Source organism: Saccopteryx leptura, chromosome 11, assembly GCF_036850995.1.
Source record: "Saccopteryx leptura isolate mSacLep1 chromosome 11, mSacLep1_pri_phased_curated, whole genome shotgun sequence".
Taxonomy (NCBI): Eukaryota; Metazoa; Chordata; class Mammalia; order Chiroptera; family Emballonuridae; genus Saccopteryx; species Saccopteryx leptura.
In genome coordinates this window covers 35,005,057-35,149,235 of record NC_089513.1, presented here as the reverse complement: position 1 = coordinate 35,149,235, position 144,179 = coordinate 35,005,057, and the positions used below count along the sequence as shown (strand labels likewise).

The 144,179-nt window shown below is 39.4% G+C and overlaps 1 protein-coding gene across 2 annotated transcripts; it reads right to left on the bottom strand.

The window, feature by feature from the left end:
- Positions 1-35,373: 35,373 nt before the first annotated feature.
- On the bottom strand, positions 35,374-137,334 carry KLHL14 (kelch like family member 14). Of its 2 annotated transcripts, none has more exons than XM_066353198.1 (9): positions 137,247-137,334; positions 134,853-135,851; positions 105,544-105,665; positions 56,311-56,400; positions 49,393-49,471; positions 41,145-41,335; positions 40,905-41,063; positions 39,182-39,339; positions 35,374-37,160 (listed from the first exon to the last, which is right to left on the bottom strand). In XM_066353198.1, exons 2-9 carry the CDS (start codon positions 135,806-135,808, stop codon positions 37,020-37,022), a joined length of 1,896 nt encoding a protein of 631 aa, XP_066209295.1. In that variant the 5' UTR covers positions 135,809-135,851; positions 137,247-137,334; the 3' UTR covers positions 35,374-37,019. The 2 variants fall into 2 exon arrangements, with proteins under 2 accessions (XP_066209295.1, XP_066209294.1); XM_066353197.1 differs by lacking the exon at positions 137,247-137,334 and adding an exon at positions 136,428-136,806.
- Between the last annotated feature and the right edge of the window lie 6,845 nt (positions 137,335-144,179).

The window sequence follows — 144,179 nt, the reverse complement described above, 5'->3', positions numbered from 1 at the left end:
TCCTTCTTTCTCTCCACTGCCCTGGAGCAAATGCTGAATTTTAATTTTGTAATTTTATATCTAAATTTTAGTGGTAGCCTTTACACAGTTATGGATTTATAGACCACCCCTCACCCCCAAGAAAAGAGAAACATTAAAACACAAAACAAGCTTTATGTAAATTTGCCTTCTCAACTTTCTGCACCTGAGTTAAATGAGGCTCATAAGAACGGTTGCAATTCAGTTAATGTTTTCCTCCTGACACAGAATTTTAATTTGGAATTGTATTTCTGAAAAGATGGTACAATTTAGGAGGCTGACAATTTAGGAGCCATTTAAAATGGTGCCTTCTCTATTAAAGGTAGTGGGAGGGCTTCTCTGGAGGTATTAAGTAGGCCAAAAGTTCACGAAGGTCAGGGAGCAACAAATGTCCTTGACATTTGAAAAAGGTCTGTTTAGAAATCTGAGAAGTACGTAGAGCCCCGTTGTTGTTTTTAATGCTGTTAATAGGCGACAGAATGCTAATTAGTCAGATTAACTAAGTGGCTGAGTCATGCAGTAACCTTTCTCACAAAGGAAGTGTCCACTTTGAGATGCTAAATGAGGCCATAAAGGCAGCCAACCATTCCGTTCTTGAAAGACAGGGGAGCACCTATGAAGTTGTTAACGTTGCAAGTGAATTAAGTGTTTTGTGTGTTGTGTGTGTATCTATGTCTATCTACATATATATTGATATACATATGTACATTGAAGGTCTAGTTGTCATATTTAGGGCCTCTGCTAATAAGCATGTAAATAATTCTTGTAATAAACAGGTTTTAGAGATACTTAATCAAGTCAGTTTATTCTTGTTTTTAAAAAGATTTTTTTTAAATTCACTTTAGAGATGAGAGAGAGAGAGAGAGAGAGAGAAGGAGGGACATGCAGGAAGCATCAACTCCCATATGTGCTTTGACCAGGCAAGCCCCGTGTTTCAAACTGGTGACTTCAGCATTCCAGGTTGACAGTCAATGCTTTATCCACTGTGCCACCACAGGTCAGGCTAGATCGGTGTTTCCCAACGTGGGGCCCACGCCCCACAGGGGGGCAATTTGATAGTTAAGGGGGGCAATTTGAAAATGAACTCGACACGACTTTAACTCTTTTGCCCCGGGCCATTTAAATGCAATGCTAAATATTGGTGCCAAATTTAACAAAAAATGCAATTCTTAAATAATTGCGGTAAATAATTATTAAGTATAATTTTGTTTGACGAGACCAAAATATCAACTGGGTGATTGGCGTCGTCAAGTAAACTTCATCCTGGGTTCACCGCGGAGCGTGCCGTCTGCCGCAGGGAACCCCGGATGTTTTAAAAACTCGCTAAACAACGCAGTTATTCTCACCTAATTGGCCCATCGCAACTTCTGTAGTGTTTCACATCATTCAGTTGGTGTTAATTTGAAATAAGTGTCAGTCAAAACTGTTGTAAAAGCTCATTGATTTAATAAATATACATATATATATTGCATAGATATAATTGGTAAGTTTTGATTTTATTTTTATTGATATTAAACTCTTTATTAAGTACTTCTTGCATCGGGGCTAGAAAGCACTAATATTTTATAAATATTATTGGGGCTATAATAGTGCATGCACGACAATTTTAATTTTAGAAGCATAACTTTCCAGAAAATTTTGTCAAGTGGAAAAAATATAGATACCTTTTGATTTGCGGTGGTAGTGTAGTAAATGTGTTATATACATTTAAATAAATATGAATTTTTAGTATACGTTTACTCTATGTCACATTGAATATATTTTAACACATATTTTAATATTAGTTTTTAATTGATCTTATTTTTATTATAGCCCATAGTAAAATGAGTGGTGCAAGCAAGAAAAAAACTTGTCAATATTCAGAGAAATATTTAAAATTTGAGTTCATACCTGCTGTTCACGATGAGCGGATTCCTTTTTGTCTTTTATGCCAGCAATGCTTGACCAACGAATCAATGAAACGAGGTCATCTTGAGGCACATTTGAAGGCGAAACATAGTGCTCATATTAATTCAGATTTGAGTTACTTTAAAACTTTAAAGAAAAAATTTGAAAAAAGAACATTAAAGTCTCTATTTACTGCTCATACTTCAACTAATAATTGTGTTCTTGAGGCTAGTTATCAAATTTCTTTATTCATTGCTAAAACTGGAGAAAATCACACTATAGGAGAGAATTTAATAAAACCATCAATATCAGCATTTCTTAAAACGGTTCTTTAAAAAGATGACAAAGATGTAAAAGCTATGCCACTCAGTAACAATGCTGTTAGCAGAAGAATAGGCGAAATGAGTGAGGATATTGAAAAACAACTTATTGAAAAGCTGAAAACAAGAAAATTCTCCTTGCAAATGAATGAATCAACTTTGAGAGACAGTGAGGCAGTATTGATAACTTACGTAAGATATATTGATAAAGGACATTTTGCTGAAGAAATGTTGTTCTGTAAAAGATTAGAAAGCACCACTACCTCCAAAGATATATATAATAAGCTAAAAATCTACTTAGATGTCAATGATATACCAATGAAAAATATAACATCTTGTGCTGCAGATGGCGCTCCCAATATGATGGGCAAGAAAAATGGCTGCTTAAAATTGATGAAAGATGCGAATCCAGAAATGATTCTTGTGCATTGTGTTATTCATAGGGAAAACTTGGTAGCTAAAAACATCTCACCTGTTCTGAATGAAGTATTACATACAGTAATAAAGTGTGTTAATGCTATTAAAGCTAGTGCCAAATGTGAGCGTCTTTTCAAGCTATTTTGTGAAGAACAAAATGAAGACCATGTGAGACTTTTACTTCATACTGAAGTAAGATGGCTATCTAAAGGAAACTGTTTGAAAAGATTTATGGAACTGTTTGATACTCTTAGTAATTTTTTAAGTGACAAACCTGAAATGAAGAATCTGTTAACAATAGATGGTAAAGCATTTGTGAGTTATTTAGCTGATATCTTTGAAAAAGTAAATATATTAAATAAGCAACTTCAAGGAACAAATAAAACTCTTGTCGATGCAAAAGCAAAGATATTTGGTTTCATTACCAATATTGAGTTATGTCAGAAACATATTAACAACAAAAATTTTAAACAGTTTCATTCGCTCCAAAAATGTGAAGTAACTGGTACCGCTTTACTTGTTATTGTCAATTATTTGAATATTCTATCGGCTGATTTAAAAGAAAGATTTTCTGATTTAAAACAAATTGATTTCCCAACATGGATGATGCAGCCAATGTTAGTGGATTTGTCTGATATATCAAATATGCAGTATCAAGAAGAACTTGCAGAATTGCAAAATGACGAGTCAGTTAAAGCTTTATTTAATATCAAAGGAGCGATGGCATGGCTTTGTGAGGAAACAGAAATCAAATACCCAAATTCAACCAAATGTGCAAGAAAACTATTGCTACCATTTCCATTTTCATTTTTAGCTGAATGTAGATTTAGTGCTGTAAATGATTTACTGGTAAAAAAAAAGAAATCGGCTGGATATAACACAACGTGGAGACTTGAGACTAAAGCTAACCAAATTGGAACCTAATATAAAATCTCTGTGCAGCAAGCATCAAGTGCGAGGATCACACTAAATTAAATTAATAAATTAATATAGAAAAAATCTGTATTAAAATTATTTGGAATTTAAATTTCTGTTTTTCATTATATGTTTTGAAATTTTACTTACTGTGTTTTATTAACAATTTCATAGTGATTTCTTCCTAGAACCTATCATTTATGTTTATTAAGTGAACAAATCAATTTTTTAATGTTAAAAATTATGTATGTTACATAGGGGGGACATAAAAATTTTAGAAAGGTTAAGGTGGGGCATGGCACAAAAAAGGTTGGGAAACACTGGGCTAGATCAATTTATTCTTTAAGGAAAACCCATTAACAATTTTTATTTGAAATAAAAATTCAAAAACTTAAGAAGAAAACAATTTTTTCTAAAAATTGTGGTTTTGAGTTATATCAGCAGAAGGGCCTGAATGGTGGAGGCAGGGTCTGAGGCAGGACTGGGTCTCAGTTATAGAAATTTCAGGGGTCTGCCCCACCTCCTTGAGAAGGATGTCTGAGCAAGGATGTCAGTCAGGAGAACCAAGTTTCCAAACTGCTTATTTTACAGCCTTCCTCCTGCTGTCCCTTCCTCATGGTTTTAGCGGTTACCCAAACAAAACATCGTAACCCAAATAAAACGTCTTTACCCAGAATTCCCTCGAGGAGTGGGGGGTGGACAGCCCTGAAGGGATCTTTGTTTTTCACAGTGGAGACCGTGTTTCTGTTTCTTCCAATCCCAGCACAGTGGGATGGTTAACAGGTTAACCAAAGCAGGGTTACTGATGCCTACTGACTAGAAAAAAAATACAGGAGAACTTGCAGAAGTGCAGCTCTGGTATGAAATTCCAGTCATCAAGAGTTGTCTGCTCTCTCAGCACACTGACAAGCAATACTGAAAAACAAACGAATGGCTTTTGCTTAAGGTGATCTAGGCTAGCCTGATGGTGGTGGTGCAGTGGATAAAGTGTTGGACTGGGACGCAGAGGACTCAGGTTCGAAACCCTGAGGTCTCAGGCTTGAGAGTGGGCTCACCAGCTTGAGCGCGGGTCACTGGCTTGAGGGTGGGATCATAGACATGACTCCATGGTTGCTGGCTTGAAACCCAAGGTCTCTGGCTTGAGCAAGGGGTCACTCGCTCTGCTGTAGCCTCTGGGTCAAGACATATTATGAGAAAGCAATCAATGAACAACTAAGGAGCTGTAATAAAGAATTGAAGCTTCTCATCTCTCTCCCTTCCTGTCTGTCTGTCCCTCTCTCTGTCTCTGTTACAAAAAAAGATGATCTACACTAAGGGGAGGATTAAAAAATACTTTTTTTCTTTTTTCTTCCTTATCTTTAACATTGTTTTAGGAAAGGGACTATTTACATTTTATCAAAAGCAAATAAAAAACAACAACAACCATGGAGCTGGGATGTACTAATTTGCGTAAGATGGTGGTTGGTCAGTGTCACCACATTGACCTCTCAGTATGCCTTTGAGTGGCCTCAGTGTCTTCAGGTTTCCTCCAACAGGAAGAAGAATACCAGGAGAGCAGTTGTGTGCACCCTGCACTGGTGCGATTGAGAATGAAAACAAAACACATTTGGCCTACTGTATTACATACTTTCTTGTGCCACATTAAGCCATTTGGATGCTATTTAGAGTTGTGGTCTTCACAGTCAACCATGTTTTGAGTAAAGGAATGATAGTAGATATCCTCAAGTTTTAGAAGGATAATTTCGGCAGCCAGCAGAGCAAAGAGGCTGAAGCAGGGAGCACAGAGGGAGAGAGACCAACCGGGATGGGATTGAAGTCTGGGACTCTGACCAGGGTGCCTGCTGCTACTCAGAGGGTGATGGTGACGGCCTTCTGCTTCAGCACAGACGTCACTTGGGAGTTTGTCAGAAAGGCACATCCATTGGCCCTGCCCTGACGGGGGTGTTTAATCTCTGGGGATGGGTCTAGAAAACTCGTTTCCTGTTCTCCAGCAGATTCTTAGGACCATTCAAGTTTGAGGACGCTGCTGTGGAAGGTACCTTGGGGACTGCTGCATTCTTCTTTGCCACTTGCACGCCTACCTGGATCCCTCCCTCTGCTCCCGCACCAGAGGCTGTACTCTGCAGGGTTAACTTTCCACCCTAGTGCAACCAGGGAATGCTTTTCAGCGATCACAGTTCCACTTGGAAAATCACAACTTCTTGGGAATAAATCAGGACACCTGGGAATAGTTTAGTCTCTTTACTTGAGAGGAGTGCTTCATCAGCTTCGACTCATCAGAGGATCTGGTCTGCATCGTAATAATAATCATCTTGATGACAACCAGCATTTGTTTAAGAGGGAATGGATGATGGCAGGGTAGGGAGGTCTTAAGTGTCGAGCAGCAATAAATCCTCTCTCTTTGTCTTTGTGGGCTAGGATAATACCAATCATTCTCCTCCTTCCTTCCTCTCTGGGCTCTGCTAGGCAGAAAAAGAGCAGCCAGCAGTCTAGTGGGGGTGATTCAGGGATACCACAAAGACCTCCGGGAAGGCCCGGATTCCTTCCTGTCTGTCAGTGTTCCCTTGTACTGGTCACTGAAATTCTATTATATTCTTCTATTATTCATACCTTAGTTACTTAAGATATTAATTTCCTCTGAGTGAGTTGTAATTTAAGAGGAAACTGTAGTGCATTTGAAGACCCCAAATATGTATATTTTTATCTTAAAATATACATGCACTATAATATCAACACTATATACATATTACCAATGCAAAAATAACAATAAAAATATAAATGTATATATATTACACATTTCTGCCAATTCCCAATGGATTGGGTGGCAAAATATGCTTTATAGATTCCTGCTCTAGAACTGTAGTTCTAAATCTGAGAAAATCCATTGATGGGCTCCAAATGGTCAGTCAACTCCCTGCAATGTATGCAAAATTAATAAACCTTTTTCTGGAGAGAAGGTGTGCCTTCTCCTTAGAGGAGTTTTTAAACTCATACGGTATTATATAATCATAGGTAAGAGAAATAAGGATCTCCAAATAAGACTGTGCATGGGATAAGGGAAAAAGACATGAATAAAAGAAATGAAGTTATTTAATGAGCAGCTAATATGAATTAGATATTGTCTCTGTGACTCTGACTTAATAACTCACTTGATTTTCATGAGTCTTATTGTAGTAGACATTGTTATATCCATTTTATAAATAGGGCAATTAGGTGACTTTCTGAAAGTTTACTCACATGAATGGATGGATTTGGAATTCAAGGAGGGAGAGCAATGGGCACTTGAATTTAAAAGGCTTCAAACAGGGAGACTGGGAGCATCGAATAGACACTTTCTAGTTTTTGAGAAAGGTGGAGCACTCCTCTTACCCATGGCTAAGCCCTCCAGTTATGCCTTGATTCTTCCTCCTCTGCCTCTGCTGGGACCATCTCTAGCAAGTCTTCCATCTCTCTTTTATATCAGGACCCTCCTGCTGCACCTGTGATCAGCAACCAAAAGGGTCGGCAGAGAGCACGTGATGTGTAAATAAAACCAAACCAAATGCTCTCCAGGTAATTCCAGTCTCTCTTTCATTCTCCCCTCCCCAGTTGGAAACTAGTCTCTATCCTCTGTATTTCTTCTTGAACCTTTTGCCTATGGATATATTCAGCATTTCTTATTATAAGAAAGCATTACTTTGAAACTCACATGCTTTTTCTTCTCTTTAGGGAGAAAATATTGGTAACCTCCAACAACTGAAGGTTGGTTGGTAAGGGTGATAGATCTTTTACATTGGGATAACCTTGATACTAGATTTTTTTTACTTTTTTTTCTTTTTCTTTTTTGTATTTTTCTGAAGCTGGAAACGGAGAGACAGTCAGACAGACTCCCGCATGCGCCCGACCGGGATCCACCCGGCACGCCCACCAGGGGCGACGCTCTGCCCACCAGGGGGCGATGCTCTGCCCCTCCGGGGCGTCACTCTGCCGCGACCAGAGCCACTCTAGCGCCTGAGGCAGAGGCCAAGGAGCCATCCCCAGCGCCCGGGCCATCTTTGCTCCAATGGAGCCTTGGCTGCGGGAGGGGAAGAGAGAGACAGAGAGGAAGGGGGGGGGTAGAGAAGCAAATGGGCACTTCTCCTATGTGCCCTGGCCGGGAATCGAACCCGAGTCCCCCGCACGCCAGGCCGACGCTCTACCGCTGAGCCAACCGGCCAGGGCCTGATACTAGATTTTAATGACAGCAAGGCTCAGATCAAATTCTGCCACACATACAGATATATATATATTTAAGACAGAAAACACAAAAGGAGTCATATAACCTGTTCTATAAGCTTGACAAAGTCCTGGCTCTAGGTCCCTTGTAGTGCTGCTACAGCGCCTTGCACGGACGGTTCACTACAGGCCAAGAGGCAGTAATTTAGCAGCAGGATTCAGCTACCATTCCAGCCAGATTCAGACAAGGAGAATCCTCTGAGTCAGCAGCTGGACCCAGGACAATTTCCGAATCAAGCCTCAGGCTCCACTCCTAATTGCATTGGCTCTGGGGCTCGCTGGATTCTTACACCCCATTCACGCATGAGTGGGAATGCCTGCACACTATTTCAGTCAATACACACATCTTGATCACCGCTCATTTCACCAATGAAAAATCATTTCTGACATCCCTTACTCGAACAAAGAAAGTCTCTGGAGTTGATCGGCTATAAAGGTAGCTGAAGTGTTTCGAGAGCCTCATGTGGCGGGAAGTTTCCATTAGAGTCTTTCATTTTTCAACCTCCCTGGAATGAGTGTTCTCAGTTAGGACACTGATCTCCCTCCCTCTATCTAGATGAAAATTACCTAACAAACACTGCCTATGGGGGGGGAATATTTTCAAGGAAATCATAGTTTGCATGCCTGGGAAATACAAAGAAATGGGATACTATAATTTTTATAATATATGAAAATGCTATATTTTTAGGCCAGAAATGTCTGGTTAAGGTTGGTAAGTTCATATGCTTCGACCTAAAAACATAGTCCTCGAGTGTCTCAGGATATATCACACTCTGTTGTTCTTTTTTGTCCCATCCTTGCTGGTCCCCTCAAATGGCTCTCTGGCATCTCCCATACACATTGACCTCTCATCTCTTCCTGATGTGGCTCTGTACTAACCTTTTCCTGTGAACTGCTTCTCATCCTGTTGATCCTATCTGAGCTATCACCTTATACGGGGAACTCTACGCTCCCCAGAAACACGAGTGCCCTCCCAGGACATCTGAAACATCCTGTGCTGACTGCCTTCTGAGCACTGTATTGTAAACCCATTGTTAACTCCCTCGTTCTGGCCCCTCCATGGCCGCAAGCTCCCTGAGAATTGGGGCTGGACCTTCCTAAGTGCCAGGACACAACAGAAGGAAGCAAACAGTGAGTGCATTGTGCTGTACAACATGTATCCTTGAGAAGTATGCTCAGGAGGGCAAATAAGCTTACCCTATGAGAGAATAATGTCCCCAGTGGACAAGACAAGGCACGTTACAATTAGGTGCTAAATGTTGAGATGTGGTCTGTTAGTGCCATAAGCCACAGGGGTAGAACAATGAAGGTGAGGCTCTTTGAAAGCCAATTAAGAATATTTTGGAGAAGAGGATATGTGCCCTTGTCCCAAGTCTCTGAGTCAAAAGAGAATGTGGAGGAGAACCCAGGCCACTGGGATTCACCCTGATGACTACAACGAACCAGTGTCTGACAGACAGTGGGACTCCGATTAGTCTCATAGAGAGCTCTGGGCACCACTAGATTCATGAAAAGGTGACACACATAGGTATGGGGAAAGAATAACAATAGCAGTTACACCAATTAAAATAAAAATGATATCATCTGGGATCACTCAACCAATTAGCACACAATTTAGTGTAATAAGAAATCAGAGAGAAGGAGAAAGAGAGAATGAGAACAAGAACATCGCCTACTAAGAACACGAGCGGAAGCAGGGGACCGAAACTGCTGGATTTCAACATTGAGCCGATCTCTCTCATTTGCCTGCAAGAATTGCATCCAACTAGGAGGATAACTCTGTCCCTGCTAGTTTGGAGTCCAGCATATTATCTACTGAGGATTTTGATGTCTTACTTAAGCCTGTGCCAGTCTGATTTTAGGAAGAGTGTACATTATTTACATGAAAACAAATATGAGCATTAGGAGGCATTTTTCCCCTGCGTGCAATTCCTACTAAAGAATTTACATTCTTCTAATTTGCTGCTTTACTGCACCACTTAGTATCCGCCTGAGATGAGCACAATGTCCTCAGTTAGGAAGGTGCTGAGGAAATTTACCCTTTTAGCACTAAATCACTGGCTCTCCTCCTTGAAGCCACCAAGCTCTTACTCCCTTGAAATTCCCCTTCCTAAGCATCTGTTTGGTTTTGCAGGTATCAGCTGATCCCCAAATCACAATGCAAGCTTGGGAAGACGTTTGATTTTACCACTTAATCTGACTGTACTGCTGTAGTTTTTCTACTCCGATTCAAAATAGCCTTTTCCTTAACAAATGCAGAGGCATGTGTTTTATTTACGTTGCAATTGATGAATTCTTCTTAAAAATGGGAATTCTGAATGTTTTTTAGCAACACGCAAACATGAATACCATATGGTGAGCTGCTTCCTGTGGAGTTAGGATAAACATCATGAATAGCATTAATGTAAACCACATGTATTAGTGGTACCCACCCAACCAGCTCAATAGACTTGCAGCCTGAAACCGAACCAGAAAAACGGCTTATGAAACCAAACATTGAACTTCTGTGGTGTCAAGAGGCTTTGCTGTGTTTTCCTCTAGGAGAAGGAAGACAAATCTAGAATATTGCTTTAAACACATAGGAATACGAATGCCTACACTTTTGCTAGTTGCATTTGGAGTTTTAGGATGAAGAATGCTCCAAGAGGCCAACTTTGAAGGCAGCTTTTGATGTGATTGTGGACTTCTGTCGCTTGCAAATTCTATTAAAATGGAAAGAGATACAGGAAACCATTGAAGGCTTTGAGGCATTGCAGGCCTTGCATTTGCAGCTGTGCCCTGGCTCAGGAAGAGTTTTTGTGGTCCTTGAGAACAAATCTCGGAGGTGAGGCTGGCATCATATGCATCAGGACAAGGCAGGCAAAGGGTGATAGAGAGCCAGCTGTAGTCACATGAGTGGAGACCCATCTTTGTAGCTGTGTTTCATTTTCAGATATCAGCAGGGAGCTAACTTCTCTGCTATGTCGTTTTTGCTCAGCATTTTATTAATATGATGTGGCTTGGCTGGATTATTATAATTATAATCTATGAAAACTCGATCCATTACTGCAACCTAGATTTTTAAAAAAAATTTGAAGTCTTTTCCAAAGGGTTTATTCTTTCATTGTGTCTGTCTCCTGCTGCCCTAAATCATCCACAGATGTGGGGACATGAGGATAGGGTATTCTTTGCTCTCTCCACTGTCTATGCCTCTCTGCCTTCCTATTTATTCTCTACTACGTGCCAGATATTGTGCTAGCAGCTTTCTTTTTATTTTTTATTATTTATTTATTCATATTTCTTTCTTTCTTTCTTTATTTGTATTTTTCTGAAGTTGGAAACGGGGAGGCAGTCAGACAGACTGCCGCATTTGCCGGACCGGGATCCACCCGGCATGCCCACCAGGGGGCGATGCTCTGTCCAGCTGGGGCGTTGCTCTTTTGCGACCAGAGCTGTTCTAGTGCCTAAGGCAGAGGCCATGGAGCCATCCTCAGCGCCCGGGCCAACTTTGCTCCAATGGAGCCTTGGCTGTGGGAGGGGAAGAGAGAGATAGAGAGGAAAGAGAGGGGGAGGGGTGGAGAAGCAGATGGGCGCTTCTCCTGTGTACCCTGGTTGGGAATCAAACCCGGGACTCCTGCATGCCAGGCCGATGCTCTACCACTGAGCCAACTGGCCAGGACCTATTTATCCATTTTTAGAAAGAGAGAGAGGGAGAGAGAGAGGATGGGGAAGGAGCAGGAAGCATCAATTCCCATATGTGCCTTGACCAAGCAAGCCTGGGGATTCAAACAGGTGAGTTCAGCGTTCCAGGTTGACTCTTTATGCACTGAGCCACCAAAGGTCAGGCCACCAGCAGCTTGCCATTGCCTGCAGACACGAGCATTAGCGCGGCTCCTCTTTTGGATTTTACCTCCTCTATTTAGTCGTAAGTGTTGACCATGAGGAGGAGGATGTCTCACCCTTTTTCTGTTTTTACCACCTAATCTCACTTTTCTTTCTCTATTCCAAGACCTTCTGATGTCTTGGTGACATTAAAATTCACATCAGTAAGATTGACCATGATTGGCTATTTGTCGATGCATGGTTAAGAGTGTACTGGGATTCATTGTACTATTTTTCTATAAGCTTGAAAATATTTAAACAAAAAATTAAAACAATCTATGTTGATGACTGCTTACCATGTCCTGTTCTTACAGTCCTTGAATATGGTCTTCAGCTTCATCTCAGCTACCATGGGCAAGGCCACATGTTGGACTTCAACATCACAGACTATTTCTCCCCCAAGATCTCTGACCATGAAATTCCTTATCTAGACTCACTTTCCACCTTACCCACCACTCCTTCTCCCCACTGTATTCATTACTGACCAACATCCAGATCTCAAATCATTCTACCACTCAGTTTTCAAAGTCCATTTGTTTTTATTTTGGCTTTAATTAAGTTCTGGCTTGGTCTAGGTCCCTTAGATTGGGCAATGACATAATTCTTATATCTGCACCCTTAATTTCCTATTTATTTGTCATTATGTGGTACCTATTTTTCCAATATTTATCCATGGAAGCCTATTACACATTTTTGCTCCTGCTTACTTGCATAGCAAATATACCCTGAGGCCACATCACCTGTGTATAGTCCACGTATCCGGAAGTAGCAACTATTATTCCTTCAGGAAATACCTTCTGAGCTTTTACCATTCCTTAATTTTAATTCACATCTTAGCCTTCTAGAGCAACACTGTCCATTGGAACTTTCTATGATGATTGAAATGTTCTATGAATCTCTTCTTTTCAAAATAGTAGCCACAAGCCACAGATGCTATTGAGCAATAAAAATATGACAGTAAGATTGGGAAACTGAAATTTAATTTCATTAAATTCTATTGATTTATATTTAAACAGACACACATAGCTGGTGGCTACCATGCCGGACAGCATAGCTGTGGCGCTCTGGGGCATTGTCTTAATTTCAACATCATTGCTGCTTCCTGGAGAGTCTTTCTGCTAAGGTAGTGTTCCCTGCTCACTGCAAGGACAACCCTTCTGCATTGTGGGTATTTTCTCTCTGTGTGAGGCCTTTGCTGTTGTCTCTGGAATAGATTGACTTGATGCTGGGGACAAAGATTGAAAACTCTGGGTTGTTTGCCCATGCCTAACCCTCTCCTGGTAGGCCAACTTTCATGCTTTATTTCAGCATTAACCATCTGGGATTCATCATCTCTTTCCAGAACCCCTGCAATAACCTTTGGCTAGGTTCCTTCTTGCTGTTTTTGCTCCCCTTAAATCCATTGTTCACCCAGTACATAGAATGAGTGCATTAAAATGAAATTCAGAGTTACACTTCTCCTCTTTTGTCATTTTATGGATGTTAGATTGTTTTAGCCTAGAATGTTCCTCTTCTGCTTTCTGCATAGTTTGCTTCTCCTCCTTCAAATGTCATGTTAAATATCACCTTCTCAGGGAGGTCTTCTCTGATTAATCTAAAGAACATCTTTATTTTATTGTCTGTCTCAGGCCCCACTTTTGTCCTTTGTAACCTACATGGCAGTTTGTTTCTCTCTAATTTATTTGTGTAATTGTCCCCTTCTGTAGAATATACAATCCTTGAAAGCAGGGATCCCAGCAGTGTTGGCTCTGGCTCTCTAGACTTAGAATGTCATAGAGACTCAGTAAAGAATTGTCAGATGAATCGTAGAATCATTTCCATTTTCTCCCTAAGAGAGCATGATAGACTAGCTTCTTCCATCTCAGAGTCTGGTCTGTGGACCAGCAGCATTGCCCCACCTGGAGTCCTATTAGAAATGCAGAATTTCAGGCCACACCCCTGGCCCCTTGCATATGAGCTGGAGCAGCGCTGCTCTGGCAGATGAGAAGGACAGGGCGCCTTCTGTCACTGCCTTCCATGCTCCACTGCAGGCCTCGGACCCACCTTGGCCCCAGTGGCGGCTCTCTCTCTCTACCCAGGGGGATAAAACATACAAAGTCTACTGACCATTTATGAAAATGGAGCTTGCATTCAGCATGTCCTAGTGAGCTTGCCAGCTACCTGGGCTCATCTGAGACTGACTGCAGAGAGATATTGTTGAGAGAATTGCAGGTTGAAGTCCTGAATTGTTGCTCACTGGCTGTATGAGATCGGGTATATTACATAACCATTCTAGTATCTGCTTAACACCTGTATTAAAACAGAGCCAGATGTCACATCAGACAATGAAATATTATACAGCACTAAAAGAAATGAGCTGTCAATCCTTTAAAAGACAAGGATGAATCTTAAATGCACATTACTAAGTGACAGAAGCCAATTGTAAAAGGTTACATAATGTGGAATTTCAGCTATGACATTTTGGAAAAGGCAAAACTGTGGAGAAAGTAAAAACATCCTTGGTTGCCACTTTGTGGGGAGGGAGGGATGAATAGGTAGAGCAGAGAGAAAATTGGGGACACTTAAAATACTTTGGATGATAGTATGCTGGAGGCATGTCATTTGTCTAAATCCATAGACTATTTACACTATATACCAAGGGGGAACCTTAATGCAAACTATGGACTTTGGATGATTATAATGTGACAGTACAGGTTCATCCATTGTAACAGACACACCACTCTGGGGGGCATGTTAGTAATAGGGAGTCTGTATAGAGTAGGAGGCAGAAGATATATGGAAATTTTTCTGTATTTTCCCCTGAATTTTGCTGTAAACCTAAAACTGCTCTTAAAAAAGCTTTAATAATAATAATAATAATAATAAAGCATAGTCAACATTTGTAGAGTTCTTACGATGAGCCTGGCACTGCCCTAAATGCCTTACTTAAATTCATACTTTACACTCACAATCCCCTATTCGATCTTTTTTCATGATCATTATACTGTAGATAGAGATTTAGGGCTTAGAGACATGGGGTCTGGCTCAAAGTCTCACAATTGACAAATGGCTAAGCTGGGGTTCAAACCTAGGGCTGTCTGTCTCCAGACTCTGATCCCCTAGTGCTGTGCAGTTCTTTGATGATAGCACTTGGCGTTCTTGTGACAGCCAGATGAAATAATACAATGTTGATAAATGGTTAAGTCCTTTATAAATGCTAGTTAACATTATTTGGAGCAGAGACAAATGGCTGGGTCCCTTGATATATGATCTTTTTGTACATGTGGTCTCAGACAGGCAGTAGCGCAGCTGGCTGCACAATATCTGCTCGTGTCCATAGGCCTCAGCTTCCCCTCGGGGAGATGCAGAATGGCGACTGCAGGGGTGCTTGCCCTCTCTCTGGGCTGGAAAGATAATCTAGAGGAGAAGCAAAGGGAGCATTGCTCTCCTCCACGTGCTGAACACAAGCCCAAGACTTGGACCTATGCAAGATTCTGGCTGCTCTGTGGATCAGCATCAGCAAAGTGCTCAGGACCCTGCAACCAAGATCTCAAAGTGCACACTATGTATCTTATTCTACACACTCCCATCATCACTGTGAGCAGCACAGAACAGAAAATTCACCCCCTTTCACATCTGGGGAAACAGAAGTATGAAGAGGTGAAATCATTTGCCTAAGGTCATAGACTTCATCACTGTTAAGAGCAAAGACTAGAAACTTAAATATTTCTTTGCTCTGAAAGAATTTTATCTAGGAGATGCTTCTGCCTAAATAGCTGGTGTTTCAGTTCTTTTATGCTAAACTCCATTTCAGCATTTCTTCTGATATATGGCCCCAATTCTGCTTCACTGCGTCTTGTTCAAAATTCATTCCTTTGGTGAACTATCCTCTAATCTCCTATGACCACAGGCTCTCCTTAGACCAGAGCTCCCGGACATGGTTTTTGAAAAATAACATCATAATCCTAAAGAGAAATGAAAAAAATTGAAAGCAATCTTTGTGATGCACTCTTTTTATTTGGTTGTTTGTGCTGTTTAGATGAAGAGGGTACTGGATAGGGTATCTCTCCCATGTTTTATACCATGCTTAATAAGTTCTCAGAATCTAGTAACTGTTTCAGGGCCAAAGAAAAATTTCAAAGCACATAACCTCCTGGGGAGGCTGTGAAATTATTTATGGCTGACACTGATGAGAGGACCAGAGTTTCCACCCTACAAGGAGAAGACATTGTGATACCCAGAGAGGCCAGGACTTATTCTTGGGAAACCAGATGTATAAAGTATATCAATAAAACCTATTTCTGGAATGAATGTTAATAAGTCATATACAAATGTATACATAATAACAATGTGCTATTTATGCCACTCTGTGATAAAACTAATCGTTGGTGTCGGTTATTTATCATACAATGCACTAATTTTAATATAGCTCTTAAAAGAGAAACCTTAAAATTATTAATATATTGCTAGTTGAATGAGATAATGCATGTATAGAAGAGCATATACATATTAATATTATATATTAAATTCTTATTATTTAATGATGGAATAATTTCAGATGTTTGTACAAGTAAATGGGATTTTGGAGGAATTTTTAGAGAGTAAATAATAGTGTAAAGGTGTTGGACAAATAAAATTTGAAATTGAACCATCCATACCATGTGACAATTATGTGGGATGTTGGAGAAAAGCTGATCAGGAATAAGAGAGAGGAGATAGTACTTTAGTAATGAATATGGAAGTGGACAGCAACCGGTTTTTAATATTTTTAATTTATTTGTTATTATGTCCTAGTATCAGGTTTCATTGCAAATGAAATGATTTACTATTGTGTCTATGAATAACTAAAGGCTTAGAACTTATGTATACTGTAACAGTCCCAGAAGAACTATAGAAGAAGGTGAATAAAAGAAACTTTGGGTAGAAGTTAGTGAAGGAGAGGGGACCTAGAACCACTTGAAAGCAGAGGCTGTGAAAGGCTCACGTCCAGGTCATTGGTCCAGGCTGTTATGAAATGAGTGGGAGCGAGTGACCTGAAGGAGGTTGTGTTCTCAATGAAGAGATAGGAGTATGGGATCTCAGTCTTGTGAGAGAGACTGTTAAATTAATAAACGCAAAGTGCTAAGGTGCTATGATGTCAATGATGAGGACGACAATGACATTTATTGATCCTTTACCAGGTGTGAAGTACATAGTATTTTTCCATGCATTTACATGTATCGAAACGTTTTATGTTTTTGTGAACACTCTGACAGAGAGGAGCAACTACAGGATGCTATGAAGTCACTTAAGCAGGCCGTCTACCCTGTCTAGGAGGATTGTTTTTTGGTTTCCAGGAGAAAGTGAATGTTTTAAGTGAGAGTGGAGGTGAAGTGGAAGTATAAAAGGGTTCAGGATGGAGAGAGGAGAGCATTCAGGTTGCATATCAGAATGGTAAGAAGATGCAGCTGGTTCCCTCTCCTCTATATGTTAGTCCTACTCTTCAGGGTTATGCTTGAAGCAGTGCCGACATGAGAGTCATCCTATATATACTCAGAAAAATTGAGTTCTTCCACAACCTGTTTTTACTATTTGTGGTCTACACTGTTCTTGTTCACCAATATATTTGATCCCCTCTCCATTTACATAGAAGTTGAAATTCTCTTATCCCCAGAGACATAGCCATGGGATTTGCTTTGGCCAATGACATGTGAGCAGAAGTGTGTTATGCAGAGCACGTAAGTGCTGATGTGCTGTTCTCCATATTCCTCTTTATTCTACCTAACCAGATGGTACAGCTGAAAAGGGTGGAGCCTCGGTCAGGCTGAATCAGTAAATTGCTTCAGAGAGGCCTCCCTCAGTGTCTGAGAGAAACTCCTGTGGGTGGCCTTGACCTATAGCAGATTTTGAGTGAGAAATAAATTTCTGTTCTGCTAAATCAGTGGTCCCCAACCCCCGGGCTGCGGACCAGTATCGGTCTGTGGGTGATTTGGTACCGGTCTGCAGAGAAAGAATAAATAACTTACATTATTTCCATTTTATTTATATTTAAGTCTGAATGATGTTTTATTTTTTAAAAATGACCAGATTCCCTCTGTTACATCTGTCTAAGACTCACTCTTGACGCTTGTCTCAGTCACGTGATACATTTATCCGTCCCACCCTAAAGGCCGGTCTGTGAAAATATTTTCTGATATTAAACCAGTCCGTAGCCCAAAAAAGATTGGGGACCACTGTGCTAAGTCACTAAAATTTGGGGAGTGGTATTTATAGCTGCAATATAACATTGTTCGTTTTCCTTTATTTAGTTGAAAGCCCTTTTTGTTTTTAGATTTCTTATTTTTGTATCTTTTGAGTCACTTTTACTATGAAGTCTTGTCTATGGGCTCTTAATGACATCTATCTTTCTGCTGGAATGAAATGCTTTTTGAAAATAACATCCTGTTGTACAACTCTTGTGGTGAATTTCAGGTGAGAGTTTGAGTTAAAAATAATAAGAAATCCTTCTACTGAAATCCTATATGAATAATATTTGGCAAGACGTCCTTAATATTATATTATCTTCAATGTTTGTTTTTTTCTTTTTACTGGCATAATATACTCTTCAGTTTCCTTTTAGTTACTAATTAAAGTAACTTAATTTTCAGGTAAGGTGACATTCTTGTATTTATTAGAAATAAATTCCTTGAATATTATAGGTATGGGTTAAATCCCTGGATCCTTCTGCAATTATTTTTCTCTTTAAAGGGAATGTTTCCACTACATTGCTAGACCTCACAGTTTGTATTAATTAAAATATGCATTAATACACTTCACTGAAGCTTGAATTTCAATGTTAGACACTCTTGGATGGTGGGAGAAGGTTGTACCCAAACTTGCAAATTTGGGCCAGTTTATTGCTTAGAATCTGCTGTAATTTTTGTTTCTCCAAATGATTCAGAGGCAAAGTAAAAACAGGTTAATAAAGATTCCGGTTCAAGTGCATCATCAGTAGACAGGATGTCTAAACTGAGAGGCTGACCTGGAACAAGGACAAATATTTCCACTGAAATATTGTCTCTTATAAAATTTACAAATGATAAAAGGAACAGATCTTTTTATTTTTCCTATAGAAGAGCCCTCCTGCCACCAAACAGAAAATATTGAGCAAGAATTTTTCTTTCTTTTCTTCCTTCCCTCCCTCCCTTCCTTCCTGCTTTCCTTTACACCTTCTTCTCTTCTTCCTTTGTTTTTGAGCACCTGTCACATGGTTATGCATGATATTTAAACAGTAGAAGTAAAGAGTGAGATCACCAAAACAATAAAGAAATTAGTTATATCTCATCGTCATGATGACTAAAGAATAGGCTGTCCTGATTCTGTCTACATGTTCTTCTTCCAAGGTTCTGTCAGTTTTCTACACTTATTACTTCTCATTTCTCTTCCATCCTTTCCCTGTTCCTTTCCCCCTTCCTTCTCCCTTCTGATGCAGCTCTGCCTGATGTCTACTATCCTGCTTTTTCTACCTCCTAGCTTTTTTTTGTGGGCAAATAGGATATTTTAAACTTCCCTTGGTAGAAAGAAGCATACGTTCTGATGCGTATTTCCCAACCTTTAGACTTAGAAGCTTCTTGGGGGCTTGTTTTGCATTTGAAGCAACCATTATCATGCAGGCAGTGTCATCCCACTGCTTCACCAAGTGGGGCTCTGAGCAGAGATATAGAAAAATGGGTACGGTAAGACCTACCCTGGCAACAACAATTTAGCACCAGGCTGTTTATGTATTGTATATCTTATTGCTATGTACAAAGGTCTAAATTATGTGGTAAGATAATTACAGATGAAAAATTGTGCCTTGGGGATAATACGTACAAAATAAAGTGGAATAAAGAGTGATTCACTTGAGAGCAGAGTTACGCCATTACCAGAAATATTAAATTCTGAGTCTTTAGATTCAGCTTTCCTTTGTGGGGTTCATCCTGAGTGCACTCTTCTCTTTCAATGGGTTTCTCTTTCCTGTTCAGTGTCCTCTGAGAAATTGTCTTCAGGCAGTTTGCTAGCAGAGCCACTGGGCTCTAAGCAGGGAGTCAAAGTCAAGTGCAGAAATTGGATTGTCAGTAATGGAGCTTGTGTATGGTCTCCCAAATTCCCCTCCACTATTCTTTCCAGTACATCATGTGGTCTCTAACATCTACTGAACATCTACTTGGTTTGGAGTACAATCAAAAGCTCTAGGCTCATCCACAAGCATGAGAAGGCATACACATGGGACAGCAATCTTTTATATACAAATGCACATATTTTTAATTTCAGGGTGTACACATTATTATCTTTTTGAGTCTTTTACACACACACACACACACACACACACACACACACACACACACACGCGCAATTCTGTTACCAGACTTCTCTGTATGACTGAATTAGGCAGGGCAGGACAGAAAGTCCCAGGCAATCATAAACATTACTCTCAAAACATGGACAACCCATTTACTATTAAACAAGATTGACAGCAAGTACTCAACTGTTGGGCCAACACCCCAAACGAGAGGACCTTAGATGTATTCACCTTGGCAGATTGTTTTATTAGTGAACTGTCTCCACCGGCTAAATGTGTACCAGGACAATAGAGTCAAGCATTTTCTCAAACAACTTATATTTGGATTTAGAATGTGCTATAAAAGTGTACTTATTTTGTAAAACTCATACCGCATATTTCCCTATTCCAGTTATCCTTTATTTTTACTGATGATGAAAATTTGTATTTCCTTACACAAATACTACCTGAAATTGGAAGACGGTGGTCTGAGATTGGATTAAGTGCAGTGGGGAAACGAGGTGGATAAAAAATTTGTCTTGACTAGGAATTTCTGATTTTTTTTTGTGGAGGTAGAAAGGAGACTAAGAAAGACTAAAACTTTGATAACTTATTTTTTAAATCATAAAACATGAACTTGTTTACCTGATGGTTTTAAATTATAGGAACATTAACAATTTATTTTTCAACAATTTATTTTTATTATAAAAGTAACACATACTTTAGAGGAAAAAAATACATATAAGCTCATCTAAATATTCACCTCAGTTTAAAATACATTGGGATTAGATCTGCACTAAAGGATCTGTAACACCTATTAAGAGTAATACCCCTGGGGAGGGATTGCTGGTACAGTAGTTTCATTTTTATGGTTCCTTAGGAAAGAACCTGAGAGTTAGTTAAAAAAAAATACTGAATTTGACCTGTGTGGGAGATAACTATAAAGTACTTAAAAAAGAAGAAAAACCAAAAACTGAAAATACCGCTAAAAACTTAGAGCACTCTGTTCATGCCTCAAGTTCTTTAAGTGTTTTTCCCTTTAAAGAACCAGACCAGAAATAGTAAACAGGAAAGTCTGGGTGTGTGCAACCAACATGGTTCTATCTGCATTTGAAACTCGAAGAATAGCCTGTGTGGCTCTATAGGAGAGGGTGATCAAAGAAATGTACACGTGGATATTTTAAGTTACAACAAAATCTTTAAGGTACTTTTGTATTCTCTCTCTTGCTCCTTTAATTGACTGGTTTAGACAACTCATTCTAATCTTTCTACTTTTCATTCAATGTAACGGTACAAAACATGTTGTAGTCAAACCGAGGCAAAGCTCATCACTTTTGGTTTTCTTAAACGTTGTTTTTTTTTAATTAAATATTTTATGATAAAGTAATTGTAGATTTACATGCAGTTGTAAGAAATAATACAAAGAGATTCTGTGTATCTTTTACCCCGTTTCCCGCAGTGGTAACATCCTACAAGTAAAATATAACAACCAGGAGACTGACAATGATACATCAAGACAGCTCATTTCATCACCACGAGGATCCCTCATGTTGCCCTACTCTCTCTCACTTCCACTTGCCCCTTGACCCCTGACAACCACTAATCTGTTCTCCATTCCTTAATTTTGTCACTTAAGGATGTTATATTAATACATTCATACAATATGCTAGCTTTGGGATTAGCTTTTTCTTCCACTTAGCCGAATCTTCTCAAGATTCATCCAGGTTGTCACATGTATCAGTAGTTTCTTCCTTTCTATGGTTTAGTAGTCCACGGTATGGATTTACCACTGAGGTAACATTTGTTTGACATTTACCTACTGAGGGACATTTTAGTTGTGTCCCTTATTGGGTTATTATGAATGAAGTTGTTGTAAACATTATGTACAAGTGTTTGTATGAGCATAGATTTTCATTTCTCTGAGATAAATGTCAAAAAAAATGTACTTGTTGGATTGGATTGTAGTTGCCTATTTAATTTTTTAGAAACTGCTAAACTGTTTTCAAGAGTGGCTGCACCATTTTCTATTCCCATGGGCGATGTCTGATTAATCCACACCCTTACTGGCATTTGGTGATGCCACTGTTTCATTTAGTTTTATTTTTGCAATTCTGATTGGTGTGTAGTACTATCACTGTGGTTTTAATTTGCATTTCTTTGATGGGTAATGATGTTGAGGATCTTTTTATGAGCTTATTTGCCATCTCTATATTTATTTGTGGTTTTTTGCCCATTTTTTAACTGGATTGCTTGTGTTTTTACTGTTGAGTTTTGAGAGTTCTTTACCTATTCTAGATATTCATCCATTGTCAGATTTGTTATTGGTAAATATTTTCTTCCAAACTATAGCTTGTCTTATCATTCCCTTACTAGGGTCTTTGCCAAAGCAGACTCAGTGACTCCCTTGTGCAGCTCAGAGATTAGCAAAGAAAATGGAAGAATGGGACTAATAGAATTTATTTCCAAGTTTGTTTTTGATGCAATGCACCCTTGCATCACACAAAACCTTTACACAGAGACCTCATGCTCCTGGGGGGAGGGAGTGTTGCAGCTGATATATCCCTTACATGTGGGTGCTGGGGAGAGCCCTTTTTGTGTCTCCGCCCTTCTTAACAGTCTCTGTGTGGCTTCTGTAAATCCTTGGTTATGACACTTCAGTTCAGCTAACTTTCAGTAGGTTTTTCTGGTTGATTGCCTCCACCTACCCAGCAGCCATCTTGGAGTCCTCTGTATGCTGCTTCTGAATCAGGCTTCAGGGGAGGCAGGACATCTCCTGCAGGACTGTATGAGCTTGTGACCACCTGGCTTTCAGGGGAGGAGTGCATGGGAAACATCTGGCTGTTCTCACTCAGGCTGTCTTGTGAGTGCTTGGGATGGAGGCCCAGAGCCCAGAAATGCACTTGTAGAAAGTGAGGACTCTGTTGGTCTTTAGGGGCCTGGATGTTGCAGCCTTGAATTCCTGCTCAGGTGGTGAACACGAGAGAGAGAAATCTGTCCCCTGGAAGGATATTGATGGTTCTCAAGTGTCCAAACGTCATAGAAGTATGAGAGAAAATATTGGCTTCTTTGGAAGGTCCTTCCAGTTCATCGAGGGAGGCTCCTTTGAGGGATCACATGACCTCCTTGCTCAATGTCAAAGCCAGATGGTAAAGGCACACGATGGCTGTGAAACAGCCTGTGACCAGGGTGGAGAGCAGGCAGGGGAACAGCAGAGTGGACCCAGCCAGGACCCAGGTGGGGAATCATCATAGAGAATGAGGAAAATCTCCGGGATCCATCACTGGGCAAGTGATGGCAGTGGGATGAGACACAAAACTTACAAATCAAATGCCTATCTAGAGCCAGTTATGAGCCAAATGGACCTGAGAATAGGTTAGAAACTTGGAGAGCTTCTCCTTAGTTTCCCACTCTTCTAAATGTCTAGGACGCACTGAGATAACTTCAGTCAGGAGCTTGTGAAGTCTTCTTGTACACATCCAGAAAAAGGTGTGGGGTAGGGGGTGGCACTTGGGCACAGGGTGTGTGTATTTTTTGTGTGGGGTTGCAAGTCTAAGACGATGTTAAAGGAAAGAGGGCAAGGCCTCAACAAACAGCTGGTCAACCCCTTCTTGACTTACTAGCACCGGTGACCTCCTTTGGGGACACTGAAAATGTTTGGCACCAGATGGGCCACTATGTGGGGTTGTTCAGGACTGGAGGCCCCAGCTGCTAGAGCTCACCCCACCTAGATACAAGCCCTGCAGGCTGGCACCCTCCTGGGGACAGGAAGCCAAAGCCTGCTCACAGCAGAGTGCTCGAGCCACCCTGATTCTGCCTGGGTGTGGCCTATCTTCTCCAGTGACCTCCCCAATCCCCTGTGAGGCCTGGAGTTAGTTGTACTTTCTCCATGGCCGCCCTGATCTCCAGCATCACCAGCCACGTGCAGAAGTTTCTGTGAAAAGTAGTGGAGTCCTGTCCTGCTTGGGAGCCGCACCTGCGACAGCCCTTCCTAGCAGGCAGGTTCTTTACTGACTTCTTTTTAGAAACTCGGTAAAACAACGTTTAGACCTTACCGTCCTCAGGTTAAGCAGTGGGCAGCGGCTTGGGCAGGGCTTGGGCAGGGCTCACACCCAGCCTCTGTGATCACAGAACTCCTGCTCTAGACAGCGGTGTTTCCTTAATGAAATCCATCTGGTAACTGTGTGAGGATTTTCTGTTAGTGGAGGGAGCTATAGTACCTTATTGAACAATTTTAGTTTATTTTTCATTGGTTGCTTTACTGAGCCTAATCAAATGTATTTGCTTTGCAAAGCTGCAGTGGATTAATCCTGAATAAGTAATTTGGAAATGTTTTTATTCATTTCTATGGAAACCATCTGTTTGGATTTTCATATATCAAGATCATAGAGATTTGTCCCAGTCCAATTACAATCTTAGTTACAGCAGTGTCGGCTTACATATTAAGGGCATAGTTTTGCTCTGATGGCCCTTCAGAAATCTGTAATTGGTGTGGAACACTGACACTAGCAGAATGTGTCTTAGAGGTCCTGTGACTTAGGCTTCCGCAGATTAGTGGAATCTCTTTTTGATGGAACAAGCCCTTTGGAATTAACACTATCTGCTTCTCCCATTAACTACTCACTTCTCACATGATCTATTTGGTTTGCCTTTGCTGACATTTTAGAGTCAGACCTGAATCTGAGAGTCTAATTGGTATTGGAGGTAATATATACTAGATACATTCCTTAACTTTTTACCCCCAAACTGAGCTTTTTCTGTGTATATCCATTTTGGGATGAATAAGAATTTATAGAATTTATATGTATTTCCTTCCTACTGAACACACCTCTATCTTTTTATTCTCAGAATATGTCATCCTGCCTACATTACACTACACCTGCTTTTTACCCCAAGGTTAGGGCTTTTTGGGGCCATGATGTCTTTTCCCCTAAACATTATTGGGAGGGTTTGTATGTTTGTGTGGGGGTGTATGTTAGGGGACACGCAGTGCAGACTTTCTAGAGACTATAAAATATGTTTAAAGAAACAATACTGTAGGGATGGCTGAAAGATCTCAGAATCATGTTAAAAATTTAAGCAACAGATATAAATTCTAAAAGAATTTATAATAAATATCCAAGATTATCTCATTTATTTATCTATCATTTTTTCTTTCCTTTTTTCTTTCATGTTAAATAACTTTTTGTAAACAGTCATTTCTTAAAACATTGTTTAGTTACAACTGAATTATAATATGCAAAATAGCATTTAATATGCCAACTTATTACCAACCTCGAGTTACTAGGCTTTTAATATAGAAAGAAGTCGTGCCCATTTTGAACAACTTTGTTTATTCTGTCTTTATACTATATCTATTGGTATTATAGTTACATTAGTTTTTTTTCTGGTATATTCTTATATTTAAGCTTTTGTCTCCTATTAACATTATATCAGTTTTCTCAAACCAGTCTGACAATTTATTCTTTAATGGGTCATATTTATAGTATTTAACTTTAATAAAATTACTGACATTTGGTTTCATATCTCCCATCTTACTATTTGTTATTTATTTGGTCTGTTTTGTATTCTTTTCTCTCCCTTCTTGCTTTTTCTTGAAATAATTAAATGTTTTTATTATTCTATTTTCTCTTATTCATTTGTTAATTTTATATTTTTTATTATTCATTTGATGATTTACCCAGAACTCACAATATGCCTCATGGCTTATTATAAATTATTATTTTTATTTCTTTTTAACTGATAGAAACTTAGAACACTTGTACTTTATTTGCCACTCCCTCCTGTCTTTTGACTATTCTTGCTATACAATTCAGTTATAATTTTACAAGGATTCACAATTACTTTTTGTATGGTCAATGTTCATTTATTGTTACCCAAATATTTCTCTTTTCTTGTGTTCTTAATTCCCCTCTGTTTTTTCCATATTTCCATCTGTGATTATTTTCTTCTGCCTGAAAATCTCTTTTTGGTATTTGTTTTAGCATAGACCTACTGTTAATGAGCTTCTTTGGTGTTTGTTTGCCTAAAATGGTCTTTTGTTCATTTTCAGATTTTATAGAATATTTTCACCAGATATAAAATCCTGAGTTGGCTTTTATTTTTTTCAGCACTTTAATAATGTTATAATAATGTCTTTTGGCTTTCATCATTTCTGTTGAAAACTAAGTCCAAAGTTTCATTCTTGTTCCTTTAAAAATATGCGACCTTTTATTCTTTGCTTTTGGTGTGCATGAATTTTACTCTAATGTGTAATTTTATCTTTATCCAGCTTATGATTGTTAAGTTTCTTGAATTTGTGGGTTGATATCATATAACAGTTTGGGAAAATTACTGGTCAACCTTATTTAGAATATGGCTTTACCATCATGTCTCTTTCTTTCTGGAATTATAGTAGATATTTGGAGCATGTCCCAGATGTTTCTTTCTTTTCTTTCTTTCTTTCTTTCTTTCTTTCTTTCTTTCTTTCTTTCTTTCTTTCTTTCTTTCTTTCTTTCTTTTGTGACAGAGAGACAGAGAGAGGGATAGATAGGGACAGACAGACAGGAAAGGGGAGTGATGAGAAACATCAATTCTTCATTGCAGCTCCTTAGTTGTTCATTAATTGCTCTCTCATATGTGCCTGGACCAGGGGCAGGGTGGGGAACTGCAGCAGAGTGAGTGACCCCTTGCTCAAGCCAGTGACCTTGGGCTTCAAGCCAGCGACCATGGGTCATGTCTATGATCCCACACTCAAGCCAGCGACCCTGCACTCAAGCTGGTGAGCCCACACTCAAGCCAGCGACCCTGCACTCAAGCTGGTGAGCCCACACTCAACCAGAGGAGCTTTTACTCAAGCCGGTGACCTCAAGGTTTCGAACCGAGGTCCTCTGTGTCCCAGTCCAATGCTCTATCCACTGCACTACCACCTGGTCAGGCTCAGATGCTTCTTTCACTGTTGCATGTATTTTTCTATTTTTATTTCTCTCTGTGCTTCATTTTAGGTATTTTCTATTAACTTCTTTTTGTTTACCAATCTTATGTTTGGCTGTGTCTAATTTACTGTTAATTCTATTCACTGAGTTCTTAATTTATCATATTATTTTCTTTTCAATTTAAAATAACCATTTGATCATTTTTAAAAATATAATTATAAGGTACTTTTTTTTTTAGATTTTTTTATTTATTGATTTTTAGAAAAGGGGTGTGGAGACAGAGAGAGAAAGGAAGGAGAAGCAGGAAGCATCAACTTGTAGTAGCTGCTTCCTATGTGTGCCTTGACCAAGTAAGCCCAGAGTTTTGAACCGATGACCTCAGCATTTCGGATTGATGCTTTTTATCCACTGTGCCACCACAAGTCAGGCAACCATTTCATCTTTAAAAAATCTAATTTTTTGGGGCCCTGGCCGGTTGGCTCAGTGGTAGAGCGTCGGCCTGGCGTGCAGAAGTCCTGGGTTTGATTCCCGGCCAGGGCACACAGGAGAAGCGCCCATCTGCTTCTCCACCCCTCCCCCTCTCCTTCCTCTCTGTCTCTCTCTTCCCCTCCCGCAGCCAAGGCTCCATTGGAGCAAAGATGGCCCAGGCGCTGGGGATGGCCCCTTGGCCTCTGCCCCAGGCGCTAGAGTGGCTCTGGTCGCAAAAGAGCGACGCCCGGAGGGGCAGAGCATCGCTCCCTGGTGGGCAGAGCGTCGCCCCCTGGTGGGCGTGCCGGGTGGATCCCAGCCGGGCGCATGCGGGAGCCTGTCTGACTGTCTCTCCCCGTTTCCAGCTTCAGAAAAGTACAAAAAAAAAAATCTAATTCTTTGGTGAAATTCTCCATCTTTTCATTTATTTGTCTACCTTTCTTTCAGTTTAACATACCAATCATGGTTATTTGTGTGCTCCCTCATAACTCAGGATCAGCAGTGGGTCTATTTCTATTCTTTCTCAGGTCTAGAAATATTTGACTGAATGTATTAATATGCATAAAAGAATTGTAGTGGCTCCATATAATTTTATCTTCTTTTTAAAAAATTTTATCTTCTATCAGAGAAGGTTTCTGCCTTTGTTACACAGATAGAGCATAGATATGATTATCTCAATTCTATCAGGGATTGAGTTTGGCTGGGGCTAATTTCAGTATTTCTCAGTCTCCCTTTGGTCTGTCCTTATTCTAGGGCAGTCTCTCTTAGGCTTTTGCCTAAGAGTCTGGTCTTTGTCTCCTCAACCTTGTAGTCTGGAGAAGATTCAGCTCTTCTTCTAATGGTTTTCAGCTTAACTATTTATCCTCCTAATTCATACAAGTTTAAAATCTGCAAATGTCTTACAGGTATGAGCAGTCATGTATTTGAAGTAGATCTTTTCACTTGGCAAGCCTTTAATTCCTAAGCACTGTGAAATTGCAGAAACTTTTTCTTGCATTCTAGAAATTTTTTGGCCTATTTCTTCATCTTCCTGTATAACACCAGAACTCCAAAGATCTCCCTCCAGGAAAACTGGCTGTGTGTTTAGGGCTTCTCAGGTTTTAATTTTGTCACTTCAGTTCTGTGTGACAGCTGAGAGCGGGCTGGTTTCTCCTTCTCACAACATAGGCCCTCTGTGTGGGCCAAGGTTGAACAACTTGTGGCCAGGACTTAAAAATGTCACCAGGGAAGAAAATAACTTGTCATCATCAGCTCACCTCAGAACACTGTTCCTGTCTCTGGAACTTTAGTTCATCTCATCCTGATTACTTTAATTGCTCTATAAAATCTATAAAACTATTTTTTAAAAATTTGTCTTTTGTTAGTCATCATAGGAAAAATCTTGTCTTTAAGTAGATTTACTTCATTTTGGTTAAACATAAATAGTCCTTGCCCTTACACATTTTCATATCATTCATCTAGTATATCACCATTTAATACACTAATCAGAAGTTGATTATAATATCTTATCTAGCAATTTACCATATGAAACTAGCTCATTGTTATTTACTCTATTTTTAAGGATTACCTTACAAACATTAACCTAAGTAAAATTTCTTTAATTTTTTACCTATTCTTTAGGGTTGGCTTTATATATTCTTTCTGCCTTTACTTTCCTTGGTTTCCTAAGGTGAACATAAATTCTTATTTTCTGGAACTTTCACATCACCTTATCTATATGTCCTTATTGCACATGTACTTTGCACTACAGTTACTTACATATATTTATATTCTTGACAAGGCATATCACATAGCTTTGCCCAGAGTGGAAGGAATAATGGAACAAAAGACTGACAGTATAATACTGAAAATATTCTCTGGAGATACCAAGGAATATATTACATCCTCATCATTTGTAAAGAGATCACTCTTCCCAATATTTGTAAATGCTTTCTGAGCTGGAGGCCAGGATTGCACCATTACCATCCCATTTATGTACTGGGGCAAAGATTTTCATAATAGCAGGGTTTTTATACAACTGAACAAGGGTTTTTGCATTAAAATTCTCATTTTCACAGTCATTAAATAAGAAAAACATGGTTAATTTAACAAAAACAACTAACTTGCACACACAAACAGGGCTTGTGGTATCGGCAGCAGTCAGACTTGTCTTTGAGAAAAATCGATGTACAACTTACATTTTCAAGATTATGAGCATAAAATTTCTGAGTCAGAAATGACAGTGCTACTCTAGGGATTCCAATACCTCTAAAATCCGATATCCATTTATTGAATATCACAATATGGGCAAAGCAATGTGGGAAAACACATTTTCAGGCACTGCCCAGTCTGTAGCAAGGGGAATTAGTTAAAACAAGGCATAAATTTACTGTAAAACCCTGTAAATATATAATAATAAAACATGATAGGTTTTGTATGAACAGCATAGATAGTAAATATTTTAAGAATTTAGAGGAGATAATGACCACCCTAAGGATGGGCTAGCCAGAGATTCAGATTATATTTTTCTATCAGACATGTAGTCTCCAGGGCCTTTTTGCTTTAAAGTTCTTTCTTTTCTTTCTTTCCTGCAAGTTGGATTAACATTAGTCAATCATGCTGGCAAAGAAATGAATAAATTTAATATGGCATTTCAGCCCAGCTGGTTTTAATTGTCTGCATTACTTTTAAGACAAACTTGTAAGACAAGTAAAGAACTTCCTGCCAAACTGTATGAATGCCATGTGGCCTGAAGTGGAGTCTTGGTGGTCTGAGTCCGTTCACAAGGCAAGTACAATTTACTGCAACTCTCCTGCGAGAGCCTGAAGGTTGGAAGAGTTGCAGCATTTCTCATCAGAAATGTTAAATGAGGAAAATGACCGGTGATACAACCAATAAGCAATATTTCAGGAGAGTCAGAAATTTTATGTATTTCAAAGTATTTGTTATGACAAAACAATACTAGTAATTGGGCAGAACATGAACTGTGGAGTGAATTTGGGGTGGGGGAGGGATCAGAAAGAACACAGATGAATGTCATTTGAAGACTGTATGTGATACTAGTATATATGCCAAAATTTGCGTGTTTCATATTCATTAAGCACTCTCTGAAAATATTAAAGGTTAGTATAAAAACCACCTAGTCACATAGAAACGTGCTTGTGAAATGCTAAAAAGTTAAGATGTCAAGATATAAACTTAGTTGTACAGAATGCAAAAAGTGCAAATGAAAGGACTAGTTAGGGTCCGCACCCCCAAGGTGAAAGTTACTGTGTTGTATGGTAGAGTCAAGGTCATTTTCTTTTTTCCCCTTTCTTCCCCAAATGTTTTTAATTTGATTGCATTATACGTTAAATATAGTATTTCTATTCAACAAATATTTTCATGGTTTTATGGTTTATTTTAGACATAGTGCATATTATCTCCACTCTCCAAGAACCCTGAATCTAGTGAGAGGGTAAGACATAAACTCTTATAAATATCATTGAATAAAGTCAGCGAGCCCTAAGAAGTCAGTTGAAAAATATCACATAAGACTGTTGTGATCTATGTATGGATTCATATAGTTCTTCGTTTTTTCTGATTTACTTATTTCACTCAGTATAATGTTATCAAGATCCATCCATGTTATTGTAAATGATCCGATATCATAATTTCTTATGGCTGAGTAGTATTCCATAGTATATATGTACCAAAGCTTTTTAATCCACTTGTCCACTGATGTAAAAATGAGACTCAGAGACATGGACAAAAATGTGATGGTAACCGGGGAGGGGAGGAGGGGGGAAGAAGGAGAGGGAGGAGGTGGTGGGAGGGGAGGTGCACAAAGAAAACCAGATAAAAGGTAACGGAAGACAATTTGACTTTGGGCGAGGGGTATGCAACATAATCAAATGTTAAAATAATCTGGAGATGTTGTCTCTGAACATATGTACCCTGATTTATTAATGTCACCCCATAAAAATAAAAAAAAAGACTGCTGTGATCATGAGCCTTAATGAAGGCAGGGGGTTTGAACAGGGACCCTGAAGGACAGGATTTTAATGGACAGGGTTGAGCATGAAGTGGAGAAAATGTACAAGAAAAGGGCAAAGATGGGAACGTGTTGCTGTGTTAGTGGAAAAGCAATGATTCACGCTGCTCAACAGAATAAAGAAAACTCTGACTTAAAAGTGAGACTGAGGCCGGCCCTGGCCGGTTGGCTCAGTGGTAGAGCGTCGGCCTGGCATGCGGGGGACCCGGGTTCGATATCCGGCCAGGGCACATAGGAAAAGCGCTCATTTACTTCTCCACCCCGCCCCCCTCCTTCCCCTCTGTCTCTCTCTTCCCCTCCCGCAGCTAAGGCTCCATTGGAGCAAAGATGGCCCGGGCACTGGGGATGGCTCCTTGGCCTCTGCCCCAGGCAGCTAGAGTGGCTCTGGTAGTGATGGAGCGACGCCCCAGAGGAGCAGAGCATCGCCCCCTGGTGGGCAGAGCGTGGCCCCTGGTGGGCGTGCCGGGTGGATCCCGGTCGGGCGCATGCGGGAGTCTGTCTGACTGTCTCTCCCCGTTCCCAGCTTCAGAAAAATACAAAAAAAAAAAAAGTGAGACTGAGGCCAGATGTTAAGGTATCTCTCACTTCAGGCTAAAATTTGAACTTAGTCATTGCATCCTAATAGTGGATACGTGGATTTTACTTCGATGTCTATGAAGTACAGAGTGTTTTTGCATTCTTTACCTATGGTTTTTACAATAGTTTTTTGAAAAAAAGATTATCACTCCATATACAGATAACAAAAGTATAGTTGGAGAAACTAAATGAGCTCCCAAGGTCACAGAGCAAGCCCTTGCTAGTTCTGCCCACTCCTGTGCTTCCCAGTTCTTCATCCTCACCGACAATGGAGCACTAACCACAATGCGTCATCATTCAGTGTTCACTTTTTCCTCCAGCACATTTGTTTCATATGTGGAAAAAGCAACTAATCCACCAGAAATTCCTATACGACTTCAAGTAATTGATTTAAAAAATTTCTTTGTGGGCCCTGGCTGGTTGGCTCAGTGGTAGAGCATTGGCCTGGCGTGTGGATGTCTCAAGTTTGATTCCTGGTCAGAGCATACAGGAGAAGCGACCATCTGCTTTTTCATCCCTCCCTCTTCCCCTTCTTTTTCTCTCTCTCTTCCCATTCTGCAGCCATGGCTCGACTGATTTGAGCATGTTGGCCAAGGCACTGAGTATATAGCTTGGTGGAGTCTCCACCTCAGGTGTTAAAAATAGCTTGGTTGTAAGAATAGCTCCAGAGGGGCAAAGCATTGGCCCCAGATGGGGTTTGCCAGGTAGATCCGGTTAAGGCACATGCAGGAGTCTGTCTCTCTATCTCCCCTCCTGTCACTTGGAAAGGAAAAAAAAATTTTCTTTATGGGAAGGAGAATATGGTAATTTGAGGGTAACCTTAGATAAAGGCTTTGGTGTGAATCCTCGCTCTGCTACTTATCAGCTGCTTAACTTTATCAAATAGTTTACCTTTTCTGAGCTTGCATCCTTACCTTTAATACATGAATTATATTTACCTTATAGAGCTGTTCAAAAGAGTAAATGAGAAAACATATAAAATATCCAACCTAGTGTCTGACTCATAGTAAGCCTTCAGTTAGTGGCGATGTTATATACTATTGTTGATATATATAACTTTGAATTAATAACTAAACAGTTCTTTTTATTCCTATTTCTTAATTTAGTTCAATCAGTTCCCAAATGTCCTAGATTTGAGCAACTTAATTAATCGGAAGCCAGAAGCCTGCCATCTCTCTAAATGTAGGATGATCGTGTCCTGAAGCAAAATGTTTACCTGTCCGCCTGCCTACCCCAAAATGCCATTCTGTTTTAGATAGAGGATTTGGAAGGTCACAGAAGAGGAGTCAACTTCAGATGTAAAAACTGAAAGGGGAGGTTATGAACAAAGGTCACTTTATCCGAAGTGATCTAATTCTTCAGAGCCTGAAAAGTACACAGTCCTACATGTCAGCTCACTCCAAAACTGTCTTGTTTTTAGTGTCATCAGTGAGTTAAAAACACTAAAGTACTATTACTCTTGCTAACTTGAATAATTGAGATTTTCCAAATTCTTAATATATGCTAGGTAATAGCCTAGAATAGAATAAAATAGAATAAGACACATAATTTTCATTTGTAGATTTTTTTCTTATTCCTAAACTACTGTGCTGCAATCTTGAAGCACAGTTTTCATACACATCTCTAAAACTGAACCTTTTGTTACTGCATCAAGCGTGTAGAGTCAGCAAAGGTTAAAAGGTTAAATATGCCCATTAAGAAAGCCCATCCAATATTGGTCTATAATTATTGCACTATTCAGAGCACCACTATTAGCTATCGCTACACAAAGCAAACATACTATTTGATATTTTCTTAGAGTGGTCTTTTTGCTTTTCATCAAAGTTCAACATCCTTGGTGCTTCCAGGGAGTCAGGCTTGGTCAGTTATGATTTTCCTGCTACCCTATCTGCGGAAACTCAGTCTATCAGGATACCCACCAACATGTATTAATTGGCTTTGTTATGCTTTACTGGTCTTATTTTGGCCCACTTACTCATTTATTTTAAAAACATTTTGACCTAGAGAACCTCGTTTAATGAGGACTTTGGCATTTATGGGCCACCTTTTGGGATATGTTCAATAAATACTTGACACTTACAATGTTGATAATTATGACAATTTGTTAAGTGATGTGTCAAGTGGTTGAGAAAATATACATTTGGCTCTCATAGGAGAGAACTAATGCAGGTAAATAATTTTAAGTCTGCAGGCACAATTAATCAATTAAACACCCAGGTCACTATGCTCAATCTCCCAGTTTTAGCCAGTCTAATTATGGACTTAAAGTAGTTGGTTGCTTGGGACTAAGAAAAAGACAATTATATTCACTTAATTGCTCTTGTTAAGTTGTTAGCACTAGAGCTTTGGGGGATTCGGGGCATTTGGAAGAAGCCCTGCAATAAGTAACCATTGGATACGGACCAGATGGTAACAGAGGCCGCTGTAGAGAGAGGCCTTTTTCTGGTATGCTACACTAGTGCGGCGAGGTGGGGGTCTAGGGAAAGAGGACAGAAACCCGCTTTCACGGAATACCAGGGAGGGTCACATAATCCTTTCATTGTGAGCTTAATTCCCAGTAATGGCATATTGTCTGGGAAGCATTAAAGTAAAGTCTTCCAGCTTACAAGCTTCAGGAAATAGCTTCCAACCCTCCATAACTCTTTACCCGGAATGCTGCCACATGTGCGAGCTTCAGCTACATGCCTCAGTTTCCCCTACTCTCTCCCACAGCCTCTTTCCTTGTCCTGAGTTACCTCTTTTATTGACTTAAAAAGGTTAAATACTATAGATTTATATAATTTAATTAAATGTGTGGTTCACTTATTCTTTAGGAAGTGTACAAATATTATTTAATACAGATCGTGCTTCTAATCATTTTTATAAATATTTAGCTATTTGATATTGATAAAGTATACCTTATTATAACACTCTTACAGTAGAAAAACCAGGTTCAACTCACAACATTTTTCCTGAAGCAGTTCATAATTTTTAGCATTGTCCATACTGTATGCATTTCTATATTGTCAGGAAGCTAAATAAACTTGTAATGTATACTGCAGAATAAAACATTTAAGCATTTATATATTACAAACATTTAAGCAATTCAATGTAGAGATTTATACAGAGGCTTTATAAGTAGGAACATGAGAGACAGTTGAATTAGTACATAAAGTTTTTATTTAAACTTTTCCCTCCCAAGCAGGCTTCATTTACACATTCTAAGACTGTACAAAATTTACATCCTCTGTGACTTATTCACTTTCCACTCTTTAATAGTTTGTGTCTTTCTGAAATACAGAAAGCTTTACTTATAGTTCTCATAAATGCTTTTATTTATTTTGGCTAGAAATAAAAAATAAATGAAGAACAAGTCTAAGGAAAGCAAATATCCTTGTATAAACTGTGACATTCAGACTGAATGGTGACAGCTGACGGTAAAAGGTTCTGAAGCAGACCTTGTGCTCTTCATGAAGTCAGCTGGGATTTTCCTGCAAAGTACTGTGACTTTTCTTTCTTTCTTTCTACTTAATCATATGCTTTCAAGGAAAAAGAAATGGAAGTTAATTGCACTGGATATATACTTATATATATATATTTTACAACGGATCCTTTGGATCTGAACATACAAATAAATACAAAAAGAACGAAAATTGCACTTTACTGTAGAAACGGGATTGGATTCCAGTACACCTGTCCATCTTGACATGTTCTGCAGTGAAAGCTTATCACCAGGCAGTTTTAATCTGTTGCTTTTCAGTGGTATTGTTTTGAATGACACATCTGTTGAGGAATTCAACAATATCTCCGGGTGATTAAAAAAGTATTTTAAGCTTTTATTTACTCCTAATGGATATTGTTCCAGATCCAAAGAGCTTGCTTGAAAATCAAATTTATATTCCTGCCGGTTTTGTTCTCTTGACTGGCCACACTAAGACAGTCTCATGCTCTCCTGATCTTCTGTTCCTAAATTGCTCAGGCTTCTAAGGACAACTAGCAATTGCTCACTTAACTGAGCTCAGGCGTCTCTGGTGATAACAAACATATATGATGGGTTGGGGAATAATCAGGATAAGTCATGTGGTTTTCTAGACCCAAATCTAAAGCCATTTTTAGAGCCCTGGTGAGGAAGAGAGGAGAGTATTTGTTCGGAGCTGTAATTTGCTCCTGTGGCTCTTTTAAGTTGTGTGTTTTAGGAATGGAAGAAAAACTGGAACTGTACTTAAAAAAAATATATTCTTTCTTTTTGTTCCCGAATTCCTGAAAGCAATCTTCCAGTTTTCATTGTGGGTTAAGTTTGGGTCAGATATGTTATCCAACAGAAAACACAATATGGCATGACTGCCTGCCAGTCCTACCATTTGAAACAAATAACAGGCGTGTTCACTGCTTATTTCTATACTGCAAAAATGAGAAATCCTCCATGAACTGCCTACTGACATAGCGTATTTTGTTTTACTCTTTCAGATAAAATCGAGGACATGGAAACGATGACTGTGGCTAACGTGGAGTCTATAGGGCAGAACACAATTGCTACAAGAGCCAGTATCTTTCTCCTCTCTGATCCCATGAGTCTGTTAGGGGAAGAAGGGTTATGAAATAAAGTTATATAGAAATAAAAGTGGTTCTCTTTAATCTTATATAACTTTCTATAACTGTGCTGCCTATGGAGTTTGTGAAGTAGCCACAGGTTAGGAATACAGAATCAAGTGGCAATTTCTGTAATGCAAGTATTTTAGTAGGTCCAATTTGGAATCATTCATGAACACAATATCCCCAAAACTTCAACATAGATCACATGCAGGTAGACTACAATGCACAATACTGATCTTAGGTCTCTCTGGGGGCACTCTTTTCTATTTTATCTTTCTCCTTTTGAAAGTTAAGATCCACAGGAGGAGTTTTTGTAAAGCTGGGACAAGTTAAAACCAGTCTGAAATGGAAGTCTGTTGTGATCCGAGTTACAGACACAGTATCTGTTCAAGAACAAGTCTTTTTCTTTGTAGTTACTTGTAAATCACCAGCAACCAACAATGGATTTTGGCAGCTGTACCATTCGAATGTATTGTTCCTCATGATAACAATGATGTCACCTGTCATTGTCTCCTATAATGGGATACTGTTCATTCTAGGGTTTCCTGGTGTTATTTATTATAAGGTACACAGGCGGGCAAGATCACCGTGGCACAGGCCGGGCCTGCCAGTGGTTCTGCTACGTCTCCTTCCAGTTCTGTCCAGGTGCCTTTCTCTGGGCAATAGCATATTGTGGATGACTTGTAGGCCCCCTGCAATGGCAGAACAGAGAGCATTTAGGGAAGTGCAATGGCCACCTGGTTTATCACATTTGCCTGGCAAAGAAAATATCGATTCTCTGCTCTTGTTTAAAAATTCAAAATGAAAGCCATAGATTTTAAACTGTTTTAATCCAAGGGAAAATTAGAGCTCGACAAGATTTGAAAATTTGTTTTTATGTGTGTGTGACTAAGAAGAAAAGTTAAGTACCTAGAACATCCTAGATGATCAACAAATCCCTTCAAATCATTGACCAAAAAGTAGAAATTATCCTGCTGCTTTAAGTTTTTAAAAAATTCACCTTAAATAGTCAAATAATTGAAGTAGATTGGATTTTAGATCGTTGCCTCATGTTTCCATTTTTATTTTACAACTGTAGAGAGAATTAGACCTGGGATTCAGAACCAGTTTAAAGTAAACTAGAAATGAAAGCTTGCTGATTTCTTTGCACACTGATTTACTTTCAAGAGGCCACATGAGAAACAAACAAACAACTAATCCTGTTTCCTTTGTCAACCTTTGGGGCTAGTGTTTGTATAACATTTCTCCTCCCAAATCAAAGTAGCTTTCTTTTTATCACAGCCGACAAACACAATTCCTCACCAACCTAACAGTCACTTTTCTGAAAGAGTACTCCTGGAGTCTGGTGCCAAACATGTATACTCTTGTGGCTAGCAATTCGTACCAGCAAACAGCCACGTGTATGAATATCTAGTTATATATGTCAATACCTATTTGCCTTCATATCACTAATAACCTTTAAAGCTCCCCCCAAAACTTTATATAAAAACCTTGTTTGAAGCAGAAGAAATACAAATCGTATTATTAAAACCCCAAATTAATCTTATAAAACCAACACATATAAATAGGAAAAAGATAAAAGTCATCATTGAAAAAGTGAGTATGTAGACCACCAGACCATTTGTGTCACCCGATGTGATGTAATTCGAACTACAGAGCTACCTCCTCAGTTGTTTTTGCCAAAAATAAGTAACAAAGTTTTTATAAAAGAGAAAAGCTGAACTTAATTAAGCCCTTGTCTCTCTTCCAGTCTATAGGAAATATGAAGACACGACAATGAAAAGGATACCACAAGGAGTCATTAGCTAATTGCAGAGTGCTGGATATACGATAACTGACCCTGCTTTTTCAACAAGTCAATGGCATGGAACAAGAAGTAGGACGGGGTAACATTCCAGTTTGCCAGAGATGTGTAAGAGATAATAACTAATACAAGTGAGACTTGTTTTAACGTATCAGTTTGAAAAATACATTTTTTTTCAAGTAACTAGGAGAAATTTAAATATGGGTTGGATATAAAGAAATAATTGTTCATTTTGTTGGGTTTGATAATGACACTGTGTTTAGATAAATGAACAATTTTTCAAAGAGATAAATACTAACACATTTAAGGTAAAATAATATGATGTTTAGAATTTGCTTCAAATTGTTTCAGTAAAAATTTTTTTGGAGAAAGAATGAATGAAGTACGGATGGCAAATACTTGATGGTTATTGAAGTTGGATGAGGTGTAAATGAGGGGCCCCTGTACTCTCAGTTCTGGTGTATGTTTGGGAATTTTAATAATAAAGAGGGAAGGGAAGTGAAAAGTAATGGCTAATTACGTAGCCTCAGTTGAATCTGCGGCTACTGAATAATCGATTTCCATTTTCATGCCTTACTTACTGGTCAGAAACTTTTTAGACTCTCTGATTCAAATGATTTCAACAAAGTATGTGCAAAACCACTTTAGTCTGACTTTCAGTTGGAAAGCCAGAATTGTAAGAGAATGGGGAAGGGAGAGACCCAGAGACCTGACCCATTTTATGACAGCTGATCAGAGAGCAAGCCAGCTCTACAGCAGCCACACTGATTTATTACTTAAAGTACTTTACTTTATGTAAAGTTTGCATATGAGCATGAAGGGACATGCATGGGTGATAACACACTTTGAAGGAAACAAAAAGTAAGTGCAACTGTAAAGAAGGAGGAGAAGTTCAATGTGGGTACATACCATACTCCAGCTGTAACCCCCCACGAGGTAAATGCTATCATCAAGCACGGCACAGCCAGGACCACTCCGACCCTCCAGAATGGGAGTTTGGAGAATATTCCACTGATCGCCTTTTGGGTCGTAGCATTCCACGAGCATTACATCAAGGTGGGAGAAACCTAAGTGACACAGCAAAAGATAAACTCATACGGTCCCCATTTACTACTAGGGCTTTTTTAAAAAAAAGGTCTTAGAGGCAAGAATCAGGTAATTTGTGTCTTGAAGGCACAAGTGTATGAATTTACTGGTGAAATGAAGAGATATATCAGAGAGACCTAAAACAAACAAACAAAAAAACTTAACTCTGGATATTTTAGGTTAACTAAAAAAACTGACTAGATGTTATTGGTTGATTATACGAGGGAAGAGCTTATTAAAAGTGGTGTATTAAAACTCTTCTTAGAGGTTGAAAATAATTACAGTTAAAGCATTTTATAGAATGCTTTTAATAAGCTAGTTAAATAACTAGCCACTTTCACATGGCCCATTTCTCACTCAGTTCAATTTCAAGGATTGTGGAAGGTCAGAGCTGCAGGAGACTTTAGAGACCAATCAGACCAGGTTCTTCATTTTTTTAAAAAAAAAATTCATTCTAGAGAGAGGAGACGAGAGAGAGAGAGAGAGAGAGAGAGAGAGAGAGAAAGAGAGAAATGGGGAGGAGCAGGAAGCATCAACGCCCATATGTGCTTTGACCAGGCAAGCCGGGGTTTTGAACCCGTGACCTCAGCATTCCAGGTCTATGCTTTACCCATTGTGCAACCACAGTTTAGGCATCAGGTTCTTCATTTTTAGATGAGGAAATTGAGGCCCAAAGCAGTTAATAACATTCTCAATATTATATAGCTCTCTGCTTTCCTATCAAATTCAGTGTTATATAAATGCACATAAAGTTACATAATGCACATCTATTACAAAAGTTGTAGTCAGATACAAATATGGAGAAAGAAAGGATCCAAGACATGACTCCTAAAAATAATATACTTTAAATAAGTTTATTATTTTCATTTAAAAAGCAAATAAAATAAATTGACAATTATAAATGATTCTTAAAAGAGATAATTCTTTTTAAAGTTTTTTTTCATTTATTAATTTTAGTGAAGAGAGAGGAAGAGAGAGACAAGAACATCTATCTGTTCCTGTATGTGCCCTGACTGTGGATGGAAATGGCAACCTCTGTGCTTCGAGACGATGCGCTAACCAACCGCGCTATCTGGCCAGGGCAAAAAGAGATAATACTAAATTTAGACGTGAAATTCTAAGTGTTTTCTTTTTTTTAAAAAAATCACATATTAGCTTCTTTGTGCAGCTATGACTAAAGTTTTTATGTTTACTACCAAAAACAATTTTCTGGACAGAATATATTATTATAACTTTGTTGATAAGCAATAATTTATTTTACTGATAAGGAATAATTTATTTTACTACATTCATTGTTACAACAAATTGTGCTTTTTTAGTTATTAATGCTTTCATTTTAAAAGTTTTCTGTAGATATCATTATTCATTTCCTTCATGTGTGTGGTATTTAAAATTAATCCTATCAGCAGACGAACTCATTTACACAGAGTAAATTTTATCTGGTCAACATGATTTTTTACTTGGTTAAATACAATTATCTAATGATAAACCCCTCTTGGTCAGAAACATGAGATGCAAAGTTATTGTGACTTAAAAAAAAAAAGACCTTTTAGATGATTTCCTCCAATTGCATACAAGCGATCATTCATTACAGCCAAAGTGTGGATGGCACGTTTCGTGTTCATATCTTGTTTCCGAGCCCAGACATCCATTACGGGGTCATAGCAATATAACCATGGGACATATTCTCCATTGTGTACACCCCCTGTGAATTAAACATATACATACTAATCAAGAAAGTGCCTTTGAACTGAACTTTGTAACAGAAAGTGGAGGAATGACTTACCTGAAATATATATTTTCCCATTGTGCACGGCTCCCGCATGAGCTGCCAGAGGCTGCGGCAGAGAGGACACGTAACGCCATTCGTTTGTTTCTAGGTTATAGCACTCCACGCTGGACAAATAGCCGGTTTCATTCCTTCCACCAATAACGTATAAGTGTTTGTCTAACCGACATGCGTAGAAACTGGCTCTTCTACAGCAAAAACAACAACCCACCGTAAGTCAAAAAGAAGCTCAGTCAGTTAAGGAGAGGAGATGTATTCAGCTTCAGAAAGAGTTGCAAACCATTGAAAATCACACATCTAGCTACCTTCTAAATCTGAGACCTTGTAAAGTAATCATGAGCACTGCCTAATTTGGTGAGCATTTCTGATATTAAAGTAACAGTAGAGAGAAATTCACCAACTCTTTGTTTTAGCTCTTTTTATCTTGCTTCTGATACACTAGTAAAGTGTTCACTAATGTTTGGGATATTTGGTACCCTGTGAGGATATCACAGCTCAGTAAGACAAAGTGAAAAACGAGGTAGATAATGTAACAATAATAAATTATCTTGACATTCACTTTCTTTATGGTCCTTCAAGGGTCATTGTTCCCAATTTATAAGAGAACTACATCATCAAAATTTTTCTTCAATTATCATTTTTCTCCCCCCACCCCTAATACTACAGCAAATAGAGAAACTTTGGTGAACTGAATATAGTGTTAAAATTTTGCTGTTATATATAACCCATTATAGGAATTTTATCTATGTAATATTTTGTGTTGATTCTTAAAAAGCAATGGGATATTATAAAGTCTCTATTCAAGAGAGAATGTTTATTAAATTATTTAACTATGCCACCAAAAGCACAATATGTAAGCTGTGTTGAAAGGGTTGGAAACAAGAAGACTGATTCTGAGGTGGACCCTAATCCAGGAGTGAAATATTGCTAAGGACCTAAATTAGAGTTTTAGTGGAAGATATGGGAAAGGGTGATAAAAAAAAAAGATATTTTAAAGGAAGACATAAGACTTGGTGACTAATAAGATGTGAGAGCTGAGGGAGAATAAAGGTTTGAAGAGGACTCAAACATTTGGAGTTAGAAAGACTAGGTTAAAATCTTAAGCAAATACTAAACCCTTTGCATCTTTTTTCTCTGTGAAGCAACTAGAATTATATATTCATAAGGATAACATGTGGTCCAAATAGCCATGTGTACTGACAAAGTACAATTGTTAAGTTGCTAAGCCTCTTAGTAAATATAATTTATGTTTGGTAAGTTATGGTCTTCATAAAAATTGATGTTAAGATTCTTGGGCAATGTCAATAGCAAGATGAGAAGTCCCAGAAGTTTTTATCAGTTAAAACTATATGGTTGGGAGATTTTCTAAGTTGTGTTTACAAAGTACCCAAGCCTCTGGGAAGCAGTATGTAGCACCTTGATTAACAGTTTGTTCTCTGGAATAAGATTGCTTGGCTCTACCATTTATGGGGTGTGTGGGCTTTGACACATTACTTAACACCTCTCAGCCTTAGATTGTTCATCTATAACAGGAGGTTGATGATAGTAACTTCCTTTCAGAGTTATTTGCAAATACACATGTAAAATGCTTGTTATAGTGTCCAGCATTTTGTTCATGCTCAGGACCCATCGGTTAATATTATCTGAACAAGTTTTTAAAAATCGGACATCAAGATGTTTGCACGTAAGTCATAGTGAAAACAGTGTGGAGGTTCCTCAAAAAAATTCAAAATGAAACTGCCTTATGACCCAGTGGTTCCAATTCTGGGTATATATCTGAAGAAACCCAAAACACTAATCCAAGAGAATGTATGCACTCCTAGATTTATTGCAGCATTATTTATAATAGCCAAGATATGGAAGTAACTCAAGTGCCTATCTGTAAATGAGTGGATAAAAAAGCTGTGGTATATGTATATATTTATAATAAAAAACAACATGATGGACCTCGAAGGTATTATGTTAAGTGAAATAAGACAGCTAAGGACAAATACCATATGAATTCACTTATACGTGGAATCTGAAGTACAAAATAAATGAACACATAAAATAGAAACAGACTTATACAGAGGACAGAAGATGGATGCCAAAGGGGAGGGAGACTAAGGAGGTGGGTGAAATGATGAAAGGCTTAAGAAGTGCTAATTGGTAGTTACAGAATAGTCACGGATATGAAAAGTAAGGTATAAGAAAATATAGTCAACAATATTCTAATAATTGTATGGTACCAGGCAGTTACTTGAAATATTAGGGAGAACACTTTTGTAAAGGATGTGATTGTCTAAACACTATGCTGTACACCTTAAACTAATACAAAATAATGTTGAATGTAATTGAAAAATAAAATTAAAAATATTTGTGTATAAATATTTCTTAATAATACAGGGTGGGGCAAAAGTAGATTAATAGTATTGTTTGAGTATCCACTTTTTTCAGCCATTGGTTAAATTATCAGTCATCATTACCTAAAAGATGAACCATAAGTAAGGATAAGAAATAATAACAATAATATAAGACAAATATTACTAACAAATGATACAAAAATTAATAAATAAATAATAATACAAGAATAAACTGTTTTGCATTCTCACAGCTGTAAACCTACTTTTGCCCAAACCTGTAGTTTAAGTGACAACTAAATTTTTTAATATTTGTGTAGATGACTTTCTACCATACAGGTATGGTATATGTTATATATGGTTATATATCCAGTTTTCTTTTATCTCCAACTTTATTGAAGTATAATTGACAAAATTGTAATATATTTAAAGTGTAAAATGTGATGATTTAATATATGCATATATTGTAAAAGCATTCCCACACATCCATCACCTGACATAGTTACTCCCCCATTTTTTTATGAGAACACTTAAAATCAACTCTCTTAGCAAATTTCAAGCATACAGTACAATATTAACTATAGTCACCATACATTAGATCCTCAGAACTTATTTATCTTACAACTAAAATTTTGTGCCCTTTGACCAACTACTCCCCCTTTCTCCCACTCCTAGCCCCTGGCAACCATCATTCTATTTTCTATTTCCTTAAGTTCAACATTTTTTTTAGATTCCACGTGTAAATGACATTGTGTTTGTCTTTCTCCATCTGGCTTATTTCATTCAGCATAATGACTTTCAGTTTCAAATGGCAGGATTTCCTTCAACTGTGTGGCTGAATAATATTCTATTGTTTATAGACACCATGCTTTCTTTACCCATTTACCTGTTGACAGACAAGGTTGTTTTCACATCTTGGCTATAGTGAATAATGCTACAACAAACAAGGAAGTAGAGATATCTCTTCAAGATACTGATTTTGCTTCCTTTGGACATATATGCAGAAGTGGGATTGTGGGATCATATGGTTCAGTTAATTTTTATAGTCCTGAAATTGTTAGTATTATCAATAATTTTGGAGTATTATTTTGGCTATGTCTGTTTTTTTTATTTTTGTGATGCTTTTAAAAAATATATGTGCTGTGGAAAATTTAGGATGATAAACAACAGAGATGGAAGAGGAAGAAGGAGAATAAAATACTCAGAAGAGACAGATTTCATAAAGTACGATTTGTTAACTTGGACTCATGTCTTCTGAGGAGTTCATAAAGCCCTTTTAAAATTGTAATAAAATGTTGTGTGTATGTGTGTGTGTGTTTCATATGTGCATACTTTGGAAGAATATGGAGAAAGATTTTGGAGGAAGATTTAATAAAATTTTCAAAGGAATACAAATCTAAAATAAATAGGATTTCCTGGTATAGAAGAGTAAACACTCATTGAAATATAAAATTAGAATGAAAAACAATTGCAAAATTAAGTGCATAGAGATGGACCCCTGGCCCCTTTTATTTCTCTAACATGATTTCAATTGTTCTTTTATGAAATATGGCAAGTCAAGATGATTTTCCTAGTGATTTTACCTTCTCAGGTAAAATGTTTCATTGAAAAAACTGACACATGTCTACAAAAATCTGTACATTGATATTTCTTTGCACCATTGACACAGAATAGATGAGTATCCCTCTCCCATTTAATTCTATGACTGGTCTGGAAGATTCTGAAATAATTAGTTTACTAATTTCACTGACGTGCCATTTTAAAATAATTTGGATTGTGTGGGTTGTAAGGTGGTGAGTTCTTTTCTACGCACTATATATTGGTCTAAGAGAAAATGCCCATCAGTCATGACAAGTATGAAAATCCTCATTTAAATTGTGACAGTGGAGAATAAGAAAATGAGCTCTCTTTGGAAGTGTGCACTCCTTTTGTCTAGTCTGGGTTTCAGTTTTCTCACTTTTCATTCCTCCTCACTGTGACACTCAGAGAGCTCGCTTTCTTTTTAGCTGAGGCATTCTCAATTTGATGCTCCCTGTGTACTCCTAGCTTTATCCACACAGTGTCACTGTTAGGATCTGAATGAAACACACACACACACACACACACACACACACAGAGTAGGTTTTACTTCCTGAAGAAAAGTGCATTTTTATGTAGAAATTCCAATAGCGAAGATTCCAAGTTTCTGACTTAATCCCTTGCATGCCCCAAGTGAGGATTCATGAAATGCATTCTAGAAACACTGGTTAATGGTTTATCAATAACTAAGAACATTTGCTCCAGGCTCAGATTTTACCATGCCAGGTCTCCTGCTCTGCCTCTCCACGTGAAGAATATACCTGGTTTGGGCTATTTAGGCTATTTTTGGAAAAGTAAGTAGAGGTGATCAAACATACTTTAAATTGTTCATCTCTTCCTCCTAAAACATCCCCCTCCCCCTCCCCCCCTTCCCCACAGACACTTTTAGTCTATTGAGATAACTTTAAAAGGACTAGATAACTTCTGCAAACATACACTGTGTACAGGTCTTTAAAAGTCCTTCCTTCCCCATGGTGTGTTCAGTTTATAACCTACATTGTGAGATTGAGTTATTACAATCTTATCTCAGCTTGAATTTTTGAATTTCATCATCAGCTTAAAAACAATAGATTTTTCAAACAGAATATTAACTCTCATTGTTTCTTGTAAGGCCTCTAGATTTTCCTTATTCTGTGAAATGTGCTTTGTGGCTGTTCTTCAAACTGTTTTTTTCTTTTTCCTTTCTTTTTTTCCCTTAGACTAGCTAGGGATTAAGATCTCCTGATAATGATAGCTAAAATGTCTATTTTTGTTAAAAATTTTAAAGTCATGAAAGCATAACCATTGATTCAAGTTTTTATTTTTGCCCTCTTCTTCTTTTTGAAGAATAAAATCCTAAGACCTGGGACCAAAACAACTCAGCTGCATGGCATTTAAATTTATTGTTTTGCTTAATCATTTTCATCAGTAAATTCAAAGGTATCAGGCATGCAATTCATGAGTGGACTTAAGGTGGAGAAAGTCTAGAGGCCATGTGTCCATTTTCTGGCTGAACTGGAACAGTGTTCTGCATTTTATTATACTCTTGGATGCTCTAATTAGGTAAGATATCCTAGGTATCTGTCCAGCCAACTCTTTAAGAATGGGTTAGCCGAGAGTGTTTTACAACTTGTTTCTCTTGTTCTCAATCAGTTTGGTAACGTGTCAGCAGTTTGGTAGCAGCTAACCAAAAGTTTGCTTCATGATCTATACAATGCAAAAATAACTCAATTAAATGTTTAAGAAATATTTTTTCTGATCTGAAGCCTGTCCCATATAATTTAGTATTCTTTTCTTCTTTGTTTAATCACCAATTAGACCACGCTGATAACTGATCATACTTGCTATTTTGAATGGAAGCTTAACAATGACAGAAAAATTTCATTTTAAGTTATGGATTGCTGCCTGGGTCAACCAACCCATAGGAGATATGGAGCTAGAAGATTGACTGGGCATCTGCGAAATCTGCCTTTTCCCATTCTGCTGTTAGGAGCTCTTTATTTGGTCTATCGAGTTGATTGTTCTAAATCTAAAAAAAAAAAACCTTCTCTTGCTCAGGACCTGACATGATATACCATAATGACTTAGAAAGAAGTGTTCAACAGTCCATCCTGTCAACGGTGGCTGCCGGGCGCCGACCGACCATGGCAGGTCTTTTTATCAGGTCAATGAGCTGCTAAAAATTGTCTAAGAAGGACCCTGCCATGATAGGCCAGAGTGCCTCAGAGGAAGTCATTACAGAATATCAAATAAACAAGACACACTTTTAAAAAATTACTAATTAGGTTTTGCAGCAATACTTCTCATCCTCAGGGGCTCTACAGTGAGATAATTGACCGCGACGTGAGTTATGCCTCCCAAACCCAAGGCGTGAAGGTTAATTATCGTGGTGTACAGCCCCCAGCAAAGGGACCATGGTGATGAGATGCTGACATTTCAAATATGTTATTGATGTTTATTTTTAAAATATTGTTTAAGGAAAACTTTTTTTGAATTGTTTTGATTACAGGGTAAAGTGATGCAGCTACAATAACAACAAGCAGGAAATAACTCCCAAAAGAGGGAAACAACAAGAAAGGCATCAGGAAGCTTTTATGTATTCATGTGGACAAACAGGAAGATGGAGATGATGGTCAGGATACTAACTGACTAAGAATAATTTCCTGATGTACCTTTGAACTAGACATTTTTAATGATGTCTATTGTCTTTTAAATATGTTGTCCCCATTGTTTTTAGTACATAGCTTTTAGTCTCCTTAAATAAAGTCTTAATATATTTATATGGAATAGAAAGTAAGTTTCTTTATAGCATAGATCTATAGTCTTCCCATTTTTTTTAAAATGCTAATCTATGAAACTTTTTTTTTAAACTTTTTTTAAGTACTTTATTAATTTTTCAGAGAGAGAGAGAGGGAAAGAGGAAGAGAGAGCGAGAGAGAGAAGAGGGAGGAGCAGGAAGCATTAACTCCCATATGTGCCTTGACTAGGCAAGCCCAGGGTTTCAAACCGGCGACCTCAGTGTTCCAGGTCGATGCTTTGTCCACTGCGCCACCACAGGTCAGGCCCCCATTTTTGAATGAATGGGATAGTCTAAAAAATTTTTTTTTTTTTTTGTATTTTTCTGAAGCTGGAAAGGGGAGAGACAGTCAGACAGACTCCCACATGCGCCCGACTGGGATCCACCCAGTCGATGCTCTGCCCCTCTGGGGCGTCAATCTGTTGTGACCAGAGCCACTCTAGCACCTGGGGCAAAGGCCAAGGAGCCATCCCCAGCGCCCGGGCCATCTTTGCTCCAATGGAGCCTCAGCTGTGGGAGGGGAAGAGAGAGACAGAGAGGAAGGAGAGGGGGAGGGGTGGAGAAGCAGATGGGAGCTTCTCCTGTGTGCCCTGGCTGGGAATCGAACCTGGGACTTCTGCATGCCAGGCCGATGCTCTACCATTGAGCCAACTGGCCAGGGCCTGAAAATTTATTTTTAACTTGGAATTTATATAAAGGATCTCATTTAATCACAGAGCAATCAGATTGAATGCTTTTAAAGAAAGGAAATATTAAGGTGAAAGGTCATGAAAGACATAATTCAATCAAGAAAATAGGTTGTAAATTATTGTTATTATATTGAAGAATTTGCTCAAGAAGACGTTGAGATATTATTTAAAAAAACACCAGTGTTAAAAATTGAGCATGTGCATTTGCATACGCACATTGAGACATGGCCTCGTGCCTAAATAACAGCCGGGAGAGGCAAATAGGTATAAATGTAGTTGTCATCTTGTCCTTTGGTGCTAAGAGAATTGGGTGAGATAAACACTGTACATAAAAAAATGAGAGGACACCTTGAAAAACTGTTGTTGTTTTTTTTCAGCTAACAAATGACCTGTTCTTGAATGTATGATGGAAAGATATTTGATGAGGCAAATGTAAAGGATTTGAGTCAGTGAGACTTGAAAACTTTAATATTGAAATTTATGCATCAAAATGCACATTACTGTGAGAAGGGTGTTTTACATTTCAATTATAGGATTTAAATACAGCATACATAACCAAGGAGAGTGGGATGGCCAGTAAGATTGTAGCTCTGTTTGCCAAAAAACCCAATGCAATGTCATAAAGTGAGAAAAGTCATACAAATTTTTTCTTCCTTCATTAGGATAAATAATTGACTTACTTGATTATTTTTCCCTGTTGAGTTAATAAGGCAGTTAATCTTCATTGGTTGGGCCAAATTTTTTATTTTGCCTCATCTGTCTCCCCATTGGTTCCATTTAGCAGACCTTATCATGGAAAACCATTCAGCATCCATGCTTCTTGTGAAGCAGCCACTAATGTTTCAGATACAAGAAATACTTACCTTTCTTGCATGGGTGGAAGTTGTATCCAGCTATTAAATCGGGGATCATATCTGCTGACAAAATTTGTACTGTGTTTTCCTGTAAAAATATATTTGAGACACTTAAGACCTAGACTCCTTTGTTGTTTTCCACATTTAATAGTATTTTGTAAGATGCCTCTGTTCTCAGGTTTAAAAAATAGATGTATTAGGTAGAGGAACTATCTAACATGGTATGAGAAGTGATAAAGTCAGTAGAAGAATAAATGAGCCACCTCCAATGTTTTTCCTTTTTTTTTCACTTCTCCTCTGTCTTTTTAAAAAAATGACTTAGAATTAAAAGAAATCAACCATAATAATAATAGCAAGTATGTTTACCAAACCAGTTTTATCCCAAAGTCAGGGTAAAAATTACTGGGTTTTGGTGTTTTTATGACTTAAAAACATGAAGTTATTGCCTATAAATAATCAGTTCCAGAGATTATCCTGTGTGATATATCTGGCTAGACCTTTTATTTTTTAAAAATGATCCAAGAATTTTAGCAGCAGTACCATCCACCCTTTCCATGAAAATAATAGCAATTTGCTGTAATAAGAGTTTAAAGGAAATCAGTTCTAATCTTTGCATGTTGTGTAAGTTGTGCATGTATGTATTTTAGGGAAGTACAGTTGCTGTGACCTATTGCAGGGACAGTGGTGAATGAGAAACATGGGTCCTTGAAGCTGGTTAACTCTTCTGTTGAACCTAATAAGCACAGTATTGCCTCTGAGGTATTAAAATTATTCTTATTTCCCATACAGTTTGACACCAAGAAATGGAAGCAAAAGACTATATTTCATATTCTGTGTAGCACCTGAGATGAAAATCGTCTAAAGCAGAGGTTTTCACCCATGGCCCACAATGTTCATACAACACCAGGGTGAATTCTTTCGCAGAAATTTCTAGTGGACCGGAGCTTGAAAATGATTGATCCAAAGCACCTGAGGTCTTAACTCTAAAAATGTGCTTTATATTCATATATGTGTAACTAACCACTGAAATATAGGTACCAAACTTGACCACAGGAATAAAGAGATAGGGGTGAATGTGTGTGTGCAGGCATGCATGTGTGTTTTCACATAGGTGTGTATATAACACACAACTATTAATTGCACAATGATATATTGAGCACTTATTACATGTCTTGTATGTTGTAGGTTCTGAGAATATATTGGTACAAAAAGAAAGACCAAGTTCTTCTATTTGTAAACAAATATACAAATATAATATATATTATCAAGTAGATGAAGGCTATAAGGAAAAATAAAGCAGGGATTGATAGAGAGGCCAGGTTAAGTAGAATGGCCACAAATGCCTTTAGTAAGCTGTGCAAATATCTGCAGAATGAACTCAGGCAGTGGGGCAGGCGAGTATGAAGACCTTGGGCTGCTCATGAATTCAAAACTAGCAAGAATGCTGGAGTGACTTGGACAGAAGTCAGGGAGGTGTCAAGGTCCAGAACAGTGTGCCTTATGGACTAGTGTAGGATTGAGCCTTTTGTTACAAGACCAACAGGAAGGCACTGGAGGATTCTGAGCAAGCATGGACTATGGTCTAATGAATCTTTTACAAAGTTTACTCTGGCAGCTGTGTGAAGAACAGACTATAGAGGGGCCACTCTCGAAGCAGTGAAACTATCAGGAGGTCACTGAATAAAGGTGCTGGCAGTGAGATATGGTCAGGTTTGGGATCTAGTGTATGGAAACATTTTCTGATTATCAGTATGAAAGAAAAGTGATATAATTAAAGAAGGTTGCCATGTGTCTAGCCTGAGTGACTGGATAGAAGGTCATGTGACTTGCTGAGTCAGGGAAGACCAGGCAGGGGTAGTGTAGGTTGGGGAGAGAGGTAATGTTTCTTTCTCTTTTTTTTGTGGCAGAGACAGAGAGAAGGACACATAGGGACAGACAGACAAGAAGAGAGAGAGATGAGAATCATCAATTCTTCGTTGTGGCACCTTAGTTGTTCATTGACAGCTTTCTCACATGTGCCTTGACCAGGGGGCTACAGCAGACTTAGTGACCCCTTGCTCAAGCCAGTGACCTTGGGCTCAAGCCAGTGACCTTGGGCTTCAAGCCGGCAAACTTTGGGCTTAAACTAGTGAACATGGGATCATGTCTATGATCCCAAGCTCAAGCCTATGACCCCATGCTCAAGCTGGTGAGCTTGCACTCAAGCCAGATGAGTCTACATTCAAGCTGGTGACCTTGGAGTTTCGAACCTGGATCCTCTGCATCCCAGTGTGATGCTCTACCCACTGCACCACTGCCTGGTCAGGTGAGTTTTATTTTGGTCTTAACCTTAAGAGCCCTCTAGGATCTCAAAGTAGAAGTTTCTACTAGGCCGCTCCTGGTTAAATGAGGCTATAGGTGCAAATTTTGGGGCTAATATTCCAGTATATTAGTTAAGGTCAAGGAACAGAACAAAACCCCTTTGGGAGGCAGATATGGAAATGGAAGGTAATATAAATCCTGGGAATTAGCCCTGGGATAGAAGGAAAATTAGCATAGGAAAAAAAATTGTCAGAGATGGGAGGGAAAGTGTGGTATTTTGAAAGCTGTGTCAAATATTGTCTCAAGAGGAGGAGTTAGCATCTGAGAACTGACCGTCAGATTTGGCAACATTGAGGTTGGTGGTGGTCTTGCCAGTGCTGCTTCAGTGGAAGGGTGGGAATGGAAGCCTGAGTGGGGGCTCCTCCGGGCCGATTCAAATGTGAGAAAGCAGAGAAAAAAAAGATAGGGAATACTTGTGAGAACTTCTGCTGTAAACAGAAGAAGATTATAGCTGGAGGATGCAGCACCCAGAGAAGCTCTTGCTTGGTTGTTGAATTGTGCCTTTAAGCTCAGGAGTGCTGCACAGGTGCTTGAGCAAACAAGAGAGAAAGAAGAATTGGCCTTAGACTGGAGCAGAAAATAATAGGAGAAAAGATGGACTATATGCATAGCTATGGATATAGGGAAATAGATTTGGTAGTAGCAAGACAAAGATTTCTATCTTTTGATTGCTTCTATTGTAATTGAACTAAGACGATAGGCTATTCACTGAGAGTGAGGAGAGAGGTTTTGGGGAAAAGAATTTGAGAGAGAAGGTGTGAAATAGTCAACCTGGAAGGTGAGAGAGGACACTGACCAGGAAAATAAAGTGAAGTTGGCTAGTTATCAGCATGGTTCTTTAGTAGCCAGAGTTGCTGTGTGGCTTTCTAGATCTACATTAAGTTACTCATGGGTGGGGGAGAGGTGGAACTGAGTGTATTTAGCCAGGACTGAGGCTTTACTAGGTAATGGAAGGAGGAGGACATGAGGGTTGCAGGTGTGCACACTAGTGTGATTGATTATAGGGAAGGGCAATAGAATATAAACTCAGTAAGGAAGAAAATAAGAAGACAAAGGAATGATGGTCAGGGAAAGAGCAGTGAGGTCAAGTGAAGAAGGTGCATTATCAGGAAAACAGTAGATAGCTGCCCCAAAAAGGGGCAGCAAAATGGTGTAATCTGAAGACATCCTTTAATGTAATGGGTTTTAAGGATGTCAGACTGGCAATGAAGAGGAAGTAAAAAAGCTGCCTACCTCCAATAATATAAAGAATGAGAAAGTTGGAAAACCCAGTCCCCACTAGAGAGGTGGCTGGGAAAATAACCAGATTTTGATTAGAAAGGAAACCGAAGGAACCATTCAGAGGAGAGTGTAAGGTCTATTAGGATTTTTTTTGATGTGAGATCATAAATTTCGAGGATCACATGAGAAAGTTTGGATGATTCGGTGTGGTAGTAACCTATGTTTTATTTGGGAATGTACAAAAAGGGATGAGTGTTCCAGGAGTGAGAATAATCCAAAAGATTTGGAGTCTACAAAAGGAAGCTCCAACTCAAGGAATAATTGTGTCTAGAGTCGGTTTAAAGGGAGTCCACGTAGAATTTTCAATCATTTCCTTGTAGAAAAGAAAATATTCTTGACAGTTAAGTTTCAAGGTTAATTCCAAAATGCATCTGAAGACTAATGCTATTAATAGGAATATAGAACATATCCACCATGTATAATAATGACTTTCTATGAAATTTGGTTTAGAATTGTCATTTGGAAGAAGATATCTGCCTCCTTTCTGCGACAGAGCAGAGAGTACCTTCACATGCTGAGCGGTGATGGTGGAGACTGGAATGTCTGACTCTGGTTGTAATGACAGCAGCTGTCACCCAGAGAGAAGGCTAAGCAGGGACTGGTGTGATGTGCTGTGAGATAAAGAAAGTTTCCAGAAGCAAGGTCAGTGGTGCTAAAGGGGGCAAGGACAGACTAGGGAGATAGAAGGAGGACATCCTGGAGTTGGCAAAGGATGTACTGAGGGCATAATGGACCTCAGAAAGAATGAGTGTGGTGGAGTGAGGGAGCTGAGATCAAATCCAGTTATTCACTCCTTCCTTGTGGCTTTTAATGAGACCCTATTAGCATTTGGAGAGTGTTGGCCATATCCATTGACATTTTTGGATTACTCTTCACTCTTTTAGTTTTTAGTATCTTTTCCATTTTTTTTCTAATTCTTCTTCCTTTTCTCTGTCTATGATGGCATCCTGCCACTGGACACCATTGTTGACTTTATTTAGGTGACAGGTAAAATGGAACATGGGGTGACAATTTTCAGCCAGTGGTGGAGTGGAAGACAATGAGATGGAGAGGAGGTCCCCCATGAGCAGTGTTTTGGGAGTCAGTCATCAGTAAGAGATAAATGTAATTTGGTTCTCTGTTAAGTTGGGCACTGACAGAATATGTGCATATATATTAGAATATTAGAATGCATTTCTATTACTAATGACATGAAGGATGTTAATAGAAGTTAATATCTATGGCTAAGTAGAAAAAAATATCCTGCTTATATTTCCAGTCACTAACGTGTTTTATAAGTTCCAATTTTGGTCTTATAATCAAGACAATCAATAAGTAAAATATATTTGTGTTTTATGGGTACATATTTGTGTTTTATGAGCAGATACTGAAATTTACAATTTGTATTTCATTTAAAGACATGCATCTCAGGCACCATTTTCATAAGAACTAAAGTTCAACTTTAAAAGATTCTGTCTTTGGAAATGACATATACATAATATGTCAACCCATGGATTTTTAATTTTTCCTCCCTGCCAGAAATGAAATTAAAGCATACTATATATTATCATGGAATTATCATCCTTTATAAATTTTAGTATCAGATGCTTACTTTTTGATTGCATGAGGTATTATAATATGAAAATCCCATATTTTTGAGATGATTGAGTTCCTTTACCGTTTTCTAAATGGGAATGATGAAGAGTTCTTTCTGAGCAAGTGAGAACCACTTGCCATTGTGATACAAACTGATTTAATTTCACAGGAGCAATGGAAAAACATGGCTGTTGTTTCATATCTATCCAAATAATTATACATATGTTTGTCTGAAAAGGCAGTAGAGCATAGTGGTTTGAAGATTAAACCCCAGAGTCAGACAGACCTACATGGAATCAGCTCAGCTTCTTGCAAGCTGTATGTCCTAGCAAGTTATTTAAGCTCCTCATGCTTAGTGTCCTCATAGCAGACCTGGAGCGATCATAGGATGGTTATTAGGATTTTGTGAAATGATGAGCTGATGAAATGATGGCAGAAAATCAGTCCTCAGTCATGGCCTTTGAAAAGTAAGTTCTGCAGAATTTTTGCTAGATAAACTTGATGACAGTGCACTGCCTGTCCACTTACAAATGCTCTATTCAGTTGAAACCACTTTGGAGGAAGAAAAGGTCAAACAATGTAGGGGGAGTTTGCAAGGGGTTGCACGTAAGTATGCCAGGGTTTTTGGCAATATTAAATCTGTCATTTCAAAGCTAAGCGAGAGGAGAGATGTTGCATATCATTTTTTTTTTTTTTTGCTCCTGTTCCAATTCTGGTCCCCACAAAGCCCAGGAACTGTCTCCTTCCCAAGAATTAAAGATATGGCCCGACCAAGCAGCACGTCTTGAAAAAGAATGTCCCCCTCACTTCAAAGAACTGTTCTTGGAGGGCAGCCTGGGTTGTGCGCCTTTAAGATTTTCTAGAGTGAACAGATGTAACAATTTTCTATAATTTGCCTTGGTGCAGATGCTGAAAGAGAGCATTCACAATAAAATACATGCAGTATATGTAATTTCATCTGGATGTTCTGGGGGGTTAAAGTAAAAATGTGTACCTGCAAGCTGTTTTATGGTTTCTCAGTCGTAATGATCTCTGTTACACAGAAGGGTACAACTGCAACTCCTCCTCCATGTGCAAGCCTTCCAAAAATACCTCGATAATTCTGCGTGTTCTGCAAGGCACTGTGTGCACTCCCCGTGTTTGGCTTGGGAAATGTGTTCAAGTGTTTCATTTCTCTTTGCGATAAATTACTGATGTGGTCACATCCACAGGGATGGTGGATTATCTGTGGAAGAAGCCCTTGCAAAAGGGGACAACTCGAACGGTCTCAAATAGTAAAAGCTGCGAACGAACCTCGGTGCGACCGTTGGTCATGCTTAACTATTGGAATGGCATTGTTTTCCCAGTAAGATGAGAGAGAAGTAGGGGAGAAGGTGTTAAGAATTCTTAATAGCTGCAGCTTGTCACCTGCCTCTAGGGAGTCCATGCTGTGCTGGTGGCATTTCTCAAGGGATGGCTCAGGAAAGGGGCTGGGGCGTCAGGGAGAAGCGAAATCCCCAGACAGTCAGTGAGTGAATGCTCTGCTGCGTTGTCCTCTGCTAGTTCAGGGATTGACCCTCCTTCCATCCGTCAGCCCCATTCACTGACTACTTCACTGGTCCCTGCTGCAGATACATACTTTGCACGGTAATTACAGAACGAACTGTTACTTGTGCCTTTCTTTGCACATATACTTGCTGAGCAGCTACTATTACATTGTTCAATAGTTACCATTAGGGTTCCACTGGTCCTCTCCGCCCAACACAAACAAGAAATTCTCTACTTCCACAACGCAGTGGTGGGCACTGTTGTACGGCATAACTGGAATTAAGAAGAAGAAAAAACCAGATGTATGAAATCTTCCATCTTAGAACTTACCCGTTGGCTCACTAGCTATTTGCTTTCACCGAAGTGTATAAAATGTGAGGTGAAGTCAGTAAGAAGAGGAGAGCCAGCAGAGCAGGGCACCCCCCAACCCACAGTGGCTCAATGGTGTGTTCCCAGCCACTGCAAATCCAACCCCTCCTGATTAATTTTACATAATGTTATTCCACAAATTAGTCAAGTACAACCTGTCATGCTCCTTTCGAGTCTTAAGTTCTCCTCACCTGCCTGATAAGGGGGATCTCATTCTAAAACAGTGACTGAAACTCCCAAATGGTCAGGGCTGGGGTTGCGTCTTGGAAGAAATAACCCTGCGTACACTTGGAGCCATTAAGGGGCTCTGCCCCAACTTGGTTTGCTGGCACTCTTTCCACAGACAGGCTCAGTGAGCTTGGTAGCTTTTCATTCCACTGCAATGAGCAAGCTGAATTTCCATACAGTTTTAAGTTTTTAAATTAAGGTCCTGCTGATTTAATGCCTTCTCCAAATGTATACGCTTAATTTCCTGTACAATGTCATTAGCAGCATAATCACACATTTTCTATCTATCTGCTTAGGAGCTCTTCTGTAACAAAGATAAAAACTGTCAGGAACATCACAAATATTCATTTCCCTCATTTCGCCTTTCTCCCTGCCCCAACGTGGTGGCTGAGAGGAGGGGGTGTTATTCAGAAACCCATGAAAGCCAGGTTTCTCTAATTTGTTCTCATTTCCATTTCCATTTGGGAGACACACACAACCAGAATAGGACTCCCCTCTCACCCCCTGTGCAGGCAGTGTTAATCTCTGCTGTTTTAATATCATATGGTAAATGTAAACGTACCCAGATTCAGTTACAACACATGCAGTGTTTTGGACCCAGTGACACCAGAAGTAAAAATGATGTCCTTGTTCAGCTCATCATATGGGCACCTTAAATCTAGGTGAGGAAAAATGGGGAGGTGATGTGCATGTTCAGGCAGGGAACTTATTGCTTGACACGGATCAACAGAGCACTTAAGAAACCAGTGCAGTGGGAAATCAATATGAGTCAAGGCCAGCTCTTACCGTGCGCTTTTTTCCAATGGGGAGAGAGAGGGAAAAAGAGAGAGCGCCCCTATCTCATACTCGACTCATTTTGGATGATACATAGCTCTCGTTTCAGTTTGTTTTTATTATTTTTTAAATTTTTTCCCAGAATATGCTTTTGCAGACGAAGGTATGTATATAAAAATAATAGAAAACAAAGCTTTGAAATCTACAACACAGTTTTTGCAAGAGCAAATGAGGTCATTGAAGCTTTTTAACTAAAGGATTTTAGGAGTTTTGATTATTTTCTCTTTTTAAAAAATTTGCTGTGACTCTTCATTGTTTTTGAACTAATATCCACAGCGGAGAAGGTATTGGTATGTGAACCCCTGATTTAGGAGAGAATGCAGAAGAAATTGGGTGTGCCATGGGTTTGTGAGGCCCATTAATTAGGTCAATTGATTTCATGAGTCATCTTGGGAATGTCCATTTCTTCCTCCACCCTCAGTTACCTCTTTGGGAAATGCTTTTAACCATATAGATTCTGCAGGCTTCACTTCGTAGGAGCCATTTGGCAAAGCATATGTTGGGTTGACTGGGCAACTAAGATTAGATGTGTTTTGGACATCTTTTTTTTTTTTTTTTTCAAATTAACTCATCATTGTTTGGATTATGATGATGGTTTCAAAATACCAGAAACCAAACTATGTTACCGTATGTTTTGTATATCCTGAACAGCCTGGTGTTACTCAGTTCATCATAATGTCATCTGGTCACTGTAAATTTACAGCGTTGATTGTCATCTGCATGCATCTATGCACATGAGAAATGACTGTAAAAATAGAGGCCACGGACTATAACCAACTTACTTAATGATAGCCATTCTTTCAATATTTATTTTAAATATTTGGTCCATTCAATGTCCAAATCTTATAAGGAATGAAAACTTGTATTATCTTCTTTTGAACTGGAAGTCCAGCTTTATATACAGCACTATCTCTGAAAATATAACAACACTTACATTTTGTTCCTGCCATTCATTTGCTCCCATTCAGGCAAGCAGAAATTAAGTAAAGGAAATAATAGATGATTTATTCTTAAGCCTCTTTTTCATTTGATTACCCCTATTGTTATGCTTTATGCAAACAAATGAAACTATTGCACTAAACTAACTAGTGAAACCTTCAAAATAAGAGAGAAAGTCTTTGATGGTCTAATATGAAGCCTACTTGAAGCTACTCTTATTTATCTACACATATTTATTCTTGTTTTTAAACCTTGTAGGCTATATTTCTTGGCAGAGAATTTCAGTCCTCTCATTCCTGAATTATTTTTTCTGAATTATTACCATGAATCAAGAGGCTCTTTGAAATTTATTCTGAATGTAAAATGCTCCTAATTTATTAGAAGAAAATCTATATTAAATCAATGTTTGAGTTTTGCAAAAGATCTACTTTCCTTGATTTCTGATTAAACCTGAAGGAAAGTAAAAAAAAAAAAAATAGGACAGTGAGCAAGGGCAAACATCTGTTTAAAATGGCATTAGTTACTGTAATTATTGATTACCATTTAGATAACAATGAATACATGCCTGATGACCATTTCTAAATTTCTCTAGAGGTGGACATTAACCTCATCCTTACAAACAAGTATTGGAGGGGAAGTTTGTACTCCGTGTTCATATGCAGCCCAGTGTGAGTTTTTAGCGTGTCAGTCAGTGAGTTAGAGGGAAAGGGTAAAGAGAACCTAATCAGGATGAAATGAGATTAAAGGCTGTCTAATTTTACAGCAACTGTGATCCATCAGCCACTGTGAAAGTGACAGTGGAAATGAATGATGGAGACAGACAGGTGGGGTTGTACATTTCACTGATTTATCCTCAAATGCACTGGGCCTTATTTTATTGAGTGAACATGACCGCATTTATCATGACTGTCATCTAAACCCACTTCCCTCCATTTAAAAAGGTCACTTTTCTCAGAGGGAGCAGTAGAGAGGCACTTTCAAATCAGATTTAAAATCTAATAACACGTGTTTATAAGGCCCTTTGTGAGAATTCTCAACTTTTATTAAACAAACCACAAGTACTAGAAGGAAAGAGGGAAAAAGAAGAAACCTTTGGTCATCTTTGGGAATATATACTCATTTAGTTTCTGTATTTGAAGAATTTGTACCATCTTTTGCCTTTTTCACTCCAAGCAAGTGATATTCTATTCTTGCCTGGGAACTTAAATGAAACATTTACGTTTAAATTTTTTAATTAAGAAAGTAGGAAGCAGGCAATGCTATAAAGTAAACTTGGAGAGGATATTAAGTCCCAGTATTTACTCTGCAGAATGATTAATCATCACACACTCAATAGATGTTAGCACTTGTTACAATTGAATTGCTGCCACAATTCACTTATATACCTGCTAATTGTTTTCTCATAACTCTAAGGCCATAAAAATCTGAGTTACACAGTCTTTTACTCCTCCTTGTACTAGTGCAATAAAATATCCTAGAATGTTATACATAAAATTAATCTTTGTGGATATGAAAATGGTCAAACCCTCAGAGTATTTTGTGTTACTTCTCACAATAGTATCTACCACTTACCAAATGTTTACTAGGTGCCTGGCTCTGTGCCAGTGTTATATTTATATGATAAAATATATAATTATATTTCTATATAGTACCTATATTATATCGCTGAACATATCATAATACTTAACGTTTTGTTTTTGCTATTCATTTGCTCCCATTCAAACAGAAATTAAGTGAAGGAACTAATAGATGAAATTATAACACATGATAAAATACAATACATAATAAAATATACCTATATTTTATTGACTTTTATTTACCTATATCTTTCATTTAATACAACTAACTATTGTACAAGGGAGGCATAACTCATTCATTTTTATTTCTTGGTGAAACACTGAGGTTTTAAGAGGTGAAGTCACTTGTTGAAGGTCATACTCAGCTAATGAATGGCAGAGGGAATCCAAACACAGGGAGATCTGGATCCCAAGCCACGCTCTCATCCATTTCACTCTACTGATTTTCAATAGGTATGTTCACCCAACCAGCAAGTAATTACTGAGTACCTGTGTCTTCAGTGATGGTGTTCCTGAACTTTCTGTATAGTTTTTTTGTATTGAATTATATTTTAAATTTTTATTATTTTCATATTTAAAGGAATCCTAATTAAGTCAAGTGGTCACTCCTTTAAAGTTTTTTTCCTATAAATTCGATATTCAAATAGTGGGTTTTCTTAAAGTAGAATACATTTGTTTGCTGGAGCCAGAAAAACACTAAGCAAATAACCAGTTAAGTATGGGTAGTGTCTATTGGTAGAAGTTTTTTTTCTTCTTTAAATAATGAGCATATATTTCAACCTTGCAAACATCTTGGGCATAGAGGGCTTTTTTCCTGGCATATAAAATGTGCCTGGGTTTGCTGTATTTATGAAAGGTTTACTCTGCTAGAGATCAACCCTACTATTTTCTCCCATATTTTATAGCTGAAGAATGTATACCGCTGCCATAAGAAAGCTACAGGTGTCCTTCACAAACACAAAATTTTCATGAACATCCAAACAAGAGATTGTATAGGGCTATGCCATGTTTATATAACCACTAAATCAATGGTTTTTGACTGTTTATCATTTCAATGTCTTATTTACAAGGGCCTTGATTTCCTCTTGGCCTTAGATACACAAGCTTGTAAAACTATCAAATATGACCTATTTCTTACTTTTTGTGAAAAAATAATTACTATCCATGGAGAAAATACAATCTTATAAAACATTTGGATATGCGGGACCCATAAGATTTCTTCCCATTCCTGACCTGCAGCTTTCAGAACCCTACCACAGAAGTTATCACTGTTTCTGTGTTCTTGATTTTTCCCCCAGAGATATACTACATACAAATCATTTTCTTTAATGCAAATGGCAGCAGTGTTCTATGGGCACATTGGTTAGTACCTTGCTTCTTTTGCACTCAAGAATCCATTTATTTGCTCCCCACCAATCAAATATTTTTTCAGCAGCTACTCCATGCCAGGCAATGTTCTACCTGCTGGGGAGGTCATGATGCAGAGCAACAAAGAGTGTTCTAATCAGGGGAAGCACCTAATAGAACATGTACACAAATAAATAAGCAGTTTTGTTTCAAATGATAAGTACAATGAAGAAAAGTAAAGCAGGTTCAGAGGATGGGAAAGACAGTGGTGAGGGATGGCCTTTCTGAGTGGATGACTTGTGAGTAAGAAGATTGATGGAAGTGAGCCATGCTGGATGTAGATATAAGAACAGTAAGTGCAAAGGCCCTGAGGTACAGGTACAGAGAGTGTATCAAGAACAACAAGAAGGTCAGGAACAGTGGGATTTGACATGAGGTCTACTAGGAGTCCCAGGGTAGATCAGGTGTAATGGTTCAGTCTTGGTCAAAGGACAACCTTTGGATTATTGACTACCACATTCTTTTTAACAGCTGTACAGTATTCCATCTGATGTGTATCCTTTAGTGTATTCCATTCCCTTCTGATGGCCATGTATTAATTTATTCTACAAATTTACTAAACACTCAGTAGATGCAGACAGTTTTCTAGTTGCTGATAACACAGCAAGAAATTACACTGATGGTGTCTCTGCTCTTATAGTGCTTACATTTCAGGGAAAGAACATGAACAAATAAGTAGAGAATGTATAGAAACACACAGAACAAAAAGCCAGGTGGTGACAGATAATATGAAGAGAAATAAATAGGACAATGTGTTAGAAAGGGAGTGTCTGGTTATTACTCTAGCTGGGGTGATCTGGGAAGGCCTTACTGGGGAAAGGCATTTAAGGTAAAATTTGAAGAGTGAGAAGGAACCATAGTTAAAAAATAAGGGGAAGGAGTCTATGTGCAAATAGAGACCCTGAAGTGCAAATAAACTGAATGTGCCCAAGCAGCCTAGAGAAAGCTTCCGTGACTGGAGCACCGAGGGCAAGGACCAAAGAGACATGAGAGAAGGTCAGGAGGAGGACCCTGGCTGGCTGGGTGGGTTGTTGTGAACCAGAATAAGTTGTGTGGGTTGTATTATTAGCTCAATGGAAAGATGCTGGAGGGGTTTGAAGCAGCAAAATGACATGATATGATTTATGTTTTAAAAATGTCACTGTATCCTCCATAGATGTTGTAGGTAGAAGAGGGAAAAGAGAGACATCAGGTAAGGTAGTCTAGATGAAAGGGGATGGAGTCTTGATCAGGAAGGGCACTGTGATGGAGAGAAGGGGACAGGCATTGACAGCTGCTCCTATTATAAACGGTGCTTTACCAAGTGTCTTTGTAGGTATATAACACTCAGATGCAGGAGTTTATCTGTAGGGTTAATTCCTCCAAGTGAAATTTCTGGGCTCAAGGATGGGTGTTTTTTATATTTTGATGGATATCATCAAAGAGTACCCCATTGTACATTTGTATATTGGCCAGTATGGTAGGTGAACAATTAGGATCTAGTTAAAATTTCATAGAAGTGCATTTCTTTAATGATGATATAGGTTGAGCATCTTTTTATATATTTAAAATCCAATTGCATTTTATAGATTTTTCTGCTGGATTTTGATTTCTTGATATCATAATTTATTCTACCTATAATTACTATTTCTGTCTTTAAAGTGCTTGTCTATGGGGTTATCTAAACAGGCAAAATAAATGATATTTTGAAAGTATGTTATTGCTAAGATACATATTTGTGATATATCTACTCATTGGAGCAAATTCAAATAGCAATTACATGCTGTTGCAAACAAAGCTAACCTGAAAGAAAGATGTCTCACTTTAATAATATTGAATAAGTGAGTATTCCTTGCCATGGGATTGTAGAGGATTTTTTAAATGATTTTTTTTTCAATTTTATAATAACTGCAATTGAGAAATAGAAATGTTTAAAAATATATTAGTTAATTTAATCATACCACCCAGTCCTTCTGCATGACCTAGCAATTTGGCCGATGTCTCTCTGAAGATAGAAACAGACACACAGTAAACCATCTTATATAAAGCAGGACTTGACAGATATTACTGATAATCTACAGAAAAGGCTCTGTTACTTTTCTTTCTATTTTATTTGGGTTCTACTCTCTGTAAACTGCAAATAAATAAAAATGTGTTGTATACTGGGGATGATTTGATCATTATGGGCAGTTTGTCTGGAAAATTAAATCCTGTATGAAATTCACATGGTCTGATTCCAGTGATGAGTTAGTGGAGGTTCTGAATTAACCCAGAGGTTGTCAATATCTTCTCCCTCATTCTGAACTCGTTCTGCACACGATGAACCAGTTCCCCATAGTCCCACTGGAGACAAAGTTTGTGAAGTGAGTTCAAGGTATATAAATCTGGGGAAAAGTGCATATGTGTTAGGTTTCGGAAGCTGTGCTAACACCAAGAGAGCTTGTTTCCCTGTCATCGTTCAAAATTGTATCTAGGGGAGAGGTTTCCTGACAATGAGTATTGCTTTGTTACTCCCTTCTCTGTACAGTAATTGCACAGATACATGCTTTTACTGTATACCTGCCAAGCTATGATACAGTATGCTGAAATTGCCTGTCGTTTGTTTGTCATTTCCACAGGATCTATGAGCTCCTTGAGGCCAGACTGTGTCATCTTTATAGCTTCATGCCTAGCACTGGGAAGTACCTAAGGCTGGGTCAGGCTCAGGCACTGCTATAGCGTTTGTAGCGAATATAGTAATGGGAAATATTAGTGAAACAATAAACGTTAGTAGCATAGATGATGGAGTGCTAGCTAACTAAAGGAAACTGTGGGTTTATTTCTTTGGAATTTTTATAAAAATGTGTTGAGTACCAGAAATATGGAGGAAGGAGGTGAGGGGATAAAAGGGGAGAAAGAAAAAAAGATGTGCCTTCGATCAGGATCCTGTGGCTTCTAGGATAGATGTCATCCTACCTGCAGTGCAGATGTGTTTTACACAAAGGAGGTTTGTAAGGTCTTCAAAGACTGTGTCATATTTCATTAGAAACTACCATAGGTCTAATTGTGCCAGGATCAAAGGTTTTTAATAAATCCTTGTATATTTACAGTTTTAGCTCTGAGCTAACAACCAGTGAGGCTAAAAGGACTTAAAATAGCACTTCTATTAGCTATTAAAGCAAAATGACTTATTTTTATCTTAAGTAGCATGTTTTCACTAATACATCCCTAAATTATGTTATTACCACATCAACTATTTTATTTTGGATATTCCTGGCATGTTAGTTAGAAATTAAAAAAAAAATCTTTGGGAATGAAAGCTGCAATCTATTCCAAAATTATTTTCTGTTTTATAAAATGTTGTGTTTGCAGACACTGATGAAACATGCTAATGCTTTGATGTTACTTTGATGTTCCCTTTCCTAAGTGCCAACACAATGACTTCCTGATCGTATCTCTCAGGGGAATGAGAAATTGTATTATTCATTGTTCTATATACCTTCAAAGGCTCATTAAAAAAATAGTCAACTCTGTAAATGGATTAAAGTAGTAAAGCCACACATATAATTTAAACTTGTGAATTTAAGATCCTTGGCAAATGTCAGGGGAGCCTGTACTATTTAAACTGTGGGTGATATAGCAAGAGGATAGCAAAAATGATTGTGAAATAGCTTCAGTTCTCTTAGAGGATGGGCCCATTGTTGAGCCAAGTTATTGAGGGAAAGAGGAGGCAAGTATAATGAGAATTTATTAGAAATGTTTTCTGATGTAGATCACACATACTTGATATGGGAAAGTGAACTCTAGTTCACTTTATAACCTATGAGATATCAAAAGTTATGTTTAAGAGACATTTGTCTATCAACTCATTCATTCATTCATTTCATTCAAAAATATGCATTTGAGGAACTATTAGTTATTGTGCTAAACTCTGAGCATATAAAGATTAATTTGACACTATTCTTGTATTCCAAAGCTCACAGTGCAGAAAGAGAGAAAGCACGTAAACAGATGAATAGGCTACACAATGCTTTAGGAGACAAGCAATAGAAGCACCAGACAGGAAATGACTAAAACTTCAGAGAGAAAGAGAAGCTTAAGCTAAATCATAAGATTAAAAAAGGTTTTCCAGGTTGTCACAGTAACAAAAGTCACTATCAGTAAAAATAATATGGATTTAACAAATATTAAATGAGTTCTTACTATGTGCCAGAACTTGGTCGAGGTCCCAGTGATATTATGTTTATTTTAATGAGACTATTTTCTAAAAATTGATTATTAAAATTAGATCAATTTCCAAAATAGTTTCAATATTATAATTCATATATTATAATATCAACTATTTTGTGTTTGAGTAACATGGGAACAAATAAAAGGGAAGGTCTCTTTTCTACATTGTCTTTTTTTTTTTTTTTTTTTGTATTTTTCTGAAGTTGGAAACGGGAGGCAGTCAGACAGACTCCTGCATGCGCCCTACCAGGATCCACCCAGCACACCCACCAGGGGGCGATGCTCTGCCCATTTGGGATGTCGCTCTGTTGCAACCAGAGCCATTCTAGCACCTGAGGCAGAGGCCACAGAGCCATCCTCAGCGCCCGGGCAAACTTTGCTTCAATGGAGCCTTGGCTGCCGAAGGGGAAGAAAGAGACAGAGAGGAAGGAGAGGGGGAGGGGTGGAGAAGCAGATGGGCGCTTCTCCTGTGTGCCTTGGCTGGGAATCGAACCCGGGACTCCTGCACGCCAGGCCGATCTACATTGTCCTTTTAGGCAGCTAATCCCATCCCCAACTCAAATTCCCTCTGGAGCATTCTCTCTTTAGATAATCCAGAGGTAATGGCTCTGCTCTAATTAAATCTTTCTTGACATTTGGAGCCACCTGATTGTTCTAGAAGCAGTTGTTCAGTGTGCTACAGTGTTATTGCACTTATATGACTTCCAAGGATGTTTCAGTGTGAGAGTCAGAAAGATTTGTTACATATTTCTCCCATAGTCATTTCATGGTGTGTGTATGTGTATGTTCGCTTGTACCTGTGTGTGTGTTACATCCAGGAACTAGTCGAGCTGGGCCATCAAGATTATACTAGTCAACAGCTTTAACACACATGAGAAATTCAAGCACAGCCTATCATCTCTAAGGAGATGAGTCCAAGGTGGTCTTGGCCAGGAAGAGGCACCTAGAGCTGCCTCTCAAGAAAGTTATGACATATGTAGCTGGGAAGAAGGGGAGAGCTGGAAAAATTGGAGAGCTGAAAGAAGAAGAGAGCTGGGAAGAGGTGGAGAGCTGGGAAGAAGGGGAGAGCTGGAAGAAGGGGAGAGCTGGGAAGAAGTGGAGAGCTGGAGGAAGGGGAGAGCTGGAAGAAGGGGAGAGCTGGGAAGAGGTGGAGAGCTAGAAGAAGGGGAGAGCTGGAAGAAGGGGAGAGCTGGAAGAAGGGGAGAGCTGGAAGAAGGGGAGAGCTGGGAGAAGGGGAGAGCTGGAAGAAGGGGAGAGCTGGAAGAAGGGGAGAGCTGGGAGAAGGGGAGAGCTGGAAGAAGGGGAGCTCTGGGAAGAGGTGGAGAGCTGGGAAGAAGGGGAGAGCTGGAAAGAAGTGGAGAGTAGGAAGGAGGAGAGAGCTGGAAGAAGGGGAGAGCTGGGAAGAGGTGGAGAGCTGGGAAGAAGGGGAGAGCTGGAAGAAGGGGAGAGCTGGAAGAAGGGGAGAGCTGGAAGAAGGGGAGAGCTGAAAGAAGGGGAGAGCTGGGAAGAGGTGGAGAGCTGGGAAGAAGGGGAGAGCTGGAAGAAGGGGAGAGCTGGGAAGAAGGGGAGAGCTGGGAAGAAGGGGAGAGCTGGAAGAAGGGGAGAGCTGGAAGAAGGGGAGAGCTGGAAGAAGGGGAGAGCCAGAAGAAGGAAAGAACTGGGAAAAAGGGGAGAGCTGGAGGAAGGGGAGAGCCGGAAGAAGGAAAGAACTGGGAAGAAGGGGAGAGCTGGAAGAAGGGGAGAGCTGGAAGAAGGGGAGAGCTGGAAGAAGGGGAGAGCTGGAATAAGGGGAGAGCTGGAATAAGGGGAGAGCTGGATGAAGGGGAGAACTGGAAGAAGGGGAGAGCTGGGATGTGCAGGTCTGAAGACAGAAACATGGAAGGCAATAAGGTGAATATTGAAATTCCCTTGTCTTCTTTTTTGGAACCATCATTTACTGGCAAAAGTAGACAGTCACTGTATATTATGTTATATTTACTTATAAATATATTTCTGAATGCACAAATAAGAATCTGGCATTTCTCCTTAGAATTTAAGTGAGACCCTAAGACCAAAATTAATCTAGATATATGCCAGGCCATCTATGCACAACTTGCTTAAGATTCCGCCTAATTGGTTCTGACTGATTGTATGTATATACACGTACACACATACACACACATACACACATTTAGCCTATATATACAATGATATGGAAAGCTATTTGTGAGTAGGGTGTTTTTAAGGGAGCGTTAGTGGGAGACTGTGGGACCCTTGGGCATTTTTAATTCAAAGAAGGAGAAGCAAACCTTCCTCCCTCCCTCCACCCCAAAGACAAAGCAGAGACAGGTGGAACAGAGATATGGGCCAGATGTTTCTATGCCTCCTGACGCTTGGCAGGCACAGGTGATGTCTGAAGCAGGAAGCCGCAAGAGCTGTCTGTGATGGGTGTGAGGGGAGAGCTGGGGCAGAAGGGGCCTGTACTTGTGGGTTTGGAGGGGCCCTGCTACCATGTACTTTCCTGGGGACTGAGCTGGTGCTCAGGAAGCTTGCTGGATTAGAACTGTCACGAAAGAATCCTTCACTCAAGACAATTAATTGCCAGGTCAAGTTGATCCTAACAGAAATTCTGTTGTTAATAGCCCTGTGGCATGGTGGGAAGGCTATAGAAAAAGGTTCACAATGGAACCTATAAAGACAGCTATTCAAAACACAAAGTCAGCTTTACAGCATTTGCCTTCTGAAAGGCAACACCAAGCGAATAAGAGCTTGTTTCCCTTTGTCTTCCCCTCCTCCAGCTCTATCCCTGGCAGAACCAGACTACTCAGGATGACGGGTTTCCTGCAGGGCGGGTCAGCCCTGCTCACCATCCTGTCAACATCAGTGTACAGGAAGGGGTTGGCATAGCAGGCCTGGGACTGCTGTCCTTAGGAAGGCCCGCTGCAAGGCTGTCCTTGGGCTGATGTCTAGGAACTTAGACTTTAAGAGTGTTCCCACTACCTTAAGAGAAAGTGGCTGTCTGTGACCAAATTAAACAGTGTGATTTGTGTTATATAGCTGCTTTTCTTATCGGAGTATGGAATTTGGTATGTGCTGGGCAGAAGAACCTGACCGGCCCTCTGTAGAAACTTTGGGCACTGAATCTCTAATACTTACCTGGTAGACAATGTTTTGCAGGTGTTGTCACAATTCTCATTAGAGGGAATGAAGGTGTCCCATGTGACTTCACTGGAAGAAGACTCTATACTTGGTTTCTTTCAGACTTTGCCCTATGTACCTTTTTCCTTTCCCTATTTTGCTTTATACATTTTTCCTATAATACATCATAGTTGTGAGGACCCCTGTAGATTTGATTTAACACATGGGGTTGCTTTAAGAACCTCATGAGGTTTAGCCCGCAAGGAGAGAGGAGATATCCAACAGAGAGGTTCTGAAAAATCAGTGGTTGGGAAAAATCAAGTTGTTTTCCAATGGCTCCATCTGGGAAGCCCACTCAGTACATGGTTATGGATGTATGTGTTTGTGACAAGATTGCTTCTGGACTCCCGAGGAATACTTCTGGCTGGGAAAGCATGGCTCCAGATTTCTTCCGGTTTGAATGTGCCAATCTGAGAATCCACCTGTGGCTAACTAACACTGTCCCATCATCGCAGGTACTAGAAAAGTTATCAGAGAACTTGACACTATAGCTCTTTTTATTTTCTCAGAAAATGTGCAGTCAAGTTGAAAGTCATACAGACCCCTATGAGACCATTAGGAAGGAGGAACACAGTGATGTAGGAACTCTGCGTCAATGACATCTAGAGAAGGAGGAAGTCACTGGGGCTTGGCTCATTCAGGTAGCGATGTGCCATCTTCAATCTCTCCCCAGCCATTACATCCGTCTGCTGCCTTCACAGGGTGCTTTGCCTCGTCTTTACAAAACACCAGAAAGTGCACAGTACTTTCTTGTGGTTGCTCCTTCTAGCTATCTTTAGAGTAACTCATTCCCTGGGTGACAAAGTTGGGCCCAGAGTCACAGTGCTGGACTCACAGAGGGACTGGTCTGGAGATGGTCCCATGACCCAGCCAGGCCCTTCAAAGGGGTTTTCTGCTGGAGTAACAAGCAGCCTTGCCCTTCTGAGTGCAGATCCTGGAGCTGCTTGGCCATGAGAAGCAGGTTTGAGACAGAAAGAGCTCATGTAGTGAGCAGAATGAGACCTACAAGAATGAACTCGGACAGGATTTTGAAGTTTGGTTTCTCAGTCATCCCTAAGGTTCATGCTGCTCTGCCCTCCTGGTTATGTGGCCTCATAAATTCCCTTTCTGCCCCACACTTGTACAATAGCCTTCTAACAGCCTTTCTGCTTTTATTTTTGTTTTGGTTTTTTTTTTTTTTTTTTGGAGTTTATTTTCACTCAGAATGATCCTTTGAAAACCCAAGTCAGATGATGACATTCACTTCTATGTCTTTTCCTTACTACTTGTGACCTTCAGGATACACTTTAGAGCTTTTGGAATGGTCTACAAGGGACCATATGGCCTGGCTGCTGGCTACCTTTTCAACCTCCTTCCCTACCACTGTCCCCTCGCCAATGATGCCCCAGTCACACTGGCTTCCTTCCTTGTCATCTCCCCAACACTAGAAGCACATTTCTACTCACACGTGGGTTTTTCTCCACCTCATCTGTTCTCCCTTTATATATTCTCGGGGCTTGACCCCTCACTTTATTCAGGTGTCTCCTAGAAAGAGAGACATTCTCTGACAATCCCACGTGAAAATGCCACCCCTGACTTTCACCATTCTTGTATCTTGATAGCACTCAATAATGCCTATCATTATACAGGTTTTAAAAATTTTGTTTTTAAATTATTCCTATATTAACATATGGACTATATAGGCATGCAATATACTAATATATTAGCTGTGTAGCTGCATGATTGTCCTTCTCACCAATGAACCCCAAGTGCCTGGATAAATGTCTTGCACACAGTGACACCTGATAAGTATTTGTTAAATCGAGGGCAAAATAGTTTGTTATATTGAGTTGGATTTCTGTAACTTTCAACCAATACTTTGAAATTGCAGATGGAGAAAGTAAAGCAATTTGGTTAAGGTGAAACAGTAATTTCCCAAACCATGTGGCTTTAGTTACTTGGTTCAATATTGGAAATTTATGTGCAATTTGCCTTTTAAATGGAAGATAGTATAGTGTCATACAGGCTTAGATTTTATATCATTTAACTATGAGTTTCAGAGTCTCGATATCCTTCATCAGTAAGATGTGGATTATGATATCTATCTACCTCACAGAGTTATTGTGAGAATTTAATTAAATTAGATAACTTATGTAGAACACCAGGCTTATTACAGACAAACTATAAAAATTAATTATTTTACCATTCCTCTTCTTTAGTTCTTCCACCAAATATTCTTACATTGTTCAATTTTATAAAGGACAAAACATCTCCCAATAAGCCAATTTTCTTCACTTGCACTATTAAGTAATTAATCAAAACACAAAATTGTTAAAGCATGGATTTGGTATACAACTAACTTAAAATGCAGTTTTGACTTATTGGGGTAGGAACTTATGATTCCCCAAAGATGGTCACATCTGGATATGTGGATAGAATGAAGTGACACAGATCCCCATATTTTCAAGAGTTATGTTGGTGATACTTAAGTTGGTTTAAACTCACATCCTAACAATACACATTGCATGAGAAGGATAAGAGCATTTATTTCATTTTTATTTAATATGTATTAGACATCTACTGTGTGCTGTGTATGGAACAGAGAAGAATACAAACATAGTATCAGACTATGGGGCTCACAACCAATAGAGGAAAATTTACATACACAGAAAAATAAAATGTAAAGCAGATAGTAAGTTATGATATGATAAAATTCCAAGGTGCTGAGAAAGATGAAGCAAATGAAGAGTAATTTTTTTTAGTTGTCCTGGAAAATAATAGCTACAGGTAGATTTGTGTTGGGTCCTTGAAGGGAGGGTGGGAAATGGACCGATGGAGAGAGGTTTGGGGAATTCTAGTCAATGCCAGCTATGTGCACAAAGGCATGGTGGCTGGAGAACTGTCAGCAGCTTTGTGGGGCTGGAGTGTAAAGTAAGGTTTGAGGAGCAATGAGATGTAAAGTTGGAAAAGTAGCGAGAGACAAGGTCACGGAGGTCTCTGAATACCAAAGAGTCTATTACTCTCAGAGCAGAGAGGCCGGGAGTGGAGTAAAGCATGAGTGGTAAACAGGGAATAGATCCTGTCCTTTGATCTTGTTGACATTCTTTCATCACCTGGGTATGTTTCTGCTAAAATTAAAAGCCATCATCTTAAAGCTCAATAACCCATTAAAAGAGGAAAGGTTTATAAGGGGAAAATATGAAATACATAACACCTTCAAGTGTCAACCCAGAAAAAGTAAACTATAACCACATATAAAAGCTAAGAGGCACACACACAGGGAGAGAATAAAGGAGAGGGCGACAAAAACAAAAAACAGAGAAAGACCATTAACTAAAAATGACAATGGGTATGTGTGTTATTTGTGGAGAGGAGTAGGCAAGAACATTTTAATATAATATAGGGGAAGAAGAGTAGGAATACGTGTCATCCTCATAAGTAAGAAACTAGATATTATTGTAAACAAGACTCATTCAAACACAATTTTCAACTCAAACTTGGATTCTCCTTCCCTTCATGTTGCCAAAATGGGGAATAACATTACATCTATCCCACATTCTGATGACCACTTTATACATTGTCACCCAATAACGTGACATCATTTCAATAACTATTTAGCTCTTATTCTTCAATAAATTAGCTAATGAGCTGTCCTTTTTCCTCAGGAGAAGTATCTGAGCATCAAAGGCTAGTAACAAGGTCTAAGTCCATTAATATCTTCTTTTACTTTCCCTTATGCCCCATGCTCCTAATGTTCTTACTATCCTCGTGATTCAGCTTAGATTTTAATGCTCATCTTCGCAATCATTTCCCAGCACACACCCTCAATTCTCTTGCTTCTTTCTCTATTCTCCGACTTGCACAGCAAAACCAAATCTTGGTGAATCCGGCCCCAGGTCAGCACCAACACAAGTGAATGTGGCTGTACCATTGTGTGAATGGCCTCATTTAAAATTCATGTTATTATTTCCTGAAATTTCTACTGTGTTTCTCTACACCATTTATTATCCCATTTTTCTAGATCAAGGGTTAACAACCTATGGCCTATGGGCCAAATCTGGCCCACCACCTGATTTTGTAAGTAAGTTTCATTGAAACCACAGTCACATCCATCAGTTTACTTATCATCAGTGTGGCTGCTTTCTTGCTACAATGGCGGAGTGAAATAGTTGTGAGAGAAACCTAATAGCACACAAAGGATAGAATATTTACTATCGTGCCCTTGACAGAAAGTTTTCTAACCTGTCCTGAATGACTATTTTACATCTTCTTTCTTCTCAATTCTCTAACATCAGCCTTCTGATTTACTTTTAGCTTATAACCTTGTTTTCTATTTCACTAAGAAAATAGAAACATTTAGAAAAGAACTCCCACAGGCTCCCCAAATGTATATACCAAATTGTCTATCAGCATGCCTATACATACTCTGCCTTTCTTTTTGTTTTCTTTTTCTTAAATTTTTTATCAAGGATGGATAGACTGTCCATGCTTATTTCTAAAGTCAAGACCTCCATTTGTGTGCTGGGTCCCATTCCCTCTCAATTACTCATGGATATCTTTCCCAGAAATTTTATCACAGCTTGCATCATTAATCCCCCCTCCCCAATCTGGTCTTTCCTATTAGCAGAGAAACATGCTGTTACCACCTTCAAATGTTTTTCTTGGATCAATATCCTCTTCTTATTTATTCCATTTTTCCATTTCTTTTTACATAAATAATCCTTGAAAAAGTTGTCTTTACTCAAAGTTTCCAATTTTTCCCCTTTCATTTTTACTCAAACCCTTCCTATTAATAGTTTGCCCTCATCATTCCACTGCGACAGCTGCTGTCGACGTCCATGTTGCTAAATGAAATGTCTCTTCTCGGTGCTTATCTCGGGTGACCTATCATTTGACACAGTATTATTTGACATAGTCGATGGCTCTCTTCTTCACATGTCCTCCCAGGAGACCATTCTCTCTGGAACTTCCTTCTACCTGATTGACCATTCCCTGGTCTGAAAGCTTGCTGATGGATTGTCATCTCAGTCTGTAAACCCTGGCATGGCCTAAGAGCTTGCCCTTTTTTCACTTTTATCCATACTCTGTACCTTGGTGAACTTCCAGCCACATGACTTGACAGCCCCGTGTGGGTATCAACAGGGCTGTCTGGCTTAATGTGCCCCCAAACAAGCTCCAGGCTTTCCCCTCCAAACACTCCACTTCCCACCTAAGTCAGTGTCGACTCTATCCTTCCACTTGCTCAGAAAAAAAAGCTTAGTAGCATCCTTGACTCCTTTCTTTCTCTTATATTATGGCTTGACAAAATACATCATTTGTTCCTCCTGGGATAAAAGCTATCCTTTTAGGCTTTCTTTACACACAAATACATAAACATGGGTTATGATATATATGCTTTACTAATCTGCTCTTACCTGTAAATATGTGATAAGCAATGTTCATTTCAATAAATACAGACATTCATAAATAGTTTTTAATAGTAGTATACTTTTTAGTATGGATAAACTAAAATTTATTCAACAATCCCTAATCGTCAAACAAAAATTTGGTTCCAATTAATTGCTATGGTAAAAAATACTGAAATGAATATCTTTAAACATATGAATGATTACCTTCTTATAACAAATTTCTAGAAATGGGGACTGCTGAAATCAGGACCATAATAATTCTTAAAAAATATATATCTTTTATGTAATATACATATAAATGTATTATATAAATACATTATTCCAGATTCCAAGATGACAGTGATATACTAATTTTTATTGGTAAAAATAATATAATAAATAAACTACTGATCATTTAGTAATTCTTTGACTAATTACATCTGAATTGTAGTTATGAATCCAATGTATATAGAAGACATCATATATTCAATTTGTAGAGGATGTGCCTGTGACTGTGGATTCAAGGACGCTTAGCAATAGCTCCGTGGCTCTCCAGGAATACCCAGACTGGCAACGACAGCTTTGGTTGATGGCGATTTAGAGAAGCAATTCACTTAGCATATGGTTACACATGGAACCTATTTCCTTTTTCATCGTAGTTGCTCACTTCCCAATATAACAAAGTGTTACAGTAGTAATATCAATTCTGGTACTAAGCAGGTCAGTAAAAAGTTCTCACTAAAGCTAAGTAATTATATATATACACGTAGGCAGAATAAAGTAGGGTTTTAACTCTGGGCTATTTAAATTAACTTCCTAGATTGAATCTTTTTATGTGCTGTGAGGGCTTCCCTCTGGAATTCATGGCAACCACTTCAGCGTTCTTCAGGCACTTGGAGAAATGCTGAAGGAAGAACTAAGTCTGTTAATTGCCCTGGCTGCAGATACCCATTGCGGCGTCCTGCTCCAAGGCGTCTTTCTCGGACAGCTGCAATTTTGAACTGAGCCACTAGATGGTGTACACTGTTCTTTGCTTGCCCCCCAGAAAAAAAGCATCAAGAACCAGGCTTAGATATCGGGCCTTTAGAAAGGCTAACAAAACGAAGGGGAAAACTGCAACAGTAAGACAAAATTAGGGAGATCTCTTTAAAACTTTAGTGTTCATTTTTGTTGTTGTTGTTGTTGGGGGAGGGGGCGATGCAGCTCATGCTGAGTTGGAAAATAACAACAGTATTAGTTTCTTTACTCCATTCCTCCTAATTCCAAACATTTAAGCTGTGCCAAAATCTATCTCTGATTCTCTAGCTATTCATGATAACCTACTTTTGAACTTTATACTTCAGTGATAAAGGCAATACAAATAGTTTATTCCTCTTTTAGAAACTCGGATGTGCAAATACTTAGCAGTGGTATCTTATGCTAATATTGTTAAAGACAGATTTTTAAAACAGGCCAGATTTTCTAATAACTTGAAGATCTTGTGTCAGAAATATGAACTCGAATTAACTGCTTCTCTTTCTATAAGCAATTTTGTTCCATGCATCAATACAAACTTGTATTCCTATATATCATCTATACACAGTTGGGAAAACGATTTGGTTTCTTTTGCTTTTCAGGAAGTAATTCTATACAACAATTATTCCAAACATTTTTAAATCAAAAATGCTTTAAGTTCAGAAGCAAACATTTTAGAAAGGTTGAAAAAATGAAGTTCTCTTCCTTCCTTAATGTTCTTTCTTAGGTTTTTATAAATATATAGGCATTTAACTATGGATGAAGTTTTATTTAGTAGCTTCAACACATCTTTTTATTTAATTCACTTTTAAAACAGTAAATTGTTTTTATTCAAGAAGTGAACACCTTAGTGAAGTTGAAAGAATAAAAAGAATACTTTTACTTACCTTAAAGTACTCTCCCAGATTTTTACAATTAACACATGCATTTAAACTATGGATGATCTTTCTTTTTTTTTGATTAAGTCACTTCAACATTATGTTTTACTTTCTTGTCATATTAACTTAGGTCCTATATAAATTATACTTCCTTATTTCAAGTAGCAGTTTAACTTTTTGAATTCTTATTTTTGAGTATACTTTTCTTTAAAAAAATTTTTTTTACTTATTGAGTTTTAGAGAGAGGGGTAGGGAGAAAGAGAAAGAGAGAGAAAGAGAAAGAGAGAGGAACATCAAGCTATCCTATATGTGCCTCAACTGGGGATTGAAATGGCAACTTCTGTACTTAGGGTCAAAGCTCTATCTGTAAAGCCAGGAGCCATGGCCAGGGCCACTATCACAGCAGCCCGGCCCTTGCAGGTTCGCAGTGGATTCGGACAGTCGACGGAGCCAAAAACTGGTGGGCCATAGTCTTTAATTCTAGCTTGCACCTGGCGGGCAAGTAAAAACACACACTGGGCTCCAAAACCCAATCACATTCAGTGCTCACAAAGCCACTGACTTATCCGAGTTTCCTAGAATCAAAGGTTTCTAGCTCACCAGCCTTATTCTCCTCAGTTCCCCATCTCCTTCCTTATCCCAGATACAAACTCTGTACAAACTGGCATCTCACTCAGCACTCCGCCATCTTGGCTGCTTCTCCTGGCCTACTCCACGTGGCCTCCTTCTGCTCTGCTCTCTCCTCTAATCATCCCAGGAACCAAGAGCGAGCTCCCACTCCGTCCCCATTTTATAGTGTAGAAATCCAAACCCTTAATCCAATATACAAAGTAGGGAAGTCTCTAATACAAAGTCACTTCTCTGAGGCATGATTGGATTGTACCACCCCACATCAAGACAGGTGGGAAAGGCTTAATCCCAAAACCAAGCCCCAGGCTACAAGGATTCTGCCTGCCTTTAGCCCACCCCCAACACACATTAATATCACCTGGGCAACGGCCTCCACGTGGGCAGCGCCACTTTAACAAAGTGAGCATAATACATTTTATCTGCCCAACACTATCCAAATGAGCTATCTAGCCAGAGCTAATTTGTATGATCATTTTTTGTGAAGAAAGTGGTGTTCAAATTAAATTAGGGTTTTTGATCTGACAAGAGCTGCCCAAAGTTCATGTCCTTTATTCAAGATGAGATGAAAAAAAATATCTATAGCTGGATCTTCTGTTAGAAAATCTAAAAATTCAGTAAAATTAGTAAAAGGGCTTACTGGTATTTTTGAAATGGACATTAATTTTATGTTTTCATTTTTTAAAAATTATATTCATCTGGAATTTAGAAGTAATTTTAAGAAAAAACTTTTTATTAACTGAGAAACAAGATTTCTTGGGCTATAATTACATATGGTGACTATATTTTAAAAGTATAGTCAACTTATGATTACTCAGTGACTGGTTTGTATATTATTCTGGTATTATTATTTCTTTTGTTACCTCCTTCCTGTCAGCCTGTTTTTTTGGTTATTTAATTCCTCAGAGAGCAGGTATGGTCAAATGGCAGTGGCAAATGCAAATTTACATTTCTCTTATATCAGCTCTAAAAATACCTTGTTTTGTTTTTGTTTTGCGTGTAATGAGAAAATGGAGTGATGAGGTTAAAATTTTATAAATTGTAATGATTTTAGTATTCTTGGAGTCTAACAATCAGTTTGACTCCTTTACTTCCTATAATTAATATTTAGAAATTGGCTGTTTCTATCATATAGAAATTGGCTGTTTCTATCATATCTAGTTGATATTCTAAATTTCTTTTCAAAATTATATACACATAACACAGCGTTATAGAGAGCAGAAAAGCAAATCCTGGAGGGAAGTGGGGTGGGAGTTGGGGGGGAGAGGGGTAAGGGAGGATGTTGAGGGAAACACAGCAGAGAGGGGGTGCTTCGGAGGGACACTAGAATCTATGTAAACACAATAAATTAAAAGCAATTTTTAAAAAAATCAAATATTACCTTTATAGATATAAACCTTTTACATTATGACCCTGTAAAGCCAGAAGCCAGGGCCACCATCACAGCTGCCTGGCTCATGCAGGTTCGCATTGGATTCGGACAGTCGGTAAAGAAACAACGGAGCCAAAAACTGGTGGGCCATAGTCTTTAATCCTAGCTTGCACCCGGCGGGCAAGTAAAACACACACTGGGCTCCAAAACCCACTCACATTCAGTGCTCACAAAGCTAATGATTTATCCGAGTTTCCTAGAATTAAAGGTTTCTAGCTCACCAACCTTATTCACCTCTGTTCCCCATCTCCTTCCTTCTCCCTGCACAAACTCTGCACAAACTCGCTTCTCACTCAACACTCCACCACCTTGGCTGCTTCTCCTGGCCTCTTCCACGTGGCCTTTCTCTGCTCTCCTCTCTGCTCTCTCCTCTAAAGTTAATCTCAGGAACGAAGAGAGCAAGCTCCTATTCTGCCCCTATTTTATAGTGTAGAAATCCAAACCTTTAATCCAATATACAAAATAGGGAAGTCTCTAATACAAAGTCACTTCTCTGAGTCAAGATGGGATTGTACCACCCCACATCAAAAAGGGTGGGAAAGGCTTAATCCCAAAACCAAGCCCCAGGCTACAAGGATTCTGCCTGCTCACAGCCAGCCCCCAACACACATTAATATCACCTGGGTGACGGCCTCCACGTGTGCAGCGTCATCTTTAACAAAGTGAGTGTAATACATTTTATCTGCCCAACAGACCCCTAAAAGCTTTCGGTTTAACTTCTCATTGTTTACATATTCTTATTTGTTCTGATATTCTCATCTGCCAGTCTAGGTTATGCCTATAAGAATCTGTACAAATTGAAATTGAAATGTCCTCTCTTTCAAAATTGATCTGCCCAGTGATGAACAAGGTGTTGGACCAATACTCGAAAACCTTTTGTGCAACATGTATATGTGGGTTGCAGTAGATGAGTTAATGCACTGAATATTTTTGTTCTATTTGGCCCACTTTTAGTACATGAAAAAGTGTTATTAGTTCCTGTCATTGTAGTATATGCAGTCTTAAAGAAAGAATGATTTGTTATAACTGCAGTTTGATGACAGATTTAAGTAAATAACTTGAACTGGAAAGAAAATATGTAAGTGAAAATGACAAGGGGAAGAAATTCCTCACAGTTGCCTTCAATTTAGGCCATATAATTCACTTTTCTTCATGGGAGCCAGATGATGAATTGCAGTATTAGTCTATGATTCAGATAAAACATTTCAGACAAAACAAAGGGCTACTACAAGATGCCCAGCTGTTCTTTATCTACTCCTGAAAATGGTATTCATTCATTCCTTCATCCATGTAGTCAACAAATATTTACTTATTGAACCCTACTCTATGCAAGGCATTGGACATATATAATCTTACTCTCTCAGAGTTGAGCCATTAGTTCTCCTTCACTCCATCTCTTCTACTTTACAGCTCTCAATGATGTTATTTGCTTACATGCCGACTTCAGAATTTGTATTTCTAGCCTTTTCTCTTCTGTCATAGAGACCAGTATTTTCCAATCTTTTCTGGATAACATCCCTTAAATATTCCCCAGTCTTTAATTTTTTTTTTTATTCCTTAACTGATGAATTCACTGAATATTTACTGAAAACCCACAATGTGCCTGACACAAAGCTGGATGTGATGCATACAGACACAACTCAACATGTTTAAGACTAAGCTTATTTCATCCTCTTCTAAACTTGTATCTTGTTGGTTTCCTCTTTTAAGCAAAAACATCAGCTCAAATTGGCCATCAAGCTAGAATGCCTCTTATCACTGCTTGCCCAGAATTTCCAAATGATGTTTAATTCTATTTATGAAATGAGTTTTAATTTTTCCATGCTTTTATTTATTTTTTCATAGTCATGGCTGTCAATCAGGCCCTTATTTTCCTCTGCCTGGGTTATGTAATAAATGATTACCCTGTTTCCAATCTCTCCTTTTCCAATTCACCCTAAAGTAACTTTAAAACCACAGATTTAATTATGCTATTTCCCTGCTCAAAGATTTTGGTGACTCCCCACTGACTATAGAATAAGATCAAAATGGTTTTCAGCTGACCCTTTACCCCTAATCTCAAGCCACCATTCAGCAGTTCTCAACTCTTTGCAATTTCCTAAATTTCAAATGCAATGTCACACTCTGCTTTTGTTCACACTGTTCTGTCACTGCCTAGAATAATAAGAACTCATCACATTTGTATGTCATTTTCCAGGTTACATGGAACTTTTCCATGTACCTTTTGTGAGGTAGGCAGGGCTTATTCCCTAGAACTTAAAATGAAAAGAACTAAGGCTCTGAATTTGTAAATGATTTACTGAGGGTCGTATGATTAACAGGAGAACCCAGATATTAAACATCACGGCAATAGCACCAAAACATAAATTAGACAAAGGGTTAGCATTTTTACTGAATAAAATGGACTTGGAAGATAAGTTTGTGTCAGTATTCAGAGTTAAATATTTTATCTAAGAGCTTCTTTTACACAAAAAGGCAAATAATTTCAATATTTTATAGTCATTAGGATAAGCTCCATACTATTTTTAACCTTAGTGTATCTTTTCAGTGACATAAATATACTCACAATATTGGAATTCTAGCTTTTATGAACATTTTATAAAACTAGAGCCTGCTGGTGTCATCAAAATTATAGAAAATACTGTGCTACAATTTGATGGAAAAACACTATTTCAACATATATTTAGCTAGTACCCATTTAATGCAACTATAATATTAGGTGCTTGATAAAAGCCAATGGAAAAGAATATATTTTCAAAGCTTGCCCATAATTTTTGAACTTGAACACTAAACAAGATATGTCTATATCCCACAAGTCCATTATTCAATGATCAAGATAAGTTGAATATTTTCCTCATCATTAACAACTTTGGGGGCCTACCATATAACATTTTATATGAATATATCAAACAATTTGATGTAACACTCATCTAAACTGATCACTGTGTAAATGAAATGTGAAGGTAAACTGATTTTGATGTGTTCGTGTATTGATTGCCAAGGTTGTTTAAGCTGCTGTTGTTGTTTAGTCACTAACCATTCATTTCTTCAATAATTATTACATGTGTTTGACACAGTGGCTATGTAGATAAATAAGGCACAATATTCTTGCTTTCATTGTAGGAAGGAAGACACTTAAACAACTATAATACAAAACATACACTTTCCAAGGTAAGTATAGGAAGGGCACTATGACAACACAGAGGAGACAGCAGTACTTGTTAGATGTGGGTCAGAAATTACCCTGGCACTTGGTCAGAAGAGGTCCATGGCCAGGTGGGGGTAATGCCATGTGCTTCCTTAGTGCCCTCTACCTACCTTTTTCTTGGCCTATCACATTATACAGAACTGATTTATTTCCGTTTCCTGTGAAATTGTGTCGACCTTAATAATATGGGCCATGTCTTTCTTGTATCTCAATTTCCTAACACAAAGCTTGAAATTGAGCATGTGTTACACAATGGAGTGTGGAATTAGGCAGAACTCAAGAGCATTCCATGCAGAAGAAAGGACATGAGCAATGGCCTAGGTGTCAGAGGACTACATTTCAGAGATCTGTGTGCAATTTGAAAAAGCTGGGAGAAAAGGTGTGCAATGGAGGAAGCTGCAGAAAGCGAACCTGGGAGGCAGGCTTTAGCAGCCATGTGGAGCCGTCAGCTTTCATCTTCTGTGTGTGTGGGGGGGGATTCACTGAGGATTTTATGCTAGGGATTAGCAGTGTGAATGGAGATGAAGAAATGATTGAAATGGATAGAGAAGATAATAATGACAGCGTTGTTAACAGGATGAAGAGGGGATTAGAGAACAGGAGCCAATCTGGGAGGACACCTAGGTTTTCGGTTCACTGCAACAGAGAACAAAGACAATGGGTTTGATGGCAAGACAAGAAATTTAAGGCCAAGTGGAGATGTGAAGGAGGCAACTGGAAATACAGAAGTAGTCGGTTTCAAGAGAGAGGTCGGAGAAGAAAACACTGATTAGTGGTCCATCATCACCTTCTGTGGATGCCACAGCCCAGGAAGGGTGTTCAGGATGAGAAAAGGGCGGTGGATAACCCGCGAAACACTAGTACTCAAGGAGGCATCCTGAAAGGGGCCACAGAAAGTATGTTTTTGCAAAACTACATTTATATAGTAAAAAGATGGCTTAGCCAGATAAATACAACTTTCACTGAGATGAAGATGACATCAGAAGTACTACAGATACAGCATGAAGGCTCTCTGGGTTAAGAAACTGTTGCCAAATAAAACTCTCTGCATTCTACAGGATTTCACCCCCAGTCCCACACGCTCCCTCATATATGTTAACAGTTGTCAATACTCTCTTCTTCCTCAAGTTCTTCCTCTTCTCCTGCCTTGGAAGCACTGGCATTTTAAGAGTCTTCTCTTCACATTGCTCTTATCAAATGAAATTATGAGAAAATGGTGAGAGATGGCACAGTAGACAAATCAAAAGTGCAGTTAAGAACAAAGCATGTTCTTCAAAGAGAAGGCTCTTTACACGTGGGTCAGGAGCGCGCTAGTGCTCTGAGGCTGGAAATCTTTAAGCCACCCTAACAATTCTACCCCCAACTCCAGGCCTCTGGACATTTAGATAACATTAGCAGTCATGGGACAACAAAAGCTTCCAAGCGCACATTTCATATCCTGCCGAGAGGAGACCTGGGAGTTTCTCAGCAGCTTACAGAGTGATGCACTGTCGCGGTCCAGCCACAACAAGTATATATCGGGGTCCCGAATGGGAAAAGGTATGGAATTGAAATAAATGATAGACAGGGACTTAAAGATATATATACAGATGGGTTCAGGAGGATGCCACTGCAGACAGTCTCTACTGTTCCTTAGCCGCAACTTCCATGCTCCCAGAAGCACATCCACTTTTATTCATAGAAAAAAATGTGGTCCATCAGCAATTCAATTAAGTTTCCAAGGCAACTCAAAGACAACCCCCACCATACCATCCAAATCTACTTTACACTAATAAGAAACTAGCTTCCAGCCTCCTCCGGAGAACATGGGTGAGACAAATGAGAATCAGGTGTAGCTCTTTGTTAACGAGGCAAATGAGGTGGGGTTTGGGCCCAGCACTTTGTCCAGATTGCAAAAATACCCTGTTTATTTATTCGGTCCCCAACAACGCACACCTTGGGCGGCTGTGGAGAGGCAGTGGGGCTCAGCAGGTGGCTACCAGCCTGCTTCCCGGTGCCAGGCGTCACAGGAATGTGCAGGATAAGACGTAGTAAGCTCCTCCTAATGGAAGCCATTTTTTAAGGGGTCAAAGAAAGGAAAAGAATGACTTTTTAAAAAGATTTTTAAATTTATTTATTTTAGAGAAGAGAGAGAGAGAGAGAGAGAGAGAGAGAGAGAGAGAGAAAGAAGGGGAGGAGCAGGAAGCATCAACTCCCATATGTGCCTTGACCAGGCAAGCCCAGGGTTTTGAATCGGTGACCTCGGCGTTCTAGGTTGACGCTTTATCCACTGCTCCACCACAGGCCAGGCCAAGAACGACTTTCAAACTAGATTTTTATTGAAGTTATTAATACTCATTAAAAATGATTCGTTATTGACATCTCCGTTCATGGAGCATTTGTTCAGTCTTGATTCCCATGAAAGTTACATTTTTACTTGCGTTCTGTTCACTCGAGGGAAGTGTTCCTCTACACCGACATTGACACATTCCTTTTAAATGGCTAATCAATCAAACTGCTTTTTCACAGGACTGGCCTTCCTCGGTTACCAATCTGAAAATCTAGTTGTGGTGAAAAATGTTAGAACACTTAATTCGCCCATGCTCACTACTTAGGGAAGCCTTCTCCAATCTCAAGTCCAGTGAACCTACTTGTCTGACTCACCCATCGGACTATGCAAAAATAGTGTGGCTTTCCCATAGGACCCTCATGGCAATGGTTATTTCTACAGCATTTTGTGACAATCAGGAGACCCCAGCCCAATGGCACCATCCTTCATATAAGTAGTGCCTTCTCTTTATCAGAAATAGAGCCTCAAGTCTAATGTGGTACGAAGAACGATGAGAGAGAGACCCAAAAGGAGATGCAGAGGGCAGTACACAGCAGAGCTGCACTCTGTAAATAAGGAATTCGCAGAGCCCAACGGGGGTCTACACTATTGAAGACTGCAATATCAATTCTAACCACAAACCCCACTTGTGCTTTCTGACAAAGGTGAGTCAAACTACTAATATCTATCTATCTATCTATCTATCTATCTATCTATCTATCTATCTATCTATCATCTATCATCTATCTATTTATTTTTACAGAGACAGAGAAAGAGTCAGAGAGAGGGATAGATAAGGACAGACAGACAGGAATGTAGAGAGATGAGAAGCATCAATCATCAGTTTTTCGTTGCGACACCTTAGTTGTTCATTGATTGCTTTCTTATATGTGCCTTGACTGTGGGCCTTCAGCAGACCGAGTAACCCCTTGCTCAAGCCAGCCACCTTGGGTCCAAGCTGGTGAGCTTTGCTCAAACCAGATGAACCTGTGCTCAAGCCGGTGACCTCGAACCTAGGTCCTCCGCATCCCAGTCCGATGCTCTAGCCACTGCACCACCGCCTGGTCAGGCCAAATTACTAATTTTTACCTTGTAACATTAATGTGTGTAAAGCACAATGCTGTACCATGGAGACTGTCTTCAACTTGCAAAGAGAATCATGAGGAAGAAGAAAAGTAACTCATGTTTTAAAAGTTAATGACATCGGATTATTTACAATATCATGGATGGACCTTGATAACATTATATGGAGTGAAATAAGTAAATCAGAAAAAAAACTAAGAACTATATGAACCCATGCAGAGATGGGACATAAAAATGAGACTCAGAGACATGGACAAGAATGTGATGGTAACAGGGAGTGGGGTGGAGGGGTGGGGAGGGGGCGAGGAAGGGGAGGGAGGGAGTGGGGGGAGGGTAGGGGCACAAAGAAAACCAGATAGAAGGTGATGGAGGACGATTTGACTTTGAGTGAGGGGTATGCAGCATAATCAAAGATCAAAATAATCTGGAGATGTTTTCTCGGAACATATGTACCCTGACTTATCAATGTCACTGCATTAAAATTAATAAAAATAAAGATTAAAAAAAAGAAAAAGTCAAACAGCCTGAGCTGTGGTGGCGCAGTGGATAAAGCATCAGTTTGCCAATTCAAAACCCTGGGCTTGCCTGGTCAAGGCTCATATGGGAGTTGATGCTTCCTGTTCATCCCTCCTTCCCCCTCTTTTTCTCTCCTTTCTAAAATAGATAAATAAAATCTTTAAAAAAAATTCAAACAAACATTCACAGTCATCTTACCATAGGGAAATGGTCTAAGACAGTGGTAGTCAACTTGGTCCCTACCGCCCACTAGTGAGCGTTCCAGCTTTCATGGTGGGTGGTAGCAGAGCAACCAAAGTATAAATAAAAGGATAGATTTAACTATAGTAAGTTGTTTTATAAAGATTTATTCTTCCAAACTTAGCAAAAATCCGACATAAAGTACTTGGTAAGTAATTTTTATTATATGCTTTAACTTGCTGTAACTCTGCTTTATAAATTTTATAAAATAAAGTTACTTCCCTACTTTATAAATCACCATTACTGTGGAACCAGTGGGCGGTTAGAAAATTTTACTACTAACAGAGATACAAAAGTGTGCAGTAGGTATAAAAAGGTTGACTACCCCTGGTCTAGGATAATACTGAATATAGATAGGCCTGACTTTGTAACTGGTGGAGAGGCTTGATGCTACTGTATCTCTGTCTCTTTGTTACCTGCCTCCACTCCAATTTGTTTATTTGGTAATGGGCCAGTTAGATCCAATAGAAAATATAAGATAGCTCATGTATAAAGGAGCTTGGGTAAGCCAAAACAGATACTTGAGTTCCAAAGAACAAAAAGGTATCTGTATTTTGACAATTTTAATCATAGATTTTGGTCTCTAATAAAAGGCAGCTTCATGGATGGTGAATGCTGGACATCTTCTGATTGCCCCTACAGACCCTCTCTCTACTCCCAATGACCCAGCCCGGTTTCTCTGGGCACCAGTGGTACTACTAATCACAACATCTAGGGATCCCCTTCTTTTAGCTTTTGGTTGAATCTGGTTCCAAAAGGAGAGAAAGGTCAAGGTATTTCCTCCCCTGGCTTTCTTCTTCTGGGTCAGTGTGGGCTGCTTTCTTGTTTGAATGAAGATCCTAGTAAATGGTTCTCTCAATATAGCCTTCTCTGTCTCTGGTTCTGTGCTCTCCCTCCCCTCGTTTTTCAGGCCTCGGGGTGGTAACAGTGCCCACTGTTATAAGCCCTGAGGAACAGGGATACACTAATCTTTGAGGTGTTCCAGCCCTTGCCCACATCTCTGTAAGTAGCTTTCTTACTAAACAGTGTCATCTGTTTCCTGTTGAAATCCTCCTGTATTGCTCACCCAGTATGCTTCAACTTTCGCATGGCACCTTGTGAGTCTTCACCTCTGTGTTATATGAAAACAAAAAGCTAATTGTTTTTTGTTCAAAATGGCTCAAGTGAATTGAAATTTTCTAATACATATGTTTCTAAATAATCCAGTTGGGGAAAAAATGCCATATAGGAAGATATCAAATAATGTCAGTTACAGGTCAAAGAACTCCTAATAAGGTTCCATAGAATATGGCTTAATAGAAAGAACACAGAGCTAAATTAGGTCAAAAGCCATGGGTGTGAGTCACAAATTCGTCAATTATTGCATGACCTTGACAAGTCACTTAACCGCTCTGAACTTTAGTTTCCTCATATGTCAAAGTGGTAACAATGCCTGACCTGTTTATCTCACACGGTTATTATGGGGGACCCAAGGAATGATAGACTGGAAAGTTGCAAGGAGTAGATAAGGATATTATCCAGTGTGGTTATGAGGATAATATTTATCCAATAAATAAACTTGTAGAGTTCCATTATCCTAGAGAGCCCTCAAGACATGCCCACCCTTTATCCTGGGAATCAGAGGGACAAGTTAAAATCAGTGCAATGGCAGGTTTAAGAGGTAGGCTCTCAAGCCAGCTGCTTGGGTTTGTAATCTTGCTCCACCACAAACCAGCTTGGACACATTCCTTGACCTTGGTTTCCTCAACAACAAAACGGGGATAATAATGGTCTGAACCTTACAATGACACTCTGTGTAGTCGATGAGATGTTATGTGAGGTTTGCAGCAGGTGTCTGGCACACACAAGCTCTCCATCTGTGTTAGCCTCAAGCCTGGAGGGGAAGAGAGGGCACCCAAGTAAAGGCAGTGCCATGCAGTAAGCATGTAGCTTTGGGAGTCAGAGGTTCATGCTTTGGAATATTAACTCGCTTATTTACTAACTGTAAGTTTTCCTAAGCCTTAGTTTTTAAAATCCTCATCAAAGTAGTTACATGTACATTAAAATGGGGTATGAGGTATTGTGGGCACTAAATAAGAAGATGTATGCAACATGTTAAAAACAGAGCTGGTCACATCATAAGTGCTCATGTAAGGTGTCACTACATGGTGTAGCTAAAATCAAAACTCTTCCTTTCTTGTCTTTTTATCCCTTCTTTTGCATGTGTAGTCTGCAAAGAGGCTGGTTTTTGTTACAGATATTTGCAAGTTCAGAGACAGAAAATTAAGATAAGCAGAAAAATCTAATGACGCACATTTAAGGGCTGGGACCTATCTTTGAAAGACTAACCTTGTCTCTGCACAAGCAGTATTTAACCTCCTGCAGGACCCCATGGCTAATGAGCCAATGTTTAGCTACTTCTGGTACTTGCCTGTTGGCCTTGGCAAGAGTGTAAACTAATCCCCAGATATGACATTTGTACGGTGTCTGTGGGCTATGTCCTGTGAGTCAGGCAGGCAAGTGAAGTTAGTAAACAAGGTAAATATAATGTCTGCCCATGTTGCTAGCAGAGGAACTGTTTCGTTTATGGTCAGAACAGAGCCTGTGTGATGTTAAAGAGAACAGGTCACAAACACCCCTGAGAGTTGGTATGACTAGTAACTTAAAAGTGTGATCTCTGGAGAGATACTACCCAAGTCTGACTCTTGGCTTTGCTTCTGCCTCATGGCATTGGACAAGTTATTTTACGTTTTTATGCCTTGGTTCCTCTTCTACAGAATGGGAATCATGATAGAACTTGCCTCAGATGATTGTTGTGAGGATTAAATGAGCTAACATCTGTACAGGGCTTAGTCAGTGTGAGAATTCTTTGTTATGATTACCAAAATAAGTATTGTTTTGCTACCAAATGGTGTGATTGTGAATAAAAGAGAGATACCCTTAGATTAGAGCAAGGGTTGGCAAACTCCAGCCTACAAGTCAAATCCAGCCTTCTTCCTCTTTTTATAAAGGAAGGTCTTAAAAGTTTGGGTTTTTTTACTACTCAGCCATAAGAGATGATGACATCGGATCATTTACAGCAAAATGGTGGGATCTTGATAACATTATACGAAGTGAAATAAGTAAATCAGAAAAAACCAGGAACTGCATTATTCCATACGTAGGTGGGACATAAAAGTGAGACTAAGAGACATTGATAAGAGTGTGGTGGTTACAGGGGGAGGGGGGAGAGGGAGAGGGAAAGGGGGAAGGGAAGGGGCACAAAGAAAACTAGATAGAAGGTGACAGAGGACAATCTGACTTTGGGTGATGGGTATGCAACATAATTGAACAACAAGATAACCTGGACATGTTATCTTTGAATATATGTATCCTGATTTATTGATGTCGCCCCATTAAAAAAATAAAATTATTAAAAAAAAAGTTTGGTTTTTTTAATAAATAAAGCCATTCTTTTTTTTTTTTTTTTCCATTTTTCTGAAGCTGGAAACAGGGAGAGACAGTCAGACAGACTCCCGCATGCGCCCGACCGGGATCCACCGGCACGCCCACCAGGGGCGACGCTCTGCCCACCAGGGGACGATGCTCTGCCCATCCTGGGCGTCGCCATATTGCGACCAGAGCCACTCTAGCGCCTGAGGCAGAGGCCACAGAGCCATCCCCAGCGCCCGGGCTATCTTTGCTCCAATGGAGCCTCGGCTGCGGGAGGGGAAGAGAGAGACAGAGAGGAAAGTGCGGCGGAGGGGTGGAGAAGCAAATGGGCGCTTCTCCTATGTGCCCTGGCCGGGAATCGAACCCGGGTCCTCCGCACGCTAGGCCGACGCTCTACCGCTGAGCCAACCGGCCAGGGCCAATAAAGCCATTCTTATTCATTTACATTGTTCATGACTGCTTTCATACTGCAGTGGTAGAGTTGAGTAGTTGTAATGGAGACCTTATGGCTGCAAAGTCCAAAGTATTTACTGTCTGACCCTCGTAGAAAAGTTTGCTGACTCCTAGAATGACAACTACATACTTCTAACACATTTTTTTCCCAAAAGCCTTTTTTATGCTGTTTACTTATTCATTCTGGGAAATACATTTGTATTCATGTGTTTGCACTCTGTCAAGTGACATATGATACACTGCAAACAAGTGAAACTCAGAAGACCTTGGAGAACGGCTCTGTGCTTGCCCTGCCCGGATCAGTTCTGCTTAAGGACGCAACCTGCATGAGGATCACGTCACCAACCTACTTTTGGAAAAAGAAATGTCCTATTTTTTTCAGTAATGCTAAATAATGAATTTGCACTGTTTCATCCCCTCTTCCAATGGGCTTCCATTATCAACAGTCACATATTCTTATACGGACCCGTTTGGGGTGCAGCTCGAGTGTGGCTTGGAATAAGAATGCTCTCTATATGAAGCTAGCTGAGCTGTAAAAGGAACTGAACTTTCATCCGTGACTTCCTTCACACCATGATAGAATCAGGCATTGACTATCATACTTGCAAATGACTAAATCTATTTGCTTAAAGAAACAAAAGCTGCATCTTAAAGAGATAACGTATTTTATGTTTTCTTATTTTTTAAACATTCTTCAAAGGTCAAGGAAGGTTATTTCATCTTGTGAGAGTGCCTGGTAGCTCCACATTTTGGGTTTAACCTTGAACCCATGTCTACTCAAGCTTTGAATTTGAGGCTGGAACTGGGGTATAGCATGAAAGAGGAAACCCCAATGCTGAGATTAGCAAGTGAACTGGACATTAGAGATACATATAAATTATGAGAACCATTCTGGATTGTTTTCTGAATTAGAACTAGAAACCTATTCCCATGTATTTGTGACAAACACAATATAGGATATCAAACTTCCAAATTTAATAATAAGATTGAAAGCAAGTAACCATTGACTGCTCCTTAATTCATCCACACTTAAGTCTTTTGACTATCACTCAGGTGGGAAAAATGACTTGGGTTTCTGACAAGAATAAAGAAAAAAAAAGATGCTTTTTAAAAAATTGATAGCTCTAATATGGAAGAAATAATTTAATCCTAAGAAATGTTTATGCATGCACAAGAGCAGCTACCGATATTTGGTAAAGTTAATAATTATGGTAATAAACAACTTCAAATAAATTTATGAATGAACCGGAAACAAAGGTGTGAGGTTTACTCAGATACCACAGACCAAAGAGTACCCTGGCATCATTGGTCCAAGATAAAACAGATGAACAAAGAGAACAGAAACACACAGCTTTTCCCTCTTTAAAAAAAAAATCATGTCTTGGCACACGGATTTTATAATTACGGTTTTTGCAAGTGAGGAAGTACACACAGAAAGCAGTGGCAGGATTTGCAAGTCCCCTAGAAGAAAGATTGCCTCATTCTAAAATAATTTTTACCTAGAAATAACCCAGTAAAAAACTCTTCCTTTAATCTTCAATGAATAACACAAGGCATAGTGGAAGGTTCAACAAATAACCATGCATAGTAGGATATTAATATATTCCATTTGTGTAGAGACTATCCCATTTTATTCTGCATAAAAAGCTAAAGTAGTCTGTCTAGTCTTGCTTTACCTTGAACTCTGTTTACAATATTGTCTGTGTTATTACAACAGTAATGAGAAACAGAGAAGATGGCAGGCTCTGGGGCTTCATTTGGGTGCACATGTTGGCTTTGTCATTTACCATCTGTGTGACCTTGAACAAATTACTTACTGTCCCTGTGCCTCCATTTCTTCACATGAACTGGAAATAACCATAGTTTCTAATATTATAGAATGCTGTCATAAGAATTACAGTAAATAAATAGATGCAGGTAAAGTGCCTGGAAGGTGTGCCTCACACACAGCTTCTAACAGCTGTTTGTTTTATGTTTCTTCTGTGTGTGTGTGTGTGTGTGTGTGTGTGTGTGTGTGTGTGTGTGTGTGTGTGATTTGTTAGGCATAGTGAGTTGAACTGTTTCCCCAAAAAACATATGTTTAAATCCTAAGCCCCAAGGGCCCATGAACATGAATTTATTTGTAAATAGAGTCTTTGCAGATGTAATCAAGTTAAGGTGAGGTCATATTGGATTAGGGTGGGCTCTAGGACAATGACAGATGTCTTTCTAAGAGAAATGAGAGGAAGATTTAGAAACAGAGACACAGAGGATTGACACAGGGAAGGAGGCCATGTGAAGACAAGGCGGAGATTAGAGGGATGAAGCTACAAACCAAGGAATACCAAGGATTGCCAGAAGCCAAGAGAAGTTAGGAAGAGGAAAAGAAGCACTCTCCCTTAAGGTCTTGGGAGGGTTCATGGCCCTGCTGACACTTCAATTTTGAATGTCAAGCCTCCAGAACTATGAGAGAATACATTTTTGTTGTTTAAGCCACCAAGGTTTTGGTACTTTGTTACAGCTGCCAAAAAAAAAAAAAAAATGAATATACTAGGTAACCTAATGAAAAAGTGAGGATTTGTGGAAGGAGAGAATGAGAAAGCAAAAGATGAAACCTTAGTACCTAACAGAGAGCTTCTATGTGGTTCATTTGGGTGTTCTTTGAATTTAGTTATTTCATAGAGTCTTCTATAGTCATCCCTACTTACAGGGAATGAGGTTCAGGCCTGCAGGGTTGGGGTGGTAAACAGCTCTCTTTAAGTGAATATGAACGTATCACACAACTTTCTGCAAAGTAGAACTGTGCTATTAAATCAGAGGCCACTAGTCACTGAGGGTGGGGGTGTATTTAAATGTAAATTTATTAAAATGAAATAAAATTAGAATTCTGTTTCTCTCTTACTAGCCACATTTGAATTACCCAACAGCTCTATGTGGTTGCCATATTGGATTGTGCGGATATAGAGCATTTCCATCATTGCATGAAGTTCTATTGGACAGTCCTAGATGATACTTTTATTGTAGTAAGATTTATTTAGAAGGCAAGTAAAACAAGAAGACAAGTTGTGTAGAAAAAAAGGTCTCATACTCATGGGCAAGCAACACCATGATTATCTAAAGAAAAAGAAAAAGTGAATATGGTAGAACAAATACTTGGACAGCTGCTCATAGGCAGGTCTCACTTGTTGAATGATCTACTGTTTTCTTCTGGAAGTCATCTACATCACTGCTTTCCTGTAATTTGGACAAAGGACTTTGTATTAAATTCCTATAAACTGGAAATGAGAACAGCTGAAAACTAACCTATATCCAATGCCAGGCACCACTATGAAGTATGGCTGACTTTACCTTGATCTGGTTGAGACACACCCCATATTGAATTGCTTAATATTTTGGTCCCTTAATGCTGTGAAGGAGCTAAATGCTACAAAGCGACAAATGAGATCAAGAAGCCAGTGAGCCACAATCTCTCCTCCTCTTCAGATCTAATCATACAGATGAATAAATTGCTATAAAAAATACCAAAAAAATAAAACTAAAAACAATGACTGAATCATTTTTTTTAAATCTCATGCACTCTGTGTTCAGGTAGCAAGAAATTTAATTCCAGCCGGACCAGTCTCCTGTGATTTTTTTCCCTTTTCTGCTAAGATATTTTTAATGCTCAGAGGCATTATAATAGAAAAGCATGTATTTTTGCCTGGTTTATACCCATCATCCTTACCATTACAACAAGACAAAAGCATTAAAGTAAAATTAATCATGTCAAAAGACTTTAGCAAAAACAAGTGAGACCATGCATAAAGCATCGCTTTGTCTAGTGTGAAGTCACGCTCTGATTAAAAACATATAATGAAAGTGAAAGTGATACATCATTGCCTTAGCAGTAGGGTTTTCTGAAAGTGCTTTGTGTTCTCAACATAAAAATGTGGAAGATTTCAGTTTTTGAAACTCACAATGATTACTGTTCTAGCTAAATAACTGGAATTTTCAATCTTACATTTTTTTAAAAAACAAAATTAAGAATTAATGGCCAAAATACATAAATAAATAAAAGCATGTCAGTAGGATTAATAATTAGCACACACTGTAAGGGGTAGTTTGCCTTGCCAGCCAGACAGAGAGGTAAGAAAGCGTCTGCGTTTGCTCAGCACACACAGCCATCTTCAATATCGGCTAGATGTGGCCAGGCTCTTCTCTGAAGCACCACTCTTTGCTCCATTGATAGCAATATAATTAATAAATATAAAGGAGTAGTCATAGAGTAATCATTCCTTAGTAATGATCTCATTTTGTGTATAATACACTAAACCAAATTCCTAACTGGCCAGCTAGTCATGAATAAGAGATGTGGTACCTACCCCACAGCGTCACGCCACGGATCTCTATAGAAAGTCTGCTCATCTACACTTTGCTTTAATTGCTCCTTTATTGTGATAAAGATCTTTGCATGTAATAATCACCTCAATTATATTTTCACTTTTTTACTGTAATTTTGAAAGTTACTTTAGTTCTTTTTTTTTTAATGAGGTGACTCTAAATGACAAAATCCATTCTGTTCTATGGGAGTTATGTTTATATATACACATTTGCACAATTATATGATAGATGTATAATAGGTTAGGCATAATAAACAGTAAAAATAGTAAAACTATATAAATACAAACATATTTATACCCTTTGAGGGGATTCAAAATTTGAAAAATTCTATCCCAAATGCGTTATTACAATATTTGAAATGCATTTTAAACTTTTCCTTTAATGTAGAAGAACCTAATCTCTGAATGAAGATCAGTCCTGACAGTAGAGTCACACTGAAGAGATAGAAAGATGCAATGAAGCAACTATTTCCTCTGCCTAATAACTGCTCATTGGAGGAGTGAGAATATTTTACATGTGACAAGAAGAGTGAACTGAATATTTGTTGAACATAGGGTGTACTGTTGTTATGATTAAGGCTATTAAACAAATATTTTGATTATTCTTGTTCTGAGAATATGGGAAGATGGCACTTCCTCTAAACGTGATGAGGTTAGGTATGGCCAAGTGATTTTTTTTTTTAAGTGAGAGGAGGGAAGATAGAGAGACAGACTCCTGCATGCCTTGACCTGGTCCACCTGGTAACCCCGTTTGGGGCCAATGCTCAACTCAATTGAGCTATCCTCAGCCCCTGGAGCTGATGCTCAGACAAACTAAGCTATCCTCAGTGCCTGAGGCTGATGCTTGTACCAACTGAGCTATCCTCAGTGCCCAGGGCTGCTGGTCGAACCAACTGAGCTACTGGCTGCAGGTTGGGAAGACAGAAAGAAGGGGGGGGGACAAAAGGGGAGAGAAGCAGATGGTTGCTTCTCATGTGTGCCCTAACCAGGGTTTGAATCTGGGATGTCTGCATGCTGGGCTGAAGCTCTATCCATTGAGCCAATTGGCTAGGGGCTAACTGATGTGTTTTTGACAATGAAATATGTTAGTTCAGGGTAGAAGCTCAAGGAGTGAGTGTGGGATTGTTCTTTCCCTGGCTATGGCAATAATGACATGCCAGATCCTGGAGTTTCCATGAACCTGAGTCCAGGAATGAGAGGATGTGAGGCAGAGACCCTAGCTAACACAGCACAGACATGTGACATTTAAAAAATATAAGTCTTTACTTGTATAAGCCATTATGCTTTGGCCATGCTGTTAGGACCATCTAACCTAGCCTAGCCTATTGTGACTGATACAGGCATGGGTTTCCAAGAGCACCCAGTGGCTGATGACAAGAAAATGGATTTTGTGAAGGGGAAGAAGGAAATGCACATTATGGCATGAAAAACCACTTGGTAAACTGTGGTTTGCTCTTACTTGGATGGTTAATCAGTTATTTAATGAACTTCTACCTCCAGGGGAAAAAGTTGGAAAACAGAACCTCTTGATAGTGTGTATTGTTTGCTGTTGGCTGCACTTGGCAAGATTTAAAAAATAAAGATGATCTCTCTCTCTCTCTCTCTTTCTCTCTCTCTCTCTCTCTCTCTCACACACACACACACACACACACACACACACACACACACACACACACACACACACACACTGGCTAATTTATAAGCAAGGTTGAAAAGAAAAAGAGTCCAAAAATCTAACAGCGTGTAGCATTGGAAGAAGCAATGCTTTTCAATCTCATCAGGTAAAAGATTTTTGTTTTACATATCATACACAAAATGAGAAGAATTTTGAGCAAAAAAGGTTCATTAGAACTCGGCTTGCTAACTATTAAAAAGTTAAAGATATTCCTTTCAGAGTAATTTCACTGAATTAGAGTGTCTTAGAAGAGAGTTTTAATGAAGGTTGATATACTGAGTAAATTCTTTTAACTCAGGGAAAAGAAAAAAAACAAGCTGTCCCATTAAAGCCTGGTAGCTAAGTGTATATATAGAGTATGGAGGGGAGGGGAAAAACAATCTAAGACTATAAGAGAGGTTGTGACAATTAAAGACTTAAAATAGCCATTGTCTCCTAAATATCTACAGACATGAAATGTACTTAGAAAATTCTTCCACTTCCAGAAGAACATATTCTCAGGTTCACTGCAGATATGACCAAGGAAGGTAACGGAAGAAGAAAGACCCCTTGTAAGGTGGAGTTAGGGACCACAGAGAACCAAGGACAATGAGCAGAGGGCCCTGATCAAGGACACACACCTTTGATAGGCACTCTTCCAAAAGTCTATTTGGTTAGATTGCTAAGTTGCTATGCTCTTTCCATATTAAAGTGTTTATTGTGGTGATCCTGTCCTTAATCCATCATTGTGCATTATGTGTGAGGGGACAGGACAATTTGTATTTCAGTTTGTTTCCAGATCAAATGAACCTGATACTGGGATAATGGTCCATTACCCAGAGATTGACCCTGAACGATATTATTTGGGGTGATCTCCCCTTCAGAGGAGGAGATGTGGCATGGAGAGCACATGGAATATCTTATGCTCAGTGCAAGATGCTTCAGCACAGTCTTCCTCTACTGCCTTGATGTTAAAAATACACGTTAAGCCTGACCAAGCAGTAATGCAGTGGATAGAGTATTGGAATGGGATGCTGAGGACCCAGGTTCAGAAACCCCAAGGTCACTGGCTTGAGCACAGGCACATCTGGTTTGAGCATAGGCTCACCAGCTTGAGTGTGAAATCATGACATGACCCCACTGTTGCTGGCTTGAGCCCAAATGTTGCTGGCTTGAAGCCCAAGATTTCTGGCTTGAGCAAGGAGTCACTGGCTCTGCTGTAGCTCCCCTCTCCCCCAGTCAAGGCACATATGAGAAAGCAATCAATGAACAAGTAAGGTGCTGCAATGAAGAACTGATGCCTCTCATCTCTCTTCCTTCCTGTCTGTCTGTCCCTATCTGTCCCTCTCTCTGTCTTTCTCTATCTCTGTCACACAAAAAAAAGAAGGAAAGAAAGGAAGGAAGGAAGGAAGGAAGGAAGGAAGGAAGGAAGGAAGGAAGGAAGGAAGGAAGGAAGGAAGGAAGGAAGGAAGACATTTTAAGATGAAGCCCCCTTTCCTGTCTGTCTGTCCCTATCTGTCCCTCTCTCTGTCTCTGTCACACACACACACACACACACACACACACACACACACACACACACACGAAAAAGATGAAGCCCCATATGCCTGGATCCCTGAATGACTCTGACAAACAGATGCCCTCTGACAACCTGTGCTAGACATGGAGAATGAGTGAGAAATTAATTTTTTGTTGGTTAAAACCCCTGAGATTTTGGAGTTGTTTGTTATCATAGCATAACCTAGCCCATCCTGACTGATGCATATAAACTTCATGCTAAAAAGAGATAAAAATTTTATTCTCAATCAAAGGAATGTCTTTTTTCTCAAACCTTTGAGCAGAAGCTAAGATGTAATTTTTTGGTTTGCTCTGTTTGGTTATAAAAGAATGCAAAATAAACTAAAATAGACTAAAATTATAGTGAGGAACAAGTATCTCCCAGATACTAGCTTAGAGCTTTATTTGTACTATTTTATTTAAATCTCACAATAACTCTATGAGGAATTATTCTCACTTTGCAAATGAGAAGGATCAGAGAGAAATCAGCTTGCTCAAAGTCTCACAGTCAACAAATGTCTGGGATGCATTAAATTTAGAGCTATCTGTCCCAAAATATGTTGCTCTGTGTTATGTAAATGTGTATATGTGTATGTTGTTTCATTTTTGATACAGCTTTAAAGACAGAGTTATAATGTCAAAAATTTTGCATTGAATTATGGCTTGTAAATAATCTTAAATGCAAATTTTATCATTTATATATCAAGTGATATATCACCAAGATTATATTCTTGCCCACTGCGGGTAGGCTATTCACTCAGTTAATTTATACTAGGTTCTGTTCTATGAATGTCATACTATGGTCCATTTATATTTTCATGGGTGAAATGGGTCAGTGCAGATAAAATCCCATTCATCTGCATGGACTTTTGGCCAATGGCACTTGGTGAGACAGGCTGGTGTGGTGTGTCCTGTTTGATGAAAATACAGAGACTAGTGCTCTGTTCCTCATTCTGCCACTAAATCATTGTGTGACTACACTTGTGATACCACCTGGCTTTCAATTACTTAAAAAATTGTGAACTTGTCATAGAAATGCCTACATGATCTAGTTTCTGCTAAAGTCTTTAGTCATATGTCCTATCTTTCTCCCCCTCACTCTGGGTTCAGTTATGTGCCTTCTTCCTGCAGGGTTTCTTATCACTTTCTATGAGTTAACCTGGAGCAATCCTCTCTTACAGCTTCACCTGGGCACCTGGCTAACTCCTTTTCAACCTTAAATACCACTTTATTGGTGATAGTCTCCATGACTCCTAAAGTAGATCATTTTTCTTCATTACAAGATCTTACATAGTTTATACCCTTTCTGCAGCGTACTATCACTTCAGACTATTATATATTATTATTATATAATATATTGCTATCTGGGATTATTTATTAATGCTGGTTCCCCTACTAAACTCTCAGTTGAATGAAGGTACGATGATATTTGTTTTGACTCGGCATTGCATCCTCTGTAGTTAGAACAATGCCTACCACTTAGAAGATATCAATTATATTTGTGGAATGACTGAAATGAATGTGTAAAGTGAGAGGGTTGGGCAAAGAGATCATTTAATCTTTCAGGATTTACATTCAATGGTTTGCCAGACTTAGTCTGCAATTTGCCTAGGAATGACACAAAGAATTCAAAGCAGCCCATGTGACCCTTACCTCCCTCATGCCAGACTCAGCAGCAAGTACCATAGTTTGTGTGTAAAGGAGGCATCAAAATTATTTGTACATGTGCTATTCTCTGGAGAAAAAACAAATTGCTATATTCAAGGGAGATGTAAATGGGAAATAAAGTCAACTGGTTTTTCTAAGCACCAACTTATTTAAAATACAGTATTTGGAGTGACCACCACACATATTTTTTAAAAAATCTATGAAAAATCCACTAATGCACTGGTGCATGAATACACAGTAGCAAATAATTCAGGATATATAGCAATGTGTAGCCATGTATCTCAAATTAGAATTGAGCTCATTGAAGGTAAAATTAGATGCTAACATATTTAAAAAGTCCAAACACAATTATCTCTCCTTCTTTTTGTCCAAAGTCATGGAAACAATTACTGCATGAACTAAAATAAAAAGCTCCAAGCTAAGAAAGAACAACTACCATGCCACTGTAAAAAAAAAAAAAATATATATATATATATATATATCTTTAGATCACTGTGTTTTCATTAACATTAAAAACAAAAATTGGATAGTCTCTACTCTTAATTCTTATTTCTTGAACCTCTCTTAACAAGTCCTTGAAACAGTCTTGGTTAACTCTCCAGGCCCACCACATACTTCCCCAACCTCTGGATCTCCTATAGATGTATAATTTCACTTCAGTTTTTAGAAGGCACCAATTCTCTTTTGCCTTTTGGCATGCTCAATGCCAGACTCTGTTATAAATACTTACTCATCCACCTCTATGCCTAGATAATTCCTACCCATTATTTTTCCAAGTTTTATAGAGTTACTTCTAGGAAAGCTTCCCTGACCTCCCATATGTAGATCAGGGACCCCCTTATGTACTCCTATAGTATGAGTTTCTCCTATTTATCCCTTAGCACACTGTATTGCTACCAATTCCTTAAGTTCTTTTTTTTTTTTTCATTTTTCTTAAGTGAGAAGTGGGAAGGCAGAGAAACAGACTCCCGCAGGCACCCTGACTGGGATCCACCCAACAAGACCCCTAACCTGGCGATGCTCTGACCATCTGCCTAAGGTGAGGCCATGGAGTCATCCTCTTGTGCCTGGTGCCAACTTGCTTCAATGGAGCCATAGCTATAGGAGTGGAAGAGAGAGATAGAGAGAAAGAGGGGAGAGGGGTGAAGAAGCAGAAGGTCGCTTCTTCTGGGTGCCCTGACCAGGAATCAAGTCCGGGACATCCATACACCAGGCTGATGCTCTGCCACTGAGCCTACAGGCCAGGGCCCCTTAGGTTCTTAAGAAGGGTGATGATTTTATGCATGTTTTATTATCCAACACAGTGAAGGTATTCAATAATTGCTGCAACATGAAGGTATGAGATCTATAAATAAGTCTAAATTCTGCCTATGCATTTTCAGAGTCATAAGGGAAGTACCTCATTGTTTTCTGAGGTTCTCCTGCAATGAGAAATGCGCTATTATAGACTGTACCTGCCTACCAAAAAATTAAATGAAATAATTTTTGGGTTTTGGTTCTTGGTAATAAAGATAATATGAACAAAGAAAACCCAAAGGTATAAAACCCTCAGCTGAACTTACTTTTTTATTTCCTTCTAAACAAATAATCATAAGAAATGATCATTAGCTTTTGATTAACTTGACTTTTCCTCAATACATCCTAAAAGAGCAGAAACAAATGGAAATCAAGAAACAGAAGGATCAAGAAAGCAAGTCCAATTGAATATATCAGTATGCAGGTTTTTTGGTTTTTTGTTCCCTGAATGAACAGCTATTAAACCATTCTCTATTGCTCAGCTTTAGTATATGATCAAACTTATTTTCTTTTTTTCTTTTTGTGACAGACAGAGAGAGACTGAGAGAGGGACAGATAGGAAGGGAGAGAGATGAGAAGCATCAAATCTTCATTGTGGCACCTTAGTTGTTCATTGATTCCTCATATGTGCCCTGACTGGGGGGCTGCAGCAGAGCGAGTGACCCCTTGCTCAAGCCAGTGACCTTGGGCTCAAGTCAGCGACCATAGGGTCATGTCTATGATCCCACGCTCAAGCCAGTGACCTTACGCTCAAGCTGGTGAGTGCGTTCAAGTTGGATGAACCCATGCTCGAGCCAGCAACCTTGAGTTTTCAAACCTCTGCATCCCAGTCCGACACTCTATCCACCGCACCACCACCTGATCAGGCTCAAACCTATTTTTATCTTTGGGAACTGAAGTTCAAATCTTATATAAGATTTGTTTTCTCTGTACCATTCCTTCAAAACTTATGGAAAGTATATTTCTTAAAAAGTATGAAGAGTGCACCAGCCTCTGATCTTTGTGACTCTCCTGAAACAAATCAATGATATACGGCTCCAGGACCTTTCCTAATGGAGATGATCAAGTTAAATATGGACCAGAGGAGACAACACAGGAAACCTCTGCACAATGGTTTTCTTTATTTTTTACGACTTGGAAATATAAGTTCCCAAATCCTTGCACTACCAAGTAGAAGACAGAATTGTAAATCAAAGGAAAGGAAAAGGAAAAACAAAACATTTCCCCAGTCACTAACAAAGGGTACTTAATAATGGCCAAAAGGTGGGGACAAGGTTTTCTAACTTAGCTCTTCTAATTTTCATTCTAACTTTATGAATGGAAAGTTATCATTGGCACATTGGAAGGATAAATCTATGTTTTGAAATCCTTTTTTCCTGTTATTGCTCACAGAAAGAAATCAGAAATACCTTGTAAGTAGAATCTCTTACCTGAAATGTAGGACAAAGGAAGTCGGGTCCTGGGAAACACTTTTAAAACCCACCAGTAAAGAACTTGGTCAACGGGGAATGCAAATAGAAATAACAGCTCTCAGTCCTCCCTCGAGGAGGAATGCAAGATGTTTCCCACTCTTGGGCTTTATAAAAACATTGATATGTAAAAAATATGTTACACCAAGTATGCCGGTAGCCCGAAAATTTTTGTTTGATATTTGCATGAACAATTAGGGCCTGTAATGTGCAGGAGGCGCTGTTTTTTGCATTGGCTATTTTAGTATTCATGTCGCCTGTACTGCTTTCTAATAAGTTAAGAATGAAATGGGAGACTGCGTGCAGGAGTGAGAAATGCAAGAGAAGCAGTACTGTAAAATAAAAATGAATGAAAGTGCATTTCAACTTCCCTTTTATTACTAACAGTCAAGAGAACAACAATGCCAATTTTATTGTTATTACTTAACACTTTACACTTACGAAGGGACTTTATAGTCATTTTTACATGTTCTTTTTCAATACTTTTCCTGAAAGACATTGGGGAGCTCTGTCACTATTCTTTTTTTTTTTTTTTACAGAGACAGAGTTAGAGGGATAGACAGGGACAGACAGACAGGAAATGGAGACAGATGAGAAGCATCAATCATTAGTTTTTTGTTGCACGTTGCAACTTCTTAGTTGTTCATTGATTGCTTTCTCATATGTGCCTTGACCACGGGTCTTTAGCAGACTGAGTAACCCCTTGCTGGAGCCAGCGACCCTGAGTCCAAGCTGGTAAGCTTTTTGCTCAAGTCAGATGAGCCTGCGCTCAATCTGGCGACCTCAGGGTCTCGAACCTGGGTCCTTCCACATCCCAGTCCAACACTCTATCCACTGCACCACCGCCTGGTCAGGCTCTGTCACTATTCTTAAGATTAATTTTATAATGTTATACTAAATGGTTTTCCCAAAGAAGAGGACAAAAAAGCAGTCTGTGCCAGCATATTACCAAAACAGTCTTTTCCGGGAGAATAATGGTTCCTATGCTGTTTGGGTAGATCAGACCACTGGTAGGCTGACTTTTAAAGTTTGTTTTCTTTATGTTGGGCAAACATAGTTTTGTTTTGTTTTGTGTTTTTTTTTACTTCTATTCATCTCCACTCCATTTAATTTATTATTATTTGCTTCTTATTATTATAGTATTTTAAAAATATAAATAATATAACAGGAGAAGACCTAAAAATATTATGACTGACCTTTCTTTTAATTCTACACGGTGTGTGAATAGCACGGCTTCCTCAAGGGGGTATTTGTGCTCCTGACTCTTTGTTCACAGGCTGTGAAATGTTGGCTCAGGCCAAATGGGCAAAGGTTTCTAAGATTCAGAAGCTCTAGCTAACCTCAGGTTTTTGGTTTTTGCTTGTGGCTTATTTGTTAGTTTGTACGGAGATGGTCATTCAGTAAATGAGCCAACCCCCAAACCAGGAACTATCTCCTGGCTTGGTTGCCATTCTCAGTTCCCTGCCAATTAGTTCAGTCACTGTTCTGGGTCAAAAGAACAGCTGCAGGAAGCTCTGCAATCCCTAATGTTTCCTTGGATTTGGGGTGAATTTGGATATCTTCTCATTCCAATGAGAAACATTTCTTCATTTATTATTAGATGGTCCAAACAGTGTGGAAAGCTTACATTATTGAGTCAATGTAGTCAAATAAGATGCTTTAATTAAAAATTTCACACCCAGAGCAGAAGTCATCCAGAAAACTGTCTATACTTCTCCAAGAGACCTAAAAATGTGTCTTCACTTGCTGCCCTGTCATCACAGCCCAGCAGGTAATAAACTTCATTTTATAAAGTACAAGGCCCAGTGAGATAAAGAGTGTGAGTAGAGTTGACGTTTATTTCAAAGTTAGGGTTATGCCTGAGTATAGAAAAAAGTTCAAGATCTTTGAAGATATTCACATTATAAGAACTTTTCTATACATTAATGCTTTTATTTCCTTCCATTTCAAATGTGGTAAATGGAGTCAACAGATACTCATTTATCTTTGCTTCTTAGTAGATTATTCCATCTGACATATACAAACTATGGGAAACAGGCTCCTTACTCTGGAGCTGGGGGTACAGGTGTTGTGTCTGTTTAATGTAAGTTTCTCCCCTCTCTATGAAAAGCTTCAGTTGACTGATGCCTCCAGGCAAAAAAGTCTGAGCAGTCTTTGTGCTAGTATTGGTAGTGGTGTTAACATAACAGCAACAGTAGCTGCAATTTATTGACTTCATGCCATGTGGTAGATTATTTATAAACATAATTTTATTTTTAAAATACTCAAATTACTATAAGTAAATGAAATACCCATGACTCAGGACGTGTATATAACTTGCTCAAGGTCATAGACATGTGTTAGAACTTACGTGTGATTGATTCAAGTTTATGCTTCTTACTACGTCCCTCAAAGTCGTATCAGGCAGTGTGAAAAAATTAAGTAGGGTGGCCATATGTTCCAGTCTATACCTGTTGTCCCAGCATAATTAATAGATCCCCATTTTATGCTGTAAAGTGTTCCAATTTGGACAATAAGGTGGACGATCTCCCCACATCTCAGAACGTGGTTCAAATGACTTTACTTGGGTATTATTCATATTGCTTTAATTAATCTTTTACCTTTAATGAAGGGCTTTGAACAAACAGCCCACTGGCCCTGGCCTGGCATATTTGGGAAAAACAGATGGATTTGTAAAGGAATATCACTTATTGCTTAGGTCTCATATATCCCTGTCCCTTACCCTGTTTCTCTGTCATTTCTCTTTGAGAATCATTTGTCCTTCCTCTCTCCTCCACCTAGTATTTTTGTCTCATTGTATTTAGGCTTTCTCTATTGATTAAGTGTTAGAAAAACAAATTCTTTAGTTTTATTTAGCTTTAGTTTCTGATGAATCTGTACAATAGAGCTTGGTCATGCATTCAGATATTTAAGTTACTCTTTGTGTCAAAAAGAGATCAAAAGTCATTTCAAGGCATCCCTAACTTATTTTTCCTTCTTCCTTCTCCTTACTTTGGCTGCTACTCTTCCCCCACTTCTTTACTACAGCCACGGTGTATAGGCGTCCAGGGAGCCTTCTCGTTGCAGTTCCTGGACAATGCTACTGCAGGTTTCGCTGGGGTAAGCCAGCTCTGAAACGCATTATTTCAAGCACCACATCACATGCCTTTGCTTCTCTTCTGCTGTTGCGGGCAAACTGTTGTTCTGTTTCCATTATTTTAAAGGGCTTTCAGTGAAAGAAAAGGAAATTATTTCTTTTAAAATTGATAACATATATAACTGCTTAAAAGACACATGCACTAAGAAAGGCTAACTTTCACTTTTGTTGGTTTTAAATGTGTGGCTTTGATTTATATATCAAAATTGCTCATTATTATTTTATCTATACAGCTCTGGGCAATTTTGACAGTTAAAATTTAGTTTTATTGACCAGTGCAGCCACTGTACCTACCAGGGGACTGGTGCACACAGCCTGCTGCACTCAGGAAACGATGATTTTTGAGTCCATGACTGAGTCAGACTGGGAATCATAACCGATATAACAATTAGTTCCAACTTTCAGTGCCCCAGGCAAGAGGTTTGCTGTAAAACACAACCACCCTGTAAGGAGTGGAGGAGGAGGCTCTCGGGTGGAAGTTAGCAAGTGCTATTTAATGCAGCTGGGATAGGCCTTGACGATCTCTGCACGTCCAAACCGGGAGCAATAGAGGGGGTGCTTGCCTAAAAACTAAGCTGCACAAACTAAAGATTAATGAGCAAAATGCCTAAAAAAGGAAAGGGAAGGTTAGTTACTGAGACAATGAACTGAACAACCAATCTGATGTGAGAAAATTTACTAGTGCTGTTAGCCAACCTTTTGCTTCTCAACGAACAATAAATAAACTGAAGAATTTCTTTGGGAAGATCCGAGTCGCCCTTCCCTTGTCTCAGCACACCCAGAAACAGACTTGTGCTGCAGTTTAAGGCCAGTTTGAATTCAGGTGTATTTGACCACCAACTCGATCACCTTTGCCACGTTAATTTAGTCTTTTCCTCTAGATCCCCCATGCTACATAAACAGGCCTCCAAAGGGTAACAAATCAATAAAATGTCTAATTTGATTAGCCATGTGTTTGAATTCCTCCAGACTTCTGCGATGTGCAATAACAGGTGGGGTAAATAACTAAAAAGGGACACTCACTTGTGAGGATTTTCCATGTCTTCTTTTCATCGTCGTAGTACTGAACCAAGTTGCTGGGAAGGCGGTCCGGCCCAGGAGGCAGGCCTCCAACCAGTAACAGCATTTTCTTGTTAGAGCGAATTCTTCACCCAAAACAAAAGAGGAGATGAATAACCACATTATTGTAGAGCCTTTTTTAGTGGCAACGAAATCATAACCATCAAAAGAATGTTCCTTGCTTGCAGATTTCTATTTCATTTTTCCCTGTGTCTTCTCCCATTCATGTCTCAACAATTTTTTTTTTTGAACCAAGCAGAAAAATGATCGGAAGAGCGGCATATCCGCATACTCATGGAATAATAAGCTCCCTTTATGCAATTTGTTAGAGGTTCATTCTAGAACGACCTTTTTCTTATATTATCCCTTTAAATCATCACTCTTTACAGCTGAGTACACATGAAATGCTCTGGAGTTGTACTGAGGTTAAGCATTAAAGTTGCATGTCAAAAATCGTATTAGTCAAAATCATTATTATAAGCCATTCTCCACTCAAAGAACCTTGAAAAAATTAAGGTTATGCAGAGATTTTGTGAACCAACTCTTTAATCACCCAGGGAACTTCAAATACAAGTTTGGTACAATTAGTAGCACAGGGTTAACTGGGGTGTGTTAACCAGTATAATCAGGACTTTTTGTTTGTTTAACTTCGCTGACTTCTGCCTGCATCCCCGTCCCCAATCCCTCTCCCCTCTCCTCCCCCGCCCGCCAGCCACCCCATCCCTGGGCACCGCTGGCCACACAGCAGCACCAATTGGTAAGAATGAGACTGGGAGGATGTTTTGAGCCTCCCCAGAGTGGAGCCCTGCCAGTGCCTACCACTGATCCAGCCGCACGAACCTGCTCAACTGTGCAAAGTCACTCTAATTCCCTCCCTCTGTTTTTCTACCTTCTCCCCCAGGGGGCAGCCACTGAAAGGAGTGACTACCCACCCATCAAGAGCTGGCAATTCGCTGCTATTAACCGTGACTGTGATTCCCAGTCTGCCTGGCAGTTCCTGGGAAAGGGCCTGCAACGTCTCATATGCAGTAAAAGCTATAAGATGCACCCTGGCCGGCAGACTCGACCTGATGGATGTACACATCCTCGGGAACAGTAATGGGTTGAGCACACTGGCGATTGGAGCAGGGAGGGGAGGCCTAGATCCCTACAAGGGGCCTGCTGATTTAACTGTCACTTTACATATAATTGAACTTTTCATTTACCTGAAAGGCTGAAGGTGGTGGTGAAAGAAACAGAACAACAGGATTGAAGGGAAAAGTCAATAAATACCAGAGTTCCTTTTAAATATGATCACAACCCACAGGGTGGCTCTGAATCTATTATTACGCATTCAGCCCGTGGTTCAGATGCAAGGACGCTTGGCGAAGTATGCCCTTGTGGAGAAGCACTCTGTTTGTTGGTTAAGAACCTAACATTCGGCAAGTTAACTTAATACAGTTAATGGTGTTTCCATGTGAAGGAAGGGAACAAGAGAATTCCTTTAATGAAGCGCTAGTGCCATTGAATGCATTGTGCATGCCTCAGTAGGAAAAACACCTTCTGAAGAAACTCCAGTTAGGGACTCATGGATAGAAGGAGCCACTTACAGAAGAACACCTAATGTAGCATCAACTTGCAATATTAATTTTGCCACAAACAACAACTCAAACTTCTTCAAACTGAAAAGTGCTTTGGATTTGTGCCCTTACAGATCAATAGTTGGAAGATGAAAATAGAATTCAATAGTAAAGAGCTCCATATTTTGTGGATTTTGGTGATTGTGATGGTTTTTTGAGAGGAGTTAAGTAAACTCAGTGCAGTAATTACCTTTCTTCTATTTTGAATACATACATGCATAACTGGTGTATCATAAAATCCCCTAAATGCATGGTTACAGAACTAATATAAGACTTCTTTTTCACGCTGTAGTTTTAGCCCAAATAATCAATAATCAACCACTCTGCATATAAGAGAAGTCAAGATGAGAACAAATATTTTCTTTAGGTTGCTGTCAGTTACCATTTGTAGACAGACCTATTCAGCTGGAAGTCACGAGTGTGTGGCTGTTGTGACATGACACATTTATGTGTTCCCACACTGCAGATGGGGGCAGATCAACCAATGTCTGTCAGTTAGACAGAGAAGAAAGGACTCAATGAAGTGGTGGGTCACCAAAGCAACATCATTAAATCTTTACTATTTAAATAAATAAACTGCTTTTGAAATGTGTTTGAGGAATGACAAAGGGAGATAATTATATGGCTCCAATATGCTTGTGAAGTTGTTTTATTAATAAGGTCTACTTTTCTGTACCCATCCCATTGGTGATTTTCAACATTGGCTTAGATAGACCATCTCTGCAGATGATGAGAGAGTCTAGACTCTAGAGTCTCTATCTTCTCTGCCCAAAAAGCCAGTCATTACCATCTGTCCTCTAAGAACTGGACTGAGACCACTAATATGTAAGCCACCAAACAGCTAGCAAATGGTAACAGCTACCCCGCCAATTATGACATGACTCAAAGGGTTAGGTAGCATAGCAACAGTGAGAAAAACTACACAAACTAAGATAAATCTGCAAACCATCCAGGCCTCCTCAGGGATTGTAGTGAGGAATTACATGGAAGTAAGAAAAATCCTACCTACCGTCATTGGTTGTGTGTTGCCCATGAAGGATCAATGCTTTAATTTCATTATGTATGGCCTTCGTAGTGAGGGAAGACATTCTAAATATCTTGCATTTTTTGTTATCATTCATTCAACTTCTTATGGCATCTTACTCAGAGTATTTTGCTGCTAATGCTTGTTACAAAAATTTTCAACCCAGACGTTATTTAACTTTAAATACAGTTTAAAACTCTGCCTGGTGACGGTGAGTCACACAGAAACCAAAAATAGGATAAAACATATGTGAGAAAAATAGGATAAAACATATGTGAAGAAAAAGAACACAAAATAATGAAACACATTTGAGTGGTTTCCTTACCATATTTCTCCATTGACTCTCAAAACATCCTTATGTGGTGGGCATAATAACTCCATTTCACAGAGAAGTGAGAAAGTTCCCACAGTGAAAGTGGTAGAAACAGGATTCAAACACAGGATTTCAACTTTACCAGGCCAATGTCCTTTTTTTTTTTCAATTCAAATTTATTTTTTAGTATTTATTTTACTTATAACTTTTAATTTAGACCTAGATAGATGACCTGGATTCTAGTGTTAATTTTGCTGTTTATCAGAGTGACTCTATAAATTATATGCTTTCTTAGTGACTATGTTTTCTTAGCTTTAAGCAGACTTATCTGACTGCCTCGTCAAATGATTGTCATGAGGATTACATAAAATAACAAAGTAAAAAGTTCTATATAAACTCTAAAGTAAATTATTATTAATCAGTCTTTAGATATTGACAATATAATATGGGCTTTATTTCAACATGTCAAACCTTATTAAATAGTTAGAAAAGTAATATTTTTCACTGAGACTCTTATTGGGTTTATATATATGAATACCAGCTAATTAGGAAGGAGAACTGCATACCCAGTTGTTATTTTATAATTATGTTCTTAGAAAATTATTGCTTTAATTATGTTAGCTATCTTTTGAGCTTTGTATAAGAAAGTATACATTTGAACACCACATCAAACTCTGAACCTTTCTGAATCCAAATAAAGGGACCTAATAAAGATTATTCCACATTTCTTAAGAACAAAACAAATGAGAAGAACCATCACATATTTTACTTTGATATAAATGCAATGTCAACTATTAAATTACTCCTTGAAAGTAATACACGTGAATAATTCTTGTAGAAACATTTCCATTCTTTTTACAGTGTGCAATTATAACAGTGACAATGACAATAATGACAGATAATAATGATGTGTATTGATATTGAAAACTCTGATTATCATGCTATTTGTTTGATGTATGTGAACTTCAATTTGAAAACGTGGTGAAAAAAGATACTTTGTGAACCAGAAAAGTAGAATTAGGAGAATCTGAATTAACTTGCTACAGTGGGTTTCATCTCTTCTTTTGTAAATAATTCCAGCAGAGTCTTCAGGTTTAATTCCAGATTAGGCAAAAAAGTAAAAACATAGCACTATTGCAATAGAGTTTCTTCATATGGCAACATGGTATACTTTTTAGAAGCTCTTTACATAGGGAAACAGTTTAGCCAAAATTAGAATGTCCTCTTGAAATGTTAATGTTTTAAAAATACTCCTTTTTAGTTGTCATCTGATCACCACCTTGACTAAAGTAATGTACATATTTTAAAGGTAAGATAGTAGATAAATTTAAACAAAAAGGCTGAGTATGTCGTGATTAATAATAATATTTGATGCCTTTGACTTGAGTTCCTAGATTCTTGCATAGAAATATATCAGGTAAAAAAGGAGGGGAATGTGGAGAGTCCCGTTGTTTCAGCTCAGTGGTTGCCCCACATTTGCCATGTGTCACATTTGTGCGTGCACGTGAGCATGTGTATGCCTGTGTGCTCGTGCGCATATACACTTTGGTTCCTGGGATGAATGATTGAAGGATGACCTAAAATCTACTGGTGTAAACATATTTTTCATCATACTGGTTTTCTAAGTACAGTAAAGTCTCATTTATTTTTATTTCAGTGATTTGGAACCTTAATAATTAGGAAACAGGCCAGATAAAGTTTTTTTTTCCCATGATACATAGAAAAAGTTTTCATCATCAACCAGATTGAAAGGGAAGTTTTAACTTATTTAAGAAATCAGGTAGTCTGCTGGCACTTTAGAACTACCAATGTACCTGTAGACTAAATTCATTTTCCAATTATAAATAATCATCATTTAATTATTAAAGAAAATATTCTACACTGTTCTAAGAATCATTGAATTAGAGAGTTAGAAGACAAGTTGGAAGTAATCTAGTACAGTGATTCCCAAGTCTGGTAAATCACCAGGCTCACTGAAAGGATTATGGAATTTAGATTCTTAATATAAATTCTCAGGTCTTAATATAAATCCTCATTACCAGAGATTATGTATAAATGGGATGGAACCTTAAAAATCAACAGTTGCACAGTCTTCCAGTTGATTCTAACACACAGTCAGACTTGAGACCACTGATTTGGTCTGGTTTTCTAAATAATGTAGAAATCCTTTTAATAGTTTTTCATAAGTAATTATTATTATCAGTTAAAATGTATAATGAAATGGCCCTTAGTTTTACAAATCCACTCACTCTATTGTAGAAAGTTGTAGGACAGTTGTGTTAGATATATATTTTTTCTCCTTGTACTCAGCTGAAAATCTACCTAAGACTTCTAGAGATAAAGGGCAAGTTCTCATCTCTGTGTCACGGCAGCTCTTTAAATATTGAAAGATAGTTGCCATATGTCTTCTCTTTCCCACGTTGAAAATCTCCACTTTTTTTCTGAAAAATCTTCTGTTACCCCTACTATACCGTTCACCTCCTTTGAGCATCTGTGCACTACCAGTGTCCCTTCTAAAAATGTGAAGGTCAGAATTGCGCACAGTAGAACAATGTGACGTGTAATATGACATACACTACTTTTTAAGGCTTTCTACAACCACGAGAGACTTTTAGAAATCACAACACAGTTCTGGTTTCCTGTCAGCATCCAGCTCACTACAAATAGAAGTTAAAAAAATAAATAAACAAACAATTAAAAACACAAGTGTTTCAAGCTAGCGTTTCCCTATCCTGTATTTCTTCTAGTTAAACATTTTATTTTATTCTATTGATTTATTTTGTGACAGAGAGAGGGACAGATAGAGACAGGCAGACAGGAAGGGAGAGAGATGAGAAGCATCAATTCTTTTGTTGTGGCCCCTCAGTTGTTCATTGATTGCTTTTACATATGTGCCTTGATGGGGGGAGGGGTGGATTATAGCAGAGAGAGTGACCCCACGCTCAAGCCAGTGACCTTGGGCTCAAGCCAGTAACCTTGGGCTTCAAGTAAGCGACCTTTGGGCTCAAGCTAGTGACCCCTCACTCAAGCTGGATGTGCCTACTCTCAAGCCAGCAACATCAGGGTTTCGAACCTGGGTCCTCCATGTCCCAGTCCGATGCTCTATCCACTGTGCTACTACCTGATCAGGCTAATTAAACATTTTAGACAGCAAATGCATGACAGTTTTTAATGTTTTTTATATCCTCTACTGATTTAGATACTTTATTTTAATTCACTTATTCTTTAGCAATTATGAATTGAGTTCCTACTCTGTTCCAGGTATTGCTCTAAGCACCAGAGGTATTAGTGGGAACAAGAGGAATAAATTCCATATTCCTCATGGAACTTACTTCTAGCCTAGTGGGAAAAACTGTTGAAAACATCATGATTTTCAAGTGAGAGGGGGATGAATAAAGAGACAGACTCTTGCATGCACCCCAAATGGGATCCACGGGGCAACCCCATCTGGGTCAATGCTCTGCCCATCTGAGGCCATGGTTGCAACTGAGGAGCTATTTTTAGTGCCTGAGGCAGAGGTTTCCCAGAGCCATCCTTAATGCTCAGGGCCAACACGCCCCAACCAATCAAGACATGGCTCGTGAGTGGAAGAGAGAGAAAGAGAGAAAGAGAAGGGGGAAAAGTGGGGGATGGGAAAAGTGTGTGCCCTGACTGAGAATCAAACCCAGAACACCCATATGCCAGGCTGATTCTTTACCACTAAGCCAACTGGCCAGGGCCAACATCATAATTCCTGAAGCAAGACAACTTGATTTTTAAGGGTATAAGCCTTGTAAATAACTTCAGACACCTGGCTTCAGTTTTTCTGCACTGAGTGAGTGACTTTCAGATAACCTCTTTGTTCTCTTTAATCTTATTTGTATAATAGGGATAAGGGATAACAATAAACCCAAGGCACAGACCTTTTTAATTTTCAGTATTAAAAAATACATATATAAACCATTTATAACAGTGCTAAATAAATACAGTCATTCTCCTCATCTTTCTTGCCATCATCATCAGTATTTGCCATTCTTTTGTATAATTTGCAGGTTTGACAAGCAAGTGGCCTGTGTCCCCACCCAAGTTTTATTTCTTAAAAATAAGAGATGCATTTCCATTTTTCAGATATTTTAATTATCCTAACTCTTTCTCTCTGAAATGATACTAAATCGATGAGATTTTTATTCTATAAGTCCCCGTACCTGGTCTTTAGGAGTATGGCCTTTTTTTGAAACATAAAGATTTGATGACAAAAACTAAGCAAATTTTAAAGTAGAGAAGTAAACTGGAGTGGATAATCATTGTCCCATCCTTCAACGGCCAAGTTAATTTTAAGAGTCAGCCAGACCTGGATTTACATTTTCTTTCTATAACTTCATATGTTTATATCCTTGGCCTGGAATTCAACCACTTTAAGCCTCAGTTGCTTCATCTGTAAAGTAGAAATGTTTTAAGGGTTAAATGAAGTCATTTAAGTGTAATGGGAAAATAAATGGTTGCTATTTATAAACAAAACCATCTTCTTCAACAAATATAGTGTGTCTGTAAAGTCATGGTGCACTTTTGACCGGTCACAGGAAAGCAACAAAAGATGATAGAAATGTGAAATCTGCACCAAATAAAAGGAAAACTCTCCCAGTTTCTGTAGGATGATGTGGCAGCATGTGCGCATGTGCAGATGATGATGTAACACTGTGTATACAGCGGAGCAGCCCACAGCCATGTCAGTTGAGATGTGGACGGTACAGAGGAAAGTTCAGTGTGTTCTGTGGCTTGCTAAATTCGAATCCGTGACCAAAGTGCAACGTGAATATCGGCACGTTTATAACGAAGCGCCACCACATAGGAATAGCATTACTCGGTGGGATAAGCAGTTGAAGGAAACCGGCAGTTTGGTGGAGAAACCCCGTTCTGGTAGGCCATCAGTCAGTGATGAGTCTGTAGAGGCTATACGGGATAGCTGCCTAAGGAGCCCTAAAAAAATCTGTGCATGAGCCCACATCAAACTGCACTGAATAGGTGTGAAACTGGGAGAGTTTTCCTTTTATTTGGTGCAGATTTCACATTTCTATCGTCTTTTGTTGCTTTCCTGTGACCAGTCAAAAGTGCACCATGACTTTACGGACACACTATATAAGCCACATTGTGCTGCTGATGCCTCTCTGTATGATGAAGGGAGAAAAAAATTGATGTTTCCAACATAATCCAGTAGGGAGAGGCTGGAGAAGATTGGGAGGAGTTATGACTCTTTCCGTGGCTTTTCAATTTCAGTGGACTTCACTAAAGCTATGATGGCTTAGTATTTTATACAAGCAGTGAGTGAACGGTAATTTCACATCTGGTGGTAGGACAGTGATGTACATACAGTAGTGATCTGGGTGGAAGGAAAAGCTAGGAAGTTGCAAACCCCCAGGGATTCACAGAAACTAGGATGGGTTTTAGATTTCCACAGGACATGGGGTTGCAGAGTTTTGTAACAATTTTATCAGATCTTTACCAGATCTGGGAAGCTACCAGCTGGCATCTGGGTTGCACGTGGGAAATATTTAAGTAGTTACCATAGTAATCAATTGAAAAATAACTTATTATTATGCACAGTTATAAACCTTATAGATCACTCATTTGAAAATCAATCTTGGGAATTTTGTCATTTTTTTGTTTGTTTGTGAGCCTTGCAGATACCATAGGTTGCACTGTTTATAAATGACCAGAATACATGGGGGGGGGGGGTCAAAAGTAGGTTTATAGCTGTGAGTACATGAAACACAGAGTTTATTCTTGTATTATTACTTGTTAATTATTGTATTATTTTCTGTATGAACAACTGTAAACGTACTTTTGCCCCACCATGTATAAACATGCTTCACAAAAATGTAAAACCATTAGGCTTCCTACAATGGTATTGGTCCAGGTCTCACTCATAAATTCAACTTATTCACTCTCTGGGCTTCTGTCTCTCTCTGTAAAGATAATCATCAAAACTTATGATACCCAAGTCACCAAGTTTTATGCTAATCTTCACTCCTTCCTCATTTTCTTGCTATATTCAATGTGCTGTCAAGTCCATGAATTCTGGACTGTGATGTGTCTTTGATCTACTGACCTGTCTCTTTATCCCAATCAAACTTACATAAACCCAGGTAGCTGGGTTGGCTCTCCCTAAACTGTCGTAGCGGTGCTGTGATTGCCATCTGGGCTCCTGTCCTATGCTATATTCTTTGTCAAATGAACTTCAGCAAAATCTGACATTAAGGATCAATTACTATAAAAGAACTCCCTATTTTCTACCATCTATAAAATGTACATTATAACTTCCCTTCTCTCTCTTCCTCTGTCTCTCTCTCACAGGTTAATGTCTTGGCTGAGATTCTTTTCAGGGTTAAGAGTTTCTGAGTTAAGGAGGTCTGTAATACCCGTGGTTGAGGCTAGGCAGGTCCACATTGGATTCGGGCAGATGGTAGAGAAATTGCGGAGCCGGAAAGCATTGGGCCATTCCATTTACTAAAGTCTTACAATGGCGGACAATCACTCAAGCAGGGGAAACCACCTCTCAGGCAAACAGCAAAAACGGTCCCTCACGGAGGCGAGGAGGCAACCTGCAATCCACAATCCTCCTGAGCACCAGCACCCATAGCTATCTATAGGCCATATACACGTGGCACAGCCACGCACTCATGTACCAATCAGGCAAAGGGCTTGCAGCCGGTAAACCAGCAAGCAAGTCTAACACAGATGCCCCACAAGGTTTGAAAAACTTGAAAGAGGAAAGACCGTGAGAAAAGTAAGCAGAGGCATCCCAAGTGATTGGCCAAAAGGAGACTTTGAAAAGCAGCTAGTCTTCCCTGAACTTCCGGCTACAATGGTACCAAAAAGTCCCTAGAGGAGAGCTACTCCCATTTTTAAAAATTTTCCAGAGAAGTAAACCCCCTTGAGAATTTGTTCCAGCTGATCTGCTCTTGTATTTAGGTTTCTTTATCATAGTTGTTCTTGCTAATTACCCAGCAGCTTTCACGGGAAGAGCCTTTAAATAGAACTGATAATGCCTCTCTGAGGTAGGTAAACACAAAGTATCATTATCCCCATTTAACAGAGGAAAGAATAGAGGAAAGAGGGCTTGGGCACCTTTCCCAGTGCTTCAAGATGGGTTTTATTTCCTCCATTTCACACAGGAAATATCTCCAGGGCTTTTCCACACAGCCCTTTTGTGATTCTCAGGTGAGGCTGGGGAATGCCTTAGCTTCCCGTTTTCCTACATCATAGCCACCCCTGTTCCTCCCACCTTGAGTCTGGCTGTGTTGTGAGTAGAGAATAGCCAGTCATGTGTATTATTTAGTTTTTCTAAAATGGAAGTATTGTAACTCTAAGATCCGTTTGATCATATTATAAAGACAATGCACGTTCACTGAGAAAAATTATGACTATACTTAAAAACAATATAATAGGTGCTGAATAAATGCTTTTTGTGTGAATAGTGAAATGATGAATAAAAAAATGAATGGGGCCTGACCAGGTGGTGGCACAGTGGATAGAGCGTCGGACTAGAATGCAGAGGACCAGGTTCAAAACCCCGAGGTCGCCGGCTTGAGCACGGGATCATCTGGTTTGAGCACGGCTCACCAGCTTGAGCCCAAGGTCTCTGGCTTGAGCAAGGAAGGGGTCATTCGGTCTGCTGTAGCCCCCCCCCCCCCGGTCAAGGCACACATGAGAAAGCAATCTGAACAACTAAGGTGCCGCAACAAAGAATTGATGCTTCTCATCTCTCTCTCTCTTTCTACCTGTCTGTCACTATCTGTCTCTCTCTCTGTCTCTCTCTCACACACACAGAAAATAAATGGGTGAGAGCAGGCAAAGTTGCTGGTAATCCCAGAAACTATCCAGGAAAATTACAGATTCTTTATCATCTTTCTTTTTTCCCCATGTTTAGGGTCCAGTCAATGAGTATGTTGGTGGTATCAGAAGGCAAAAGGAAATGAGGAAAAGTCACATTTCTGAACTACAGGGTGGAAGAATCAGAGGGTAATATACTGGAGAATGGACAGTCTTATTGATGAAACACCAGATCTAACCTGCTATGTTTACGCTGCCCTGCCTCCAGCCCCAAGTCTTTTATCCCTACTTGAGCATGTCCAAATAATCAGTCTTGCTATTGTCATACTACTGTATTTTTATAGAATATCCGTGTGTTTCTCTTTGTTCTTCACAAGGATCAGTGTAGTATCCCACAATGGGAGCTACCCATGATAGAAGAAAGTTCACCATATTTCAGTTATTAGGACCTTCATGATATTTGCCATCTCCACATACTACAATATTACTTACTATTTTATTATAACTGCTCACTTAAAGAAATGGTTAATCCCAGTCTATCCTTGTGGTTCCCAATGCCAGCTGCTGTTTAGAATCACCTGGGAGAACTTTTATAAAATACATCTAGGATAAGGGCACCTCCCAGAGATTCTGAATTAATGATGTAGGGTGAGACCCATCTTGGTGGGTTTTGTTTGTTTTGTTTTTTAAATTTCCTACATGATTCTCACCAGTATTGAGAATCATTGTTCTAAGCAATTACATTTTTGAATCATGGGCCTCATGGGTTAATTGTGTTTTATTTCTAGTACATGTTAAAATCTAGCAATATAGTGAAATATAGTAATACCTATCCTAACTATTAAAATAAATTTAAAGAATGGTTTCTCATGTACCATCTGAAATTATTTCAAAACCTACCAGCTGGAGATAAACCATAGTTGAGCACTCAGTATAATAAATGAAAGAAATCAGGACTTTAAAATCTGAACTTTGAAAACCTAGTTGACTCCACTCTGCCACTAAGATGTTTGACTAGGAGATCATCATTTTTATGGACTGTAGCTTCGCACATTGTAATTGTAACAAATCATACTACATACTACAATATTACTTACTATTTTATTATAACTGCTCACTTAAAGAAATGGTTAATTCCAGTCTATTCTTGTGGTTCCCAATGCCAGCTGCTGTTTAGAATCACCTGGGAGAACATTTATAAAATACATCGAGGATAAGGGCACCTCCCAGAGATTCTGAATTAATGATGTAGGGTGAGACCCATCACTCATCATTACAGCTCCTGTAGCACACTAGGGTCTTCCCTAGTTCTTCCCTGGCATATACTAATTCCAGAATATTTCCATATCCTCTAGCATACATATGGAACAGTTTATCTATGCTTCTGCCACATTCTTCTGGGCACCAAACTTACGAACTGGCTAATAATGGCAGAGATAGAAGTGGGAAAATAACATTAAGGTCTTTAATAGAATCCAAGAAATGTAAATTTCCCCAAAACTTAGAGACCATAAGTCTTAAGGGCCAGAATTGGGTCTATCTTTATATTGCACATAACCCTTCACATATCATTCCTAGTCCTTTGCTTCATGGGGGACAATGGCTTCCAGCCAACTTCATACTCATTGCATTTTCCTCTTTCCCCACCTCCCAGATTAAAGCTTCCTTTAGTAACTAGAAGCAGTTGACTATCTTCTTTGCTTGATTACCTATATAATCCCTCATTCTAATACCTAGTATTTAGTGCCTTTCTTCTGAAGAGCATAAATTGCAAAGAAAATAGCATCTCATTAATCCTCCCCATATCCCCGTGAGGAAGTTGCATGGCAAGGATTGCCTCTTAGACTAATCCTCCTGCAAGTGGGACGCAGGGTCTCACTTCTCACCAGCTCATAAGCTTGCTACCCAGTGAGCTGGCAGGGACCAGCAGTATTTGTGTGATAGGAGCAAGCACTTCTCCTTGTTCCAGAGAGAAGTGTTTTTGTGCCACCCGTCACAAAGGAGCCGTCCCAGCTCTGTGTGGCCTAGTGACAAAGGGACATAAAGCATCACTCTCATGTTAGTGATGAACTCATAAGTAATGCCTGCATTTAAACTCCTAAAGAGGCCCAATTATTAGACAATGCTGCCTCCTGAGAACCAGTCTCATTACTGAGGCTCCTCTCTCTCTCTCTGTGCATCCCATTTGGCCAGCTTTTCGAAGAGATGAGTGACTTCTGGACCTAAGGTAACTTTGGCACCTGCTGCACAAGAAAAAAATGTACAAAGACACAAGAGTGCAGACTAATGTTGAAAGTTCAAGTTTAGGATATAACACCCACCCCAATTAATTGTATCTGAGTGTCTAGGACAAAAAGTAAAAAGGAATATTTTAACAAAATCACATTCCAAAGAAAGAAGTTCAGCTCTTCAGGATGATAGTGAGGGGAACTGGGGCCAGACCCCACCTGATGATCTAGCCACTGATTTTCTCCATTACTCTAACTCCAGAGACTCCAGGGAGAGGTTTTAGGAGGAGGGGACTGGGAAGCTTGCTCTGAGGAACTGGAGCTAGCCTCCCGCCAAGCAGGCAGTTTCCAGTTGGAGAGTCACTGCAGGAGTGGCCATGCAGGGAGCAGTGAGAAGTTAGTAACCAGATATCTCACTCCAAGTTTCTCTCGGAATATTCATGGCAACAAATAGGTGTTATCTTTAAGAAAAGAGAATTTCAGGCCCTGGCTAGTTGGCTCAGTGGTAGAGCATTGGCCTGGCATGTGGATGTCCTGGGTTTGATTCCCAGTCAGGGCACACAAGAGAAGCACCCATCTGCTTCTCCACCCCTCTCCTTTCCTCTGCTCCCCACCCCCTTTCCCTCCCACAGCCATGGCTCAATTGGTTCAATTAGTCTAAGTGCATTGGCCCCAGGTGCTGAGGATGGCTCCATGGAGCCTCTGCCTCAGGCACTAAAAATAGCTCTGTTGTGAGCATAACCCCAGATTGGCAGAGCATCTGCCCGAGATGGGGGGCAGGGGGAGGTTGCTGGGTGGATCTGGGTCAGGGCGCATGCGGGAGTCTGTCTATTTCCCCTCCTCTCAACTTGAAAGAGAAGAAAAAATAAATAAAAGGAAAGGGAATTTCAGCTGATAGCTTGTAACTGGGCCAGGAATTGTTTTTAGGGGAAGATTTATGAAATTATCCTGGGGTTAAGATACATGAAGGTTACCCTGATTTGGGGGTAGATAAAGCAGGAGGGACTGAAGCAGGCCTGGGGTGTGTGTGTGCTGTGGAGACAATGAGGTGTGGCTTGTGGGATCCAGCTTAGAGACACCCTGCTGTTGTGGGTGAAATAGGAATCTCTTATCCTCCTCCTCTTTTCCTCTCCATCCCCATGGGGAGCAAGTTCTTTCTGTTCCTTGCTGCTTCACCAACCTTGGAGGGCTAAGTGCTAAAGGAAACCTTAGCTTCAGGGCTCTGCAGAGTCTAGGATAACCTCCTATAGCCATCATTCCCAAAAGGATGTTTGTAGGAGCCTTCAAGACCCACCCAATCAGCCAATTCGTGCTGATATCCTTTTTATGATCATATCTTTGACAGGCAAATACAAATTACTCTGGGCAATTCACTGCGTTCTCTGAAGCTGAATTATGGACACTAGACTTTGTGGCTTGAATTATCCTGAAAATTCTCTAATGCACCCAAATTTCATTGTGAAATAAATCCTTAGGGTCTGGTAATTCCAGTAACTTTCCCTATGACTCATTTCTATTTTTCTCATGTCAGTTAAGCAGCTTTCTTTTAATTTTCCAACAAATATTCTTCAAACTTATCTTCCAGGAAGTTACTATCAGTATTTCCTCACATTTTCTATAGCTATGTAGCAAAATGGAAAACAAGCATTACTTGTTTAGTCCCATGATTTTTAAAGTGTGATTTTAAGACCACTGGTAGCAAAACCTCCTGGGATATGCATGTTTTTGGGTCCATATTACAGATCAATTTATTTAGAATCTCTGAGGCAAGGCTGAGGAAGGTAAATTTTATTATAAAAAAAGAAATAAACAGCTCTATGGTTGATTCTTAAGAGGACTTATGAGTTAGCAAGATTCTCACTTGATCTTAGCCAAAACACCAAGAAGCAATTAGTTAAGCAAGATTTTCTGAGGCTGAAGAAACAAGACCTGCATTTTTTTTTCTCTACTAGCTTTGTAATACTGGAAGAGTTATTAATCTAATACTGACTTGCATAATTGCTCAACCACTATATAACTTTGTCTTTATAAATATAGTTGAAAAAGTAGCATTTCAGCTAGTTTCCCTAACTTATTTTTCTAATTCCTTGTGTCCTATTCTTGACCCTTGTTATGAACTGGGTTGTCTCCTCCAGATTCATATGTTGAAGCCCTAACCCACAATATGTTTGGAGATAAGGCCATTAGGAGGTAATTAAGGTTAAATGAGTTTATAAAGGTGGGGTCCAAAGCCTATAAGACTAGTGTCCTTATAAGAAGAGGAAGAGACAACAGCTCTCCGTTTACCACCCCCTAGCTCCCACCCCGGTGCACACGGAGGAAAGGCCATGGGGCGACAGAAGGAGAATGTGGGAATCTGCAAGCCAGAAAGAAAGGCATCACTAGAAACCAACCCTACTGGCACTTTGATTTTGAACTTCTAGCCTCTAGAACTGTGACAAAACAAGTTTCTGTTGTTTAAGACACCCAGTCTGTGTTTTTCTTTTTTAGCAGCTCAAGGAGATTAATATAGCCCTCTTTAACAAGACTGTCCAGACAACAAGAATGAGGGGCAGAAAAGACCACTGAATTGAATCTCACACCCATTTTTGGGAGTTGACACTTGAGAAGGAGCTTTATATGGTCCAACTTGCATGACTGCTTTGAGAAAGGGGCTTTCTTTTGTGTGTGTGTGTGTGTGTGTGTGACAGAGACAGAGACAGAGAGAGGGACAGATAGTCAAAGACTGACAGGAAGGGAAAGAGATGAGAAGCATCAATTCTTTGTTGTGGCTCCTTAGTCTCCTTAGTTGTTCATTGATTGCTTTCTCATATGCGCCTTGACTGGGGGCTGCAGTAGAGCGAGTGACCCCTTGCTCAAGCCAGTGACCTTGGGCTCAAGCCAGCAACCTTGGGCTTCAAACCAGTGACCTGGGCTCAAGCCATTGATTATGGGATCATGTCTATGATCCCATGCTTAAGCCAGAGACCCAGAGCTCAAGCTCTATGATCCCATGCTCAAGCCAGCAACCCGGTGCTCAAGCTGGATGAGCCCACGCTCAAGCTGGAGACCACAGGGTTCCAAACTTGGGTCCTCTGCGTCCTAGTCTGACACTCTATCCACTGCTACAGTGTTTAGGCTAGAAAGGGGCTTTCTAATTTTTGCTACACAAGAATTTTACTTTATAGCAGCCTACCAGCTACCCTTTCTTTGAAGAATTTGAAATGTGGGGAGGCAGGTTACTGCTCTGCTCCTGTTCGGTGCTCGGCTACTATATACATGCAATAAATGTTAATGGATAACAACGTTCCAACAGAGAAAGGACAACCAGCAGGGCTAAATGGAGAGAAATGTTTTGCATCAGCTTTTGAAGCCATCTTCAATTAGTGTCTATAAAGCTACAGACATACATTTCCTTTTGCTTTCAGAGATTTTCAATGTTTCTTATGCTCCGAGACTCTAAAGTTTCCTTGCCGTAAAAGATGAGAGGCATTCTCCAGAAACATCTTTCTGCAGTGAGGTTATTCTTTCTAGGTCAAAAAGACTATTGTTTTCTGAAACTTAGGCTCTCTGTTTGACTAGGCTGATGGAAGGCTTGAGGGGCTCCCTTCTGCACAAAGGGTGCCTTTTCCTTGGATGGGAGCTTTGCTTAGACTACTTGCTGCTGGTTTAGTCAGCTAATTCCTAACTCTAGAGAAATCTCTAACCTTGAATTTCAGTGCATTTGAGTGGTGTGTAATATTTTAGTTTTGTTTGTTGGCTTTTTTACTCTTTCCAAATGTTGAATATAAGAATGAGTGACAGTTGAAGTTTGTAGGCTTCTAGAGGTTCTGAAGTGACTGCCTAGAATATGGTACCTTCTCTCTATGACAAAGACTTCCAGCAAGGTAAGAAGATGTCTGTCGTCCCCACCACCACCACCACCACACATACTGGACTAATTTAGAGAGGCTATCTGCCTTCCTGGGATCTGCTGGCAGTGCATACTAAAAACTATAAAATTATCAGATACTTTTGATAACTCTTTGACCCTTTAATATCCAGATAAAAAAAAATCCATGTTAAAATTCCTTCCATTGTGCACTCAGATCTATGTTGGTGGCCCGAAGTCATCTTTGTTATATAATAGAAAAGTAAATCTTTTCACAGAAAGCAAAAATTTGATTGTTCAAAGAGATTTATAATCAAAGTAGAAATTGTTCCATCCAGAGCATAAACATGAAGCTTAGAAAATGGTTTGCTGAACATTCTCCCCTACCCACACACCCAAAGCAACAGTTAGTGAAGTAACAGCACCTAAACTACTAAGGGTAGCAAAAGTAATTTCTTATCAACAGCTGCAGATATTTTTTGTCCCTAAGGAGAATTGTAAGAAGACTTAACAAGGGAAAGTGAAACCGGACAAGTTATTATCATGTTTAGCTTTTCTAGTCAGAAAGTGGCTTGGTGATATGTGAAGTGAAGCCCTCAGTTGAATCTCAGCCATGACAGAGCATCCCGGGCTGGGCTGTTTCCTGCTGATCCCCATAAGGAACACTGCGCAGTCTCTTTCAACTGAGTTTCTGTTTTTCAGAGGGGTTTTTTTTTGACATATTCTTCTGCAGTGGTTCTCATGAGTTACCATTGTCTTGATAGTAAAACATTATTCCTCGTTTTCCCAAAATGACTGTTGTATAAACAGAGTTTGAATTAAAAATTCCTTATGTGTCTTTAAGAAAATTTAAGCAAATAACATGGGTAATAGATATTTTTTCCTTTGAACTAAAGATTTACTAAATGAAGTCCAAACTACCATTTAAGAGATATAATGCCTAAATCAGCATAAAGCTTCAATAATCATATAAAGAAGAAAATAAGTGACATCAAAATCAACCAGTAAACCTCAAGATTCTTAATAATAGACATATGTGCCATATAAAACTATCTAGAGAATTTTCCACTATGCATCTGCATGCATTTTATGTTCAGTTTTATCAACTAGAACCCCTAATCCCTGTAGATGGTAACCCCGACTGTGATCTAGGAACTATAGGAAGCCCTAATAAAAATGCTTGACAGATTCTCGCAACTCAATAAGAAAAAGACAAGAAAAAAAAAGAACAACCAATAATAGACAAATAATTTAAATAGACATTTTTTTCTCCCCCATCCCCCCAAAATATAAAATACATGGCTAGGAGGCATATGAAGAAGTGGTTAACATCATTAGCCATTAGTGAATGAAGACCACAGTGAGATAACATTCCACACCCATTAGCATGGCTATAGTAAAAAAGACTGATAATAAGTATTGGCAAGGATGTGGAGAAATCAGAACTTTTATATAATGCCGGTGAGAAGGCAAAATGGTACAGCTACTTTGGAAAATAATCTGACAGGTCCTCAGAAAGTTGAACATTTGTTTAATGTTAATTGAATACCACATGACCCAGCAATTCCACTCCTAGCTTTATGCCCAAGAGAAATGAAAATATATGTTCACATAAAAACTTGTGCATGAATGCTCATGGCAGGATTATTCATAATAAGCACAAAATGGAAAAAACCCAAATGGCCATCAACTGATGACTAGATAAAATGTGATGTATCCTATTCATACAATGCAATACTATTTAGCATAAAAAGGAATGAAGTACTATATGCTACAACATGGATGAACTTTGAAAACATTATGTTCCATGAAAATAAGACCACTTATTGTATGATTCCATTCAGGTGACATGTCCAGAATAAGCAAATCTATGATTCTGTGGAGGCAGAAAGTAGATTAGTCCTTGCTTAGGGCTATGGGGGTTGGGGTGGGAGCCAGGGTGGCTGATTGCTAACAGGTATGGGGTCTTCGAGGGGTGATAAAAATGGTCTAAAATTAATTGTGGTGATGGCTGTACAACTCTGTGAATATACTAAAACCATTTGATCACACACTTTTTTTTTTTTTTTTTTTTTGCATTTTTCTGAAGCTGGAAACAGGGAGAGACAGTCAGACAGACTCCCGCATGCGCCCGACCGGGATCCACCTGGCACGCCCACCAGGGACGAAGCTCTGCCCACCAGGGGGCGATGCTCTGCCCATCCTGGGCGTTGCCATGTTGCGACCAGAGCCACTCTAGCGCCTGAGGCAGAGGCCACAGAGCCATCCCCAGCTCCCGGGCCATCTTTGCTCCAATGGAACCTTGGCTGCGGGAGGGGAAGAGAGAGACAGAGAGGAAGGCGCGGCAGAGGGGTGGAGAAGCAAATGGGCGCTTCTCCTGTGTGCCCTGGTGATCACACACTTTAAATGGGTGAATTGAATGGGATGTAAATTACATCTTAATAAAGTGTTTAATATGCATCCATCATAGTTTTCTAACTTTTCCATTTGCTGATCAAGAGGGTGGGGCAGACTGTGGGGCCAATGTAAACTCCGTATTTCAGTCAAAGGTTGATAAAACAGGCACTGCCAACAGAAACATATCCTTATCAGAGCAGCAGTCGGGACTCACTCAGGCTGCGAGAATCCAGCTCTAGAATAAACATGTTGCATGGAATTAAGAGTCTTAACTAGCAAACAGAAAGGCAATTAGATATAAATAGAACTATTCTTATAAAAATAAAAGCTATTAAGTTTTCACAGCCAGGCACTAACTTATATTATACACATATTCTCCCAATATTCAGAACTGTCCTAACGAGGTGTGTTTTATTCTGTACATTTGATAATTTTATATATAAGCCATCTGAAGATAGGTTAGTAAATTACCAAATGAAAGCCAGCTTGGAAGTGGTCAAGGTGGGGTTGGACTCGCATCTGTCTGACTTTTAGATCTTAATTACTATGCAGTATAACTGTTTTAAGTATTTGCATTATAACATAACCTTTTTATTTGTATCTTTTATTAGGACATATTTTCTCTCTCATCCATATATCATATATCTATCTATATCTATTCTATCTATTATCTAATCTCCTAGCTTTTCTTTGTAATGCCTACCTATAAGGGCCATTTTGGAGTGAACACTTGTGAAAACCTTAAAAGAGGAAGATTACAGGAATTGTGACTGACAGTAGTGTTACAGTTGTCATAGTAACCAATCCACCAAATTGGTCTGTGCTACAAGGCACACATTTCTGCCTCAATACTACACCAGTATTGGCTGGGTTTCCTCATAGTATCAATGAACCCTCGTTAATGCATACAAGGCAGAACGTGCTGAGGTCCTAGTGTGCAGTTTGAAAACATGAAAATTTTCCTTCAAAGTTTCCCTCTGTGACTCACAGGTTATAAAGTCCTTCTCCTAACCCTTTTCATTTACCCATGATGTTCTGTGGTGAGGCTGGTTTTGAGAGGTGCTAAAAATCAGGGCCAGACAGTGGCCTGCTGCTTTGTTCTAAGCAGGATCTATAAATATGACTATTTTCTTTTTTGGCAAAATATTGACCTTCTCACCCCAATACTTTTTCACTCAGTGCCAGACAGTGACATTGTTGACTGTCCTGCCCCTATCCTTATGTATGAAATAGACCTTTATCTGATAAAACTACATCCAGAAGTCACTGTATAGCAAATTTAAAGCTGGAACCCAACAATACGCATGTTGACTGTGAATACACACACAAACACACAACACACATCCATCTACCTGCATTTTCCAACAATGCCTCTATGTTTTAAAGGACTTGTTATTCTTTGATATTGGTACTTTCTCTCCTCCTCCTCCTCCTCCTCCTCCTCCTCCTCACCATTTCACTGGCCTTGTCTCTCTTCAGAGGCACCTGAAGGCACATCAGGCAGAGAAGTGAAACCGACTGTAATTCTGCAGTTCACTTCTCTGCAGCCTCCAGTGAGCCAGTCTCCATACGGTGGCCCAGCTGAGCTGAGGAAGTTCAGAGTCCCTGCACGGGTGCAATGTACCAGCCCCCTCGCAGGCGCGCTGGGAGCAGAGACCCAGGCACACTTATGGGAGAGGCTCTGGGACCAGCAAAATGGAAGCCTCTAAGTTTGAGTTCATGAGATTAAAAAGAAGAGGGACTTTCTTCTAGGAGAGAAAGAATTGAAAGACTTGTAGCAAAAAAGGCCACCATTTTCCCTTTACATACTTAAATATAAATTGCAAGGATCAATCGGAAATTCTAAATTCTCCAATTCCTTCATATGCCTTTGCGTTTCCCTTTGGGATCCCTTTGACTTCTCCTGGTGCCGGGAGTCTCTGATGAATTCTATGCTATCATCAGTGGAATCACAGATACATTCAAGAATTTTCTTGATAGGCAAACCTGCATTCTGGTGCATTTTGCTTAATGCAGCTCTTAAAATGAATAATAAATTATTTTTAAAGAGCATTTTCTGTTTATATAGTTTTTTCTTTATCTCAGCTGATTGTTGCCAAAACACCAGTGAGTAGAACTAAAATTATTATCCCATTTTATTGATGGGGACTCAGCTAAAGTGGTGGCAGAACATACATTTAGGTTTATGATTTCAAAGGCAGCTGTGTTTCCTCCATAGTATTTCTGGTTTTCTCAATTCAGGTGAAAACATGCTGAATTTTGCACTATGGAATTCATGCATGGAGTGGGTAATCCTTCGCCAAGCCTACAATTTACTCCACAATTTGGGCAACACTTCCTGTGCCATCTCTAGCCACATGCACCTTCTTTCAGTTCCCGGAAGGCACCAAACTTTCCTGCCTCAAAGCTCGTGCATGTTCTGATCTCTTGGCTGTGCTTCCCTCGGTTGCACACTCTGTCTTCCTCTCAGTCCCATTACTGGGGTATCTCATCGTTCAAGACTCATCTTCACCTCTTCTACAGATAAAGTCTTCTTTGGCCACTCTGACAAAATTGCAACAGTCCGTTATGGGGTCTCCTGGCACATAGTACTCTTCTAATCTATAGCATGCATTACCAGTCTGGTTAACTTGTGTAATTATTTTCTCTTTTTCCTTATACGGTATAAACTACATGAAGTAGGGAATGTGTCCATTTTATTCAACTCTGTATCTCAGAACCTAGCACAGAGCTTGGCATGTTATATATGCATAATGCAAATCTGGGGGACATTCCATAGCAGACTTTCTCATTAGTGGTGAATTGGAACACCTTACTGCAGTTCCTACTATGGTCATGGCACGGTCATAGTCATGAGTTTAGAAAAGCTGCCCAAGGTTGTGAAGGTCCCCTTGCTCCACAAGTCTGCTGTCTGTTCTAATTACACTGGGAATTAAGATGATTTTTAAAGAATACAATAATATTTTCATCTTTTGATGGCTTAACAGGCTGTCCTTTGAACCCTGATACTTCTGAAAACACTGCATTTAGCATAAGAACAAAGAGCTTTTCATTAAACAGCTTGATTAACTCAGATAACAAAAACAGAATTATTAAACTGATACAAATTATAGGAGTGAAGTTACCACAATTGACTTTTTTTTTTGAAACCCATTTTCTTTTGAAAACTAACTTTTTTTCTCTTTTTAATGGAACTCTATGTTATCTCTGTAAATTACACAAGTTGGGTCTGTCATTATTTAAATGCTTCTAAATTTGTTATTATTTGTCCAGCAAATATTGAATACTTACTCTCCAACTTCTAGAATTTCCTTGTCCATCCTTCTCCACTGCTAGTTCTTTTTCTTTCTTTTTCAGATGGTTTATCTCTTGGGAATTTCTTTGATTTCCCCTATTGTCTTGCATTTTCTTTACTGCTTGTTTTTCTCCTCTTTTCACTATGTGATTTATTTTTTTCACATCATAAATAGTTGCTATTTTCATTTCCTTGCAATTGTAGGCTTACTCTAGTACCTTGTGCTTCTGATATAGCAAGTAGTTCTCTCCCTATTTTCACTAATACTGTTAATACAGAAGCCCTTCTGATGTTTACAGTAAAATTAACATTCTCACCGTATCATCGACATTACAACTGAGAGTCCTTTTGCTGCTTAACTCATCCTCTTGCCTATAACTTAATAGTGTTTATTTGCTTTTTGTTGTTGTTTGTTTCAAAGCAATCATCAGTAGTAATTCATGCATCATGAATGATCTTGGACGTTAATGGAAAGAACATGGCAATAAATATATTTTCTGAAATTTTAAATGAATGATGAAAGACATAAGCATTTGTGGCTTAAAATTGTTAAAATGGTTTTCTGAAACAAAATATAAACAGAATAAATTTTCAATCAGAATAATCTTGTTCTATGTTATTAAAATATACAGGCATTTTGGTAATTTTGGCTGCTACCTGTTGTACTTATCGCCTGTAAGGATCACTCACATGAATAGCTTTCTATTGTCCTCACAGAAACAAGGCTGATATCACTTTAGTACTACAGTGCACAAATATCTAGGGGGAAAAAAACCTCCTATTGCTTTAAATCCAAGTGTCAAGGCTTTGTTTTGATTTGTTTTATTTTCAGTCATTTTCTTTCACAGTTAAACTGAAAGTTTTTATTTTTATTGATTTATTTAAAATATATATATTGACCCACTGTATTTTTTAGTAAGGCAATGTCATAGGGACAAATCTCAGCAAGCTCATTGTTTAACCCCTTAACCTCAGAATTAATAACCAAGTATGGCAGACCAGTGCAAAAAAAATTTTGGCTTTCTGTACACATGAAACTGAGCCAGATCCTATGTGTTGGCCTCAACTGCAGTTAGAACAAATACCAATTCATATTGAACTCATGTTTTTGAATCAAGGTCAGGCAATTGAGCTAATTGCTTTGATTGTAAATATTCAGAGCAGCCGCTGAGTAATCGTAGAGATGCATACATAGGAGAAACCTACAACACCGTGAGTGCTCCTACAGGGCTTCCCCACCTTGGCCAAGGTGGGAGCTTCCGTAGGCACACTGTACTCCATCCAGCTGATTCACATGGAAGTCAGCAGTGCTGACAACACATGCCCTATGATCAAAGCTGCCAGAGGTACAGGCTGGCATTTAGAAAAATAATTGTTCATGTGTTCATTCATATGCTTACATTAGTTTGCTGAATATATGCATGTCAATCTCTGAAAGAAGTGGGTTAAATGTAACTGACCACCTTAATTTCCAACTAGAAATGATTAACTCTCTTCTGAATAATGACCAATCTATGGTAGTTGGTTCTATATCCAAGGATCTATATGCTTGCTAAAATGAGCTACTCATTCACTGTTTTAATTAATCACTATATACCTCCCTGGAATCACTATTTAAATTCTTAAGTCTTATTATGGGAAGTTGAAATTTTAAATTGGCATGGCAGAATTATTTAGACTTGAACAATCTCCAAGTGGAAAGAGAAGGACCAATGGGACTCTTTCCGTTAGAATAAAGACAAATTTTTGTATTCATTTTGTTTAGTGACGGCTCCCAGGTGCCACGAACGGGGGTTGGCAAACTCTGACTCACAGAAAAATCCCAGCCTGCCTCCTGTTTTTATGCAGCCCACACAGACAGAACAGTTTTTACATTCTTAAATGGTTGAAAAAAAATAAAAGGAAAAACAATATTTCATGACATATGAAACCTAAATGAAATTTTGTATACACAAATGATGTTTTATTGTCACACAGCCATGCCCATCCATTTATGTATTGTCCTGGGCTGTTTTTGTGGTTACAAGAGCAGAGTGGAGTAGTTCAACAGAGATTATGTGACAATCTGCCATTCCACCCTCAAACTAAAAATACTTACTATTTGGCCTTTTACAAAACAAACACACACAAAAACAAACTAAATGTTGGCACCAGCCCTAGACAAACCTATCCTTAACTTCTTTTAGAAGTCAGATGTGCTAATATATCTGACTTACAAGTTTATTTAAAAAGGAGAGTCTTAAGTCTATATATAACTCTAAGAGCAATGACCAAATTATACCCTAGCATAAAGCGGCTCATAGCAAGAAGCAGAAAACCATGGATGAGAACACAGACTCAAGAGCCACACTGCCTGGATTCAAACTTTGGCTCCACCATTTATCAGCTGTGCAACTATTTCCAAAATGCTTAACTTCTCTGTGCATCAGTCTTCCCATCTATAAAATAAGGTTAATGATGGTACCTATTATTTAAGGCTATTATGAACATTAAAATATTAACATATAAAATGCTTAGAACATCACCTGGTATGAAGTAGCTGTTATAAATCAAGTAACCTAATTTTTACTGCATTTTTATGTCAAGATGATCGAGATACTTAGAAACAAGCTAAGATAATAAGTAAACTTCAACAGCAAGGATTAAAATGTGAACATGTCCACTTTTATCAGTATGTCTTCTAAGCCAATACAGTGCATCAGTATCTACTCTAATTGCCTTTTGATTATAGGATATAACTATTTGTCTACCAAACAGATGGTATAATTTTGTAATCAATGGTCCTATTTCAGATAATAAACAAATTGTATTTTGAATGGTTGAGTGAATTCTGATACAAAAACTAACTACCTAACATCTTCTAATCTGAGGGTATCAAATTGGTATGAAAAGAAGTAACAATTTAGAAAATGCATGAATATAAGATTAGTTTGTTTTGTTAAGGTTGTTATTCAGTTCTTAGAAAGAGAGCCAATGGAAAGTATTGTCTTACATTTTGAGAAACACTTTCTAAACACCAAGGCCAGGAATCAAAACTAAGTATTACAAAATCTAACAAGCTTTTTAATAATTGTAAGTCATTTTAGTAAACAGATAGTTAGTACTCCTGATGTTTAAATAGATTTTTACATTATTTTGTGTGACATCTTTAAATAGGCTACAGTTTGTAGAAAGTGAAATCTTTATAAGGTAGTCTTCTAACTTCTATAAAATGTAGTAGCTTGAAAACCATTCGCTAATACAGAATTCTACACAGCACTGTAACAGCTGGTGGTTAAATGTTTTTAAAAAATGTAATAATTTTTATGAATGCATTTCTACTACAGGTGTTTTCTTGGGAGGAGGTTGAATGGACCTCTGCCATGTACAGTAGCAACAACAGATTGAGAAAAATATTCGTGAAGTATAATGTTGAGGCTTCTTTATTTCAAAATCTTAATTCCTTCAACTTTTAATAAGCATTATTTGTTACTTATATGAGGTGCAATAAAAATGTAAAAGAGAAGTTAATTAATCCACTCCAATTTGATTTATTTGGGACAGTTGCTAAGGTAAGCATTGAAAATTTAAAAATACAAATCAAACAAGGGACTTTGGGTAACTTAGACTATAAGTCTTCTGATGTTTACTTCTTAATGTTCTAAACATTGTATGTCACATCCCTTTGTTAAATTTTCATGCTTTAAAAGTATCTAATAATAACTTTACCAAAACTTTTTCAATAACTTATTTTTTAAGTTTTAAAAAACAAGAATAATGAACCAACAAGACTTCACAATATTTTAATTTTTGTCTATTCAAGTTGTGTCATCTTAAATTAGTTATGTGTATATTTGAATATAAGAAAATGTCTCTTATTTTTAAATTTCTTGTCCTCATTGCTTAGTTTTTTAAAAATATGAATCTGAGCATAAATGGCATAATCAGAAAAAACAAAGCAACTAAAGCAAAAATTAAAAATTAATTTGGGTATTTATTAAGTCTTTATGCTTGGGTTGCTTTATCTTTCTAGACTTAATAAAAATTCAAAATTACTTAATAATATTTATAAACATGTTTAAAATTTGTTATTAAAGTAATAGAACTATTTTCTATAGATAACATTCTTAACAAGTAAATTCTTTTTGAAATTATTCTATTTGCTTATGTTTTGTTCTTATTTCAGTGGTCTGCTCAATTTTAATTTTCCAACCCCTTCACTGAATTTGAGGAACTCTTTCACATTTAGACTTTAAGAACTACAGGTGGATAAAAAGTAATAAATACAATGGGGGGCCCTCCCATTCAACTGTCTTCAATAAAAGTGATGCAATTGCAAAAACAATTGCTTAAATATTTATTTCTCTGTCAAACAATAGGTAAGGTTGAAAGGACATTTTTACATTATGCTGATACCATAATAAATGGACTGGTATAATGCTATTGATTGCAACTTACTGCATTTTTGTCTACATTAAAGTTTAGAACTTGATACTCATTCTTGCATTCTTTCTGTGAATTAAAATTAGAATTTCATTAGTCCCTAAAAACTAAAATGCTATAGTTATCAATAATGTAACAAAATCTAAAGTATGTTACTGTGAGATTAACAATAGGTTCACATGAACTATTTTCTATATTTTACACTTTTAAAGGAAAACACAATTTCTTCCTATGCAGAAGTATCAGATTCTGGCAGCATCCATGACACTTGTAAGCATTCAGTGGTCAGACACCACTACATATCCTTCAAATGACATGGCCCAGTGAAGCTGGAAGGTGTCGTCACGGGGCCAGGCAGGCTGGTATCTCAGCCATCCACCAGGACAGAGCCAGCCAGCAGGTCCCAGCTGGTATGTTGAATTCAGACTAAGGTGAAAAATGGATTGTGCGTTTTGAAAGTCAACTCTTATAACATTGAACCTTAGGACATACTTATTTGGTACAAGTGCATGGAGAGCTTCAGAAATTATTTATTGGAAGAAATTTATAAGGCTCATTTCCAAAAATCACTCATAGAATATGTTGAATCTTAATTTTATTATCCTTCCGGGTTTCTAAATTTAAACTAGATAGTACATATTTTTAAAAATATGATTAAATATATGTTCAGGACTTCAACTGTGATGTCTGAATCTTGAATATGTATGATATATGCTAACTATATTGTAGGTCATTTAAAAGTTATAACAGAATATTAATCACCAATGCCTATTGTGTAGTGACATTTGCCCATCACACTAAGCTTACCATTTTGATCTTTGGATACATAAAAAAACTTTTACAAAATAAATGTACATTCTACGTTCTTGTTCTTACTTGGACTCTGTTCACTCTTCAAGAGACTAGGGGTTTGGATTCTTGCTTGTGCTATATGATCTTACTGTCAATTTCCGACACCACAATTTATTAACTCATCTCTCACAAGGTTCCTAAGTTCAAGGTTTCTCATGCCTCCTGTGGGCCTCACCTGAACACCAGTGCTGCACAAGCAGCTATAGAGAATACCTTTCATTTCCTAAAACTTTAGCCACCCAGGTCTGGTAGGAACATCATGATGGGGAAAATAAACATTTAGTTCCACAAGGCTGCACAAAGTGGACCCTATCCTTCAGCCATTCTGCTGAGTGGGAAAATGCCACGATGGATTTTTAAACCAGGTACCTTCTAGTGTAACACTTCAGTGGATTAGACTGACATCTGGGATCACGGTGTTTTACCCTGAGAAACTGAAAAGATACTGCTCTTTTCTGAAAAGAGAAAGCAATCTTATTCTAGTGCTGATTAAAAAGGGGTTTCACACTGAAGCCAGTGAAACATGATTGTCACATCCTGAAGTCTTTTGAGTCTTCTAAATTTCAGCAGCATTTTAAAAAGGCATACTTTCTCTCTCCCCCTTGTCATAAAACCCTGTTTGCAACGCACACAAGGGACAGATTACAAACAGCATCAACAGCCACAACAACTCCTTAACCTCTTTGTGACTTCCGAGTAGGCACACAGACCTAACTGGAGCTAGAGGACTCTCTCCTCCCACTTTTCAACTCCACTGCCCTTTGAGATGGGAGCCACTAGGCGTGATTCACTCTGACACCTTGAACCCTCCCGCTTTGCTCTCCTTTGCAAGTGAAAAGGAAAAGCTTTCCATGAGACAGAAAAGTTTGCCTCGGTATGTGATGCTAAGATTTCCAGTAGCGACCGTATAGACAAAGCATTTTGGAACTCCAAAGGGAGCCCACCTCACGCACTGAAAAACAGAAAACAAGTTGAGCGCCTGAAAGGAGGAATGAACGCGTTCCTCTCTGAGCGTGCCAGGCGCTTCTGACGGCCCAAGGCAGGAAGAGAGAAGTGGGGCGGGAACTTCTCAAGGCAGAATCCACTTCCCTCAGCAAGTTCACTTTGATTTGGAGGGAGGACTAGATAGAGGAGGATCCACAGCTTCACTGCCTTGACCTTTGGCCTCACCTGCCTGTCAATTTCGGTCCACAAGCTCCCCGCTTCCCGCTCGGGGGCACATTGAGAACGTGGGCTTCCCAGGGCTCAGGGAGGCTGTTCCAGGCCAGTTCTCTGTTGACCCTTCAGGGGCTAGGAAATCAACTTTTCCCACACAGTCTGAGTTGTTTGTTTGCGTTTGTTTTGAGCCTGCCCCAGCCTCCGGTCCAGCCCACCCTTCCTCCCCCCTCCTCCCTACCCCGTCCCCTTCCTCCGGCCGCTCGGGTCCCCCCACCCCCACCCCACCTCTCCTCTGTGCTCTCCTACCTGCTGGCCAGGCTCTGCCGGCAATGCTGCCTGAAGGGCATCAGATGGTAGTTCATGGCGTCCAGCAGCAGCTTCTGGCAGACCGGGTCGGTGCGCATGAAGTCTACGGACTGGACCCGCTCCACCAGCTCCGGGGCCGGGATGAGCGCGAAGCGGAGGCGCTTCATGAGGTCGGGCGCGTACTGCATGCGGGTCTCGCGGTCGTGCTCGAGCCACAGCACGGACATCTGGAAGAGCGCCAGCTCCGACTCCACCGGGGGCGGCAGCGAGTCCAGCAGGGCGCGCATCTCCTCGAAGTTGAGCAGCAGCACGTCCTCCACCAGGTACTTGTTGGCCAGCTTCTTGGTCTCCTCCAGGCCGTGCAGCGCGGCGATCTTGCACACCTGCTTGTAGTTCTGCACCGAGATCTGGTCGTTGAGGAACTGCACGCAGAGCTTGGTGACCTGGGGGATGTGCAGGATCTTGCTGACGGACAGCACCTCCTCCACCGTGTCCAGCGAGAGGGTCACGTTGGCCGTGTAGAGGTACTCGAGCACCAGGCGCAGCCCAATGGACGAGCAGCCCTGCAGCACCAGGTTGTTGATGGCCCGGGGACTGGTCAGCAGCTTGTCGTCGGGGGAGGAGGAAGGCGTCCCGGGCTCCTCCTGTGGCGGCTGCTGCTGCTGCTGTGGCTGCTGCTGCTGCTGCTGCTGCTGCGGCTGCTGCTGGTCCTTGGGGGCCCCCAGGCCGTCCTGGCTGCCGACCCCTCCCCCGAGCGGGGGGTGGCTGGAGAAGAGCGATCGGAAGTACTGCGAGCAAGAGGCCAGCACGGCCTTGTGGCAGTGGAACTGCTGGCCCTGGGCCGTCAGGGTCACGTCGCAAAACAGCTGCTTCCTCCACAGCAGGTTGAGGCCGTGCAGCAGGTTGTCGCTGTGGCTGGGGTCGAAGGTGGAGGTCCTGTCCCCGGATCTGGACATGGCGACCTGACTCGGCGCACCTGGCTTTAAACCCTCCTCCAGCCTGGCAGACAGGGGTGGGGGAGGGGAGGGAGGAGAGGGTAGTGGAGGGGGTGGGGTGTGGCCGGGGTGGGGAAGGGTGTGGGGGCCAAGGGAGGGCAAAGAACAACGGTCAGTGCTCGGCTCGGCTCCTGCCCACCGCGCCTCCGGACCCCGACCCCAGGGAGAAGGTCTGAGGCGCCGGATCCGTGAGCGCCGCCAGAAGGGCCCTGGCAGGGGTCCGGGCGCCCGCGCTGCTGGCTGCTACTCCTCTCGCCACCGCCCACACACTTCGTCCCTCACTTTCCTAAAACCACCAGGGCTCTTGGCAGCGACAGCGGTGGCAGCAGCGACGGCAAAGTGGTGGCTGAGGCCGAGACGCCTCGTGGGCTGTGTCCACGCGGGGCCGGAGGAAGGGAGAGGCCGGGCAGTGGGGAGCCGGGGATGCCCCGCCAGCGCGGAGGCGACCCACAGAGGAGGCTCCAAGTCAACTTGTGCCCGTAGCTTTGCGTTTCGCAGTTGGTCCAGTTTTTTTTTTTTGGTGGTGGGGGGGGGGGCAGAAACGGGGGCCAGACAAGCGTGAGGGTGGGCGATTACTAACCCTCCCAAAGCTGGGGACCCTTTCGATTATCCGTGCCGCCCCGAGAAACTCCTGGGCTAATTGTCTGAGGGAGCAGAGAAAGCCCTTTCTTCTCCCGAGAAAGTGCAGCGGAGCGCGGTGAGGACCCGCTCAGTGGACTCGGCAGAGGCGGGAGCTGTCCTGATCAATTCGAGCTCATTTCCCTCACCCGGGCCCTGCCTGCTTCCCCGCTTCGCAAACTGTGGGCTCCCCCGTCTCCACTCAGTTTTACTAATTTTCCAGAGACGCCTGTAAACCTGGCAGGAGAATCCCGGCCGCCCACCCCCGGGCCCCTCTCCCCGCCCCCCGCCTTTCAAGGCGCGGAAGTTCAGACGTGGGTCTCCCCTTCCCTCGCGGGGCAGCAGGGAGGAAGAGGAGGCGGGAGGAAGTAGGGCTCCCGGGGCGGATTTGGAGTAAGAGCCGGGAAGGGTTCGTGCAGACGGTCCTCCCTCCCGGCCACAAGGCGCAGTGGCTTGAACTCCAATAACTGTGAGAAGTTCGAGTTAACAGGCAGGTGTTGGGGAAGGGGGGGGGGCTGTCCAATGCGTGTGTGGGGGGGTTTCGGGCGACGCGGCTGCTTGTGGGGTCCCCTGCCTCCCACCCACAACGTCGCTGCAGCCGCGGCTTCTCTGCAAGCTCCTCGGTCCAGCCCCCAGGGGGCCCCCACCTGGGCACCCCGGCTTCCCGAGCCCTCAAAGTACTTCTGTACAAAGTCTGAGCCTCCCCCATCTAGGCCGAGGAGGGTAGGACGGGGGAAGCTCGGCGACATCGCTACGCTAGGTCCGTAACCTGTAATTTCACCTTCCAGGGCTGAGCAGCAAGGGACCCTGTGCCCACGCCCGGCCCGCGCGCCCGCAGCCGGGGACAGCCGCCGCCGCCGCGGCCGGGCTCAGGGGGACCCGCCGGACCTGCCCTTCCACTGCGGCTCACGCTGCCCTGCCTGGCGCCGGTCCTGGAGCGCCGGCTTCCTTTTGTAGGAAGACTGGGCTCCTCTCGACTCACTTTACCATCCTGTTCCAGGTGGACCCTCACCTCCCTCGAGCTCCCTCTCCCCGGCAGCAACCCCCCCCCCCCATACTCGCCCCCAAAGCGCTGGCTTTCCTGAAACATCTCCCAGAGTCTCTCCGTGTAAGTGGACCGGGTCATACCTCTCCCTCGCTCTCTCCGCTTCGTTGTCTCTCTCCCTCCCGCCCCCCATCTTTTCCTGTTCCCCTTCCTTCTGCTTCTCCTTTGCCTCCCCCCCCCCCCATCTGCTTATTTCTTGCGATAGTTTTCATCTTCAGGAGCGTTTGCCACACCACTGCCCCCCCCTCCTCAAGACTCCCTCCCCACCCCATCCCCCAACAACCCAAAAGACAACAAAATACACACAAGGCAGACACAAGGCCAGAAACTTACCTGCTTCCAACCAGCTGCAAAGTCAAGGCTCACTTAAGCTCCCCCCAAAAAATCAATTGTCCTTCCTTTTTAAAGGTTTGCTCTCTCCTTGGGAGGGGAAAAACACCTTCTGGTTCCCAACTCCAGGCAGTCACTCTCTACAATTTATTTTGTCGTACATCATTTGATCACCATGAATTAGCAACAGCAAGAAAATGTAGGAGAGGGAGAAAAGAGAGAAAGAGAGAGGGAGAGAGAGAGGGAGAGAGAGAGAGAGAGGGAGCAGAGCTTTCTGCAAGAGAAGAAGAAGAAAAAATGTACGTGTGACAAATTATGCTACCAAGAAACAACACATCATTATCCTTGGGCCTGGGGCTCAGTGAGTCGTAACGAGAGTAATAGGAAATCCACGGTTGGGGAGAGAAACGGTCGTGCTTGGCCAGTAGAGAGAGACCATACAGGGGGATGGATGCTGGAGAGACTCGCAAAATTATGGCTCAAGGCTATTGTAAAAATTGTCGAGCGTAAATGACTGCGATTTCAAACATCTTTGGAAGAAAGAAGGGGAAAAAGCGAGCCCCCCCTCCCTCCCTCTCCCTCTCTCTTCTCTCTCTCTATAAAGAACCGTCAAGTTTTAGTGCGCATTGCTAATTAGTCAATTTCTCTCTGCCTTCACAGGCTGGCGACTTCGCTGCTGAGCTGAAACTGCTAATTTCTGTGACCAGCTTTTTTCTTAGCTGTGATCTGGATGAATGAGTAGCTGTCTCACAGAGATGACAAAAATAAACTCTAATCCCCCCCAAAATTTCCACTACATCTTTCTCATGCATAGATTTATGATCTTCAAGCGCTCTGTGCAATATGCAAACTTTTTTTGTGTGTCTGTATATATGCTGTTGTTTCCAGATTTCACTACATTGGTATGCTGCTTTTCCCTTCCACTCCTCCCCCCACACCCCATACACACTACGAAATGCAGAAACCATCTGACTCAAGTATGCCAAGATGTCACTTTACAGTGTCTTGGTATTTGAGGTGTGAGTCTGACTTGGAAGACACTAGCCCTTACCTAAGAGGTGAGTGGCTGATTGTACAAACCCAGGGTGGAGGAAGCAGCACTGCTACACAGAATAGAGGACAGCTCTTTGCTTTATATTTGTTTTCCTGCACTATTCAAGAATTATGATCTTGTTGGAAAGCACCTTTTCTCTTATCATTTGTGTGGTCCAACAACCATCTCTGAGCTTCTCTGTCAGTTCAACAGATAAGGGACCAGAAGTCACATGTATTTTGGTTGGAAGATTATCATATTGTCAGATTTGTCTTTCAATTAGGACTCTTGGATTTGCAGGAACTAGCATCAAGTGCTGTAGGAAACTCAGGTGCAATTTCACAAAGGTGACCTTTCAACTTTGGAGCTCATCTGACAAATAAGGACCACCACTTTTGAGCTCACATTTTTTACCCTGCTTAGCATGCAAAATGAACCCCAGAAGGATTCCAGAATTTTTAGCTGTATTAGAGATTTATTGGCATTTTGGTAAAGGACATGTCCCCTAGACTTGGCTCATGATGAATTGTGGTCTTACCATTATAGCTCTACATTTTGGTTGTCATTGGAGGTTGGAGGTATCCAAGAAATAAATAAAGAAAAAAAAAAAAGGCAGAAATAAGAAGGTATGCCCTTGAATAAAATAAACATGAAAGGAAGCTGGACATGAGTTAAATGAAGTTTTGTTTGCTATTAAATATAGAAACATAATTCATTCTAATTTATATGTGCTCCGATTAGTCAACTTATTGAGATACACATCAGGGCACCACCAAAAGGCTGTCTTTTGACCTTCCCCTTCGATTTGTGAGCAATGGAAAGACACCTGCTTAAGAGAGGGGGAAAACTGAAATTCTTGGTTCAAAAATAGGGAATTCCCCATTTAGAATAGTAAACATTAACATGCATATATGACATTCTTCTCAAATAAATGAAGAAGGATTACACTGAAGTATTTATCTCTTACAAAGGCCCTTCTCTATGAAGGTCCTAGATTATCTGAGAGTAGGACTTCTTTATTCAGATGCTACATTCTTATATTCACATATATAATAGAAAAGCCCAAATACATGGTAAAATAATAAAAAAAAAGGAGTTTGTTTGTTTAGAGCAGGGGAAAGAAAAAGGTTAGCCAAATCTTTGGGCGCTACTGTTTGTCTTGATTTATTTTGTTCTTTTTTGAATTTCCCTTATTTAGGTCTTCAATAAGAAAATTGTGCGACTGTACTATAGTATCTTTTGGGTGTTTTGTTTCATTAGCAATTAAAGTTATCAAGTATGTGGAATGTCACCAAGTTCTCATACATGCAAGGGACAATTTGTATTACATGCTTTGATGTTGATCTTTTATGAGCTTTCAGTGAAATATTTGGAACTAAATCAAAGGTGAATAAGAATATTGATCACCTAAATTATTGGCATCTTTTCATTCTATAATAAAGGAATTTAGGTATGTTTTGTAGACTTCAAAATATCTGTTTTGAATTTTTTTTGATAGGATATATTGATCACTAATTATGACTATGAGAATCATTATTGCTTCTAAACAATATAAAAGCCACAATTCAAAAATTTTGACTACCTATGATTTTAATGTTTTTGTAACAACTAAGGTGGATGGGGAAGTGAGGGGTCTTAGGGTTTTTTTGTTTGTTTGTTTGTTTGTTTTTTTACAGAGACAGAGAGAGAGTCAGAAGAGGGATAGATAGGGGCAGACAGACAGGAACACAGAGAGATGAGAAACATCAATCATCAGTTTTTCGTTGCAACACCTTAGTTGTTCATTGATTGCTTTCTCATATGTGCCTTGACCACGGGCCTTCAGCAGACCGAGTAACCCCTTACTTGAGCCAGCGACCTTGGGCTCAAGCTGGTGAGCTTTGCTCAAAACCAGATGAGCCCTTGCCCAAGCTGGGGACCTCGGGGTCTGGAACCTGGATCCTCCGCATCCCAGTCCAATGCTCTATCCACTGCGCCACTGCCTGGTCAGGCCTTGGGTGGGGGGAGGGGTCTTGTAATTCCAGAATAGCTGCTAAAATGAGGTGGCTAAGTTGTTTTCCTCTGGGCTTTAGAGTTACACTATTTGAGAATGTTTAAAATTCCAAAGGAAAAAAATTTGTTATGGCTATTCAGAAAACAATTTTAAAAAAGAATAGTGTTAATTTAAAAATCCCTTCATAATCTGTGCATTAAATAGCATGTATATCATGTAAATCTCATACTTCCAACATCTTGGATTGGCTTTGGCTGAAATTATTGCAGAACTCACAAATGAGATGGCACTGTTTACAATAAATCCTGTTATGAAAGATTCAATTTGCAGCAATCAGATGCTAGCTACTAAGCGATTGTAAGTATCTGAATTTTATCTTACTTCACTGTTTAACGTACAGAAATTGCATCTGTGTGTTTGATCTGTCCTGCTGAGCACTATCAGCAGCTTGCATCTCTGCCACTATTGTTTTTAAAATGGCAGGAAAGACGTGACTAGTCAAGAGCACTCAGCAGGATGGATTTCACACGGCCTAAGAGAAGCTGGAATTGTCTTATAAAAAAAATTAAATATGACCGTGTAGTCATCTAATTCAAGCAATCTTCCTACTTGGACAGAATTATCAAAATTATATATCAGTGAAACCGCATTTAAACTATGTACAGTGGAAAGATTCAGAAACAGTTGTCACTGAGCAGTCAGTCTTCTTGGGGCTGCCACCAGCTCCGAGCAGTGTGGTCAGCCTTCAGGGGGCAGGGACCTAGGTGGATCATTATCTCTAATAGTTCAGGACCATCTCACTGGACTGGATGAACTCAAGATTATCTTTAGGACATTTCTAGAAGTATTTTGCTGCCTAACATGAAAAGGCAGACACATTTCAATTTACTTTCCCCATTCTTGACTTTCCTGTTTAAGATTTATGAGTACAGACATCATGGCCTGGCCTCCTCTGTGTTTCTTTTCTTAAGTAATATTGTATCCTGTGCCCCAGCTTTTAAGATTGTTACCATTGTAAAGTGGATAGATAAAGAGAGAAATTATCCCATTTCACTAATAAAATAATATTGTGCAAAGAAAGACTTCATAGTTTCCTCAAAACCAGGGAGTGGCAGAACCCAGATAAAACTGATAAGTTTCTAGTGTTTTATTTTAGAACTTACGTGGACATGACCAGAGTTATCACAAAGCCATCGGCATCAAGAGGCTTATTGAAATACAAAATATCTGAAATAACACTAAAAGATAAGAAATGACCCTATTGACGAGCATTTTGTCAAAAGCCAGTGATTTACTATTGTCCCAAAGTTAAACCCAACTCCGTGGCAAACATTCTGGGTTCCCACACTCTGATTCTAGCTCTTCTGGGAAGTCTGTTAGCTGTTTTCTAACCATATCCCCACTGTCACACCATGGTGCCTATGTTTATGTCATGTCCTAATGAGAGGCCTTGGTTCTCTCCATATAGAAATCCCACCCATTTCTCAACGTTAAACTCAGGTTTCTTTTCATTTCTATTGTGTAAGTTTTCCTGGTAACCTCAGGCAGAATAATAATAGTTAATGCTTACTGAGCTCATTACTTGTATGGTGGGCACTAGTCTAAATCCTTTAAATATTTTATTTTCATAGTCCTCTTGCTAATCCTATGTGACAGTATGGTAGATTATCCTTCTTGGTATAAATACCCCATTTTTAATGTGCTTTGATGCTGTTTCCCATCAAGTGAGGACTATTTTCCCACCCCTGGGATTGTGAGCTGACTTGAGACTTACTTTGGACAATAGAATGTGCCTGTAGTGACTTCAAGTCAACTGTAAGTCTGAGCCCCAAGAGGCTTTGTATACGTCAACTCTCCAGCTGCCTTGTGAAAAAGCCCAGGTTAGCCTGGTGGCAAATGAGATTTCATATGGACCAGCCATTCCTCAGCTGACCTGGTAACTGAACTCAGTATGAAAGAACCCAGCCAAGATAGGAGAACCAACATAATCTGAATTATGGGCCCACAGAACTCAGAGCTAAATAAATTCTTTCAAGCCATTTGTTTTTGAGATGATTTGTTCCATAGTAAAATAAGCTGATAAAGACTGGTATTATTATGCCTGACCAGGTGGTAGCACAGTGGATAGAGTGTCGAACTGGGATGTGGAGGACCCAGGTTCGAGACCCTGAGGTTGCCAGCTTGAGCACAGGCTCATCTGATTTGAGCAAGGCTTACCAGCTTGATCCCAAGGTCACTGGCTTGAGCAATGGGTCACTTGGTCTGCTGTAGCCCCCCAGGTCAAGGAATATATGAGAAATCAATCAATGAACAACTAAGGAACCGCAGCAAAGAACTGATGTTTCTCATCTCTCTCCCTTCCTATCTGTCTGTCCCTATCTGTTCCTCTCTCTGACTCTCTCTGTCTTTCCCACAAAAAAAAAAAAAGAAAGAAAAAAGAAAAAGAAAAAAAAGAATGGTATTATTATAATTTTACCAACAAGCAAAATGAAGTACAGAGAAATCAAGTACAATTTTCAGGGTCACACAGCCTTTCAAAGGTGGAGCTGAGATTGAAATTAATACATCCTGACTCTAGAGATGAACTATTCTGCTATACTGCATACAAAAGAAATGGCTGCCTCCTGTGAACTCCATTCAATCATTCATTTATCAGGCATGCGTTTATTATTTATTATATACCAGACAAAGCACTAAATGATGTAGATACAATTATGAATAAAACGTCAACCTTGGCCTCAAGGGGCTAACATTCTAATGGAAGAGACAGGAAGGTAAATTAGACCCAGCAAATGGACAATTATAATGTAATAATTGTTCTAATAAGGTTATATATAATGAACTACTAGAGCAGAAAGATGTAGGCCTTTACCTTCCTTATAGCACTTGTTATCTGTAATATTCTTTTGACACTTTTTATTTATTGCTTCATATCATTAGTTGTTTATTTAGGGAAATATATTTTATGAATTCAACAAGATTATAAACTTCTGGAGCCTTTTATCTAGTAAAATCTTCCATGATTCATAGCTCTGTTATTCATAGTAATTATTCAATAAATGTGTTGATGGACTATTACAGGTGAATTTTAAAATTTATTAAGATTACAGAAGAAAGAACCAGGGGTTATTTAACAATTAGAGACTGTATTGGGCATTTGGCTAAAGTTCTGCTGTTCAGTTTCTTGATTATGCTGATCTACTACTATCTAACCATGAATAAATATTATATTGTAAAATAACCAACTTATTGCTCACAATACATAGGTAAGAGCTTATTGGGACCTTAGTGAGTGCTTCCCTCAAATCCTTTA

Excerpts from the sequence above, each read along its gene's own strand:
- KLHL14 (XM_066353198.1), bottom strand. The coding sequence starts at position 135,808 with ATGTCCAGATCCGGGGACAGGACCTCCACCTTCGACCCCAGCCACAGC. Across the intron at positions 105,666-134,852 it reads CGGCAGAGCCTGGCCAGCAG|AATTCGCTCTAACAAGAAAA; the intron begins GTAGGAGAGCAC and ends TTTTGGGTGAAG. Across the intron at positions 39,340-40,904 it reads TGGAGGAAATCATCTAAAAG|GTTTCTCCCACCTTGATGTA; the intron begins GTCTTTTTTTTT and ends TGTGTCACTTAG.